Source organism: Miniopterus schreibersii (genome assembly GCF_964146895.1).
Source record: "Miniopterus schreibersii genome assembly, chromosome: 5".
NCBI classification, from domain to species: domain Eukaryota; kingdom Metazoa; phylum Chordata; class Mammalia; order Chiroptera; family Miniopteridae; genus Miniopterus; species Miniopterus schreibersii.
The window spans coordinates 50,154,972-50,291,621 of record NC_138106.1 but is presented as its reverse complement, the minus strand read 5'-3'; the positions used below and the strand labels follow the sequence as shown (position 1 = coordinate 50,291,621).

The following is a 136,650-nucleotide window of genomic DNA, read 5'->3' as shown; positions in this document are numbered from 1 at the left end:
TCTGGCCAAACACCATCTCCTTCATGAGTGTGGGCTCTCTAAAGACTTTCTATCTTATAAAGCATTACTTCAAATAGCTAAGAATAAAAAGATAATCTTTAAAGGCAAAAGAAATAAAAGAACAGGGAAAATGACAGCAATATCCTGAGTTTCAGGATAGTAGCTTATTCAAAAGTATATGGAAATGGCAAAGTATACTTAAATGGCAGAAGAGATCTCTGAGTTTCTATCTCAGAAATGTTTCCTCCCAGCAGGTAACAGGGGAATCACTCAGGTCCACGCACAACCCTCTCTTTCCCCAGTGTATTCCAACCCTATCAGCCAGGTGGACAGAGAGAATGGGTGCTGGCAGGAACTTCCACTGATCTCCCTTCTGTAGCAATAAGGCCAGCGGAGGACTACAGATAACTAGGAGGGCTGAAAGTGGACACACCAAAGGTACTGTGTCAAGTGATATATGAGATGTGTTCATAAATGAATGAGCTATTCTGGAGCCATACAAACAAATCAATCTCTTTACTTGAGAGTCACGCCTCTCATACGTATATTATTCAAATATACTAACACATGAAAGATCACATCACCTTGTTTATGGATACATTTAATATCCCTTACCCTTCCCACCTTCAAAACATAATAGTATACAAAATATAAAATATCTTAAATATTTATAAAAATTGCAAGAAAAAAAATAGAACGTATGAAAATATTTTTATCTGAGTTCTCCCTCATTGTTGAGAGGCAGCTTAGTTTGCCTTGAGTTCATAACTGTTGAGTGGGTAGGAGTACGCCCTGCCTAACACTATTCTGTCCCGGAGAAGCTTAAATAAAACATAGTAGTTGCAGAAGAGGATGAGAGCCATGGAAAGCGTGTGGTTCCACTTCTCCGACCGCAGTAAGGAGTAGAGCTGGTAGAAGACAACACTGCCCTCAATGAGGATAAGCAGATTTAACAGCCTTAATGGACGATGAAATAGGAACTGTAAGGAAATTAAAAAACAAAACGTTACTTCATACAGAAGTAAAGACTACAGTTATTCTCACTTTTTTCCCTAAAATAATCTCATATTTACAGGTTCCTATATGCAATAACAAATAGATCTGCTTACTGAGTACCAACCAGGCTATTTGTTGTGGTAGAGGCCCAAACCTTTTCCTTTTTACTCAAGGAACAATGAAATAAATTTTATTTCAATGCCCCCTGAGACACAAAAAGGGATTATACTCAAAGGAATTCTGCCTCTAAAGATTTTTCTTAGATTATATTAAGTATATATTTTATTTGAGATAACCAAAAGTATATTTATCTAAGACACGAGCTAGATAAAGGACCAAATGGGAAATATTTTAGACTTTGTAAGTCAAGAGGCAAAAATTGCGGATATTATGTAGGTACTTATATAACCATTTAAAATCAACATGAGTTTGTGGTCTGGTCTAAGACAAGTCAAAATATCAATACAATAATTTATTAATTTTTCTTTAAAACTTTTTTGTCCACCATGGGCACTGACTCAAATCCCCTACACCACTTATTTCTAGTGTTTTGTTTTGTATATTGAGAAGTAGAGTGCAGAAACACAGACAATGAGGAAGAAAGGAAAAATTAGTCATAAATAGAGCTGGGCTAAAAACAGGGCTCAATGTTTTCATTCCAACCAAATTCTTCATTCTAAGAGACCAAACCCTGCTTTGCTAATAAAAATGTGTTATGAATAGAAAGATAGAAGTCGTCATAGGTTGCAAATTGTGGTAATGGTAGCACATCACATCTGAAAGAACTAATTTAGACCTCAAGGCTCAAATGCTTATGCAGTTGAGACTTAAGTCCACTCCTCCACCTTAAGGCAATCCTACAGGAGTCAAGAAATAATTGTAGTTTCCTCATTCAAGGGTCTTTCACCTTCCAAATGTTCCTCCCAAACCCCACCCTGCCCCGCCCTTCATGGTATTTACAAGCATTCTGCCCGGACACAAGTTCACAGTATTTAATGAAAGGCCCCTAGTAGCAAACACCTGCTGAACTAGAAAGTCCATGTACCCTCGTAAGGAGCATGGTAGGAAAGGTGAAAAGAATGCAAGAATCTCAACAACAACAACAAAAAAGGTCTCCAATTATTTTTTAGAATATGATCTCCATTCAAAGGCAATGCACTGCACTATGGGCATTTTTAGTAAGAAAGGCCCCTGCATGCACCTTCTTTCCCCCACTCTCATTGGTCACTGGTCATCTGGCCTTTCTGTATAAGTAAATACTTCTGCCCCACAGAGCCAAAATTTCTGAAAAATGGGAAGATCAAATAGAACATAATCCAATGAGTAAATTCAACAGGAAGAGAAGCTGGGTTTAGTGGGTTTCTATTGCTTTTTCCTTTTTAACTTTTAAGCCTTTTTTTCCTTTTAATCCAGAAAAAGGCTTTGCCCACAGTTGAGTTTCTTTCAGTTAGGCTGCAGAGCATGGCATTTGTCTGACTTTCAAAGGGAAAGTCAAGGTATTTTAAGGAGATGATACATATCACAAATACAAAAAAAGAAAAGAAAACCCATCTCATTACATTATTATATTCAATATTGCTTAAGGATACATAGATACAATATAATAAGGATACCATTAAACCAAACTATTACAAATAAAAATTATAAAATGAAAAGGGAGTCTTAAATAACTGTCTACTCATATCAAGTAATACCACTAGACTCAACAAATTCTAATGTAACTAGAGAAACCAGCCAAGCTGTTGAACTGGGATAATGCTATTTGACCTTCAAACTGCCTTTCAGAAGACACTTCCAAAGGGGCCAATATTATAGAAGCAATCATTACCGTGTACTAATTTCCTAGTATGTGCTACACACTGTGCTAAGTGCTTACACATAAAGGCCTCCTGACACCCCTAAGCTTATGTTTGAAAAGAAATAAGCGGTACTTGCATAAAAGCGGGCATGGGACACATCTGAAGGCACTGCCACGTTGTAAGGCCCCATGGCTCTATATAAGCATCTGCTGTGTCGCACCAGCACCCCTTGAGGCCATATTGTATTTTCTGACCAACTAAGGGAGAAAGAAATGCAATGTTAGCATACTGGCAATTACAGATAAGATAGTGTCTGGCAAGGCCAGCTATATTTCTACGGAAGGGATTAAGTATTCAAGGCTTCATTGGCCTGAATTCTGAAAATATAGTTTTCCATGGTCAAACTGGAGGGAGTTAAAAAGTATTCGTTATTATAACTTCACTGCCACACAGCAGAGAGAGGCTGGAGAGTGATACAGCTAACTCAGTGGCAAAGGACTAAGAGGCTTAGAACGAGCAAAAATAAATGTGTAAGTAAGCAGTTTATGAGCCAGAAAATCAAGTGTAAGCAAGTGGACTGTCATCTGAATCCCAAGAGAGTAGAGTCTACTGGTGGAAATGCTAGAGGGAACAAGCAAGAGAGTGAATGGCTAAGAGGAGTGGAGAAATTAACAGGTTGTCAAGTTGGCATGACATTTACTGCAGAATCACAACCCAAAAAGCTACGTAGAAAATCAGTTTATCACATACTTCAAACACTTCATTTATGCAAGACGTTATACGGAAGAACACAGAGACACACAAGGTATGGACACAGACTTTTCCTTTTATGGCTTTCTTGGTTTTTTTCATAGAGGTTTCTCTAGGAAAAATAAGTTATGGAAGAAGCTTCATTCTTTTCAGCACCAATGTAATGGAGTTGGGGTAGGGATGGGAATTTTCAGGTTAAGCTTTTTTTTAAAAAAATCTACGTTAATTCATCTCTTCCTGATTTTGGAAAAGTTAGTTTCCTAAGAGAAGAACTGGGACAGCATTTTAGATATGTTAAAAAATCTAGCACCCTGAAGCTTTCCCAGTTCAGAAAATGTTCCGTCAGCCTTGCTCACACTTACCAGCATTAAAGTGGCGATACACCTCATGGCCATGTGCCATCAGGAGCCTGAAGATGTACAGTACTAGTACTGTGGATTGTATTTTCAATTTTTATTGAAATCTGTCCTTTGCCCACAGTCGGGTTTCTTTCAGCCTGGCCCAATCTCTTTCAGTTCCTGGGCTTGAAGGCCTGTGCTAATCTGTATCAGACATCAAGGCAGATAATTGAAGGGAGGACTCTGAGGGGAAGAGGGGAAGGGAAGGTCACCTCAGTCTGTCCCACTTAATTAGGGAAGAATTTCTAGGTGATGAAATTGGTGAAATGTTCAAATTATAAAAGGGAGGAAGATGAGGATGGTCCATATCTGAGAGAAAGGCATGATGAAGGCTCAGCAGTGAGAGGACAAAAGGGTTCTTAAGTTAGTCATTTTGGATCACAGGAACCATGCAGAGAAATGACTGATAAGGGGACAAAATGAGAGGAATACTCAGAGAGAAATCGACTAGGGGAAGTTTCCATTTAAATACCAGAAAAGCAGGGAAATATTTATTAGTAAGTTTAGAAAGGAAAAAATAATTAAAAATGCAAGAAAATTACTACAACAAATTTGCATTTATTAGAAAGAAAAGATGAGAGCCAGCAGATTCCAGCAGCCTAAGTGAGAGATGATTAGCTAGCACCTATTCAGCTGTGGCAGTGAAGATGAGAAGATGAATCTTACAGTCTTCTAAAGAGAATTAAAAATATATCAGGACTCTGAATTTAGGCAAAGGGTTAAGACTGAAAGGAAACTCCAAGATTATAGCTTGGGAAACAAATTAGACACTCTAGAGTGACTGGGCAGTTGAAAGGCAGGAGGCATTTAAGGAGGGACTTGGGATGGTTGTGGAAATTAGTTAATGTCCCCTGTGCGCAGTTTAGAGTGATGACAAGCATCCATGTAGACAAACAATAAAAATTAAATGTCCAAAGCCAAGAACAAGAATGACATACAAAGCAAATAAACATGACTGGCAGCATGTAGAAAGGTGTTACATGGTTTTACCCTCAGCCTACTCACATGTGCTGTGGAGCATTGCTGTAGGACCCATGTTCAAGCTTCTGCCACTTGCCCAGATGAGCAGCTGATTTATGTAGCAAATCACAGTATTTGGATGGCAGCAGTTGTGTGGTAAGCATGACAAAAGCATTGATCCATACCATAATGAGGTGCTCGCATGACCAGCGCATGTCATAGTACTGGGTACTCTGGAAGAGATCAGAATAGAGAAAAATGATCCATGTACTGGTGAACAAGAAGGCAGAGATGGGTGTGTGTACGTATGCCCTGCAGACAAATGCCACACAGTCACACATGCACTGGTTGCCCTGCTGTCCGTGCAGAAAGTTCAAGAGCAGGCTCCTCCAAAATCCTTCAACCCGACTTTCTGACTGTGTGAGTTAGGGCTGGGAGGGAGAAGCAATTATATCTTAAGTGCTTCCTTTCTAGAAGAAGTGAGGGCTCTCTGTGAATGACCATTCCGGCTGCAGATGTGCTTCTCAATGAGTAAAGGAAAGGCACTAAAATGTGTCAAGAGATTTTGGGCCCAGTGACATCCAAAATATTTTTCTTTTTTATTGAAGTAAATTGAAGTTTAGATTAAGGTTAGATTAAAATCAAGGAAACTCCTGATAACCACGTTAAGATCACAGTAGGCTAAATTTTATTGAAACCTTGGTCCTCTTTTAAGCAACTACATATTGATTCTATTATAAGTACAAGTTTTATTCTCCCGGGAAACTGGGAAAAAAAAAAACAACTTAAAAAAAAAGGGAAAAGTAAAAAAGAGGGGCCACCACGGGTGCATCACATATATGGAAATACCTATCCGCCAACCAGGAGCGGTATTAGTGCACTCCAGATGCAGCCGAACTCCACCATCCAGGCTGCCGAGGGGGAGACAGAGAAAAGGGGGATTAAATAAGAAATACCCAGTTTACGTCATTCACACACAAATCCAGGAAGCACATGAAAGGCAAGGAACCACTAACCTTCACAAAACACAGGGGGAGAAATGCAACATAGTAGGCACTGAAGAGGGAGTTGAAGAGAACTTCCTTGATTCGGTGGTTGAAATCTGCTTTCAGACATTCTACTTCATTGCGAATGAGGTCTGGAGATAAAGGGCAGCTGTGGGTGGGGATGGGTGTGGCATTATTAAACTGTTCTTTGAGGGACTCCAGCAATAAGGAGAGGAAGTCTTTGGATTTGGCCAAGCCACCCACAGTTGAGGCACTTTCCTCTACTGCCTGGTGCTGAACCACGTAGTTATAGTCCGTAAGAAGAAGATGAGCTCTACTATCTTGGTGGAAACAGCAGAGAGGAACATATACACCAAACCTGTAGAAAATGTGAACATGAAAATGAGACCACAGATGCCACCTAAGATAGATCTTACAACTATGTTAGTAAAACAGTCATGATTCACTAGAGTGAACATAATATAATGGGGATTTTGCTGATGGTAAAGTCATTATTTGGGAAGCTCTTTAATTTCTTCCTACAAAGGCAATATATATTCACTGTAGAATAAAAGAAAACTACAGAAAATCACAATGACAAAATATAAATCACTTAAAAATAATCATTTTTATAATTAGGTGCACATACTTTATACTTTTTTTCTTTTATATGTTTAGCCTCATACAGTATAAACTGTTTTGTATCCTGCTGTTTTAACTTTGGCTGTATTGAGCATTTTCTGTCATTAAATATTTTTCTGTAACAATTTTTAAAGATACTATAGTATTTTCATATAGATGTACCATAATTTACCCATTTCTCTCTTTTTGGAAACTTAGGCTGTTTCTTACTTATGGAAACACTACCATAAGTATCAATGGGATAAACATTTTCCTACAGAGATCATTGTGTACATCTGGTAATTTTCGAATGGCTTGCCCTTCATGTCAAGTTTTCCTTCTTAGTCAGGAGTTCCCCTGCCTCTCTACTACGTCACCCACCCCTTTCCCACAGGCACTCCTCATTCCCCTTGCCAGGCTATTTTTCTCCACAGAAATTACCACTCCATTTATTTTACATGTTTATTAGGTTTTTTATTTGGGTGTTTTTTTGCCCCTTGGTCTATCTTTCCTTCACTATAACGTAAACTCCATGAACCAGAAATTTTAGTCTGCTTAATCCACTGCTGTATCCTTGCTGCCTAGAGTAGTGGCTGAAACATCCTAGGCACTCAATAAATATTTGATAGGCTAATGAAAAAATTCTGTAAGTATGATAAATTTCTACAAGTATAATTGCTTGGTTAAAGGACTGAGTATTTTTGATACTTTTTGTAATTTCTTATAGTTACTCCAAACTTTGGTTCCTTAAAAAAACTTTAAATACTTCCCTAAGTCCTTATTAAGTAACTTCCACATTGTAACCAAGGTATTGTAAATAAAAATGGTGATTTTACTGACAAAAATTCAGATATGAAAAATAGCAAATAAAAAGATATCTTAGTTATACATTTTATAAAAAAAATTATCAAATGTCGCCCTGGCTGGGTGGCTCAGTCAGTTGGAGGATCGCCCATACACCAAAAAGGTTGTGGGTTTGGTCCTGTCAGGATGAGTATGAGAGGCAAAGGATTGATGTTTCTCTCTCACACTGATGTTTCTCCTCCCCCCCATCCTTCTCTCTCCCTCTAAAATTAATAAAAATATATCCTCGATGAGGATTTTAAAAAAAAGAACAAATGTCACTTGTTCCTAGTTTTCTATAGAAGGAAAAAGAATGAGCTTATTAGTGAGAGAATGGCTAGCAGCAGCTCTGGGGTCCACTGTGAATCTGCTCTGGGGTAGTAGAGTGGGAGAGGTAAAGAAGTATGAGGCATATGCAAAATTGTGAAGGCCAGAGAAGGCTGAAAGTTCAACACTGCTGAAACACAAACTGCACACTGCACGTGTAGGGGTAGGGGTGAGGCTAGGTGTGGGGTAGATTGCAATGATGGTCCTATTTCTTTAACCTTCCTTGTAGTCTCACCCATTGCCATGTAATTGCACAGCCCTCATTCTATGGGTGAGGTGACCCTGCCCTATCTCCATAACTTGGCTCAACAATGAGACTTATTTTGGCAAATGGGATGTCAACAGACATGCTGTGATCAGAAGGTTGAAATGAGGTTGCACACTGAAGCTTTCTCTTGCCACTGTTAATTTCATGTGACAGGTGACCATGTCAGGCTATTCTGCCAGAGCATGAAAGACATGTGGAACAGAATTGGGTTGTCCTAATTACCTAAACTGAAAGCCAGTCAATCCTACACATGTGACTGAACCCAGGTAAGATGAATAGCCTACTGACTTCTAGCTGACCCCAACACATGCACAGTAAATACATACTGTAGTATGCTACCATGGTTTTGTGGTTTGTTACAGCATTATGTGGCAACAGACAACTGATACAGGGTAGAACAAAACTGGAAATTTAGCATCAAAGGCTTAGACCATGGAGTACTTAGTAAGGTAAAGGAAATGATTCATTAAAGACTTTTAAAGAGGGTTAATAAAATGATTCAACGTCCATTTTGAAAATCATTCTAGCTACAAGGAAAAATGGAACGGAGGAGGGGAAGAATGCATTACCAGAAGACTAGATGGAAGTTTAGAATATAAGAACAGAGATTATGAAGAACAGTGGACAGATTCAAGATAAGTGTATGAGCTAAAACTGTTAGTCTTTGAACTAATTTATCCTAAACTGAGAAGCAATTTGAGAATCAAATTTTTTTCTAAAAAAGTCAGAAGAGTCCCTGTCTTTTTTAATCTATGAATAAACAATAAAGATATAACTACCGCCACTGTCTAGTATTTTAAGTTTCTCATACTTAATTTTTAAATTGATGTTAGATAAAGTTAGATCATACAACTTTTAAAAAGAAGGTAAATATATTTCAACCTAAATTTTGTTTAAATTACAAGCTTATTTCATTGTTTTACAGGGGTGTGGAGAGCTTTCAAGCTTCTTTATATACCTAAATTGAAATTAAAAAGCTTGCTGGCCATTTTCATGATGGTAATCCTCTTAAACTTGAAAACACATTCCTTGATATATTCATAATTAGCCTTTCAAATCAGATAGTTAACCTTCCAACTGATTCAATCAGCTATTGTTGGTAAACACAGTAACAAAATCATTTGTTTTCAACTCAAAGCAGCTAAAATATTAATCTAGACATATAGAAACAATAGATTTATAATTGTTTACACAATATAATTAGACCTACCCATAGTACAATCAATACAAAGTCCCTTTTTGCTATCCTTGCCCACACAATCTGATTATGCCTTGATTTTATACTATATAACTACCCATATAAATTCATGCTTACACTTCAAACCCATAAATGGTATAAAGCAATAATTCTCAAGCTTGAACAAGCATCAGAATAATCTGGAGGGCATTTTAGAAGACAAATTGCTTGGTTCTACTTTCCAGAGTTTCTGTTTCAGTAGATTTGGGGTAGATTCTGAGAATTTCTATTTTTAGCAAACTTCCAAGAGATGTTGATGCTGCTCTGGGAACCACACTTTGAGAATTACTGAATACAGAGTATGCAATGGTTAAAAGGGCTCTGGAATCAAAAAGACCTGAGACTTTCTCACTAACTGTATGACCAGGGAAAGTTTTCAAATCTCTTAATCTGTCTTTACTTGTGGCAAAGGCTACTAATTGTCTGCCAATGCCACTGTTCCCCTGTTCTTCCACAGCAACAGAATTTTTGTTGAGATACACCTGACCTATTAAAGACCTAGATAGCAGGAGCCTGGGTCCAGACACCAGGGAGCTGCAACAGCTACCCAAGATCACTTACACACATACTGTACAGAAGAGAGGAATGAATTTCTAACCTTTTTAAGCCACTAATATTTTGAATCTGTTATAGCAGACTAAATACACTGTTTTTGTGATGATTTCATGCAGTTTTGTTTATAAGCACATAGCCCAGCACTTAGCACATAAAAAGAGCTCAATAAATGTTTGCTATCTATTAACATCCAATGAAGAAACTGTTAGCTAAACTATGCAAAGTAGTTAGTTTAATAAGTATAATAAGCCCAGCTGGCATGGCTCAGCAGTTGAGCATCAGCCTATGATCCAGGAGGTAAGAGGTTCGATTTTGGATCAGGACACATGCCCGGGTTTCGGGTCCGGTCCCTGTGGGGGGCGTGCAGGAGGGAGCCAATCAGTGACTCTCCTTCATCATTGATGTTTCTATCTCCCTCTCCCTCTTCAGCTTCCTCTCTATGAAATCAATAAAAATGTAAAAATGTATTTAAAAAAAAAGTGTAATAAGGTACTATTATACACCCACCAGAAAGGTAAAAATTTTAAAAACAGAAAGCATCAATGTTGACAAAAATGTGCAGCAACCAGGACTCCCACAGAACTGGCAGGAGGGCAAAGTGATACGACTTTTCAGGGAAAGATCTGGAGGTTCTTGTAAAACTAGATACAACCCTCCCTTATGGCCTAGCAGTGCCACACCTGGATTGTCTCTCCCAAAACAATGACAACAATATTATCTAATGTGAGAACGTACACAACAGTTTTATTTTTAATAAGAGCCCCAAACTGGAAACAACCCAGGCATCCAAAAATACGAACATAAACTGTGGTATGTTCTCACAGTGAAATATCACTGACACATATAGCCACATGGTCAAACCTGAAAAACAAGATGCTGAATAAAAGACACCTTATACAAAGGTGTCCATGCTGTGTGACTCCTTTTATATGAAATTTCAGAACAGGAAAACTAATCTGTGGAAGAAAAAAATCAAAACAATGGTTGCCTCTGGGAGGCAGGGGGTATGGGCTGGTTGGAAGGAGAAATATGGGAACCTCTGGAGTAATGATGTTCTATATTGGGATAGTGGTTTGATTTATACAAGTATTTATGAAAGCTCGTAAATGTACGTAAGATTGTGAATTGTATATGAATTCTAATTAAAAAAAAACTGTAAATAAATATCACACTCTAGTTACTAATTGCATATGATGACATTTTGTTTCATAATAAAATGTTGGTCAAAAAAAGTATATAAGTTTACAGGGCTTCAGTATGGCAAACATCTGTTACATGTAATCTGACCAAAATGGTAAGACTGGTTGAGCCAGTCTTCAACTAACATTAGTCACTGTTTGTACCAATACAGCCAGTACTAGGGGCCTTTATTTGGTGACCAGAGCAAATTAAAAGATATTCTCTATTGGTAGGAGAGCTATACCTCTCAGATTTCCTGGGGCAGTCCTGGTTTATGTCTAACTGTATCCCAGTTCAGAAAATAAATTATAGGGTCAATCTACTCACTGATTTTTCCAATTTTCTGAACTCTTGGTTTATATTTGAAGAATTTAATTTTTCTCTCTTTTATACTATCATTTGCATGACCCAAATCATTTCTTAAAAGACTTATTAATAAAACGGGAAAACTGGAGTACTCACGGGTAGCCAAGGAAAAGGAGATTGAGGACTGAATGGCTTCGGAAGAGATTGACAAGCGTCCAACAGAGTACCCATCCACACAAAGTGAGCAGCACCAAGCGAGCTGATATCAGAACCATGTAGTGAATCATAGATGCTGCACCCGCCTTAGTGGCCTACAAGTTTGGAAGTATCAAAAGGAACATTTTAAAAATCACCTTATACAAAAACAACGTGACTCAAGTAAGGACTTGGTAGATTTAGTGGAAGTTAAACTGTGCCAAAAAAGAGAGGAAGGAAAAAAGGGAGAAGAAAGAAGAAAAACTGTCCTGCCCCACCTTATCTTCCTCATTCTTGAAGATTCAGACATTTCCAGGCAGTTAACTGTTTCCTCCTTGTACTCCCATAGTGCCTCATAGAGACTTCCTTCAAGTTCTTACAATGTTATCTAATTTGTTTACACTGGGGTTTCTCAAAGTACGGTCCATGAACTACATTCAACAGAATCACTTGGGCTGCTTAATGAACATGCAAATCCCTACTGACTTCCCTCATCAGGTACAGGGAACAAAACAGCAAGTCAAGGAACCTGTATTTTAACAACCCGCCAAGTGGCTTCTATGTACATAAAGATATTCATTTATCTGACTCCAAACTAGATTATAATGGCCTCAACAGTAGCAAGTTTCTATTTTTTCTTTGAATCCTTCCCCCTTCTGTTTGCTGAATTAATGTTTAATAAATTACTAAAGCTTCAAAAAATAATCAAATCTTCTTTGACAAATTCCTATATAAATAAGTTTCTTTTCTGACTTTTGTAAACATGGAAATAAGACATAATCACTTCCAATCCTTTATATCATAGCTGTTCAAATATTCTTCTTTAATCCCAAATCTTTAAAACTGATTAAATATAGTAAGAAACATACTAGTCTAAACATGAAGCTCTGCAGTGCCATTTTCTTTCAAAGTGAACTAGGAAGAACAGCAAAATGCAGGAGAAAATGGTAGATTCCTATAACCTCTAAAACAGCAGAATCAAAACCCAGAAAGGGGAAAAGAATTGTCTGAAGTCAATAACATATGGGAGGGGATAAGGAGCTTTTCAGGTCCCTACTATATATGCATTTTTAATTTTACCTAACATACTACATAGCATGTATAATATATATGCAATATATACTATTCATATAGTTAACTACAAATGCAAAGACAATTGGATTAATACCATAATGAACTGCTTACACCTCAAACTATAAGAAAGGTTCCAGCTGTTCTCAGGTAGAGCAGGGTAAACAGCTGCAACTACCCTGATGCACACCTCATGCCAGTGTACCCCATGTTTCAGAGCCTGGAGACGGTATTTAAGCCACTAGAATTACTCCATTGCCTCCATTCTCAAAGTTTACAGTTAAGAAATAAAAAGGCTGCTTCTGTCCAATGTCACCAGAACGGCAGAGTCTGGATATCACTTTTGCTTATTTCAGGGTCCAAGCTCTTAATCAGTGTGCTATATGTGACATATACTGTACCAGGTCCTGGGATACAGTGGTAACCAAGACCTCTGTCTACATGAGGCTGCTCGACCAAAAAAGGCACATATGAAACTCAGATTTACACAAGTAATTTTTTTTACAGTTGTGATGAGTAGTGCCACAGGAAAAGAGTAGGCTGCTGTGCAGAACAAATAACAGAGACCCTAACCTAGGGAAGGCTTCCTGAGGAAGTGATATTTCAGCTGAAATCTAAAGAGTAAGCAAGAATTAGCCAGGTAAGAAGTAGAAAAATATTCCTAACACTATGTTAAGTTCGAAATACAGGATATAAAACTGTATGCAGATAATGTCCCAAATATCCACACAATATACAGATATTGTCCATACCCCCCACGAATATATATATATATATTCTCTCTATGCATATAAAGATTAGAAGGAAATATACCAAAATGTGGTTCTCTTAATGATGGCATTGTAATTGTTTGAAATGGTCTGTTTTATACTTTAGTGTTTTCCAAGTTTTCTTCAATAAAATGTACTACTTTTCAATTTAGAAAAACAATTTTTTAAAAAGAGAGTTGCTCAGGTTGGTGAAAGAACAGTATAACTTTTGGTCTTGTGGAGCAAGTAGAGAAGTAGAGTTGGCCTGGAGGTGAATGAACAGAGTCTATCTAGTTAGAGAGGTATTCCTCCCAGAACAGTATTTAGCTTTCTAAATTAATTACCTCCAGCCTCTCCTTAAAAATGATTGGTCTTTCTCAGAGTAGGGATCCTTTCTGTGATATAAGCAAAACAAAAGGCAAACATATTTTAATAGAAGGAAGGAAAGATGATTTAAGATGGGTATTATCCATCAAATTTAAATATTTTAGAAAGAGAATTACTATATAGTTCTTATTTTAAATTTCTGAATAAGTAATATATTCACATTGCTCAAAATACAAAACGTTTAACAGTGTTTGTAGTGAAGTTTCCCTCCACTGGTCTTGTCTCCCAGCCACCAACTAGGCAGCCCATTATTAGTTTGTATGTCCCTTCTAGAGATAATTTATTCATATATAAGCAAATATATTTTGTTCCTTTCACCTGCCTTACTTTAAACACTGTTCTGTACTTTGCTTTTTTCACTTAATATCTTAGAGGTCAGTAAGTGAAGACATTTTCATCAGTTTAATGGCTGCATGCTATTTATTCCAATATGTTGATATACCATAATTACTTAAACATTCCCTTTCTAATGGACACTAAGGTACAGACTTAAGCCTTTGACTGGGAATCTGTTTAAAATTAGCTTACGTATTTTGTTCTCAGTAAGAATTACAGATTCTTTAGAAAATAGCTAATACACTCTCCAACTAAGCTTATGCAAAAGCTATTAAACTACTGTGAAGCCATTAGTAAAAGAGAAAATAGAATATTTCAAGTTACAGTCTTTGTAGCTTCAAGGTAGAACCCCAGTTATGAAGGGTTTACACACTAACTGGACATAAATCTGACATATGACAAGTACCATTTCTAAGTAACTGAAGAGATGAAACAAAATCACTCCCTGCTTGTTTTAATTGATGTAATCACAAAACTCCACTGAGTTCCTTTAAAGAAAGAACATAGTTTCTCAATATATCCAAAGTAAGCATCTATTTTTATAACCTAAACAAAGAATCTGGGAGAAAAGGTTATAAAACAGCCTTTCCCACTGTGAGAAACATGATCCTACTACCAATGTCTTTTCGTTAATTTTAAATGGCTTTCAGATTATGATTTAAAATTTGCAATTACTCTGTGTTTGTGGAAATAAGGTTCCTGAAAATTAGAGCTTACAGACACAAAAATTTCCCATGTATGTTTTAGAAGAAAAAAGTTGACTTGGCTATCTTGATTATAGTTAACTATTCATTCAAAATTTCACACTGAATTATGACCTTCAAGATTATAATTATTAGCCACTTTAGTTAACTTTTTTTTTTGGTAATCATTTATAGGGCACAAGATAACAATATCTTAAGAAAACACACTGACCTCCCTCCCTCAGTAGGCATTTACAAATATATAGAAAATGATAACTATGATCAATTCTATTATGCACTTTTAATTTTTAAAAAGATAATATTAATAATGTATGTCCGAATTCTTTCCTTCACTGACCACTAAACTCAGATTCTACTTTTCAAGATTAGTCTTATGCCAATTTGGATGCTATTTTAAAATTCCAAGTTTTAATTAACCCAAACAAATGTCTCTTGCTAGCAACTCCATAAATGGTATAGAAATAATTTCAAGTGAATGTTACATGAAACAATGTTTTAGATGCAACTGTTTATTTACATAAAACTCTTCATATCAATAGTTACCTAAAATTCATCCTATTTTTACTGTAACTATTAAAATTAGAAAGATTGTACTGAAGAATTTGGAAGCTAGAAATGAGCTCCTACTGGACAAGTGAGACTTCTAACAGTTCTTTTGAGTTATATCACGCTTGAATTTTAAATATATTTATTGTAGGGAAAACTTTTAAAAAGAACTAATACAATTCACACGGGAGTAAAGAAATTTATAATTATATTCAAATCCTATTTGGACATTTCACATTTTCAAACTGAACCCATTCTAGTAACTAATTCTAGCCACAAGTGACAGAATATACTGAATGAACTGTTACCTCTGAGATGAGGGCCCATACAAGCCTCCTTGCAAGCATCACTGTAATGAATGCTGCCAGGTGGTAATCAATGAGATGAAAATTCTGTAAGAGAAACAAATACCTTCATCAGAAAGAAATACCTATATCCAGTTGGAACTATTACATGAAGAGGTTTGCCTCCTCAAAAGATCTTCCTCAGCCCTAGCTGGTTTGGCTTAGTGGTTAGAGCGTCGGCCCGCAGACTGAAGGGTCCCAGGTTCAATTCTGGCCAAGAGCATGTACCTTGGTTGCAGGCTTGATCCCCGGCCCAACCAGGGCAGCATGCAGGAGGCAACCAATCAATGTGTCTCTCTCACATTGATGTTTTGCTCTCTCTCTCTCTCTCACTCTCCACACCTCCTTCCACTCTCTCTGAAAAGCAATGGAAAAAATATCCTCAGGTGAGGATAAAAAAAAAAGATCTTCCTTACATCACCTTACACTTACAAACCACGGGAATTTGAGAGATCTTGAAGAGGCTACCTATCTTCTACTTCTTCCATGACAAATTGCTTTAACTTTTCGAACACTATTTTAAACTATCAGGATGTATTCCTCTCCTTTTTCAAAAGCTTACTGTATTAAAGAGAAAAGATTACCACTTCGGGTTAACAAGTGATAACCTGCAGAATTATGGCAAAAATAATTAATCTAAAACGTCATATTTATGAGTGTCAAATTTAACAAATCAGTTGGAATTCCCAGCCTTTAGGAGTTACTGTTCTTGGTCTCTTTTGATCTAAGAGTTTATGTTTAGGCATCTACTAACCTAAACTCCCTACTCACTGATACATCAATTACATGCATTTAGTTTTTCTTACTTTGATTTAGAAGCATGTCTTATATTTGATTTCTTCTTCCTATAAAATGATGGTATTATCTAGATGGACACATGATTCCTTCTAGTTCTAAGTCTGTGTATGTAACTGTGATAATAAACAAAATGAAAAGTCATTAGCACCAAACAGAATCGGGATATATTTTCATTTTGATGGTCAAAGAGTCTGTAGGTTTCCACAGTTCCCCTTCCAGAATGAAAAGTTCAATTTCTCAATTAATCCTTTCAATAAATATGTACTGGGCACCCACAATGTGCCAAGTACTCTTCTTGAAACTGAGGACACAGTGCTGAAGAATGATAGACAAGGTTCCTGCTCTCCTGGATCCTACTTTTTACTGTGATGTGAGAGGGCAGAGGGATAAGAGATTAATAGTTGTCCCTTCTGTTATCACAGTAGAATTTAACTGAGCACTGAATCCTAGCTAACTAAAGGTTCATTTCCTCACCTCCCTTGAAAAAACTACTTGTGGCTAAGGGATGTACGGGAAAGTGATGTGTACTGCTTCCCAGCTACGCTCTTACAGGAAGAAGCTGTGTCTTGCTCCTTTCCTCCTTCCTGCTGGCCAGATGTGAGGACAGGAGTTGGAGCAGCTACTTTGGACCACGGTTTGGAAGAAGCATGTTGGGGGTGGCAGAACAACAGGTACAGAGTTGCCACATTGGCTTTATATCACCCACCTAATTTTTATTTAATAGAAAATTGAGCTTCTATTCTGTTTTAGCCACCCTATTACAGCAGCTAAACCCATATCATTAATAAATGTGTTTGAGGGGGAAGGGCAATGACAATAAACAAGCTAAGATGCAAAGCATTTCAAATAGTGACAACTGCTTGTAAGAAATAAAAGTGATAAACAAGGACTGGTGGTGGGGGCTGAGTGAAAAAGGTGAAGGGACTGAGAAGTACAAATTGGTAGTCACAAAATAATCATGGGAATGTAAAGTACAGCATAGGGTACTTTATTGTAATATTGTAATAACTATGTACGGTCCCAGGTAGGTCCTTGAAATACCCAGGGGACGACTTTGTAAAGTATATGATTGTCTAACCACTACGCTGTACACCTGAAACCAGTACAAAATAATATTAAATGTAAACTGTACTTGAAAAATAAAAAATTAAATTTAAATTTAAATTAAAAAATATAGTGACTGGGAAGGGAGGTACAGAGCCAGTTTAAATTGGTGGTTAAAGCCCTGGCCAGTTTGGCTCAGTGGTTAGAGTTGGCCCACAGACTGAAAGGCCTCAGGTTCAATTCCTGGTCAAGAGCATGTACCTTGGTTGCAGGTTCGATTCCCAGCCCATCGATATTTGTCTCTGTCTCCCTCTCTCTCTCTTCCCCCCTCCTCCCTCCCTTCCACTCTTTCTAAGAAATCAGTAGAAAAAATATCCTCAGGTGATTAAAAATAGAAGTGTTTCAGGTAAAGGGTGCCATGATTCTATTTGTATTTTAAAATGCTCACACTGAGTGCTGTGTGGCGAATATATTATTGTGGGGCAAGATTAATTAAGAAGCTATTCCTTTTGATTCAGGTGAGAAATGATTATGGAGATGCAGTGGACAGACTTGGGATACATTTTAAAGGCAGAGCAGCCAGGATGTCAAGAAAGTGGCTCACAAACATCCCTCAGATCATCTCTTTCCCTCTACGTATTTTGGATTCTAACAGTACTTATCCCCTCTTAGTTTTGAGGCCCCTCCTTGCTCACCCCACTCCTCCAAAAAAATGCAAGCAAATTTACTAGACTTCCTAGCTAATATCTGGGGGTCTTATTTATGCATCACCAGTCCATCTAAGACATTTTTTAATATCAAGATTTAAGTCCCTAATGTATCTTATTTTAAGCAAATTTAGTTAAGTTCTAAATCAATGCAAACTTATCTGCTTATTATTAACTCTATAAACCAGAGTATTTGATTAATCAGAGCCCTCCACTCCTGACTATTGTGAATAATTTACTATACTACTTATAGCTTTTATGTTTCTTAGGGTTAGGACTCATTTAGCTAATTTCTTGATAGCTAGAATGATACTTTACATACTTAGGTATCCACATTTTCTTTTTGATAATTATTAAGATCTTGAAATGGAAAAAGAAAAACCTAATATGTAAATGTGACAAATTTCTCAGTGTGGCATGCATAATAGAAGGAAACTTAATAGAGACAGACCACTAGTTGGGGTGTAAGTCTCTTCTAGAAATCCTTCTCAGGCTGTGACCTGCTATGCTTGAACACCTTCAGTGATGGGCAATAACTAGGTCTCTGGCAGCCCATTTATCTTTGAACAGCTCAAGGATTCAGAACCCTTTCAGATTCATGGAATCAAGTCTTATTTGCTATTCCACCTATGTTACTATTAGCTCCACAATTAAATTTTGAGCTTTGTGTGAGCAAGGATTACATGTGGCCAATGAGTGAGTCAGTCCACACATTAACCTCCTTTAAATGTGCCTTCCTCTCTACAGCAGAGACTAGGAAGCTAAAAACTACATTTCCAGACTTTCTTTTTTTTTAATCCTCGCCTGAGGATATTTTTTCCATTACTTTTCAGAGAGAGTGGAAAGGGGAGAGGGGGAGAGGGGGGGGGGGGAGATAGATGCGGGCGGGGGGGGGGGGGAGGAGAAACAAACATCGATGCGAGAGAGACACACTGATTGGTTGCCTCCTGCAGGTGCCCCAACTGGGGCCAAGACTACAACTGAGGTACGTGCCCTTGGCCGGAATCAAACCCAGCACCCTTCAGTCCATGGGCCAACGCTCTAACCACTGAGCAAAACCTGCTAAGGCCATTTCCAGACTTTCTTGCAACTGAATTTCTAGATTTGATTTAGATTCTGCCAAACAGGTATCACATAAAACTTGAATTCAGAACTGAGTAAAGTGGGGAGATGGGCAAGTGAAGGTCACTCATTTTTGATGGTTTGCATTAGAGCAAAGGAAGCATAATTTTGGAGTCAGCAGCATAGAAACAGCTTCCTAACTGAGAGGAACACTGGCTCCCTTTGTTTCAAGCAACATTTACAGGAGACTTTTAAAAGAACTCTCATCAGAAATGGCTGGGAGAAAAGCTCTTTAATTAGCCTGAAAATTCAACAAATGAGAAGTTTCCATATGATGTCAAAGTAGAAATTGTATAATGTACTTACAGAGTAAATATAGAATAAATATGGGAAGTTAAGCATAGCAGATAGGTTTGGATTTGAGTGCTCACTGTGTCACTATGTGATTCTGAGCTAGTCTCATAAGTTCTAGGTCTCATATAACTCATTCATAAAATGGGAGTCAGACAGTAGTGCCTACCTGTTTTTACAAAGAGTAAATGAGATAATACTTGCAAAGAACATAGTAAATATTTTAATAAGTGTTTGCTAATGTCACTGTTAAGAGAGTGAGGTATTTATAGAGCTATATAACTGGAAGAAGCCTTAAAGATCATTTAATCCAAATTCTTCATTTTATAACACCATGGTCAAAGAAGGATGGATAAAGTACAGTTTCTACACTCAATAAATTCAAAATTCAGGTGGGAAAAAGACTATTAAAAATAAAGCATATAATTTGGCACTAAATCATTACAATTCTTAAAGAAACTGAAATTCTCTTCACCTAAGATTAAGTAGGTAAATGGTCAATATGAAGAGAAAATTATGAATGGTTAATTCCAGGAACAACCAAGTGATACAAACATGTAAAAGAAAAATGTTTATTTCCTTCCCATACCATCTTGAAGAGTTTCATCCGCACTTCCTTTCTATGTGCACCAAGCCAGGGAGGTTTTCTAATCATTTATAAATCCAGAAACATATATACACTACCCAGGACAATAGCTTGCTTTCTCCTATCACATATCTCTAGTACCCACCTAAATTTGCCAGTGCCAACCCCTTACCTGTCAAGTCACCTGACTAGCCTTCCCATTATTTTATATATCCTTCTATGGAGAACATTCTCAGCATCAAGATTATCAGAGTCCTCCTAACTAGAAAGATAGAAGAAACCTACAATATATTGTGATGTACTTTAGCAGAGACAGCTAGCTAGTTCTTGTCGACATTTTATTTTTGTAACAGAACCCAATTTTATTCAGGGAAACAATGAATTCAGTAAAAGGACTATATTTTCCAGCCTCCCTTGCAGGACACATGTGAAAATGATATAACCCTAGCCCACAAGAAACTCTCCTTTATACTTCCCTTTCCTTTTTTCCCTTTCTGGCTGGTAGGGATGGACCACAGCCACCTTGAAGGCCACACACTGGAAGACAGTTGTCAGTGTCAGCCAGGGTCCCGATTGACCATATGGGAAGTGTGCTACTCCTGCCAAGCAGGACAAGTGCCTCAGACTGCTATGTGTTTGAATAAAAAAATTGGGGGGTTATTTATAGAAGCTTCCATTATCCTAGTACAGTCATTAAAAGGGTAGAGTTCCTAGAATTTAATCATATTGGCACCTTAAATTTCCAACAAATATAACATGGTGCAGAGAAAGCTAAATATCAAAACCTTCCTGTGATATTATTATAATAAGTTATTTAAGTTATTTAAGTTATTCTGCATTTTCATTTATATTTTTACTTCCTCTAGTCATGGACCAAAGACGGATATTTTATATTTTAACAATCTTACGACATTACATGTCTGAAAGTAATGTGGTTTAACAGAAAAACACTTTATTAAAAGAAAAATAATTTCTACACACAGGTTTTCCAACTAGTTTCTTGGCTAAGTAATATGAAGAACTTAAAGGCCGATGAAGACTTACTTACCAATGAAGTACAAGAGGCAGGATGATTGTAAGGATACCACCACACTGTTTTATAGATGTTGATGTACTGAATGAACAGCGCAACCAACAGGTAGATGAAAAAGAGAAATTCAAAGAGCAGGCTCCCATCCACAGGCAAATCAGGAATTTGGCAATGACGAACAGGGCCTGGGGTGATTAAGGCTGTGATAGGTGGGACCGGAACGCCAATAGCACTACCATTCCTGGAAGAGAAAACTTAGGGTTAGCTCAAATAGTGATTACCCTTCAGTGTCATACAGAATAAAGGGCCCCTGCTTCATTCTCCACCTACCCTTTAACTGTTGGCCTTCCCCAAAAATCTACCCTAGGATCTTTGGCTCGTCTTCTCCCTCCACACATACCCTCTCAGTGATCTACTATGTGGCCATGACTTCCATTATCCCCATAAGCTGAAAAGAAAAACTTCTCTCCATAGAGCTCACTGCTGAGTTTTAGACCCATGTTATCACGTTGTCTACTGGACATCTCTGTGTTCCTCCTCTTGTAGTCCTGGCCCTAGTTCATGGCCCATCCAGTTTGCTGCCCAAATAAAAAACCTGGGAAATCATATTAGAACTTTCCTTCTGCCTCTCCATATCCAATCACTTTCTAAATCTTATATATTCCACTTTATAAACCTTTTTCCAAACTGTACCCTCCTCTCTAAACCCCGCTGCCTTACTTAGTTCAAGCAGTTACTATTTTTCATCTAAACTATTATAGAAATCCCCATAAATTCAATTCCCCTTTACCAAATCCTTTAACCTTCCTTCAGAGATCTTTCTAAAGCGAAACTTGGATCTTTCTAAAATGTTACCCTCTTGAATTAACCCCTTTAATGCCTCTCCACTGCCAACAGAATATAAAAAATTTTTAGTGTGTCCTGTGAGGCCCTCTGCTTAACAGACTCCTTAACCCCTCAGATACACATTTACTGACAAAGTCCTTCAAGACTTTTAAAATGATTAGGCATATCCTATACAAAGCTTACTGTGATTTACTCAATCAAAATTGATTCATCTCTCCTCTGTGCCACCACTACACCCAAACTATGCCTTCATGCTGGCAAAAATACAAGGCAGCAAGAAAAAAGGAAGACCATATGTGAGATGGATTGATGCTATAAAAGTAGCCATAGGCACCAGTCTACAGAACATTGCTGAATTCAGGACACTGTAGACATCACTAATTCATAGGCTCACCAGGAGCTGGAGCTGACTCAGTGGCATGTAACACAAGCCTTTAACATTGTACTTTTATACTATTATATCATTATATATATACATATATATATACATATATACATATACATGTATGTCTTGTTTATCACACCATAATCTTAAGGACAGAGACTATACTTTTCCTAGTTTACTGCAAATATATAACTTTAGTTTGAGAAGACAGCAGACCAATGCAGTCATGAAAAAGAGATCTCTTAAAACACGGATTAAAATATACAAGTTTTAATTCCTATATCCTCGTTGTTCTTTCTTCCAAGCTGTTTTATTGGTCAGAAATAGCTGGGCTATCTAAAATGATAAAATTTCCCACTATATATATATATATATATCTGGAAATAGTTACAGAGATCTAAGAGTCTATTATTGTTTACAGAACATGAAAAAGAGGGCTGCTTTGGATATTTTCAAAGAAGATTCTAGGAAAGGGACAGTATTAGCATTACCATTCTACTCTAAAAGTTCCAAATATAGAATTCTAGCATTAGTATGTGACATTCACAGTACTTTATGTGACTCATGGGAATATAAACCCGGGTCATTCTGAACAGTTAAGAATACATGGCAGAAATGCACAGGAGCTAGAAGGTAAGAACAGGGATGGGGGAGGGAAGGAGTCAGAAAAAATTATAAAAATGTCTTCCTCTCATTCCCAGAGTATCCTCTAATAGAACAAGCTTATCAAGGAGTAGGCTATGATCTACCAGTAAGCTTCATAACCCTACCTGCTCAATTATAAACCATTCATGAACACCACAGCCCTCTGATCTATTCTGGGAGATGGGCCACAGCACTTTACAACCCCAGAAGATATGATTCACACAGAACACAGCATGAAAAGTGTCCTCCAGAGTTGTACAAGGTGGTGAACTTGAACAGAGAGGATTAATGCCAGCAGCCAATATATTCCCTCACTCCAGTTAATCATAAAATATGGAAATAAAGAATTCTGAGTTGTTACAAGGTTATGAGCCTCTACTCTAGAACAAAATAAAAATCCTAATTCCTCTTCAGTCAAAACTAGATGAAAGGGGAAAGCATGCTGAGATGTTATAATTTAAAGGTTAAAAAGGTTCTTACAGAAATTTTTCCAAGTAAAAACTAACGTGCTTCTGTTGCTAAAAAAGTCAGTAAAATGCTGGGCCTCAAGAAAGATACTCAAAACAAAGTACAAAAGACCTACACTTGTGATATTCTATACACCTTGGCCATTATACATCAAGCCAGAAGACACGGAGACAAAGGTCAAATAAAGTGATCCAGAGTATCAGTGGGAAAGAGGAAATAAGGAGTAAGATGAAAGCCAGAGAGGAGATATGGTCAAAGTTCTTAACTGGCGCCCCACCAAAGCCAAAAGGTAACAAACACACTTAGTCAATATATCTCAGAAAATTAGTTACAGAGGTATTATTAAAAAAAGGAAAAGAAAAAAAAAGATTATTCCTCTAACAGGATATCAAAATAGATTCAAGAAAAGCAGATACACAAATGTTTGAGATACAATGTGGAATAGTTCTCCCAGATTTTCCACTAATCAGCTGTGGTCTTTGAGAAAGTAACTATATCCCTGAGCCTCAGTTTCTTTGTCTATAATACAAGGGTTGGAACAGATTCTCTTTAAAGAACTCAATGTTAACACTGACTATTGTCTTTTAAACTGTGTTGCAGGTCCCCAAGCCCAAGCTTGATGATTTGCTAGGAGGACCCATGGGACTCAGCGTACAGTTGTGTTCACAGCTAAGATTTACTATAGCAAACAGGTATGAATCAAAATCAGCAGAGGGAAAAGGTACATGGGTAAAAATCTGGAGAAAACCAGGTACAAACTGCCAAGAGTCCTTTCTCAGCGGAGTCATACAGAATGCACTTAACTCTCAGCAACTACTTGTGATAATCCATGTTGTGCTGTCTACCAGGAAGGCTCATTATAGACTAAGCACCCGAAGTTTTTATACGGGGCTGGCCATGGAGGTACTCTCTGCCTAGCTGTACAAATGCTTCCAAAATCCCAAAAGGAAAGGTGTTCAGCAAAGCCATCCTTAGAGAGGCCTGCTTTCAAGGCTGGCATCTGGGAACTTGACTGGTAAACAGTCAAGTTTACCCTTACTGACATAAAAGTTTTATTAAATTATGAGTGGCTCACTGTGCCTAAAGCATTTGTGCAATGTGGTTTATGCTGAACACCTGCTTCATCCTTGCATATAAAGTTTGTGTGCAGGAAGAGTTAACATAGCAGGTATGAGACTGGCTTTTATGGAGCCAGCAAGCAACAGAATTTAGCTAAGCAATGGACAAAGCAAGGAGGTTTCAAAGGAATAAAGAAAAATAAGAAGGGATAAAGCAGTGATCATTTTGACATGCTCAAGTGATATTATTAAGAAAGTACCTGCATGGACAAAACAAAGAAAAATTCACTTAGTCCTTCTCAAACAAGATTCTCCCTCAACTAAAATCTCTCTAGGAAACTCAGAAACTAACAATATCTCCTCATTTAGAAGGCAATCATCTAAGCAAGCTGTCCCAAGAACAAATTCCTGCTCCCTACAGGTGGAAAACACTACAGGGAACTATGGATTTCAATCTTGACTGTGTCACCAAACTAGCTCTTTGACATTCTCAAGTTTAACTTAACCAGTCTGGCCACAATGCTCTCTTCTCCAGCTGACCTTGCAGAATCAAAGATATCATCCAAAATTATATCACACTTAAGCAATTACCTAGTTCTCGCTTCAGTACTCTGCAGACACTCCAGAAGAGAGTCCTCCCCATCTGGAGCCTGCCTTTCTTTGTACACATCCTTCCTGAATCTATCCCTGGTTTTTATCCCTATTCTTTATACCCTCACCCCAGGTCTTACATCGCCTATTCTAGGCTGCTTTTTTCCCATCAAGAAACAAATATAGAACCATCTTCTCCCAAAATAACCTCTTGAGGTAAAAATGTCACAAAATAATCACTCAATAACAGTGACTTTTCAAACCATGAACAACTACGATCTTTCACTTTATTCTAATCTGTTGAAAAATACATTTTTCTTCCCACCACCCCAGTTAATTGCTAAAGAAATATATGTTGCCCAGCCGGGCATGGCTCAGTGGTTGAGCATTGACCTAGGATCCAGGAGATAGCAGTTCGATTCCTGGTCAGGGCACATGCTCGGGTTGCAGGCTCAATCCCCAGTCGGAGGCGTGCAGGAGGCAGCCGATCAATGACGATGCTCTCATCATTGATGTTTCTCTCTCTCTCTCTCTGAAATCAATAAAAAAAAGAGAAATATATGTTAAAGGACGAGAGTGGGTGCCCGGCCAGCGTGGCTCAGTGGTTGAGCATCAACTTATGAACCAGGAGGTCATGGATCCATTCCCGGTCAGGGCACATGCCCAGGTAGTGGGCTTGATCTCCAGTCGGGGGCGTGCAGGAGGCAGCCAATCAATGACACTCTCATCATTGATGTTTCTATCTCTCTCTCTCTCTCTCTCTCTCCCTTCCTCTCTCTGAAATCAATAAAGATATATTTATTTAAAAAAAAAAACAAAAAAAAACCCCAAGTACAACCATCCTCCCCAACCCAGGCACCCCTCTTAGAATTAAAAAAAAAAAAAGAAAGAAAAAAAAAAAGGACAGTGGGTGGAGAATGGTAGATCGAGGCAACCGGATTGGAACCTTGAAAGCTGGGATAGAAGAGCTACAAGGCAGGCAGAGAAAAGCATACGTGATCACAGCTACACCCACCTAAGAGCAGAGGTAACTTCCAAATATTCCTAGTTCTTCCCAGTACTCTACTTGCAGACTTTAAGTGCAAGCATAATCCTCTAGGAATATGGTTTTCAGCTCTTTTTTAATAGCAGAACACTTCATTTTTCCTCCCCAAAAGGTATTTTACATGGTATCCCGATACTTAAAACTCAGAGGAGGAATTAGTCTGCTTAGGAAAGGACTAGGAAACCTGAAGCCTAGAATGCTAGGCCCACCTGCCTCTTCCTTCCTTCTAAGCACTCCTACAGCAGAGACTGGCACACTGAGGCGAGATTCCGTGGGACAACTTGAGAACATAATTATCTAGGGGAATCCTCAAAGCCCAAGTAGAAGAAAATGAACAAAAACTACTGGAGGTAATATAGAGGGAGAGCTGCCCTGGGTGGGTAGCTCAGTTGGTTAGAGTGTCATCCCAATACACCAAACCTGAGGGTTTAATCCCTGGTCAGGGCACATACACAAATCAACCAATGAAGGCACAAATAAGTAGAACAAATTGATTTTTTTTTCCTCTCTCTCTCTCCCTTCTCTCTAAAAAAATAAAACACACATACATACACACACACACACACACACACACACACACACACACACACGGGGGTCAGAGGGGAAGCACAGAGGTAGACTTTTTCAGCTAGCCAGAATCCTAGCTAAGCACAGCTATGATTTTCTACTACAATTTCAAAGTACTGAATCACTAAGTTGACAGTCAATTATATATTAGTAAAATTAAGGCATGGACTTCATATAGGAAACATCTTTCACCTAAATATCCATGTTACATAGTACCTTTCTTCAAAAGCATTTTCACATATTCTCATTCTTTTTATTCTCTTTATTTTAAAAAATGTAATAATACATGTTACTTGTAGAAATTTTGGTAAATTCAGAGTAAAGTTTTAAAAAGTTACAATTTACCGTTTCATTTGTTTTCAACATTATTCTATGAAGCAGATAGAATCACTGTTTTTTGTTTGTTTGTTTTTCAGTATCACTTTTTAAAGTGAGAAAATCCAAAGACGACAGTTAAATATAATACTCTAGAATAAATTATAAGTAATTTGTATACATAACCATAAAATTTCAATTGAAAATTAGTATGAAAATCAGAGACTGGAAAAATCCCTTCAAACTGAAATTTCAGGGAGACTCCCCTTCAATGAAATGCTAAAATCAGAATTGATTTTGAAGACTGAGTAGAACTTGGGTTGGAAAGTCAGAAAGAAAAAGGGAGAATAGTCCAGGAAGAGAGAAGTACACAAATAATATGAGGAGGGCCTGATAAGACAGCAGTAGTACTGATTACCAGATTTGAAAATTAGAATCAAAGTAAGAAAAAACTCTGTTCAGGGAAGAAGCAGAAATTAGCTGGCAAAAATTATTTTGACCAAACAAGCAGGTAAAAGCCATCTCTTCCCACTGCTACATGACTGAAACTCCTGATGGAGTTATCCTAGATAAGAACTAATTCATCTTAACTTTTGAAATTAGGAAACAGTGATAAATTTCCATTTAAAAAATCAAGTTCTTTATTCTCATACAAAATGACACAAATCTTAAGATGTTTAGGTTACAGCTGACAATTTATTAATTTCAAACAATATTTTTAAGAAAATAATTTTTAAGACCCTTGGTAGAATATGACTTATAATTTTAGAATCTCATATAAACTGTCCATTTTAATTTGCCCTCAGAAAAAAGCTTTGTACTTTAATTCATTCCTCCCTTCTTTTAATAGCTAAAAAGGTGATGACTAGAATTTGGATTATCATCCACAAGAATTAAACTGCTTTCACTTTGTGGGCCCCATATCACAACTCTCTGCCTCCCAAGTATTCTGAAATACTGAGCTTTCAGTTTTCAAGGCAGGATTTCTACTTCAGGGTCAAGAAATAATCTTCATAAACAAATACCTAAATAGCATGATGACTTCTATATTAGTCTTACTGATCACAGGATATTACAAATTACACATAATCTTATTTCTTCTTTACCTGTTTCTCAGGCCTGTTCCATTGCCACAGCCCCCACCAACCAAAGTCTGTAAAGAGGGTAAAGCTGAACGGCTTAGCTGCTGCCGACTAGGGCCCCTCCTTCCACCGGGCATGTCCGGGAACCAGTCTGCTTCCAGTGCCACCTGTAGTTGCAACCCAGGTTAATGGTTGTCAACCTGTTTCAACTCTGAACAATAACAAAATAAAACCAAAAAAAAAATTAAATATCAGTTTACTATTTTTAAACTAGGCAACGTAACAAAACAACCAGAAAAACTGAGTGAGCAGGGCTTGTAAAACCAGATTTTCAAACAAATGTTCAGTATCTACTAACTACTTTATTCTAATGAAATGAGTACTCAGACTCTAATGGATCAGGTCAGAAGCATAAGTTCTGATCTAAGGTCTGTTCAGCACTAGGGAAGTCACAATTTGTATCTTTTGTCACTTAAGTATAGCATATGAAAGATATTACAATCAGGTAGAAATTCACAAGAAACACTTAATATAAACATTTCCAATTCAAATGTAATATTTCACAGTAAGCCTCTTGAAATAGAGGAGAATCAGCACTGTACAAAATGTTACATTTTGTTACCAGGGGATCTGGTTCTGAGATCAGATGTGTCACATGTTATCTGACTTTAAACTTAGGCATTTAATCTCTGAGTTTCTTTATCAAAAGAAAAAAAAGTGTTCCCTGTCCTACAGAGGTTGTTGTCAGGATTAACAATGACGATTGTTAACAATTAACAATTCTGTAAAAGGAGAACTGTTCAGGTGGTATCTCCATACGTTAGAGTGAAAACATTGGAAGGAGTTCAAGTGGATGCCCACTCCAGAAAAACGTATGTAAGATCAGTTAGAAATTACTGAAACCTCAAGAGTAAAATATAAGTCACAGACGAAGAGCCTCACTTAAAAGAAACCGTCTTCATCAATCTGGCAAAATCACAGCTCCTTCCAATATGGATATGAAAATTTGTTTACTAAACGATACAACTTAAACACTGTAGAATGACACCCTGTAAAAAAAAACACCCAAAAACAACAAAAAATCCTGGCTTTCAGAACATTACCGCAGAAAGCCGTATTCCTACAGCTTTTGACTGAAGTCTAATAAACGCCAGGTGAGACAAAGCATTCAAACTGCTGGATGTGGGTAGGGGCTGCTGGTCCTTGCCCAAAGGTAAAGAAAAGTGTGGAGAGGGAAAAAAATAAAATGAAATGAAATGGAAGAGGCGAGAGGATGTGGTGGGGGGTAGGTGGATGGCGAGACGCTACAAACTTCAACAGACCGGCCCCTAACGAGGGGACAGGCGGTCCCCACTGCGCAACCCGGAGAGCCGAAACAGGCCCTGGACAGACGGACAGCACGGCAGCTCGGTAATACTCACGCATGGAAGAAGCCCGGCCGGTGGGGCGGGATCCCTGGGAGCAGGCGACAGCTTTACAGGACAGACCCCAAGCCAGAGAGCTCCCTCCCCGCGCTGAGACGCTCCAAACCAGCGGCTTGTCCGCAGGCCGCCCAGCCCAGAGAGTAAAAAAAAAAATGTCCCAGCTTCGAGTTGCCAGACCCAGGCCTAGGCCCAGACTCTGAGTCAGTGCCAGAGTCAGAGCAAGCGCTAAAGCTAGAAGCAGAGCTCAGTGCCGTCAGCACTCATCCTCAGCCTCCATTACCGCGGAGCTGAGCAGACGTGGCAGCGCACGGCGATGACGTCAGCTTCGCGACGGCTGGGCATCCGACCTGGGAGCTGGCTCCCGGAACTACAAGGACCGCTGGAGGAGCGAGCCTCCCACCCCCTCCAGCGTGCACATGCGCAGTGGGACGCGCCTGCTCCGGACTCGTGGTCCAGCGCTCCCGGCCAGCGCCAGCTAACGCATTTCCTGCTCGGGCCTCAGTAAGCCAGCCCCTAAGGGTCACTGTGGTAACGTCGTGGACCCCAACTGTATGCAAGTTGTCGCTCCGGTTTTACGGATGGGGAAGGTTGGGAGACGTCACCTAAGGTCACGTCACTGCGAAGTAAAGGAGCCCAAATCGCGCGGTCTTGCTTCAGCATCCAGTCGTCCTGTTTACTGTAAAGGTCTAGAGCTCAGAGTCTAGAGGAAGAGACAAATTGTGAAATAACTTACATTGTTACAAAAATTACAATTTGTTACAATAAATGCAACATTAATATTCTGCCCAAGGTCGGGAGATGGCATGCAAGACGGCGTAATAAATTCTGTGGGATGGTGGTGGTGTCCATACCAAGGAAAGCTGCAGAGAGCGTTTGGGGTTTGAAGCCTAGACTCCAAGAAAGAACAGGCAGTTGGTGGGAGAATGACTTTCAGGGAATTGGCAGATAATAAAGTAAGGAGGTGGACAACATCATGATGAAATCAGAAACTGTCAAAAGTTTGGTATTAAAAGAAGAATAAAAGTTTCAAAAGGAGCACTTGTGTGAGATCTCTTGCTCCAGAGATTATAAGAGCCTTAAGAGAAAGCTTTTTGTATTGGGTAGATGATTAGTTAACTATTACTGAGAGTTTTTTTGGCACCAGACACTAGACTAGTAAGTAGCTTTATATAGTATATTTCATTTAAATCTCGTAATGCTTTGATACTACCATTGTTTCTATTTTACAGAGGAAACTGAAGGTAGGAGACATGAATATATAAAATTCAACACAGATCATTACATATTTTCATTGTATTCACCTGTAGGTGTATGGAGTTTTGCACATTTGTTTTCTTATTCGGTCTGTTAACTGTTTCCTAACTTGCTACATTGAAACTCCTTTACCACTTTTCTGTTGTCTTCACAGCATCTGTCCTTCAGTCAGCAGTTATTTAGTAACTATTATGAACTAGGTATAGTGTCATTGAACAAGACAGATATGTCTCTGCCCTCCGGAAGCTTATATTCTAATGAGGGAAACATTTATTTAATAAATAAGATAGAGATTGTAATGTTATGAAGGGGATAAAGAGGTGAGGTAGACAATAAGGAGGGTGCTATTTTGAGGGGATCCTGTCTGAGGGGATGACATTTCAGCAGAAACCTGAATGCTAGGAAGGGACCAGAGATGCAAAGATGGGAGAGAAAAGCAATCTAGATAGTAAACAAAACTTATGCAGAGGTTCTAAAGTAGGTTAGAGCTTGGCATGTTTGAGAAACTTAACACAAAATTGTATAGCTCAATCATGGTGAGCAAAGGGAAATGTGGTGGTAACAAAAAACAACTTCCACAGCAGAAAGTGTTTTTTAAAGAAAAGTTTTATTGAACCAAAAAAGCTAGCCAAAAAGAAGACCAGTCTTTGGACAGGAAGTCCAAACCAGGAGCACAGCTAGGTGGAAAAAATAGACATGTCCAGTATCCCAGAGTCTTGCAAGGGGTGGAGGTGGGGGGCATGTAAGCTGTTCTGAAAGGATTTACATTAGCTATAGATAAAGGAGATGGAAGAAGGTAAAGTGGAGCTAGTTTTGGGATAAGCTCAGCAGAGTCCTCCAGGAAGGAGTGTCTGCTCCTGTGGATTAGCTGTAAGCAGCAGACTGGAAAATTCATGTGTTAATAAGTGGATATTTGTGGCAAATTGATGCAGCCATTATGGAAAATAGTGCACAAGGTCCTCAAAAAAATTAAAAATAGAACTATCTTATGACCCAGCAATTCCACTTCTGGGTATTTATCCAAAGAAATCCAAAACACTAATTGGAAAAGATATATGGCCCTGGCCAATATGACTCAGTGGTTAGAGCATCAGCCTGTGGACTGAAGGGTCCCGGGTTCAATTCCAACCAAGGGCATGTGCCTCAGTTGCAGGCTCGATCCCTAGCCACATGTTCTGTTCAGGATGTGTCTCTCTCACACCAATGTTTCTCTCTCTCTCCCATTCTCTAGGAAAAGCAACGGAAAAAAAATATTTAAAAAAAATATATATGTATCCCTATGTTCATTGCAGCATTATTTACAATAGCCAAGATATGGAAGCAATCTAAATGCCTATGGATAGATGACTGGATAAAGATGATATGGTACATATACACAATGAAATATTACTCAACCTTAAAAAAGAATGAAATCTTACCATTTGTGAGAACATGGATGGACCTAGAGGGTATTGTGCTAAGTGAATTAAGTCAGAGAAAGACAAATACTGTACCATATAATTTCACATGGAATCTAAAGAACAAAATAAACAAAACAGAAACAGACTCATAGATACAGAGAACAAACTGATGGTTGCCAGATGGGAAGGAAGAGGGTTGGAGGGCAGGGTGAAAAAGGTGAAGGGATTAAGAAGTACAAATTGGTAGTTACAAAAGAGTCATAGGGATATAAAGCACAGAACAGGGAATATAGTCAGTAATATTGTAATAACGTATGGTGCCTGGTGGGTACTGAACTTATGGGATGAATCGCTTCATAAATTATATAAATGTCTAACCACTATGCTGTACAGCTAAAACTAATATAAAATAATATTTAATGTCAACTGTAATTGAAAAAAAGGTGGATAATCATGGAAATAGCCACCTGGAAATTAATCCTAAATACCAACATATATACAGGAATAGGAGCAGTCTTTTGTTAGAGCTGGTCCATAGCTATTAACAGGCTAACTGCTCTCTTTCTCTCACTGTCCAGCCACTGTAATTTTAACTTAGAACATCTCAAGATTTTTTTCTTGTCAGCAGCATGAAATGAATTGGAAGACACAACCAGGAGCTTGAACGTGGAGGGTCTTTTAAGCTGTAGTGTTTGCATTTTAAACTAGTGGCTGACATAGAACCTAGCAACTTGTGATTTTCATAAGCTCTAGGATTCTGGTACTTATTCATACCTAGGAACCACTGGAATAAAATATCTTACCTGTTAAGGAAATGGATCTATCATTCGGATTCACATGCAGCTTGTTCCTCCTGTGCCTAGGGCCCTCTTAACTCCCAGTCTCGCTGCTCTTCTTCTACACAGATAAGCCCTGCAAAATTGCAGAAAATATGGATTTATTTTCATTGCCACACAAGGCAATTCCCATTTTCTTCCGATCACAGGAAACTAATTGTGAAGAAGAGAAGCTCTGTTGTTCAAGTTTTAAAAATTATTTTCCACTATATTCATTTTAGACTAACTTTGAAAATGAAGGTTATTGTGCTGTTCATTTATGTAGCACACTGCCTTGTTACCTGCTTTTTTTTTTTTTTTAAATATATCTTTGTTGATTTCAGAGAGGAAAGGAGAGGGCGAGAGACAGACAGAAACATCAAGGATGAGAGAGTAATTGATCAAGCCCACAACCCGGGCATGTGCCCTGACCAGGAATCGAACCCTGATCTCCTGGATCCCAGGTCGATGCTCAACCCCTGAGCCACGCCAGGCCAGGCGTTACCTGCTTTTGATGAACCTTCATTTTGAAGTACTGCACACCTTCCTAGAAGTAAAAGAAACTCTGACTCAAGTTTTCATTGGATTCCCGAAGGAGTCTTGTATGATGTAGTGCTGGGAGATCTAATTTTTCCTCTTGCCTACTCACCCAAAGTGAGTGACATGGCCTGTTTGCAACTAATCAACATTATTTCGTCTTTCACCATTCCTCAACATGCATCCTAAGTTCTGCCCTCCACTATCATCACCCTAAATTCTACCCTCACCTTCTGCAAATGATGGCTTCTTTTTTTTAAGCTCTCCAGTACAATATTCCTTCACCGCAACATTTCCCCTTTATTCAGCCTGGATACATGCGCCCCTTACCCCTTTCTCCAGATGTCCCGCTCATGTTGATCTTTCCCTCCACTGTAACCAGGAATGTTTAGATATTTAAGTTGTAAGTTATCTCTGGGAAGCCTATTTGTCTAGTTCTAAACTCCCTGAGGGCACAGATCTCATCTTGTTCTCCCAAGTATTCCCACAGAGCCTAAGTTGTCACTATGTACATTTTAGACAATGGATAACAATTGTAGTTTTGTGATCACTGTATACATCTAAATATGTAGAGTGTCCAGTATAATGTCCAATGATATTTTTCTATGTCTAATCACCCTAGTTGTTATAAATTCCTGTTATGAGGAGACCTCTGCTATGCTATTTGCAAGCCCTTGGGGTCTATTTAATAGTGCTGTATACTATAGCGTGGAGCTAAAATATATATATGTATATATATGTGTGTGTGTGTGTGTATATATATATATATATTTTTTTTTTTTTTTTTTTTTCCTCCCACCTAAGTTTTTCTCGCTGGGCTAATAATCAAATTAACAGAGACGGATTAACAGGAGAAAATCCAATTTTAATACACGTGCATGGGGAATTCACATAAGCATGAAAATTCCAAAGACAGCGAGGCAACCCTGTACATATGTGACATTTTGAAGAAAGGAGGAAAAGGGGGGTGGGGTGGCAGGGGTCTTAGATTTCAGAAGTGAGAATGGGCTACTTACAAAGTAGTCGAGAAAGAGTGGAAAACACATCGCAGGCCAATTCTTACCAGGTAAGGCAGACACACTGGGACACAGCGGGCCTGGAGCTCCCAGGCCCCTGCCTGGAGCCCTGTCTACCATCCTCAGCTCAGACCAGACTAAGGAGACTAACCTAAGGTCCCTTCCTGGAGTAGGCCTTGCTATGGGAATCCCTTGGGCAGGAAGAGGGAGGGGCAAAGGATCTTTCGGAGTCTTTTGTTTCTTATAAACAGCTTAATACGCCCAAAGGCACACCTTCCGGCCCCGGGACGGCCAGGCGCGCGGCTCGGCTCCCCCCCTTGCCCAGCCGCGCGCCCCCGCGCGCCGGAGGCCCCGAGCCCCGGGGAGCGCTCCTGGGAAACTTCGCCACCGGCTGGGACTCGGGGGGGCGGAGGAGGCCGAGGGGACCCGCCATGTCTGTGCGGGGCCGCCCCGCGCACGTGGTGCGGCTCCCATAGTTGTGCGGGGCGGCGCTTCCGCCGGGGCGGCGGCGGGGATTCCGCAGCGGCTCCGCGGGCGATGGAGAGGCGGGCGCGCTCCCCGCGTGGGCTGTGGCTGCTGCTGCTGCTCCTGTCCCCAGGGCCCGGCCGCCAGGAGCCAGGTGGGCTCGGGGCCGGGCGGGGCTCGGGGTCCGGCTGGGTCCAGGGGCGCGCTCCCCCCTTCCCTTGCTCCCCGGAGGCCGCTGGAACCCAGAGCCGGGCAGAGGGGGCGGGGCGGCGGGTTGGGGGGCTCCTTGGAGAGGAGAGGGAGTGCCTGGGTGTCTGCTGCTGCTTCTCCCGCCCGGGACCCTGGGGAGGGACGCATCCTCCAGAGTTCCCAGGGACGGCGGGGAGGAGGGGATTCCTCTGCGCGCGGTGGCGGGCACCCTAGCGCTCCGCAGCGCCGCGCCGCCCGGAGACAGCCGCGGGTGCATCGTGCGCGCGGGGCCGGGCCTCTGTGCGGGTGTGTTTCCTACACCGCTGCCGGAAGGGATGAAGGGAGGGTTGATGTGTGTGGCTTCCCATCGATCCTCTTTATAGTAGGACTCAGTTTGATTAGTAAAAGGTGGGAGTCGGTGTTACCAGTACAGTATTATCTGTAGCCTTCTGAGGGTCAGGCATTGAGCTTGGAAAATTTCCAATGTCTCGGCTACCCGACCGCCGACTACAAGATTAGACTTGGCAAGAGGGCTGGAGAGTCACAGAATGAATCCTTCCCGGCGTTTCGTTTCCACCAGTGGGATGGGAAAGGGGGTGTGTAAAACTTTTGGCCTTCTGTTGGTTCTGCCTGTCCGCTACTAAGTAAGCAAAGATGCTCAAGGGCATTTTGTTAACCTTCATTTACTCCACTTTTTAAGGTTCAAAATGGAAAGTATTTATTGACCAAATTAACAGGTCTTTGGAGGATTATGAACCATGTTCGAGTCAAAACTGCAGCTGCTACCATGGGTGAGTTCTTTGCTTTGTCTTTGAGAAATTAGTTCTTGTTATAAGGAAGATCTCCAAGAGACCTTAGTTGCAGTGGCCCGAAAGCCAAGCATATTTTTGAAAGCAGACAGGGTTTCTGAGGCGGTTTCCTATTTGTAGGGAATACAAATGCCCTGGGATAGGAGAGGCCCAGGTGGTCTCAGCCTTGCCACTAACTCGGTGGGAGTCAGCACATGTACTTGTCTGTTTTTCCCACTGGAAAATGTCTGGTCAATGTCTGTGTCTTATTCACTGTCATATCCCTGGTGCTGGCTCTCAGCAAGTACTCAGTAAATGTTGTCAAACATATTTATAAAGGAATCTAATTATACCTTTCCTGTTGGTTACTTTTAAAGTGCAAAATAGGACTGGAGTGCGGAAGAAAGATTGCTCCAAAAGCAATAATCACTTCTAGTCCCAGATCTCCCAGTAATTATCCCCATGGCAAGCCACCTAACTTCGCCAGGTCCCAGATTCTATATTAGCTAAATATCAGGGCCCATTAGCTCCTCATTATGTTGTCCCAAGGCTCCTTAAAAAATACACCTGATGCGTATGGTAACTTATTAAAAGCTTACTTTGTGATGAACTTTATAAAAGGGATACAAAATAGTGTAATTTTTCATTATTGCCATTAGGCTACTAGAGTATGGGGTGGGGAGAGGCCAGACAGACCAGAACAAGGGAGTTGGGCAATGTCAAACTGCTAGGCATTCAGAGAAGGGGTGGCCCGTGGGACTGCAGTGACATCGAGGACACAGATGTGGCCTGAGCAGGGAAGGTGGAATGTGCCTCAGGCAAGGGAGGGGCAATCCAGGGAGAGGGAGGAAGAAGAGAAATTGACTTGCCTTTTCCTCTTGGTGGCTTTGATGGCGATGAAGTTTTAGATTCCCTAAGGTGCGTCTGGGGGAAAGGGTACTCATTCCTGCCCTCTCTTCTTTCCCTCAGCTCACTGTGTTCTTTAATACTAAACCGAAACCCAAGGAAATAGGTGGGATGGTACACTCTCTTGGCCTGCTTTCCTTGATGATTCCCATTCTTTCCTAGTGTCATAGAAGAGGATCTGACTCCTTTCCGAGGAGGTATCTCGAGGAAGACCATGGCGGAGGTAGTCAGCCGGAAGCTAGGGACTCACTATCAGATCATTGAGAACAGATTATACCGAGAAAATGACTGCATGTTTCCCTCAAGGTAAGAGTGATGAGGCATATATATCTTCTGACCTTATGACATGGGCTTACTTGATTCTGTTCTTACGGAGAAGCCAATTAAAGAGACCCACAGGCCAATCCCTCCTCACGTTTCAGAGGACTGTAAAATAGTGACAAGCTCTTCTCGCCTGGAAATTTTCCTTGCCAACTCCTATCCTCTTTTCTCCCATATCAAAGCCTGTCTCCTCTCTCTTCATGAGGCTTGGGCTTGTCACTGGTTGTACTGGCCTGTGACAGTACATCTTTCCCTGGATATAGTGGCTGCAGGACACAGGCTGATGAGACCTAGCAGAAGTAAGCTGGGCTGAAGGTGGAGGAAAAGCATTGTCAAGGGCCACGTATTATTCTAGGTACCAAGTATTCAAAGTAAGGTGGTGAAAAGTCAAGAGGAGTAACTGGGGCTGCAGATTATGCAGCCTACACTAGCCAGGACTGCAGGTATGAGAGTTGAGGTAACAAATCAGTGGACAAGGGCTGGGGGCAAGCAGGAAGGGTCACAGACTAAGCCTAGAAGTTGGGTTTAGGTGGCATTATATAAAGTACAAAACTCAGAGGGCATGACATTCCCTTACCTAAGATCTTCTTTCTAAACCGTTGCTGTGCTGTGATTAAAAGTAAAATAAATGAGCAGTATTGCAAAAAGCATGTATCCATTTGGACATAAGGATTTATATTATTCGTTCTTAATAACAATTTTATTACCAATTAATACATTTTCAGTGTAAAAAAAATATGTAAAAACAACCACAGAAGGGAAAATAAAGATCGTTTAATTTCTCACCACACCGAGGTAATCACAGTTGCATTTTGGTTATCAAGTGTCAAGGGAAAATAGGTGGCAGTGGGGAAAAATCACTGCGATATTTTAAACAGACATTTGTTTCATTATGTGGGACAATAACAGAGACTTTAAGTGTAAATTATGAGCATAGGAGAATTTCTAATTTCTACAAAGAGAGAGAAAATATGAAGACCGTATGTACATTATTGGACTTGAAAGCTTACCCAATATTTAACAGTTTGGCTTTTGAGAATTTATTTATTATTAACACAGTTGAGCACCTTTTCTTATGTTTATGGATCATTGATTTTTTTTTTTTTTTTTTTTGCAGTTATCTCCCTATATATAAGTCAGTGTTTTGAATCATTCATTTTCATGCTGCCAGAAAATTTTGGTGAATCCTTGGAATGCTGCTCCCACGATAATGCTCGTTAGACTCTCAAAGGATGGGGCAGGAAAGCTAAGCTGTCAGTCTATTCTTTCTTTCTTTCCAGAAATCCTCTGAGGATTCCCGGGGAATCTAGCCAGAATGCTATATTATAATTTTCATGATTGTGTACATAAAATTCTTTTGCTGGCTTGCAAAACTGATTTTGATAGTATTCTTTATTTCAGGTTGAAGGTAATGAAAGGTTTCCTTTCTTTCCTCATAAACTGTGAGGCTTAATTATGGTAGAAAAGTAATAATGTCTTGTGAGAAGCAAGCCCAGGGAATACAATTAGAAAATTAGCCATTTCAGTTCCCATCACGATCTGTGTCTTGCTTACTAAACTATTCCACATTGATGAAATAAAGAAAAAAACTGGAATGAACAGAGAAGTGTTGGTAGGAGTAGCAATGATACTCCCTTCAAACTTTTGGTGATCCAGTTGGAAAATTTTATTAAGTATTAGAAACTGGAGCAACTTAGCTAGGAAAGATAACTTACAGTACATGAAAGAGTAGAATAGCCCTTTTAGGAGCACTGCTTTCAGGAGACTTCGCAGTAGGCTCATGATCTGAACACTGGCTTGTCTTACTTTAAAAGTGCACATGGCCTGGCTGGTGTGGCTCAGTGGTTGAGCATCATCCCATGCACCTAGAGGTCACCAGTTCGATTCCCAGTCAGGGCACATGCCCAGGTTTTGGGCTCAATCCCCAGTAGGGGGTGTGCAGGAGGCAGCCAATTGATGTTTCTCTCTCTCTTCCACTCCCTTCCTCTCTCTAAAATGAATAAAAATACTTTTTTTAAAAAAGGTGTGCATGAGACACTGCCTTGTCCTAGAGCAGGCACTGCTCTGGTGAATCTGGTATTTCTGTTTGACAGATGCAATGGTGTGGAACACTTTATTTTGGAAGTTATTGGGCGCCTCCCTGACATGGAAATGGTGATCAATGTACGAGATTATCCTCAGGTTCCTAAATGGATGGAGCCTGCCATTCCAGTCTTCTCCTTCAGCAAGGTGAGTACAGGAAGAGCCATATGAGGGGATGCAGGGTGGTCCCCTAGGATATGAGCAGGAGATGATTGTCCTATGACAGAGTCTAATGGATCATGGTGAGGATGAGGCCTGAGATCCAGGAATGGGTCTGTTTCCCTGTTAGCTTCACAGTAGTTGAGCAATAAGACTGAGGAGATAGGGTTGAAGATCTGTAAGTAATGTGAGATTGCATAAGTGTCTATAGGGTTAGGGATGGAGGGTAGGGAAGGAGAGGCCTGAAGAACCTGTAGGGCATTAGAGGTATGTTTCAGAGATCCTTGAGAGAGAGTGGCCCAAGAAAGAAAGCTCATGGGCTTGGAATTAGAGAACACATTCAAAAATATTTGTTGAGCTCCTACAATGTACACATCCGCCACAGTATTGGGCATCACCTGGCTTATCTGTCACTGTATCCCAAGGCTCCAGCATGGCTAACAGTGAAACCGAAGGTGTTAGAAAACTCCACACAGTTTATATCCAAGCAGTACATTGAGGGGGTAGGCCTGGGATATCCAAGAGAGATTTGTGAGGGGGTATTGGGTCTAGTTATGAAGGTATAGGAGTTCTAGGACATATCTGTGGGCCTGGAGAACTTAGGACAGTTCATATCTTGCCAGTGCTCAGATTATTTTAAATGGTGTATTGGCGGGGATGGGCCTTGGTTCCCTAGTGACTTAAGTATGAATACATTTGGGGACAGGATGGGGGAGTCTAGAAGAGAGTGGGTGGAAGATTCTATGGGGGAAGAGTGGGCTTAGGAAAACCCTATGGACTTTGAGAAAAGGAACATCATCTCTGATTTGATTTTTCCAAAGCAGAGGGACCTTTTATCCCCACTTTTTCTTTATCACAATTTACTTTCTCTCTAGACTCATTTATTTCCTGTATTGCAAGTGGGCTGAGGCCACATTTGTGTTCCATTTCCCATGACTTAGCCTCATTTCTCAAAAGTACTTGGCCCCGGTGTTTGTCAGGAAAGCCTTCCAGAAGAACAAATAGAGGCTCCCATGTAAGTCAGTAAGGACTTTGTTATTTACCTGTTATTTCTGTGGATAATAAAGTATGACCATTAGTATATTAACTCTCTTTTTATCTTCACTTCCCTCCTTTTTTTTTAAACTAATGACTCCTAGTTTCCTAAGGAAGGATTTTAGTCTGTCGACTTTATAGTAATTGTGCAGCTTCTATTGAGCAGCTATGTCTGAGCTGCTTGATGAATCACATACCATTTTTTTAAGTATTTGAGAGAAGGCAAACAGCATATTTCTTGTGTAATTCCAGTAGAAGAAACAGTAGGGTTAGAGGTTTATCAGTGGCCAGAGTTGTAATTTTCTTTTTAATTTTTATTTATTGATTAATTTTAGAGAAAGGGAGAGAGAGAGAGAGGAACACTGATTTGTTGTTCCACTTTTGTTTTCATTGGTTGCTTCTTGTATGTGCCCTGACTGGGGATTGAACCCACAACCGTGGCATATCAGAACAATACTCTGACCATCTAGGGCGAGTGGCCAGAGTTTTAACAGAAGTAACCATAAAAAGGGAACCAATGGTTTCAAAGTTTTTTCAAAATATGTGGGATAACACCCTTTACCCCATTCTGCCCATTAGCACTTCTAACCCTGACAGACGAATACCCAAGAGTTTACTGACCAGCCAGTGCGAGCTCAACAGTGCCACAGTGTTGGGTAGTACTAACACTTACTGTGTACCTACTATGTGTCAGATACTGTTCTAAGCTTTTTTACATGTATAACTTTTTTTTTTTTTCAATCCTCACATAAGGAGATTTTTTTCATTGATTTTTTTTTTAGAGAGAGCGGAAGGCAGGGAGAGAAACATTGATGTGAGAGAGACACATTGCTTGGTTGCTTCCCACACACTCCCTGACTGGGGCCGGGATCGAACCTGTAACTCAGGTACATGCCCTTGACCAGGGAATCAAACCCGAGACCCTTCTGTCCACAGGCTGACACTCTAACCAGTGAGCTAAACTGGCCAGGGCCATGTATAATTCATTTAATATTCAAAACAAACCTATTATATAGATAGTATTATTGATATTATTATTTCTCCCATTATAAAGACAGGGAAACTGAGACAGAGAAAGAGTAACTTGTCTGGAGCTGAAAAGAGGTGGAGTCAGCATTCAGATTCAGATGATCTGTCTCAAGAGCCCATGCTCTTGACCATTGCATTGTATTTCCTAATTCTTGCTCTCAAAAGACCAGTCTAGGAATAACCAAGAACTGGTAAGACAGTATACATTCCAAGTGTAACAGCAGTTAAAAGATGAGAGAGCTTATGTGATCATTCAGAATTGTTTATATTATTTCCTTAAATTAAAAACCCTAACAGTGGATGTTCTCTAGAAAAACAGAACTTTGGGGAACTGGAAAAGTTGACATTTGATGCAATTTCAAATTCTGGGATTCAGCGAGCCCATGAATTTTAACCCACGGTCATTTTTGCCCTTTAATGCCTCGAGTCTAGCTTTACAGATGAGGGAAGCTATATCTTTGACAATGTGGTGCTAGGACTTGCAAGGCCTTTGTCCAGATCCTGTGGCATGAATGCAATTGGCTGCTTTTGCTTCTCTTCTGAGACTGATTTAGAACGACCTTTCTGTTTCTGTTGAAGACATCAGAGTACCATGACATCATGTATCCTGCTTGGACATTTTGGGAAGGGGGACCTGCTGTTTGGCCAATTTACCCTGCAGGTCTTGGACGATGGGACCTCTTCAGAGAAGATCTGGTAAGGTAGGTCCTTTGGGGAGGTTTTGTTTGTCCCTCCTTATGGCTCTTCTTGAAATAAACAGTAGCGTATAAACAACTACTTTAAAATGACTAACTTTTAAGTTAAAAATAAGAGACAAGAAACTGTTTATAGCAAAAGCAACTTAGCATGTGTATAAAAATATCTAAGTATCCATAGAAGGAGAACAGAAGAACCTACTCTAAACTCAGCAGTGCCTCTGTGGGAGGGACTATAGAAGACTTTTCTTCTTTAAATTTTTCTGTACTTTTAAGATTCTCTAAATAAGAGTGAATTACTTTAATAATGAGAGAAAAATGAAGGAGTGTGTTGGAGAGGATAGAACATTTATGGAGGACCATAAATGCACTTTATAATTTAAAACTAAGTCGTTTAGATGGGAATGGGGTGGGCATAGATGTCCTATAGGTATCTATCTCAAAGACAAGCTTACTCCAGATCCTCTCTGATACATGATTGGGACATGTCTTGGCCTGTTGGCTCCATCCCATCCTGCCATCATTTCAGAATTTAGATTGTCCAGGTCACCTAAGCCATAGGTTATTTCTTACCTGGCTACATTTTACATTAACGATTTAAACAATATGGGTACTTAATTAGCAAACTTCTAGAAACACAGTCTATATAGTCTTCTCTCAGGTAATAGGGGAAATAATTTAATTCAACTTTATTTCCACAAACATCTATCTCATGTACTAAGTGTAGCTAGAGCTTCAAAGATGACGAAGTGAATGTCTCTTCCCAGGAGGAACATGTGGGGCTTGAGGGGGGAAAAACAAAACAAAACAACAAAAACGAGTCTATTATCCACAGGTATACTTTGGAAATTATTTTTTAAGATAACTTGGTCTCATACTTCATAGACCTGGAACTGGAAACTGTGCTTGTCCAACTCCTTATTTTAGGGATGGAGGAATGAAAGCCCAATTGGGTTAAGTGACTTAATGAAGATGAGGAACCAATCCAGGCCTGAAGTTCAGGTTTCTGAGTGCCTTTTTCTCTCTACTTTACCAGTTGGTGTTACCCGTGTTCTCTAGCTATTGAGGCTGTCGTCTCTTATCTTTTAATTTGGAACATAATTTTGAGAGAGGGGAAATATAGAAAGATCTTAAACCTTTTGGTTTCCAAGTTATTCTTGGCCTTAGTTTTCTAATTCCTTTTTTTTTTTTAATATATCTTTATTGATTTCAGAGAGAGGAAAGGAGAGGGAGAGAGAGAGATGGAAACATCAATGATGAGAGTCATTGATTGGCTGCCTCTGGTACATCCCCTAGTGGGGATTGAGCCCACAACCGGGGCATGTGCTCTGACCAGTAATCAAACCTTGATCTCCTGGGTCTTAGGTTGATGCTCAACCACTGAGCCTCGCCCGGTCAGGCTCTAATTCTTTTTTTCCCCAGGTACTTGTAAATACCCCTTTCACACTCTTTTTGTAGCACCTCTCCTACCTGCCATACATGTGCTTTGTTTTTAAAAATCTTTGAAAAAATTTTTTTTCTAATTATGAAACCTATACATGCCCATAAAAATTTATAAATATATCCAATCCGGACAACTTTTTCCCACTTGTCAGGGTGTCTTAGGAATCTTTCCACGTCAGTATATATGAAGCTACTGCATTATTTTAACAGTTGCATGGTGTTCTGTTGCATGGACTATAATTTACTTCATTGTGTCTTTTGCTGGACATTTAGACTGCTTATATAATATACATGCATACTTTGTTTTTTTGTGGACTATTTGAGAGTATGTTGCATACCTTATGATCTGTTACTCTTTACTACTTTCATTGTGTATTTCCTAAAAGCAAGGGTGTTCTCTATATAACCACACTCTTCATTGTAGGATGTTTAGCAACATCCTTTGGCCTTTACCCACTAGTGGCCAGTAGCAACATCCCAGCAGTGACAATCAGAAATGCCGATAGACATGGCCAAATGTCCCCTGAGGTAGATGGGCAAAATCTCCTCTAGTTGAGAACCCTGATATGAGGAGATGGTTGGAGGGAAATTCTCCCCTGAAATGTTAAATTGTTAAAAGTGTTTGTCAGTGATTAGAGGAATTAGATGATGCTTTCCCTACTTTTATGTTTTTCCATTAGAATTTTATATAATGAGCACGTATCATTTTTCCACTGGGAAACCCATAAAACAAAAACCCTGATGCTGTAGTGTCTATATTTTGGTGGAAGAGAATACAGGGCAGAGCGCTAGAGAGTGCTGACTTTGGGCTGGAGAATCAGAAAAATGTGATCCAGCAAGAAAGGGCCAGAGCCCGGCCGGGCATGGCTCAGTGGTTGAGCGTCAATCTAGGATCCAGGCGATCAGGGTTCAATTCCCGGTCAGGGCACATGCCCGGGTTGCGGGCTGCAGCTGATCAGTGACTCTCTCATCATTGATGTTTCTCTCTCTCTCCCTCTCCCTTTCTCTCTCTGAAATCAATAAAGATATGTTTAAAAAAAAAAGAAAAGAAAGGGCTAGAGATACGCCAAGAAAGATGGAGCAGTGCTCTTGGTGGAGAGAAGTAATGTGACACTATGTATCTGAAAAGTATCTCTACCTAAAAAGTTTGTATCCTAGTCTCATTATGCTAATATAGACAACCAGTCCCTCATTAACTCCAGTTGAGGCCTCCCCTCCTTTTTCAGAGGAAGACATTGTGAAAACTTCTGTGCAGGGTTTCCACGAAGAAAGTTCAGAATGCCGTGTCTGTGAGCTAGTAGTTTCAGCGAGGAGAGCTGGTCCGGGTAATGTGTTCCAAGATCTGAGTTTCAGGGACTTTGTCATTATGGAGCACTGAGTACAGTTTCGAGAATACCAGTGTTCTTTGCAAAATCAGACTAACTCTGGTGACACCTCCTACGTATCCAAAACATGAAGTCAGGGAGTGATTTGTTTTCTTGCCCTTAACTCAATTTGTGATATTTTCCGCAGTTCTCTTTGCATGTTAACTTTATCGATAGCACTCTACTTAAAGAAGAATAGAAATCCTCTGAATTAAACAGCCCTGAACATGTCACTTGGTGTTTGTGAGCTTTTCTTTCCATGTTGCTGACTTAGTAATGGAGCAGTGGATTTGTAGATATTACGAGCTAACCCCTCCAGAGGAATGAAGTTAATAACAAAAGAGAACATAATGCCATTTGGGGATTTTTCTTTTGAATAGCCTGGCCCAGACTTATTTAAAAAATGTAAAGCTCTGAACTAATCCTCAGAACTGGTTAAAACATATCCTTGATATATTTAAGAAAAAAACGTAGGAACTAATAAAAATCTACTTTTAGGTCGGCAGCACAGTGGCCATGGAAAAAGAAAAACTCCACAGCGTATTTCCGAGGATCAAGGTGATTATATTTTCTGACACTTTACAAAGATACTCTTACAATTAATGTGTCAAATGTAAGTAATTTTGAGGATGTAACAAACTCTAGCTCACAAAGAAATCTGAGAAATAAACGTGGAATCATAGAATTTTACGTTGGAAAAGAATTCAGATTATTTGACCAAATCTCCCATAATTGAACTGAAATTCAAAGAAGTCAAGTTCACCCAGTAATTCAACAGGTATTTACAGAGTGCCACCAGTTTGATGGGCAGAAAGATGAGTTGTCCTCTTGTCTGGAAGATGACAGTTTCCTAGGAGTAGCTTATGGTCTCGCCCAGTCTCTCTGCTGGCTGCTATCATGAGCGGATCCCCTGACCACGTGGCTGCCAAATAGTGGTCGAGAGCACAGACCGAGACCATGAAAAGGGAGAGGGGAGCAGGGGAGACAGAGAGGAAGAGGGAAAGGGGAAAGGCTGGGGAGGGACCCCATCCTTGTCGTTGAGCTCCGTATCCCCAGTGCCAAGGTCAGTATCTGCCACATAGATGCACAATGAATATGTGTCGAATAGATGAATCCAGAAGAGACTGTGAAGAAGGAAGGGTTTTGTAGTTTTCTTGGCGAGTCCTTGTCAGAGATCCCGCCCTCTGTTTACTTGAGCAGGGGACTTCAGAGTGCAGGCGGTCCGAACAGCCACTGCTTACTGTCTTTCATCAACTTCTCCGATGCTCCAAGCTTGAGATGACAGATGCTTAACTTGGTATCCATGTGTGAACTTCAAGGGTCTTAGGACTCCCTTGAAATTACAGGGAAATATGTACATTTTTCTAGAGAGGAGAATCCGTAGTTCTCATCAGATTCTCAGGGGATCCATGACCCCCCCAAATGTCAAGACTACCTGCTACTTGGACCCTAGCAAGGGCTTTTTGTCCATATAGTCTTCATGTTTTTAAGCCTTTTAGTTTTCTTTTTAATTTAAATATTATACTAGATTTTACAGAGCACACACAACAAAGGTCATGATGCTATTTTTGTGAGTGGTGATTACATAGTCACACAGCAATGGTTACTGTTGATTATAGAGGCTACATGAACCCTCCTAAAAGGGAATTCATTCCCTGGTATATGGCTGTAATGACCAGAACGACATAATCTTAAAGACTGGATGCAAGCAAAGGAGGGCCAAATTCTCCCCATTCCTGAAGGGTAAAGTGGGGACAGCCCAGAACCACCTGGATGCTGCAGTATCCAGTATCCCCCTCCTCTGCTGTTAAAGTAACCAATGAGTTGTCCACCTGTGTGCACCATCATTTCGTTGGGTCCAGTGACTGCTTACCCTCCAGAGACTGGGAATAGTATTACGGTGTAGGACACATAGTTTTATGTCATCTGTTTCTTTTATAGGACAAGTCCAGAGCGAGATCCTCTCATTCTTCTATCTCGGAAAAACCCAAAACTTGTTGATGCAGAATACACCAAAAACCAGGCCTGGAAGTCTATGAAAGTAATCACCAATCATCTGAATAGAAACCAATTAGCGAACATTCTCACTCAGAGAACATTGCCACCTGGGTAGAATTTCAGATTAGGTTTCCTGTCAGTTATGGGATGAATGAAGAGGAAGTTCCATGAACTGGTATTAGCATACATGTAAATTATTCTTTATCAAACTCACATTGCTTTTCTGGACCAGATTCTGAGTAGTATTTTATTCTACTTTGAAGGTTTCAGCCAGAGGTCACAAACTTCTCATGTAAAGGGCCAGATGGTAAATATTTTAGGCTTTGTGGGTCGGGAGGTCTCGGCTGCGGATACTCAACTCTGCTGTTCCAGCACGCGAGCAGCCTTAAACAGCGTGTTAAATGCATGGGCGTGGCTATGTTGCTAATAAAGCTCTATGGCACTGCAATTTGAATTTTATGTAATTTTCACTTGTCAACGTAATCCCCTTTGGATCTTTTGCAACCATTGGGAAGGTAAAAATATTCTGAGTTTATGGGCTGTATACAAAAAACAAGCAGTAAGCTGGATTTGGCCTGTGGACTATAGTCTGCCAACCCCTGGTTTAAACCAGTGGTTTTTAATCCTGACTGTTCAACCAGAGAGCTTAAAAATGATTCACATGAATCAGAATCTCTGGGGTTGGGATCCAGGCATCTTCATTTGTTTAAAACTCAAGTATTCTAAGGCGAAGCCAGCAGTGATTGGCTTTGGTTTGGAGCCCATCTCTGTCCCATTAACTCTATGACTCCTTGCTTTATTCAAAGAACTTTAAGCCCGAAATATACTAATCTGAAATTTCCACATACCACATGAGGATGACATGAGAAAATATTTTAAACTTCTTGTGGGGAAAACGAAGTATATCTTTAAGATAGGTATATGTATTACATGATAGCTTTAATCAGACGGGAGCCTTATTTAAAAATAGAAATATGAAAAAATGTATCCATTCAGCAGAGCAGCTACTGTGGGAGGCTGCAGAAGCAAACAGGACTTGTTCCCTCATCAAGGAGTTTACCATCTGCTCAGGTGGCTGGAATATGCATAGATAGGGCTGTCAAATGCAGATGCCCCAGGGGCCACGATTGAGCAGGAGAGCGTGCTGAATGTCCAATCATTGATGCCAAGGGGGATAGGAGCCCCGTTTACCAGATCTTTCTTTTTCCAAGAAAAGCTGAAAATCTGGATTTCTGTAAATATGGGCAGTGGTTTGAATATTTACTTCAAGTACTTTGCATGGCCAACAAAATTTGTGGGTGGTTTACACCTCTAAGCCCACCAGCTACCTCTTGCGACCTCCTGTGTATATAGTTTACACAGGTTGAAATGGCTGTAGGCCATGACCTCTGAGTTCATATGGCTCCAGGGGAGCTTAATCTCTAAAACCAGACGGACCCAGGTTAGAAAACCTAGCTCTACAACTGAGGGCCGTGTCACCCTGAGCAAATCATCTAACTTCACGAAGACTTGGCTTCTTCATCTATTACATGGGGTAATAATGCTTCCTGAGTGTGTCTATTATGAGACTTAAATGAGATCATGTTATTGAAATGTTTACCTTGCTTGCCGCACAGCGGTCTTCAATAAATGCTACCTTTACTCATACTAATAACTTCCTTTTCACTTGAAGGATACGTTGGGAAAGCCAGCTGCTAAGGATGTCCATCTTGTGGATCACTGCAAATACAAGTAAGACTTTCCCAGACTCCTGACTCTCAGTTTCCCTTTTGCTTTTGAAATAGCTGCACTTTGGGTGAGAACTTGAATAGCAGGGCCCAGCTGGGGTTTATGAATGTCACAGTAATTCATTTAGCTGTCGTTTACTGAGAAACTGCTGTGCACAAGGCTCTGGTCTGAGTTTTGTAGGAACTGTGTAAGCAATAAAATATGGTTCTTGCTTCCATAGAGCTTGTGTGCTAATCAGAGTGGTGGAATTCCCTCTCTCCACCCAGTCAATAGCTGAAGTTAGATGAAGTACTTATCAGGTTAATGAAGAGTTTAAGGTTCAACATGATTAAAGCATATGTAACTAAAATATTATATTTAAGTGCCAGGACTAAGAATTAGAAGAACAGGTAAAACCAGGTCAGGAGGGAGGCCAGTGGGGGGATTTAGAGAGATGACTGCTGATTACAGAGCACAGTGGGAACTATAGGGAGAAACAACTCTGGTTGGAGACGGGTGCGTGCATGAGACATGTTGAAAATAAAGTGTTCTTTCTAAGATGGCTTTTTTCCAGGGAATATTTCTTTGAAGATTGATTAGGTATGCCTGGTTGTCCTCTTCAGACATCAGAAGAAGAAGGGACAGGGGATGCCTTTGACCAGATGGGGTGCCCTATGGGGAAAGCAAGGCTAGGGGGTGAGCATGAGGAGTTAGAGACATTGGGCCTAGAGTAAGCTTATAGGAAAGTGTGAAGTATTTCCATCTGAGCCTTGTATCCTCTCTACTCAGCACCCAGCTCCTGGCCTTATCTAGCTCTGCCTGGAGAAAGTATTCCCCTTCCCCCTCATACTGACATTTACAACAACAACCTGTAGCCCCTGGAAGAACAAGGAGTTTATGGAAACTCCACAGGGACATGCTGATGTGTCCTTAAAAAATCAGAATGGAAGGAGAAGGGAGAGGGGCGTCATAGAAGGGGGGAAGGGATTAAGAGGGAAAAAAAGGTCATATTTGTGGCAGCAAATATATCAAGTATAGTCTGCTCACTCTTTCTCAGGTATCTGTTTAATTTTCGCGGTGTAGCTGCAAGTTTCCGGTTCAAGCACCTCTTCCTGTGCGGTTCACTTGTCTTCCATGTTGGTGATGAGTGGCTGGAATTCTTCTATCCACAGCTGAAGCCCTGGGTTCACTATATCCCGGTCAGAACAGATCTCTCCAACGTCCGGTAAGCCCGTCTCCCAAGCAGAGATTCTAATGACTCCTGGAATCTGCCTCTAAGTCCCCAGCCATTTAACGCATCTACTCCTGATGACATTTTCCATTGAAAGCTTTTTTTTTCTTATCTGGTTCACATTATTATTCAACTAGGCTCAAAGTGGGATTTAATTTGAAAAAGTGCTCTAGTGCTGGTTCAAAATGTAACATTCAGACGGTATGCAGTGAAAAGCTCTAATCTCTCAGAGACTAAAGATGGGGATACCTGATCGTGTTATGTTGTCTAAGGAACTTGCAGATACAGCATGAGAACTGACCCCAGTGAAGCTGAGGAAAATGTCCTCTCATGATGGGAGGAGCTAGAAGGGGGGGGGGGGGGCGAGAAACATACAGGGGCCAGAGGAGACAGGAGGGAAGTTTCTTCTTCACTATTGATTTGTGATGTGTACCATTGAACATTTCTCTATTTTCTCAGATATGTCCTAGAACTACATCACATTGCCTTTAGCGTGTGTGTGGATTTTTGTTATTTTGTTCCTGTGGGGACCCTGATATCTTTCCTTTAAAAAAGAAATAATCTACCATCGATATACCTAGAGATTAACCGTAAATCTCAATCTATGGTATTTCTGATTTAGTGCTAATAAGCTTGTTCTATATTTTAGACACTAATAATTCTTTCCACTTTAGGGAACTGTTACAGTTTGTAAAAGCACATGATGACATAGCTCAAGAAATTGCTGAAAGGTGAGTTCTGTTCATTTTTCCTGCCCCACTTTATCATCCCTCCTCTGCCCTAGCTACAGTTATAGGAATATTGTTACCATGGTGACATCTGGATTTGATCCTTAAAATATAGAGATAATGAGAATTAAAGCTGCCCTGGGGGAAAAACACACATTCAGAATGTCCCAAGCCCATCTTTTATATAGAAGTAGAGTGAACTCACTGAGATAACTAAACAAGTACTTTTTCTGAGCATTGGCTGTTCACATGTCTGTGTTTAAAAAAAAAAAATTAAGTTCTGTTGCTAAGTGCACGTGTGGATATGATGGCTAGAGGGTTGGTTCTGAGGACCAAAAGAGTTAATTCATATAAAGTACTCTGAACAGTGCTTGGCACAAGGTAAGCACTCAAGTGCTTTAAAAGTTCTTGTTAATCTTGTCTCTAGGGGAAGCCAGTTTATTATGAACCACTTGAGAATGGATGACATCACCTGTTACTGGGAGAACCTGTTGACTGAATACTCTAAATTCCTGTCCTATAATGTAACAAGAAGGAAAGGCTATAATCAGATTATTCCCAAAATTTTGAAAACTGAACTCTAATAGTCATCATCGGACCAAAGTCTTCTGTACAGCAGGAAGCTTACCATGAGTGTGGCACCTATACCTTGAATACTGTTTTCAAGCCAAATATCTGGTTTTCCTTACCAGCCTGCACCCAGAGCAAGTCTCGAGAAAGATCCAAAATGTGTATAACGCAGATATGAAGCAGCTCAACGCTTTGGCTGAATAAGGACCTGAAATCATGAGATGTGGGTTTTGAACCCGATTCTACCTTTCATTTTCTTAGGACCAATCACAGCTTGTGCCTCAGATCATCCACATATTTATGTCCGTCACTATGAAACTGACTATGACCATGGGATGATTTCCTTTTTCCCACTGCTTGGAGCAGAAACTCATTCATTTGGAACTAGTACAAGTCTTCACAATTCTGCAATTATTCTAAGCTTGATCTTTGATGCTATATTTTATAGGAAGCCCTATAGGGTTTGTGAAAAATACTTGGGGATTATTTTCTGAAAGGTCTAAGGAAGCAGTAGTTGTGTGTGCAATGACGCAGGAGTTCTCTTTTGTAAATGCATAAACTCTCTGGTACTCCGGAGGTTTCTCTAATGCCACATAGAAAGGGGCCAGTTGCAAGAGCAATTGCAATTGGATCTCAAGTTCCCTTTTGTGCCTTCACATCCTTGTTTTTATGGTCTCTAAAAAAAAGGCAAAAACCTCTTAATTGAGGAAGTAGTCCTCACTCTTTGAAGGAACTGTGCATGGAACAGCAACTCTTCACTCTTTGCACATCCTTAGTATTTTTTCCCCTTCCATTGGCAGTAGTCCACACTCTCACTGTCTTGCAGGGACCTCTTCCTTTTACCCCCTTTTTAAAACAGACATTTGGATAGTAGTTTAATCTCGAGATGCTCTTGCTAACATAGTCAAAAATGAAGAAAAATTGCTAGATTAAAACTCATATAGTCCGATGACATAGAACCATCCTTGTCCCTTAAGCCCAACCTTTCTACAGAGAATTGAATTCTTTTTCTTTGACTCCTAAGAACAGGTTGCTATTAATTGGCTTCAAAATTAGGAAATGTGAGATTCAGTCATATAAAATCAGGATTTTATTCCATTTGTGAGAAATGGCCTTTTAAACTCCCTTCCACAAAAATTTAAGCCTGAGGACCTTCTTAGAGGAGTTAAATATCACCGGTAAGATCATTGCATGGAATAAGGCAGATATTTAAAGTTGAATTTTTTTAGTATTAAAAATTAACGAGAATCATGTCCTCAAGTGCTGGAGATCTAGCAATAAGAGGTCCAGATTCCTGAGTTATATTATGGTTTTGCCTTGTCAATATGAGGTCCTAATAGGTGTCATTATTCTCTCTGTATTTTACTTTTCTTCTCACTAAACCAGAAACAAAATGTTCTGTCCTTTGGATTAGGAGCTAAAACTACATTTTTCTGAGGGTGTTTCCCATTTTGCTTCAAGTTCTAGCTCAAGTGTCACCTTCTCTCTGAAGCCTTTCATTCCTCTAGGGCCTAGAGTCTGGGCAGTTAGGGTCCATCATATGTTGCTCATGCCTGTATTCAATAACATCACATTGTTCTGTAGTTATTTGACTTTCTCCTACTTTTCTGGGAGCTTCTTAATGGGTAGGAATCATGTTTTACTCATCTGGATGTCTCCATTATCCAGTACAGCGAGTGCCTTGCACAGAGTGGACATTAAAGTATTGTTGGAAGAGTGGATGGTGAATGAGTGGATGGATGGAGACAGTTGGTTTAATTAGATCCTATTTACAGAATGCCTAGCCATTGGCTCCAATGGGGGACTGCGCAAGATTAACAATTGGAACAATACAAATTATCATCTGCCCTTTGCTAAGTCAATTAGGGCATCTTTGTATTTAAATACAGCAAATGTTACTCAGATTTTATACTTACCTGTTTACCTCCACATAGATGGTATGAGGATGGTGTGTAACAATATGTAAAATGTATGTTTTTGAAAGTAATTTTTATCCCCATAACTTTTGAAGTTTGTTATTATTAATACTCGCTGGGTCTCAGACTTACCCCTTTCTCCTCAGTGAGCTAAAAGGTCACCCTTTTTTTCAAGGAAAGAGTATAATTTAGTGTGTTTGAATGAAGTGGCATACTTGGATAACACAAGTAATGCTTTTCCTTTCTTTATTTGGTATGATCTGTGTGATGTCAGTGGTCCACCTTATTCCACTGTTAGGTCAGGTTCTCCAAGTTGCCAAGAACAGAAACTGTCTCTACTAGATTAAGCAAAAAAATTTATTAGAAGGATATGAAGGCATTTTGAAGAATCTAAACAAGTTTCATAGCAGTCGGAAGGGTAGAGAACAAGGCAACTCCAGGAATCTCAGCAAGAGTTCTGGACTATCTCTAGGGTGCTACTGTGTGTAGTTCCAAAGAGGATAGTTCCCTATCCTTCACCCCCATACTGACAATGAATAAGAACACACACACGTAAAGACCCATCTAAAGATGCCTTTAGCCCGGCCGGGTGTGGCTTAGTGGTTAAGCATTGACCTAGGATCTACATTGCAGTTTGATCCCTGGTCAGGGCTCATGCCCAGGTTGTAGGCTTGATTCCCAGTTGGGGGCGTGCAGGAGGCAGCCCATCAATGACGACTCTCATCATTGGTGTTTCAACTCTCCCTCTCCCTCTCTCTGAAATCAATAAAGATATATTTAAATAAATAAATAAATATGCCTTCACTTAAGAGATGCCTACTGCATCCAGAGGTAAGGTGTGAGTGAGGCAGAGGGGTACAATTATAATTACTCATTTAATATTTATCAAATACTTTTTGAGCATCTGTGCACAAACAGTGGGAAATAAGAAAATGTTTACAACAGGTTCCCTATCATGAAGGAGCTATGTAGTTGAGATGATAACAGGCATCATAAGCAAAAGGCGATTAAAATGAGGTCAATTATAAGAACAATTATTCATAAAGACAATGGATTTGGAGTTTAGAGGAAGAAGGAATTTTCATCTGGTGCAGATGGGAAACTTCATAGAGATAAAAATTCAGTTATGCTCTGAGGGGTGGGTAAATGAAGTGGTTCTTGGGAGCTCTCAAAATTCATTCTACCTATGGAAACAGTTTATGTCAAATGTAATATAATAAACGAATGTGACAAGGGCAATACCTGGTAAACCTGGCAGGGAAAGGGAAACTTGACCCCTGGGAGAAAGTTCATGATGGGGGAAGATGCTATTGTGTTCTATGAGCAGAACTCAACAATGAGGGCTGAGGGGAGGAGAATGGTGGTTCCAGGCACAATGTGACTGTACTGAAATCCTTCCCTGATTCCTTTATATTGGTGACAAATGCACATCCTAGGGAGGGGAGAGCTGTAAGAGTGGCCCACATAAACCTCATAACATCTTTTGGTTTATCATTGCTCTGAGACCCTTCAAAAGGAAGACCACAGAGTAGGGAGAGTATTTCCCTGGTGGTAAAAAGAAGGTAAGCCCCATGGGCTTGGAGAAGCAGGAGTGTGGGTGTGTGACAGAGTCTTAGGAGCTGAGATGAAATAGCAGCCAGCAGTGGCCAAGGGTCTAGGGTCTTCTTGAGGTACTGGCTGGCAAAGGGAATCTTACAAATGAAGCTCCAGTTACCCAAAGGAAAAGGCAGCTATGGAGGTAGTGAAATTTGCCTGTTAATATGACCACCTTTGTATCTACAAGGTAGTGAGTCCTGGGAACATTTGAGTTTTGTATAAATTATTTCATTAGTATCTGTCCAACACACCTGCCCCACAATTCCAAGTCCTCCCTCATCTCAGAATGATTCTGGGATCATCTTAAGCATTTAATTTTTTCTACATGTAGACTATAAAGAATGCACAGCCATTTCCTTGGGCTTTCAGGCCTTTGGAGTTTATGCTGATGCCCACCTGAGCCTACATGTGATAAGCAGCAACCTGGAGCCAGAATCAAGAATGAGGGGATCTGAATTCTTCATTCATTAACCTACGTGCCAGGCACTGTGCTAGGTCCTGGACAAAGAGATGAATATACGTGGTCTCTGACCTCAAAGCTAGTCTACTAAGACAGCGAATAGGAAGTTGTGATGGGAGCTGAATCTAATCCTGTCTTGCAGGCACCAGAGAAATCTTTCTGGCACTGTCACTAATCCAGCTAGTCTAGTCAGCCATTTCTCTGGACTTACCTATAAAATTCTAGCTGTAGTGAGCAAGGGGAGCATCCCCAAAAGGGGTCACACATATTTGTGTCTTTCTACAGTGGCCCTTTATTAGAGGAAACCTCCCCAAGAAGCCAACAGAGTTACAGGTTACACACAAAAAGGGGGAGCTTATGCGCTAGAGCATAGCGAGCGCCTGGCGTAAAGTCCTGATCACTGATAGCACCTGTGGATGGAGAGGCAGGCAGAGGTCTGAAGCCAGGTGGCTACAGTGGCGGCTTGGTCTGGTAGAAGGGAAGTCCTGTTGGGCTCCAAGCGTGACTCCTGGTTCAGCCAGGCTTGAGCAGCAAGCGGTGGAAGCTCTGAGTTCTTACAGCCCACAGTGGGTGGCAGTCCCAGTCATACCGTGTCCAGATGAAGGCCTCATCTGAGGGTTCAGACTTGCAGTTTGGGGCATTCCGGGAGCATCCCAAGGGCATTTCTGTTACACCCCATTACCTCAGGTCTGGGGGGTCAGGCCTCTTGACACAACTGTGGTGGCTGACGGTGACTCCACATGGGATTCTTGAAAAGTGTCCAAAAAGTCTGCTCTGCTCTTGTTCTACACACCAGCCATCAAACTCCAGAATTCTCTTTGCTAAAGTGTAGAAGTTCTGAATTACATCTAGAAAGGAATACAGGAGGGGTAGGGATTGGCAAACATACGAGGCTATGTTTGGATGCTAGCAAAGATTAAACGGAAGTACACAAACCAGCTTGAGCCTCTTTTAAATACGTGTGTTTAATAAAAACATACTTCTAAGCATGTTAGCAGAGGCTGCAGCGATGGAAAATTATTGCTTGACTGTCAAGCACACACCTGCTAGAAATTCTGGAAACTGTACTACCTTTTGAGAAACAGGAGGTATCGGAACTAAGGGGTGTAAGATCCATCTTGAGAGGAACTGCTCAAAGCTGATTATTCCAAACAGTGTCCTGGAAATCTCCGCCTCTCTGGCCTCTCTTCCAGGCCTCGGTTCCTTCTGGAAACCAGAACTTCAACGAGTATGAATGGACTCAGCCCAGCAGGCTCCTCCGGCCGTCATAGGTGGGTTGGGCTTGTATTCGCACAAAATTCCTCTCTCTCCGTGCTCCACTGGTACTGAATATTGCACTTTCTTACTCGTCTCTGTGGGATTTCCGGCGTTTTAAATACGCTAAACTCCTGTAGCCCGCGACCACACGGGCCGCCTGAAGCCAGCCGCAGACCGGAGGTGGTGTGGCCCCGGAAGCCCAGGGGGCGGGACCAAGCGGCGCTGTGCTTGGCAACGCGCTGCTGGCTCACTTCCGGACAGTTGCCTTTCGTCCCGCCGCCAACCGGAAGTGCTTTCGGCTCCGTCCCCGCCGTCGCCCCGCCCCTTGGTCTTTGCCCTGGTGGGGGCGGGACTTCCTGTCTCGTGTGTCCTCGGACCTCCAAAGTGAGGCCGGGAACCGAGGGACGGAGTACCAAGAGCTCTGGCTGTGGTTAAGTTGGTACCTAGGGCGCGGGGATTCACCCACTTTTTCTTGCATTTATCCTAACCGTTCTCCCACGGTGTCTCCTAGAGGCCTTGGTACCCCGAGAACCAAGCTTGTGTCTGTCCGCAGGTTCGGAGCGGGCCATGGAGGTGCGGCCGCCGGCGCCACGGAGCATCCTCTGCAGGGCGCTGGGGCCTTTCCCTAGGGTTTTTGCTGCGGAAGCTGTGGGCGCCAGTTCCGTGGCCGCCGATTCTGAGGTCCTTGTGCAGGACCAGAAGCTGCCTCCCTACGTCCCAGAACCCCATTACCAGGAGTCCGGATGGGACCGCCTCCGGGAGCTGTTTGTCAAAGAGTAAAAGTGCCCAGGGTCTGTGGGGAGGGGCCGCGAGGGAAGTGTCCTGCAGCCTGGCTTATCCTGGGGCAGAGGACCACAGGGTGGTGTGGTTTATTTTTTTAACGGGGTTTGGGCTTCTAATATTGTTGTACCGCAAGCTTGCATCCTGTCACTTCCATTTGGCAGTTGTGTAGGTGACAGGACGATTTCAAATGATAAGGGTGAGACTTATAAGTCAGAGCTATTACAGTGTTAGTGTGGTACTCTGATTTTACAGATTAGAAGAATTTGACTGAACTAATTCGTGTTAGAATTGATTCTGGAACCCATATCTGCAGGATCCCATTCCAGGATTCTTTTTCAAATTTCACTTGATCCCAGACTTCTATATGTTATGACCAGTAGCCCACCTCCCCTCCAAAAAGTGGAAGTTGGAGAGATGGGCAGAGAGTTGTAAAATTTTTATTCTTCCAAATAAGGAATATGTAAAAATAGTACCTATTGTCTCATCACTTTGTGGAAGATATTAGCTGGGTTAACAAATTAGGATATTTCAGAATAAAAGATAATCCTTTGAATTGAATTAACTTTAATGAAAAACTCAGGATATTTCACTCATTCTTTGATTTATTTCATATATTTATCAATTACTGGTGAAAAGTTTGCCCTTTCATGAAGTACTTTACAATACTACATTGTGTTACCAAGTGGCTAAATTAACTTTGAAGCTTTATTTTGTTGCTGAGGGTCATATAGTTGGGGCAAGGAAATTGGCAGAATTATATAGGGTATCCCAAAAAAATGTATACATACTTTTTCCTGATAGTTCAGTTGATGTTTCTTTTCAGATTTAATACATTGAAATTAATAATTATTCAAAGTTTGTATACATTTTTGGGACACCCTGTATTTAATAACTATTTAGATTTCATCTTTTTTTTTTTTAATCCTCACCTGACAACATGCTTAGATACAGGAAGGGGGAGAGAGACACATAGACATTGATGGGTTTCCTTTGGTATGTACCCCAATTGGGGATAGAACCCAAAACTCAGGTATGTGCCCTGACCGGGAATCGAACTGGCAACCTCTTGGTGCATTGGACAACTCTCACTTGTGTCATGGAATTTTTCAGAAGATGAAAAAGAGGCAAAGCATATATATCTCCTGCTTGTTAAATCTTAAGCCATTTTACATTTTTTTCTTTTCTGAATTCTATCATAGACCACCTTTTATGTAAATGTTTGTTTTTTTTATCTTATTCACTATACAGGGTAAAATATAAAGTTCAATTACAGTTTTTCCTATTGACATAAGTCTAACAATTACAGTTTTCTAAGAGGTTTCGATTTCTCTCATAGATACAGAAACTAAAAACTCACTGATTCTGATTTCATAAATGCGGTTATTGGCAATTAGAATTAGATAAACACTTGTGCAGCCTCTGAAGAAGCAAGTTAATAATGTAAATAATTAACATTTAATAGTACCTAGTAGGGTCATTATTTATAGTAATTTAATACTTAACAAATGAAGCTATTCATTAGAGCAATTTCTGGAAGACATCTTGAGAGGGCATCTTAGCAATTCTAGTTTCTTATGCTGTTGAGAGTAATAAGTTGAATTAAACAGTTTTTCCTTGTTATTTAGGTTGGTCTCAGCTGTCCACTGCATCATGAGTTTTCTCATTCAATACTTTTTTTAGTACAGGTCCATCTGAATATGACATAAAACTGGAAGTATTAAAAAAGATAGGGTTTTGAATTTTTTTTTTTAAATCTAAGGTTTCATTCTTGCATACATTGCCCTAAAATTTCATGTGTAATTTGCAAAAGTTAGCTTAAAATTCGAAGAGGAAAATTTTGATCTCTACATCCTACTCAATTTCTTCCTCTTCCCAGGATGTATAGTAGAGTTGTAATAGTCATCAAATAAAAGCACCTTTAAAAAAACACCTTTTTATTGGGGTATAACATGCATCTAGAAAAATACATGATCAATGAGTTTCCATAAACCCAACACCAAGAGACTGTTACCAGCATCCCTGAAGCTCCCCTTGTCCCCTTCAGTCATTGCCTTCTCGAGAGTAACCAACCACTAGTCTAATATCTAACAGCATAGATTAGTTTTGGCTGAAATTTGAGTTACTTATAACTGCACTATTTAATTCGTCAAAAGATTTCATTGGTTTAGCCTGTAATGAAAAATGTGTTAGCATTTGGGATAATTCTGATCATACTATCTGAGCATTACACATATACTAATCCCAAACAACATTGTGTTTTTTGATGTTTCAGTGAACGTCAGAGAACTTCAAAGGAACTTGAGAATATTTATAGGGCAGCAGTTTCAGCAGGCATCATTGGCTGGGCATATGGGGGAATACCGGCTTTTATTCATGCTAAAAAGCGCTACATTGAGCAGAGCCAAGCAGAAGTTTATTATAACCGGTTCGATGCTGTGGTAGGTACTGGTGTTCTAAAAGTATTTGAGGACACACCAATTTAGCAATTCACTTTACACTTAATCATTCAGTTAGGTGGTAGGTTGGGAGGGTTTAAGATGTCAAAGTAAAGAAACAAAGGCTATCCTTAGTGACAATGGAAGTACTAATGCTAAAGTGCATATGCATGACCTGTCAGACCACTTATCTTTGGACAGGAGCACCACTGTAGCTCTATTTTCTTTTTTAAATGTTTTTACTGATTTTTAGAGAGAGAGGAAAGGAGAGATAGAAACATTGATTGGCTGTCTTCTGCACACACCCTCCTGGGGATCAAGCCTGAAACCCAGGCACGTGTCCTGATGGGGAATTGAACCAGCAGCCTCTTGGTGCATGGGTAGACACTCAACCACTGAGCCACACTGGCTGGGCTGTAGCTCTATTTTTTGAAAAATATTTCTGATCTGCTAAATTATCAAGGCTCAGCTGTGGCATATTTATCCTATTCACAAAGCCTCCATGGAGTACACTTGTTCACACTAAAACAATAATTAACATAACTTTACAGTTTATAGAGTACTAACTCATTTGTTAGGTCTGCATCAAATCTGTTTTACCTGGAGTTACATCTCACAGTTTTTGTTGTTTATTTTTAAATTATGTCAGACTTAAAAGTTTCAAAAGTATAAATTCCTATATACCTTTCACCCAGATTCTCCAGATGTTAACATTTTACCACATTTTTTCTTTATAATTTTTTTCTGTATAATGCCTTTTTTTTTAATGAACTACTTGAGAGTAAGTTATAGACATGATGAATACTTCAGCATTATTTCCTAAAAAGAGAGACATTCTCTTATATAATTATTCAGATCAGGAAATTACAGTGATAGAGAAATTACTACAGACTTGATATAAATTTTGCTAGTTGTCCCACTAATATAATCTATTTGAAAAGTAAATAAAATTTTCTGGTCCAGGATCTAATGTCGAATTTGCCTGTCATGCCTCTCTAGTCCCCTTTAATCCAGAAGTTTCTCTGTCTGTCTTTGACTTTCTTGACTTTGACATTTTTTAAGATTATGGGCTATATATATTTTGTAGAATTTCCCTCAATTTGGATTTATTTGATTTTTTTATGATTACATTCTGGTTATGTGTTTAGTAGGAATACTCTAGAATGGATGTTGTATCCTTCTCGATACAATATATCACAAGTCCATGATACCTATTTGTCTCTTTACTGGTGATGTTTACTTTAGTCACCTGGTTAAGATGATCTTTGCAAGGTTTATCCACCATAAAGTTACTGTTTTTCTCCGTGTGTCAGCAATTTTCAACCAGTATGCCGCAAGAGGCACACCGTTGTTCTGCAAGAATTTTTAGTCCGGGTCACTGACCTTTTACCCTTAGATTTTCAAATAAAAAAATGACAACAGCCAATGCAACAATAACCATCCAGTGTGAATGAATCAAAATTATACCTTTTTTTTTTATCGGCAAAAAATATAATACATTTTTTGGTGTGCCACAGAATTTTAGTAATTAGTTTATGTGTGCCATTAGATGAAAAGGTTGAAAATCACTGCCCTATATTACCTTATGGATACTTACTAGATACTTTGAGACTATGCATATATCCTATTTTTCATCAAATGTCTACCCTCTAGTTCTCTATTTTTAACATTCAATAATGATTCTTGTATGAAAACAGTTATTACTGTGGTGGTTGCCAAATGGCCATTTTCTTTTTCGTTGTTAATCCTCACATGAGGATATTTTTCCCATTGATTTTTAGAGAAAGTGGAAGGGAGAAAGGAGAGAAAGAGAGAAACATCAATGTGAGGGAGACATCAATCTGTTGCCTCCCCCACGAGACCTGACCAGGGCTAGGGATTGAGCCTGCAACCCAGGTATGTGCCCTTGGCCAGGAGTTGGACCCATGACCCTTTGGTACACGGGCTGATACTCTAACCACTGAACAGGCCTGGGCAAACGGCCATTTTCTGATTCTATCATTTCATCTACATTTATTGGTTAGTATTCTACTATCAGGAAGATTTTTCACTTCCCCTCTATTTATCTGTCTATCCATTTAGTTTATTCAGTATGGACTCATGGTTTCTTATTTTATTCTGTGGGTTTATAATCCATTATTATCATCATTTCTTTTGATACTCAAATTGGCATAGATCTGGACAGTTGGAGCCCCTTCAAGCTAGACCTTGTGTCATTTTGCTTTGTCCCCATCGTTCTTTGAGATGCCTTTACTTTTTGGTACAGCAAGGTACTCCTGGCTGTTCCTTTGCTTTTCAAGCAGGAATGAGCCATTTCACCAAGTGAGTAATTTCTTTTAGTGGAAAATGGTATTTAGAGAACAAGATCTGGTGCTAAGTATGGTCGTTGCTACTGGGGTGTCAGACAGGAAGTGTGTGTGTGTGTGAGAGAGAGAGAGAGAGAGATTTATATTCATATACACATTCCTACATCTGTATCTATTTCTGTATCTATCTACTTATTAAAAGCCATGAGTTCATACTGATACCTTTCAGATTGGTTTTGATTTGCCCAGTATCATATAGTAGTTTAAAATCAGGGATTTTCTCTGATTCTTAAAAAACCCAGAAAAATTGACCTTCACAATATTATACCAGACCTGCTTTTATGGTGGTCTAGTGACAGTGGGCTATGGAGACAGACAATCTACCTTTCAATTCTGACTTTATTCCTTATTGGCTGAGTGATGTTGGTTAGAAACTTCCTTTCTATACTTTAGTTGAAACTAAAATGCCTGCCTGAAGAAAATGTAAAGATCAAATGATGTGATATGTTAACACAACTTTTATATAGAACGCTGTCAGTAAATGTTAGGTTTTTCTTCTTCCCCTCTCCTTTCCTACACATCCACATTACTTTAATCCTTACCCTTTAATTTACCATTTGCTCAGTTCTTTATTTTGTTTTTCTTTTCCCCAAGATTTCTTGGGGGGGGAAATAAAGTGTCACATCTAATACTTATTTTATAGCTGTTATGGTGTTTGCCATATAGATTCTCAGGGATACTTAATTGATGGATTACTTGGTTGACACTGGCAATGCTTAGTTTCTTTTCTATCTCCTGAGAGAATAGGATGCACCTGGAACTTTTGCTTAAGCTTCAGTTCTTAAGGAATGGTATTTATAGAGATTTTCTATTGTTTCTGTTTAAGTGTCCCTGCCTAATCCATAGCCGACATCCCTCCACCACAGTTTTAGAATAAGGAAAGTATTAAGATGTCTTGAAACCTCATGGCCTTTTTATTAACTTTAGCAATCTGCACATCGTGCTGCCACACGAGGCTTCATCCGGTATGGCTGGCGCTGGAGTTGGAGAACTGCATTGTTTGTGACTATATTCAAGTAAGTTCTGTCTGAACTGTGACAGAGGATCTTGATATTCTTTTATTAGCACATCTTTTGAGCAAGTAGGATTATGAAAACAACACCCATGTGAAAGTGATTCATAATAGCTTTTTCTCCAGAACTGTTACCTATCTATGCAAAAGATTGGTCCAGTTGAAATTTTCTCATTCGTGAGTACAGGTCAGTCAACTAGTATCAAAGTAGGTGCAAGGCTCCTAAGTAAGAGAAATTCTGCAAAACTCTTCTTTACACTTCTGTTTTTAAGTGAATGCTTATTCCAGAAATTTGATTGTTCTTTGGTTCATTCTTCAGCAGGAGAAGGTGCATGTAGAACCCCACAGGCATGTTAGCAATCTGAAACACATTCAAGGACTTGGACTGGGGCCAGGGATGGACATAGTAGGCTCTTCTGAACTAATCCATAGCTCTTTGGTGAAAGTTGCATTTAGGAAGGTAAATGGGATATGCTTCGCATCTTATGTTTTCCTCCTCCTCCCTCCTTCCAGCACAGTGAACACTGGCCTAAGTGTATACCGAGATAAAAATGCCCTAAGCCATTTTGTCACTGCAGGAGGTAAGACATTTTTGTTCTGTTTGTTTTTCAATCTCAAAAATGATTTAGGAAATATGTAAGGACTTACAAGATGTAGCTACTGAATCCTTTAGTTGCCTTACTACACATTCATGCAAAATGCATGGAGAGTATTATGCTTGGTCCTTGGTATACTTGGTGAACAAAACTGAAAAGGTCTTAGCTTTCATGGAGTGTTACAGTCTAATGTGGATGGGAAGAGCAGGTTGTTATGATAGAAAGTACCAAATAGGTGGGACAGTGGGGTCTAATGTGGACAGGGTGATCAGAGGAGACCTTTTTGAGGAAGTGACATTTAAGCCAATACCTGAAGAATGGGAAGGAGCAAGACTCACGAAGAAGTGTAGCCTAGGCAGAGGGAGCGTTTCTCAAAAGCAGGATAATATGACTGAAACACAGTGAATGAGGGTAAGAGTGGCTTGAGATGAAATTGGCAAAGTAAAGTAGAAAGAGACCAGCTTTTTCATGTAAGAGTTTGAGTTTTATTTTAAAGCTCACTACCTCTGGTAGATAATTAAAATGAAAATGGAAAAAAAAAGTACAGCTGTCCCTCAGTATCCATTGGGGATTGGTTCTAGAACATCACCCGCCACAATTCCCCCCTTCTAGTGGATAGCAAAATCCACAAATGCTCAAGTCCCTTATATAAAATGGCATAGTGCTTACACATAAGCTACAGGGTATGCCTGCACATCACTTCATTCACTTGGATTCAGCACAGTGCTGAGTGTGTGGCAACTCAAGTTTAGCTTTTGTATATTTTCTGGGATTTTTATTTCTGAATATTTTCAATCTGCAGTTAGTTGACTCCACAGATGTGGAACCCATAGATAGGGAGGGCTTACTGTATTAAAGTATTATTTTAAGAAATGTAGGTGAAGTTACTGCCATATATATCAAACACTCAATGGGAATCAGTAGTGTTTCAGCCTGGGGCTTCTCCCACCCCCTAAGCCCCAGCCCCATGATGTAGAAGTTCTACAAGAGCAGGACAGGCTGGGAGGATCAACAGTTCTGCTGCTTGCGGTAGCTGACCTTATTTGGAGCAGAGCACAGAACATTCCATGCCTGTGGGTATTGTTGAAAACAACTGCAAACTGTCAGGGAAGGACAATATCACAGCTAACCTGAGGTTTTGATATTGTTTGGGGCAAGCAACACACTGGCAGTTGAGGCAGACTTAACAGGGAACAAAACAGCCAAAGAGGGCTTTAATAAGATTCTGCTAATCCCTAGAACTCTAGAAAGCTGTGCACATGTGTAAGTATCCATGCATACTCAGGAGACACTGGTGAGAGCCCTGGCAAGCTACTTATCTTGGTTAATTGTGAGTCCTTGTGAACATGGAAAGTAAAAGCCAGAAAAGATTTGTAAATTGCCTAAACTTTGAATACATTCTTCAAGCCACAGACAGAGTCATTGACAAAAGATGGAAGCTTTACCGGCTTCAGATGTTTAAGAATAACCTCTGACAAATCATTGGCTAACTGCTAAGCTGTTGTGATTCCTAGGAAGCCAGACATAAAAATAAAACCTGAGCAGAGACATCAATGGCTGCACTCTACAGAAAAAAAAAAAAACTATAGAATTGGTCCAGGCAAGTCATTCCATAAACAAAGAACCACAGCCATGCCCTTGGGTAGGGAGATATTCCAAATCCAGAGTTGCTATAATTTATTACCTAAAATGCCCAGTTTTCAAAAACAACAAAGTCACAAGATATGCAAAAATGGGATTAAAAAAGACACTCATTGGGACTGTGTCTGACAGGGATTATCTGTTTGACATAGCAGACAAACAACTTCAAGCCATTTTTAAAGAATTAAAATATGATAATGACTCATTAAATAGAGAATATCAATAAAGATAGAAATTATTAAAAGAAAATTTTGGAGTTTATAAGTGTACAATAATGGAATTAAAATGTCACTGGAGAGGAGAAACTCAACAATAGATTTGAGATAGCATAAGAGAATCAGTGAACTTGAAGATAGTTCAATATGGATTGTCTCTTGTAAGGGACAGCATTTAAAAAAGAGAAATGAACAGAGTCTAAGAGATCTATAAGACACCATCAAGAACACCAGCATGTGTGATGGTAATATTAGATAAAGAGGAAAGAAAGGGGCAGAAAAAGCATTTTAAATTATGGCCACAAACTCCCCAAATTTGATGAAAAACATTGATTTACACATCCAAGAAGCTCGACAAACTCCAAGAAGAATAAACATGAAGATTGACACCTAGACTCATCATAGTTACACTTTTGGAAGGCAAAGAGAAAATCTTGAAAGCAGCAAGAAAAAAATAAACTCATACAGGAACACCCAATAAGATTAACAGCTGACTTTCAGGAGAATGGTGGATGCCAGACGCAGCAGAATGACAAAATGCTGAAAAGAATAAGATGTCTATATCTTATAGATGTCTATAAAAGTTTTATATCTAGTAAACAATCCTATAAAATTGAAGGCAAAAAAAAGTCAGATAAACAGAATTTGTTGATAGCAGACCTGCCTTACAAAAATACTAAAGGAAGTTCTTTAGGTTGAAAGGAAGTTGTACCAGATGGTAACTGGGATCTACATGAAGAATTAAAGAGCATTGATAAAGATAATTATCTAAGTAATTATTAAAGGCAGCGTAAACAATAATTTTCTTTTAACAGATCTAAAAAAACCAGTTACATAAAATAATAAAAAAAACTGAAGCATTGGGTATATAACATTTAAAACTATATATGACATTAATAGCACAAAAGAGAGGGAAGAAATGGAAATATATTGGAGCAAGGATATAGTAACTTGACTCCACAGGAAGAAATGAAAAGTACTGGAAATGGTAATTATGTAGGTTAATATAAAAGACTTCATAAATCTATTGTTTCTATTATTCCCCCCCTCTTAAAAATATATATGGTTGTATAAAATAATAATAGCATTGTATTGTTTTTAAGTAAATACACACACACACACACACACAAAGATGGGAGAGGAGTGGAGCTATATTGGAACAATGTTTCTACATTTTACTGGAATTAAATTAGTACTGATCTGAAGTAGATTGTGATAAATTGAGATGCATAGTGTAATCCTTAAAGTAATAAGAAAGTAACTTTTAAAAGTAGTAACAAGGTCAAAAAGGAAGGAAGATATTTAGAAAAACAAATAGTGAATGACAGACCTAAATCCGACCATATCAATAATAACATTAAATATGAATGATTAAATACTCCCATCAATAACAGAGGATTGTCCAACTGTATTTTTAAAAATCTGACTATATGCTGTCTACAAGAGACATACTTTAGGCTCAAAGAAACAAATAGTTTTAAAGTAAAAAGACAGAAAAAGATATATATACTATGCAAACAGTACAAAGAAGAGATGAAAAAGAGCTGGAGTGAGACTATACTAATATCAGACAAAATATACTTTAAGAGAGAATGCTGGAGACAGAAGGACATTTTATAATGTTAGAAGGACCAATCCATCAAGAAGGTATAATTTTTATAAACATATGTTCATTTAACAACAGAGCTCCAAAATACATGAAGCAAACACTTTGAATTGGAAGGAGAAATAGACAACTCAATAACAGATGTTGAAGACTTTAGTACCCCACATTTAATAATGGATAGAACAAATAGAGGGAAAAATCAACAAAGATATAGAAGACTTGAACAACACTATCAACCTATATGACCTACTAACATCTCTGGTACACTCCACTCAACGATAGCAGTATACACATTCTTTTTAGGTGCACATGGGACATTCTCCAGGCTAAACCATATGCAAGGCCATAAAACAAGTTTCAATAGATTTTAAAGGATTGAAATCATACAAAGTATGTTTTCTGTTTTCAATGGAATTAAACAACAAAAATTTGGGGGAAATCCACAGATATTCAGCAGTTAAACATACATTTATAAATAACCCATAAACCAAAGAGGAATCACAAGGTAAATTAGAAATATTTTGAGTTGAATGAAAATGAAAGCACATTATATCAAAATTTATGAGATGTAGCCAAATTAATACTAAGAAGAAAATTTATAGCTACAAATACCTATATTTTAAAAGAAGAAAGATCTCAATTGAGTAATCTAGCAGCCACCTTTAAAAACTAAAAAAATGAAAAGCAAAATAAACCTAAAGCAGAGGGAAATAATAGAAATAGAACAAAACTCAATGAAATTGAAAAAAACAATAAAGAAAATCAATGAAAAAAAAGTTGATTCTTTGAAAAGATCAACAAAATAGACAGTTCTTTAGCAAGACCAGCCAAGAAAAAAAGACACAAATTACCAAAATTTACCTAAGAAATAGAACAATCTGAATAGTCCTTAAGAAATTAATAAACTTACTTAAAAATATTTTCGCAAAGAAAAGCTCATGACGAAATGGCTTCCCTGGCTATTTGAAGTTTCTTTCACAGACTTGCAGAAAATAGAGAAAGAGGGAACACTTCCCAACTCATTCTATTAGACTAGTATTATTCTGATACCAAAGCCAGAAGAAGATAGCAAACAAAACTATAGATCACTATCCCTCAAGAATGTATACACAAAAATCCTTAACAAAATATTAGTGATCAAAATCCAGCAACAAATAACGATTATACACCATGACAAAGTAGAATTTATCCAAGGAATTCACGTTTAGTATAAAAGTAAAAGCACTTGACAAAAATTCAACGTTCATGATAAAAAACTCTCAACTACGAATAAAAGGGAAATTCTTTAACCTGATAAAGGTCATCTATGAAAAAACCTACAGCTAATTAATATTTAATGGTGAAAGACTGATTTTCCCCTAAAACCAAGACCAAGGCAAAGATTTATACACTTGGATTCAAGCATGTGCTTGATATAAATACACTTGGATTTGGTATTTTACTAGGGGCTTTAGCCGGCGCATTCAGGCAACAGAAAGAAAAAGCATCAGATTGAAAAATAAATAAATGATCTCTATTGACAGAAAACATGATTCTTTGTAATAAAGTCTGACTCTGTTTTTGATGTTTGGCTGATCACAGCTTCTAAGCCCCACCTCTCTCCCTCTCCTGCTTTTAAAAATTGGCTTCATTTTTTAGAGCAGTTTTAGTTTCACAACAAAATTGGGCAGAAAATACAAAGATTTCCCATATACTTTCTCCCCTCCCACATATATATAGCCTCTCCCATTATCAACATCCCTTACCAGAGTGGTACGTTTGTTACAATTGAAGAACTGACACATCATTATCACCCAAAGTCCATAGTTTACCTTGGGATTCACTCTTAGTGTTACACATTCTATGGACAAATGTATAATGACATGCATCCATCATTATGGTATCATAAAGAGTATTTTCACTGCCCTAAAAAGCTGTGCTCTACCTATTCATCCCCAAACCCCAACCTGCCCACTGCAACCACTGATCTTTTTACTATGTCCATACAGTAAAAAGAATTATACAGTTAGAATGCTACAGTGTGTAGCGTTTTCAGATTGGCGTCTTTCACTTAGTGATACACAGTTAAGGTTCCTCCCTGTCTTTTCATGAGTTGATAGCTCATTTCTTTTTAGTGCTGAATTATAGTCCATTGTCTGGATGTACACAGTTCATTTATCCATCACTTAGTAAAGGACATCTTGGTTGATTTCAAGTTTTGACAGTTATGAACAAAGCTACTATAAACATGTATGTGCAGATTTTTGTGTGGACATAAGTTTTAAACTTTTTTGGGTAAATACTAAGAAGTGTGATTGCTGGATTATATGGTAAGAGAATGTTTGGTTTTACGAGAAACTGCCAAACTGTCCTCCAATGTGGCTGTACCATTTTGCATTTCCATCAGGAATGAACGAGAGTTTCTGTCATTCCACATCCTCACCAGCATTTGGTGTTAGTGTTCCAGATTTTGGCTATTCTAATAGGTTTTTAAAAAATATTTTGTTTGGAAAAGAAAGCTAGCAAATAAGATCAAATTTATTAATGTCTCTGGGTAATGGAATTAAAGATGACTTTTGTTCTTGTTAATTGGAAATTTTAGAAAATGTAAAAAAAAATAATAAATAGTACTTAAATAATAAATATAAATTTATTTTAAAATGTTACTACCTGAGATACATTAGTTGTGTTGTGCACAGTAAAAGAGGAAAATGAATGACCATTTTAGATATATAATCCCAGTGGGAAGGAAACAGGACCCGTGCACAAGCCACTAGGTGGCATTGTAAAGCCAGATGCTGCCCTTTTTCAGGCCTGCCTGAGAAGTGTAGTGTAGCAGTACAGAAAGGGGGAAGGCATAAGCTGCAGGGGTTTTTGTTTATTTGGTGAAAGCTTTCCTTGACGAAAGAAGAAATGAAAGAGGTGGAAGTAAAGAAATTACAGGTTTTTAAGGGAGGTGAGCAAAAATGAAGCAAAATGAGAAGAGGTTGAATCCATAGAACAAATTGAAGAATTAGTTTTCTAAGAGGAACATTTCTTCCTTTGAACCTGCAGAATAGAAGAGGAGCTAGCTGTATCGGCATTTTAGACTCAGGAAATCTAGGTTGTGATAGTATATTACTGTTGGGCTCAGAAAGCTTACTTAGGTATTTATGCCCTTTTTTAGAAGGAAAATTTAAAAACAGAATTCTAGTGCTTAAAGATGACTTAATAATGCCATTTTTCTGTGTTTGTTTTTAAATAGCCGTTACAGGAAGTCTTTTTAGAATAAATTTAGGCCTGCCTGGCATGGTAGCTGGTGGCATAATTGGAGCCTTGCTAGGGTAAGTGTTAACATGGTTTGATTCTTTTTTTTTTTTTTTTTTTAATATATTTTTATTGATTTCATAGAGAGGAAAGGAGAAGGAGAGAGACAGAGAGAAACATCAATGATGAGAGAGTCATTGATCGGCTGCAGCCCACAACTCGGGCATGTGCCCTGACTGGGAATCGAACCCTGATCGCCTGGATCCTAGGTCGATGCTCAACCACTGAGCCACGCCCGGCAGGGCTAACATGGTTTGATTCTGAATTAACACAGCTTCCATTAATGTCTTGCCTGTTAAAGCATCTCATTAATTTCTAAAGAACCAATAGAATACTTAGAGCCTATGAAAGATCTCTAGCCTTGTAATGGTAGTAGGTTTGACTGTCCAGTTCTAATTCTACCCCCAGTTGTTCATTTACTTCCAAAGTTTTCACTGGGTAAAAACTCTTTAAATATTATTAACACCTGAAACTATTTGTAGTTTGAACAAGGGTACTTATAAGGAGCAGGAAAAAGGAATAAGAAAGTTAAGCACATTTTATATATTTAAAAAAAAAAGTTTCAGGTTTTTTTTTTAGTTTAATAAATTTTAAAAAAATTCCTTCTCTTTTTATTTTGAAAAATTCTGTACCTACAGGAAAATACATTGAATGAATTAGTTAATTGAACACCCATATACCCTTCACTTAGATTTACCAATTATTAATATTTTGCCATATTTGTTGTCTATCTCTCTGTATGTGTGTGGATATGTGTATATTTCTTTTTCTTTTTTATTAAGTCATTAGATATCTCATAATCCTGCATCCCTAAGTACATCAGTGTGTGTCTCTTGGGATAAGAACATTGTCCAGTGACAATAAATAAATAAAATGTAATATAACCATACTATATAATATTCAGTCATAAAAAATGAGCCATTGATTCATACTACAACATGAAAACAGTATTCTAAATTAAACCCAAGACAAAAGGCCTCATACAGTAATACGCATATCCAGAGACAGAAAGATTAGTGATTTGGGGAGCTATAGGAAGGGCAAATAGGGAGTGACTGCTAATAGGTATGAGTTTTCTTTTTGGGGTGATGAAAATGTTCTGGGATTAGGTAGTAGTGATGGTTGCATAAATACATGAAAGAACACTGAATTACATACTTTAAATAGTTGAATTTTATGGTATATGAATCATACCTCCAATCTGTTCTTGCTGATAGACCATTTTTTTTGTGTGTGTATTTAAGTATTCCTCCATGCCTTGACTAACATAAAACTATCACCATTTATGGAGGTCTTTCTTTCAGATGTACTTACATTATAAGTTGATGCTGTGACAGACTCAGTATGTAAAGAAAGCCCCACCCCTCCTTTTTTTGGTCCCTTGGTATTTCTTTGAAGTAGTTAAGTTCCACATTAGGCAGATGTTGCTGGTTTCTAGTATGCTCTGAAAAATGCTCTTTTAAAAAAGTTTATAATGCCAAGAATTATGTAACTCTTTCATGGCATGCTTAATCCTTCTGATGATCTTTCTGAATTGCATGGATAAAGAGAAACATTTTATTATGGCCTTTTGAAAGAAAGATTTAGCTATTTCCTGACAAGGGCCTGAATTGAACACACAATCCTCCATGTAGAGTGTAGTTTTATCTTCAGTGATACTATTTAAACACAGTGTAAATTTTATTGTTTTAACATTTTATATGCAAAGCCACGTAGGATACATTTTCCCCTATGTCTTCTTCCCATGCTAATAGTTTTAGTAAAATGAAATGGAAAATGTATACCATTATTACTTATTTAATATTTATAATATAAAGGGAAAAAAACATAGCAAGATAGGTGGAAACCAATTATATCAATCCTACATATTGCTGGGAATTTTAGTGATGAAGTATCTAACTTAAGGAACAGTAAATTAGCAAGAAAGAGCTGGACATGTTATAATCATTGTGATGATTTAAATTTTTCTCTACACATTTTTTTCTCTATTACTGTCATGTTTAATTTTAATGATACATTTCAAAATGTTTGCATCTGAATATTCCTGCCAGACTCTGCTAACATAAAATTATCCAAGGTTCTAAGGTCTGCTCCTTTAAATATTCTTGGTATTTTAAATAAATACTTGGATTTTTTTTCTAATTAAATAATAATAATATACTTGACATGAAACTAGATTATCTAAACAAAATGCATCAGGCAGTTGGATTAATCATTTTACCTGTGGAATGGGATGTGACCAGGAACATAAAAGTACAGCTCCTGAGCCTTGAGATATTTTACATATAGACATAAAAATGTATATATTAATGAATGTTAATATATGAAAGATTCTAAAATGTCCTCAGTTCAAAAGATTCTTTAAGTTTTAGAAATTTACTTAACATGGAATTTTGTAAGCCAGAGTTCTTGATTATGGTGGGATAACCTCTTGAGAACAGAACAGAATCTCTGCAAGGCTGGATGTATAGCATTTTCAATATCTTGTCATCAAATGCAATTGTGTTGAAAATAGTGTGAGGAAGTATTGGAAAGGGCGAGTTGAACATGTCTAGAACACTGTTAAAGACCCTCATCACCTAATGACTAGATTACTGAAACTGCTTCCAGATATGATCTTCACCCTCCAGCCTAGTCCATCTTACCTATTCTGTATATCCCTGATAAATTAATCTTCCTAAAATACTTCTTTTACAAGACCTGCAAAATCTTAAAATAATCATCAAACCTAGCATGTATGTAACATTTACATTATCTCATCTAATCTTCACAGTAGCCCTGTGAGATAGGCAAGACAGAGATATAAAGTTATTTATCAAATGGAGTTCAGGTACAAATAGGTTAAAGGTAAAGATGTGGGAAAAGACTTATCAGGCCATCAACTATCAAAAGAAAGTTGGATTAACTATTAACATAGGACAAAGTAGACTTCAGAGCAATAAACATCAAGAGGTATATGTTATAATAATAAAGGGCTTAAATCACCAAGGAGCCATAATAATCCTAAATGTGTGTGTTTCTAAAAACATAGCTTCGCCCAGCCGGGCATGGCTCAGCGGTTGAGTGTCGACCCTAGGATCCAAGAGATCAGGGTTCGATTCCCGGTCAGGGCACATGCCTGGGTTGTGGGCTGCAGCCGATCAATGACTCTCTCATCATTGATGTTTCTATCTCTCTCTCTCCCTCTCCCTTCCTGTCTCTGATAAAAACATAGCTTCAAAATATATAAAGCAAAACCTGTTAGAAATGAAAGGAAAACATAGTCAAGTCCACAATTATCGTGAAGGAATTCAACATTTCTATCTCAGTAATTGATAGAACAAATAAAAAATTAATAAGCATAAAAAATATGACCAACATATTTGAGCTAATTGTACTTACAGTGCACTCAGTACAGAAGCAGAATAATACACATTCTTTTCAAGTGCACATCGATCATTCACCAAGGTAGATCACATTCTGGACCATAAAATATGCCATATTAAATTTTAAAACATGAAGTAAACTATGTTTCCTAGACCTAGTAGAATTAAACTAGAAATTGGTAGTAGAAATATCTGAAAGTATTTAGAAATTAAACCTCACACTTGTAAGTCACCAGTTGGTAAAACAGGAAGTCACAAGGAAATTTAGAAATATTTTGGAGTGAATGAAAATAAAACACAACATTTCAAAATGTATGAGATGCTGCTAAAGTAGAGCTTAGAGGTAAATACGTAGCATCAAGTACTCTTTTAAAAAATATATATGTTTTTATTGGTTTTAGAGGGAGAGGAAGGAAAAGGGGGAGAGAGAAACATCAATATGAGAAACATCTATCGGTTTGCCTCCTGCATGCACCCTAACCTGGGATGAAACCCAAAATCTGGGCATGTGCCCTGACTGGTAATCAAAAGGTGACCTTTTGTTTCACAGGATGACACTCAGCAAACTGAGCCACATCGGCCAGGGAGCATCAAGGACTCTTAGAAAAGAAGAAAAGTGTCACGTATTAATAATCTAAGCTTCCGGCTTAACCAGTTAGTAAAAGGGAATAAAACCCAAAACAAGCAGAAGGAAGAAAATAAAGATAAGAAATTAAAATGAATGAAATAAAAAACAGAAAATCAATACAGAAAAATCATGAAATCATTAGGTTATTTGGAAAAATTAATATAATTAATAAGCTGCTAACCAGACCAACCAAATGAAGAAGAGAGAAAACAAATGATCAATATAGGAATAAAAAGTGGGACAACTTGACAGACCCTGATAGCATATAAAGTATGAAAAAGAAATATTAGGGAATATTTTATGTCCCTATCTCCTACAACTTGGATGAATTGGACAGATTCCTTAAAAGCTGCATACCAAAGCTCATGAGGAAGAAGCAATCCAAGTAGTCCATGTGTATTATAAAAAATCGATCTTATAGTTTAAAACTTTCCAATAAAAGAAAACTCCATGCTTAGACAACTTCACTGGTAAATTCTTTAAAAACTGACTTAGCCCAGCTGGGCATGGCTCAGTGGTTGAGTGTCAACGTGGGATCCAGGAGATTGCGGTTCAATTCCCAGTCAGGGCACATGCCTGGGTTGCGGGCTCAATCCCCAGTTGGGGGCGTGTGGGAGGCAACCGATCAATGACAACTCTCTCATCATGATGTTTCTGTTTCTATTCCCTCTTCCTCTCTCTGAAATCAATAAAGATATATATTTTTTAAAAAATTAAAAAACAAAACCAAAATAAACATTGCATCAAAAATAATAGTTCAATATTTTTAAAAAAAAGTTGACTTAAGAAATAATGTAAATTCTATACAAGCTTTCCTTGAAAATAGAAGAGGAGGAGATATTTACCAACTCATTTTTGAGGCCATAATTACCCTGCTTCCAAAACCAAAGATAGACCTTTTTTTTTTTTTAATATATCTTTATTGATTTCAGAGAGAGGAAGGGAGAGAGAGAGATAGAAACATCAATGATGAGAGAGCCATTGATTGGCTGCCTCCTGCACGCCCCCAACTGGGAATCAAGCCCACAACCCTTCATGTGCCCTGACCGGGAATCAAACCACTGTCTCCTAGATCCTAGGTTGATGCTCAGCCTCTGAGCCATGCCTGGCCAGGCCAAAGATAGACATTTTAAGATAGGCCAACTACAGGCCATTATATCATCTCTTTTGAGAATAGATACATTTCTCAAAACAATATTTAAATAGAGCCCAATGACACAACATATGGATCAAAAAATACATCATAACAAAGTATGTTTTATCCTGTGCATGCAAGTTTCATTTAAGTTTAAAAATCAAACTATATAATTTGGCATATCAATATACTAGAGAAATAAAACCATGTGATCATTTCAATAGATAAAGAAGAAAAGTAACCTCCATTTATTATAAATACTCTCAACAAGCTAGGAATATAAGAGGACATCTGCAACATTACAAAGGGCATCTACAAACAACCTATGATTAACAAAGTATTTTTTTACCTATTAAAAGACATTTAGTTTGTTTCCAGTTTCTGATGATTAGAATAAAATTTCTATAAACATGTACACTTGGATTTTAGTGTATACATAAGTGTTAATTTCTCATGGGTAAATATCTAGAAGTGGATTCCCTGGCTCATGTGATAAATGTATGTTTAACTTTCTTAGAAACTTCCAAACTGTTTTCCAGTGTGCATTCCCACCAACAACTTCTGAGCATCCAGTTGGGCATCCTCACTGGTAGATTATGGAGAATGATTCTACAGTATCTACTGCCTTTCAGTGTCTTCTAGAAATCATTGCTTCAGGGATTTGTAATCCCTCCAACAGGGATCTTGATACATTGTGGAAAAAGATTTCCTCTGAGGTCTGGATTTCCTGGGGGGGTCTGTAGCACTGCTTGCTGGCCTCTTACGTGATTGCTAGCATGCTTGATTCCTCAATTTCAGGAGCTGCTACATTTCTGTGCACTTAGGTAACTCTGCTGTCTGCTCCTTAGTCGTCTGATATATTTTCCTAAATGGTGACTTCAACAGCATTTCTTGTGTGTTATTAAATATTATGAGGAGATTTAGACACAACTGCCAATGTTTATAGGTCTAATAGCCTCAGCCTCCTCTTGCATTCTGTATCACTTGAAACAGTCAATTTAAACTTCTACCAGGTATCACCTATGAAAGGCAGGTGGTCATTCTAAAAGTAACACCCCCCTTCCTCTAGATGTGTTTGATGCTTTCTTAGCGCTAACCAGGTGGTTATTGAATGAGAACAAGAACTTACGCCAATCCTTTCAACTCTCTTCAGAAAGTGGAGTATCTTTTCTCAAAGGCTATTCTACATTCTCAAGTGTAGAATATTCAGATCCCTGTTATTGCAGGTTTATAAGACACTGGATAATTATGCATATTCAGAACACTTACAGATAAACCCAATGATGGCACAAAGCACTGTTCTTTTCCTTTGTGGAGAAAGGTGCACTGCCTCACTTTGAGAAAACCGTAGAGTTAAAGTATTGATTTGATTTGTCTTTGGGGGGGAAATTATGTGGTAGTTACAAGTTCTATTATATCTCTTTTTATGAAGATAGACATTCTCTTTTGAACTGTAAATCATTATAATACTGCTAACATTTGTATAATAGAATTTTCTAATATTGCTGGAGACTTTTAAATTTAAAGCTTTTTATCATACAGATGTTAAAAAAGTACTCTCAACAGCAAAAAAGATATGCTCCTCAGGATTTTATTTAATACCGCCAGAAAATTTTGAATTAAGAAGTATTCATACATGTGTGAAATAGATATGTTCAGTAGCAAAAACATTGATACATTCTTCTGTATTAAGACATGCTGTAATCTCAAAAATTTGGCTGTTCTTTTTTTTTTCTTATTTTAGGGAGTAACAAAGACTTGTGAAATCCATGGAGGAGATGAAGGGATAACAATGGAGCCTTTTTCTTTCTTTTTAACTTCTTTTTTAAAAATTGATCTTAGAGAGAGTGAGGGAGTAGGAAGAGATTTTTGCTACCCACACGTGCCCCAACCGGGGATAGAACCTGCAGCCTGGGTATGTGCCCTAACCAGAAATCAAACCTGCCACCAGGATGATGCTCCAACCAACTGAGCCACACACAGGCCAGGGCTCTTTTTAACTTTTTTTTTTTTTTTAATTTATCTTTGTTGTTGAAAGTATTACGAGTGTCCCATTTTTCCCTCCAATTGACCCCCTCCACCTCACTCCCACCTCCTCCCCAGGCCTTCACCCCGTATTGTCTTTTTTCATGGGTTATGTACATAGGCATATAACTTCTTTGGTTAATCTCTTCCGACCCTCCACCCCCCTTCCCTCTTTCCTCTGAAATATGATCGTCTGTTGCATGTGTCAATGTCTCTGGATCTGTTTAGTTCGTCAGATTCTTTTGTTCATTAGCTTCTTCTTAAAGAAGACCCTTCAACTTTTCCTGTAGTACTGACCTGGTGGTGATGAACTCTTTTAGCTTTTGCTTGTCGGAGAAGCTCTTTATCTGACCTTCAGTTCTAAATGATAGCTTTTCTGGGTAGAGCAATCTTGGTTGTAGTTCCGTGTTTTTCATCACTTTGAATATTTCGTGCCACTCCCTTCTGGCCTGCAAAGTTTCTGTTGAGAAATCAGCTGGCAGTCATATGTGTGCTCCCTTGTAGGTAACTAACTGCTTTTCTCTTGCTGCTTTTAAGATTCTCTCTTTGTCTTTAACCTTTGGCATTTTAATTATGATGTGTCTTGCTGTGGGCCTCTTTGGGTCCTCTTGTTTGGGACCCTCTGTGCTTCCTGGACTTGTACGTCGATTTCTTTCCCCAAGTAGGGGAAGTTTTCTGTAATTATTTTTTCAAATAGGTTTTCAAATTTTTGGTCTCTTTCTTCCCCTTCTGGCATCCCAATAATATGAATGTTGGGCTGCTTGAAATTGTCCTAAAGGCTCCTTATACTATCTTCATATTTCTGGATTCTTTTTTCTTTTTGCTCTTGTTGGGTGTTTTTTGTTCCCTCGTGTTCCAAATTGCTGATTTGATTCTCAGCGTCCTCTCTTCTACTGTTGATTCCCTGTAAATTATTCTTCATTTCAGTTCGTGTAGCCTTCATTTCTGATTGGTACTTTATTATGTCATTGATGGTCTCACTTGTTTTTTTAATAGTCTTACTAATATCCTTGAGCATCCTTATAACCATAATTCTGAACTCTGTAGTAGCTTGCTTGGTTCTATTTCACTTAGTTCCTTTTCTGGAGATTTTTTTTGTTCTTTCCTTTGTGACATGTTTCTTTGCCTCCACATTTTGGCTGCTTCCAGGTGTTTGTTTCTATGTATTAGGTAGAGCTACTATGTCTCCTGGAATTTGTAGAGTGGCTTTGTGTAGTAGATGTCCTGTAGGGTCCAGTGGCTCAGCCTCCCCAGTTACCTGAGCTGAGCCTTTTAGGTGCTCCCCTATGTGCACTCTCCTGTTGTAGATGAGCCTTGGTTGCTGTTGGTGTCACTGGGAGGAATTGACCCCCAGGCCAATCAGCTGTGAGGACTAGCAATAACTACAACCAAAGAGCTGCCGTACTGGAGACACCCCTATGGAGCAGGATTTACTTCAGTGGAGCTTTGGTGTTCACCAAGTGCGCCCCTTGAGTGTGTCACTCGTGGATGTGGTAGGGTTGTAATCCAGCGTGGTTGAGTCTGACCCCCAGGTGCACTGTCCCTGGGGCCTCCCAGGATGTGCACAGTCAGCCTCTGCCAGTGCCTTGCCCAGGGCCACCCAGCATGAGCTACACAGCAAATCATAGTTGGCTGCTACTTGTGCTGGGCTTGGAGGTGTCCAGGAGAGGCCAAGCTATGAGCCAATGCAGGTTGCCGCTAGTGTCAGGCCTGGGACCACTTATCCAGATGTATGGGGCCTGCTGCTGCTTGTTTGAGAGATTTTAAGGAAAGTCCTAAGCATGAGGCTGGAGAGGCCATTTGCACAGAAAAGCCCCTGGAAATGGCCTGGATAAACCTGCAGGTGGGGAGGGACGGGGCCTCCGGGAATCATAGGGCAGGGCCAAAAGTGTGAGTCAGGTGCTGGCGATTCAAATATGTCGCCTGTGTGCCGGCTGTGTGCAAGGAGGACTCGCCAAAGGAGCAATGGCCTCTGCCAGCCCTTCTGCCTGGGAGAAAGCTGCGCCTCCAGCTCTTGCCCCAATTTCAGGCAGGTTAGTTCCTCCCCAACTGTCCCAGGTCCTTTCAAGCTGCTGCCCGGCGCTGGGCTCAGAGGGAACACGTCTGAGTGAGTCCATGCACGGGCCCTTTAAGAGGAGCTGCTGGGACTCCCGCAGCCTCCCCGACCCTCAGTCACAGTCCCTGCTGGTTTTACAGCCCGGAGTTGTGGGGACGTCTCTTCCTGGCCCTGGAGCCCTGGGCTGGGGGCCTGATGTGGGGCTGGGATCCCTCGCTCCTCCGGGAAACCTCCACCGCCGAGATTCCCTCCCGGGTTTCAACCGCGGCACCGGGTGTGGGCCCCCGGCTGTGTCTCGGAGATTCAGCCCCGATTTGCCCGCGTCTCCACCCCTCCAACCGGTCTCGATGCTTCTTCAGTTCCCTGGTTGTAGGGCTTCTGTTCAGCCAGATTTCAGGAGGTTCTGAGTGATGGTGGTTCTGTATTTTAGTTGTAATTTTGATGTGATTGTGGGAGGCAGCGGGTGCAGCTGTTACCTATGCTGCCATCTTGTTCAAGAACCCCCCCTTTTTAACTTCTTAGTCAAAGGAATTGATAATGCTGACATGTCAGGCACTGTGGCAGCTGAATGCTTTTCTGTTAATAGGCACCTAAGCCTGAGGTTAATCCAGCAGAGGAATTCTGTTTGTCCTCACCTGACCGGCAGCAGAGGAAAGGTGGCAGGTCAGAGGAAGAAGTGGAATGGGAGGGAAGAGGCCAGTGCCTTAGTTATTTCCTCTTCAGCCTGTGTTCTCTGGTTATCTTCATGTTTGAAAACTGGTATGCGCAATTAAGTTGTAAGCTGCTTGAGAACAAGGCTTTGGCTTCCTTCGTTAGCCACATGCTACTGATGAGACCATCAGATACTAGTTGAATTGAATTGGCCTGACCGAAATTTCTATATCAGTGCCATCTCAGGGCAGGAGATGGTGAGGTCTTCCACCTACACAGGCACTTTTATTTTCACCAACAGCCTCCAACTGTCCACAGTTACTAGTTCACAGTTGCTCACCAAATCTAGTGACCGTTATCAGTTCTCATTGTCTTTAATCTCTTGGCAGTATACAGCACTGTTTTCTAGTTCTACCATCTTTTTTGTTGTTGTTGTTCCACCTCACCCAAAGATGTTTTTATTGAATTTAGAGAGAGAGGAAGGGAGAGAAAGACAGTGAGATAGACAGACATTGAACATTAACATGAGAGAGAAACATTGAGCTATTGCCTCCTATATGCACCCCCACAGAATTGAACCTGCAACCTAGGCATGGGCCCTGACCAGGAATGGAACTGGCAACCTTTTTGGTATGTAGGACAACACTCCAACCAACTGAGCCACCTAGTCAGGAATAATTCCATCTTGAAACTCTGTCTTTTCTTGGCATCCGTGACATCACCCCCACTGAAGATTCTTCTATCCAATGAGCTGTTTCCTAAAAAAAAATAACAAACAACATTGTCCAGTGATATCACAGTACAATTATCACAATAAATATTTAGCATTGGTTCAATACAACTACCTAAGATAAGTTCTGTATTCAAAATTATTACAATAATGTATCTTTATACATTTTTTAAACCCAGGATCCAATTGCATATTGCATTTAGTAATTGTGTCTCTTTAGATTCCTTTAATCTAGAACAGTTCCATTTATTATATCATAGTTCTATAGGTCAGAGTCTGGGTAGGCTTGAATGGGTTCTCTACTCAAGATTTCACAAGGCCAAAATCATGATGTTGGCCAGTCAGGCTCTGATCTGGAAGCTCTGGGGAAGAATCTATTTCCAAACCATTCAGGTTGTTGACAAAACCCTTGTGGCAATAGGTCTGAAGTCTCTTTTGGCATTCACATTCCACCTCACAATATCCCTGCATGTTCAAACCAGCAACCAACATATTGAATCCTTCTCATACTTCAAATCTGACTTCCACTCTATTACTAGCCAGAGAAAACTCTGCTTGGAAAGGGTTCACCCAGATAATCTTCACCTGATTAATAACCTTAACTACAACTATATCAATTTGCCATGTAACAATATAATCATGGGAATAATACCTCATCATATTCACAGTTGAGGTATGAGGGCAGGAAAACTTGGGGGGCCATTTTAGAATTCTGCATAATCACTGGGTATCTACCAAATTTCTCTACCACAAAGGTATCTTTTTCCCATTGTGATTAATAAGTAATCTGTGGGGCGAAAGTCTGTGAATAGCCTGCTTTCTAGCTGTCTTCTAGTGGTTTTAAATGATCCATTGATGATCCATGCCGTAATCAGTTATTATAAAGGCAAACATTGATTTAGCTATTCTATCATTTCTTCTGTTCTTATTAGTTGGCATTTACCTGAATAGAAGGGTTCTCCCTTCCCCTCTATCTGCCCACTCCCTTTTCCCACCCCTTTTTCAGGAGGAGATAACATTGAAGATTTATGGATTATTTTTTTAGTTAATTTTTTTTAAAATTTAGCATGTCATAAGCCATTGCTGGTATTATTTTTGTTGTATTATTAATATACCAGGTTGGTTGAAGGGAAGAATTGAAGCTAGCAACAAAAATAACCTTTTTCCATTGTGGAGACAAGCAAACAAAAGTTACCGTCTTAACCATATTTAATCATACAGTTTAGAGGTATTAAGTATATTCACATTGTTATGCAACAGATCTCTAGAACTTTTTCATCTAGCAAAACCAGAACTCAGTACCCATTAAACACTATCTCTCTCCCTGCCCCTTAGCCCCTGGCAACTACCTTTCTCTTTTCTGTTTTGATTATTTTGACCACTTTAGATACTTCATATGAGTGGAATCATATGTGTCCTTTTGTAACTGGCTTATTTTTCTTAACATAATGCCCTTGAAGTTCATCCATGTTGTAGTATGTGACAGACCTCTTTTTTTAAGGCTGCATAACATTCCATTGTATTAACATTTCCATCATTCATCTGTCAATGGTCTTTTTCACTTAGCAAAAATAATTTTTTTAATGAGCCTACTTAAGTTGTAGCCAGAGGAAATTTAAGTTATATCAGAGCCAAAAACTTTTCTTTTGAGAACACAAGAACGAAACCCTCTTCCTTACTGTAATAATTGTTATGTAAATCAGTTTCTTAATAGATAACTATTGGCATTGTGGGTAAGACCTTTGTGCTGGATTTTTGAATTTTAGGATGTTTTGGTGGCTCCAACCCCAAAAGCCAGTAGCATTCTCCCCCCAACCAAAAATACCCTCGTCTGAGGGGATCTGATACCATTCCTGGTATTCACTTTATTTCTGAGAAACCTTCAGTATGAAGCTACTTACTAGAACGTGTCCTAAATCTATATTTTCTGGTTAATTTTTTATTAAAAAACAGCCAATTTATAGACCTGTTTTTATATCACTTACTTCTAGGAAGTTACCATGATTGTTTTTCTCTGTTCAGACCATGAAGGAAATTACCTTGATTTTTTTTATTTGACAAGGACACTAATTGTCAAATGTTCCTGTACCTGTCAGTGAACAGGTGGCTCAGTTGGGGTTGTTCACGTCTTAGCAGAGATGCTCACATCTTGCCTGGTCTAATGGCTTGTTTTTCCTAAGCTTCCCCTCTGCTTCCTCCTCAGTACTCCTATAGGAAGCCTGTTGATGGCACTTCAGAAGTACTATGGTGAGACAATTCAGGAGAGAAGACAGAAGGATCGAAAAGCACTCCGTGAGCTGAAACTGGAAGAGTGGTAAGGAACTGGCTAAACGAGGGTCTGACTTTTCTAGCAGCAGGCCTTACATAGTGCTGTTCTCTTAACCCAAGTATTCGAAGCTGACATTCAATTCAAAGAAAAGTTTATTTTTACTGAGTCTTTCAACTTTACCCTACCTGGTCTGTTCATCTTCTTAATTAAGGAGAATAGAAAAATGGATCTGATGAGGTTCTTTCCTTAGATACATTTTTTTTTTTAAAGTTAAAAGTAAATTTCATTTGGATGCATGTTTTTTCTTTTCCTATGTTTTTGACTGTATAAGGAAATTACCTAAAGAAAATGCTCAGCAGTAAGTGAGCTTTACTTGGCTTTATGTAAAAGGCAGTATCCTGGTGTATATCTATAAACAGTGCAGAACGTGTCCAGTCTCCACAGGCAAAGATTCTGCTTCTTGCTCCTGATGCAGAAGAATTGAGTAGATGTAGTGGCTGGACATGGACTGGATGCCACTGAGGAGGATGAGAACTTTCACTGGTTACGTAGTCATTCCCTGGGGCCAGCAGTCAGACTGATAGCAGGTCTCATGCTGCTTCTCTGTAAGATCAGCATAACAGTCCGACATCTAGTGCTCCTGGTACTAATAACTCACAGTTCAGCCTCCTGGGTACCTAAGACAACACCTGCTGCAGCTGCTGCATTGATAGTCAAATAGATAAGCAGTCATTTTTTTCCAGGTTTTTACTTGAAACTTCGTTTGTGCTAAATACACACACAGACACAGGAATTTTTAATATCTGTAGATCTGTTGTCCAAGTGTTATAGGTGGAAGTGGGAGGTCCTCATCCCTATTGCGTCTTTGTGGGAGTGTATTTCTTGTGATATCCTGAGAAAAGGAATTTTCTGAGATTTGTACGGGAGGAGGAGTGATTTTTATTTGCTTGGAATGAAATCCCTGTTTCCAGAGTCCCATTTCTGTTAGTCCAGTCATAGAAGTGTAGCTGTGGCTTCAGTAGAGCTAAAATCAGAGCCAGGGTCAAGAGTTTCTGTTCCATATCTGCACAGTCTAATTCAGCATCAGGCCAGCTCAATTTGTGTTTTCCCACTGCAGTCCACAGTGGGGTCCGCAGGGCTACATGGCAATTTGGAGGAAACTAAGGCAAGTGCAAGAAAGCCAAGAGCAACAAGAGATAATTCTTTAGGAGATTTTGTATTCCCAAATTTTCATGGGCTTGCAGTGGCCATACCCATTCTGGCCAAAGGTGTGACTGTTCCCAGGTGTGACTGACAAACAGGTACCTTCCCTATATCACCCCAGCTTTACTGGGCATCTGTCTTTCTCCCCTTTGTTGGCTCCCTGGGGAGTATGAAATTGCAACTTCCTGCCCAAATGACATACCTACAATGTCTGGCCTCCCTTTGCTCCTTTCCTATTATTGATAACTAGTTAATTACAATGGTATCACACGACTTAGATGCTATAGGATAAAAAGCATTGATTTTTGCAGCCAATGAAACCTCGAAAACAAGCCTTTAAATCCTAGCTAGACTATTAATTAGTCTGTGACCTTGGATATTTTTCTTAATGTTAAGCCCTCAGTTTTCTTAGTCATTCAAAGGACAGAATCGCATCACAATATTCAATGTATGTTTGTTTTGTTTCTTTCTTTTCTCCATACTAAGAGGGTGGATGGGATTTACAGTTATGTAAGTTCTAGAATAAAGCACTTAAAATTTTGGATACCAGAATAAAGTTTAATATTACGGAGAATTAAAAGCATGAAAGCATTACCTTATTTCTAGTTCTTAGGAATCATAAGAGACTTCTTTTTTAAAAGGAAACTTTGAGAAAGGAGTTGGAAAGATAAAGTATATTGGCTACTTGAATCTGATATAGGAAGTATGGAAAAATTAGCATTTGGAAAAATATGAACAAATAATTTTATTTCAGTAAAAAAGAAAATTAGAGAAGTTGATCAGTTATTCAGAAATGGAAAACCTCAAGAATGGGTAAAAACAATTATCATTAATGAAAGAATACTTTGGCAGAAGGCAATAGTAACAAAAATGTATCATATATATTTCTGAAGAGTGTTAATTTAATAAATAGTTAAGAACCTTTTATCTGTCTGCTTCCTTAGGGGAATCAAACAAAGTGAGAGTCTAAAAAATTGCCTTAGTGAGTAGAAAATGTATAAAACTGGCTATAGACATACGGAAGGAGAAATGGTCAAGTCTGGTTGTAAAGAGTTGAGAGGAAAGTCATAGGTGACCCTGATAATTACTTGAAGAAAGGAAAACAGTAACACTTGATTTAGAAAAGGAACTGATTTGTTATTTGGAAGTTAGATTTTCATTCCTCATATATACATACATCTATAGTGTTGTCCCATCTGATTTTTCTGTACCAAGATTACCATTGTTACAGCCTCTGTGCAGTTTCTGCAAGGTCTGGCAACAGAGAGCTTAACAGAGTGGCAGAGGATTCATGTCCCCCCAACCCTGAGGGCAAGAGGACAGCCAGGTTGCAAGGCTCACACCTTAGCTAGGGTGCTTCAGCTCCTGCACATTGCTCCTGCAAGAACTCTGCTGCCACAGCGGCAGTGTCCACTAGAGAATTCTAGTTGGCTTGTGAGTAGAACAGGTTAGGAGAGAGAAGAAAGTCATTGTATTTGAAGTGCAAGGAGCAGTGTTTGCTCATAAGTTGCAGGGAAAATCAGACAAACGCTGTCTTCAAAAAAACTTTCTAAGAACTAAAGAAGTGAACAGTACTTGACATATCTTTTTCATTCTTTGATTATAGGAAAGCCAGACTACAACTTACTGAGCTCCTCCCTGAAGAAATTGAAAGTAGCCTACAGAAAAATCAATCCAGGGATGATGCTAAGAAAATTGAAGCACTGCTAAATCTTCCTAGAAACCCCTCATCAACAGATAAACAAGACAAGGACTGAAAATGTTCTGGACTTGAAACTCATTGGAGAGTTGAAGGGAGCTCTATCGCCATGTCCATTGAATGCCAGTGGTCAGGCTACTCCTTGGTTAGCTGGATGACAGATGTAAGCACTAGCACCTGTAGTGGCAGTGACTTGCTCTTACCTTTTTTTTTAAACCAAGAATTGGACTCTTGTACTCCCACTTTACTTATCCTTAAATTTAAATACATACATATATTTATATTGGTAAATGTATGTATTTGACATATCTATATTGACCGATCAATATATCTTTTTCCCGAATTTTACAACAGTAAGTTAAAAGTTTCTCAAAAGATTAAAGTTGAATTCCACAGGTTGTATGTTTTCTTATTTATTTATTTATCCTCACCCAAAGATATTTTTTCCATTGCTTTTCAGAGAGAGAGAGAGAAAGAGAAACATCGATGTGAGAGAGACCCACATCGATTGGTTTCCTCCCTCATGTACCCCGACTGGGGCTGGGGATTGAGCCTGTAACCAAGGTATGTGCCCTTGGCTAGAATCAAATCCGGGACCCTTCATTATGCGGGCCGATGCTCTAACCACTGAACAAAACTGGCTAGGGCATGTTTTCTTGTAGCTCTTTCAAAGGGTACTCTAGGAATCACTAGGAGGAGGAGAGAAAAGAACCAGGTAAGGCGAATAGTCTGTGAAACCCTCCTTGTGCCTGTGGCTCCTAGTAACAGTATGGGCCTAAATTTGTAGTAGTGTTTGTTTTTTGTTTTGTTTTTTAATCCTTGCCTGAGGACATTTTCATTGATTTTAGAGAGAGGAAGGGAGAAAGAGCGAAACATTGATCAGTTGCCTCCTGTATGTGCCTCGACCAGGGACTGAACCTGCTGCCTAGGTCTGTGCATGGTCTGGAATCGAGCCCTTGATCTTTCGGTGTACGGAATGATGTTCCAACCAACTGGGCCACACTGGCCAGGGTGTAGTGTTTGGTTTTAATAAAAATAAAAAATGATTTCTATGTCATTTGAAATAAAAGATAAATTTCACAAGAGTGAAGTAAATAAGCATTATTAAAGAGACAGCCCAACTTTGTTTCTTCTTTCAGTAGTGCTGACAAAGTGTCTATGCCCTATTATGAGTTACTTAGCATAGATACACAGCCTCTATACTCAGGAGCTTGCTGCCTCACAAGGAAGCTATCCCGCAGTTTGTAACTTTTACTAAATGGGGGGGACGGGGGCGCGGCGGGAATCACTAAATCAACTATCAAAGGGAAAACATTTGCTAGTGCTTTGTTTTGGTGTTATACCTCATAGTTCCTACTTTGAAAATACCTTGTTCACAGGAACAAGGTTTGCTGAAGCAGCTAGTGTGGTGGCTGAAACAATTGGCCCTGGAAGAAAACCACTGGCTGGCTTGAAATCCCAACCATGTAGCTTCATAGCCGTGTGACTGTAGGAAAGCCATTTTACTTTAAGTCTGTTCTCATCTGTCAAAAGAGTTTCCACCTCAGAATGGGTGTTAAATGAAATAATGTATATAAAGCTTAGCACAATGCCCTGGCACATAGGGTATTATATAACAACAAATAGTAGTTATGAGGATATGAGAACTCCTATGCCAGTATGTTTTCACCGTGATTTACATGTTACCACACTCCATAAAGCATGTTTTTCTTAATCATCCCATTCGTAAGTTGCTGACAAATTGGCCATTAGTCAACCTGTTCAACTAAAAAATATAAAATTAGATTGTTTTAAAAGTAATTTTATTTATATCACAAAAATATCAGAATAATAAAAGCAAAATACAACTTTTTGAAACATTAGTAACAGTGACAATCTTTTGACATTGTTTCTATAAATGCTGACTAATATGTAGTTTGTAAATAAACAGCATGTTTGTTAAAGATCCTAGAAACTAATTTCAGAAAATACACACTCTGACTTTCAGTCATCCCAGTTCTGGGAGGTTTGGTGACCTTCAATCGTAGAATAGGATGACACCCACCAGATTATCACGTGACCAGTTTCGAGGTCCTTATCAGAATGCACTGTACTGGCTCCCCATAGAGAACTTTCCATCCCCCTTCCCTTATTTCTTTGCTCTGCTTTCCCTCTCCCTCCTTTTAAAAACTTCTGCCTGCACTGAGATGTTGAGATGGGCTTTGTGACAAGAGTCCCCCATATTCTCAGGTGATTGGTACTTGAATAAATCTCTTCCCTTTTTCACCAGCGTCTGTCTCATGAGTTTGGCTTTTTGTGGCAGCATGCAGCCGAACTTGGGTTCCAGTTACACTAACACATTTATGAAATGTAATAAACAATAACAGTATAATTTGTTTGAATATAAATAAGCTGTCTCCCTGACTGGGTACTTGGTTGGTTAGAGCATTGTCCTTATACGCCAAGGTTGCTGATATGATCCCTGATCTGAGCACATACAAGGAGCAACCAAAGAATGCGCAAATAAGTGGAACAAAATCGATGTTTCTCTTCTCTCCTTTCCTCTCTAAAAATAAATAAATAAAAATTTAAGAAGTAAATAAATAAGCTGTCTTTTTGGTTTGTCCTAATTTGTGGCTGATTATTCCTTGAGGTTTCCTTTTGATCATGTCTAAGGATTATGATTTTTTTTTTAATATGTCTTTATTGATTTCAGAGAGAGGAAGAGAGAGGAAGAAAGACAGAAACATCAATGATGAGAGTCATTGATCGGCTGCCTCCTGCACGCCCCCTACTGAGGATCGAGCCCACAACCCAGGCCTGTGCCCTGACCGGGAATCAAACCACAATCTCCTGGATCCTAGGTGGATGCTCAACCGCTGAGCCACACCCAGCCGGGCAAGGATTACGAATCTTAACTAAATGCAGCAATTCCTATTTTTGTTGTTTGCTTTAAGTTATTGTCAGTCCACTACTTCTCTTTCCTTCAGTGATTTTGTTCTGAGAGCAACCATTTGAAAGCACTTCTGTTCCTTAGACTATATAGCATATTTCTCATCCCTTTATAGCTACCAAATGGATATAATTGGCATTTACAGAGCCTCTCATTCCAGAACATCAGATTATACCTTCTTCTCCAGTGCACATGGAACATTCTCAAGGACAGAGCATATGCTGGGTCACAGAACTAGCCTCAACAAATCCAAGAAGATTGAAGTTATACCAACCATATTCTCTGGCCACAAGGTTTGAAATTAGAAATCAACTGCAAAAAGGAAGTAAAAAAACCCCACAAATATGTGGAGATTAAACAACATACTACTAAAAATTGGGTCAAGGAAGAAATAAAAAGTAAGATGAAAAGATATACAGAGGCAAATGAGAATGACAGTACAACATACCAAACCTTCTGGGATGCAGTGAAAGCAGTAATAAGAGGGAACTTTGTATCATTATAGGCCTATCTGAATAAACAAGAGAAATCCCAAGTAAACAACATCACACCTTAAAGAGGTGGAAAAAGAACAGAAGCAACCCAAAATTAGGAGAAAGGAAATAATAAAAATTAGAGCAGAATCGAATGAAATAAAGACTAATCAAAGCATTAATACAACAAAAAGCTAGTTCTTTGAAAAGATTAATAAAGTTGGCAAACTTGGCTAGATTCACTAAGGAAAAAAGGGAAAAGACTCATGTAAACAAAATCGGAAATGAAAGAAGTCACCACAGACACCACAGAAAGGCAAAGAATCATACTAGAGTACCATGAAAGACTATGTGCCACCAAACTCAATAACCTAGAGGAAATGGATAAGTTCCTAAAAATATACAACCTTCCTAGACTGAATCATGAAGAAATGGAGAATCTAAATAGACTGATCAATAGTGAAAATCGAAACAACCATCAAAAACTTCCCCTCCAAACAAAAGTCCAGGACCAGATGGCTTCACTAGTGAATTCTACCAAACATTCAAAGAAGATTTGATACCCATCCTTCTCAAACTCTCCCAAAAAATTTAAGAAGAGACAATACTTCCTAACACATTTTATGAGGCCAATATAACCCTGATACCAAAACCCTGCAAGGGTAACACAAAAAAAGAAAAGTACAGACCATTATCTCTTATGAATACAGATGCAATATCCCAAACAAAATACTAGCACATTGACTACAATGATACATCAACAAAATAATACATCAGGACCAAGTGGGGTTCATTCCAGGGGCACAAGGATGGCTTAACACACACAAATCAAGCAATGTAATACACCACATTGACAAAACAAAGGATAAAATTATATGACCTTATCAATAGATACAGGAAAAGCATTTGATAAGATATAACATCCATTTATGATTAAAACACTCAATAAAATGGGTATAGAAGGAAACTACCTCAACATAATAAAGGCCATATATGACGAACCCTCACCTAATATCGTAATAAATGGTGAAAAACTGAAAACTTTCCTTGAACCAACACAAGGATGCCTGCTCTCACCACTCTTATTCAGCATAGTTCTGGAAGTCCTAGTCAGAGCAGTCAGGCAAGAGAAAGAAATAAAAGGCATCCAAATTGGGAATGAAGTAGTAAAAGTGTCACTTTTTGCAGATGACATGAGTCTGTACATAGAAAACCCTAAAGACTTCACCAAAAACGATTAGAAACAATAAACAAATACAGTAAAGTTGCAGGATATAAAATCAAGGTACAAAAATCCACTGCTTCTTGTATACTATCAATGACATTTCAGAAAAAGAAATGGAAAAAATTCTTTGGCAATTGCAACCAAAAGAATAATATACCTAAAAATAAACTTAACAAAGGATGTGAAGGACCTATACACTGAAAATCTACACCTCATTTTTAAAAGAGATTGAAAACAATATAATGAAATGGAAAGATGGTTCATGTTCATGGGTTCAAAGAATCAACATAGTGAAAATGGCCGTATTACCCAAAGTAATATATAGATTTAATGCAATCTCTATCAAAATCCCAATGTCATTTTTTTAAAAGAAATAGAACAAAAATTCATCAGGTTTGTATGGAACCGCAGAAGACCCCAAATAGCCAAAGCAATCCTCAGCACAAAAGAATGAAGCTGGAGGTGTTACACCACCTACCTGACTTCAAATTATTCAGGGCAACAATAATCAAAACAGCATGGTATTGGCAGAGAAATAGACACACAGACCAACGGAACAGAATTAAGGGCCCCCAAATAAAGCCACATGTATGTGGGCAAGGAATTTCTGACAAAGGAACCAAAACCACACTCTGAAGAAAAGAAAGTCTCTTCAATAAATGGTGCTGGGAAAATTGGAAAGCCACATGCAAAAGAATTAAACTGTCTTAGAGTTTGTCCCCATTTACAAAAATTAATTCAAAATGGATCAAAGACATAAGATCTGAAACAATAAAGTACATAGAAGAACACATAATACTAAACTTATGGAGCTTTGTTGCAGAGAACATTTTATGAATTTGACCCCAAAGAAAGGGGAAGTAAAGGCAAAAAGGAATTAATGGGACTATATCAAACTAAAAAGCTTCTGCAGAGCAAAGGAAACTGACAGCAAAACAAAAAGGCAACCAACCGAGTGGGAGAAGATATTTGCAAACAGCAGCTCTGACAAGGGGTTAATATCCAAAAAATATAAAGAACTCATACAACTCAACACCAAACAAACAATCCAATTAAAAAATGAGCAAAGATGCCCATCAGTAGATGAGTGGATAAAAAAGCTGTGTTACATTTACACCATGGAATACTATGCAGCTGTAAAGAAAAAGGCTCTCTTACCCTTTGGGACAGCATGGAGGGACCTGGAGAGTACTATGCTAAGCGAAATAAGTCAGTCAGAGAAAGACAAGTATCATATGATCTCACTCATATGTGGAATATAATGAACAAAGTAAACCGATGAGCAAAATAGATCCAGAGATGGAAGCATGGAATAGACTGATGAATCTCAGAGGGGAGTGGGTGGGGAGAGATTAATCAAAGAACTTATATGCATATATGCATAACCCATGGACACAGACAGTGGTGTGGAGAAGGCCTGGGGAGGGGGGATTCAGGGTGGAGGGGATCACTGGGCAGGGAGGGAAGGGGGATATTGGTAATACTTTCAACAATAAAGATAATTTTTTTAAAAATGGGCAAAGGGCCTGGACAGATACTTCTCCCAAGAAGACATGCAAATAACTATCAGATATATGAAAAGATGCTCAACTTCACTAGATATTAGGAAAATGCAAATCCAAACTACAATGAGATACCACCTCACACCTGTTAGAATGGCTGTTATCCATAAGACAGGTAATAACAAGTGTTGGAGAGGTTGTGGAGAAAAAGAAGCCCTTATTCACTGCCTGTGGGAATGTAAACTGGAACTGCCACTATGGAAAACAGTATGGCGGTTCCTTAAAAAATTAAGAATAGAGTTACCATATGACTCAGCGATCCCTCTTCCGGTATTTACCCAAAAAACTCAAAAACATTTATTCACAAAGGTATATGCATCCCTATGTTCATTGCAGCACTATTCACGGTGGCCAACGCATAAAGACAAGCAGCGTCCTTTGATACAGGACTGGAGAAAGAGATGTGGGCCATGTATACTATGGAATACTACTCAGCCATAAGAAGGGATGAGGTAAGCGTGGATGGACCTGGAGAATATGATGCTAAGTGAAATAACTCAGAAAAAGCTAAGAACCATATGACTTCACTCATATTTGTGATATAAAACTGAAACTCATAGACAGACAACAGTGTGGTGGTTCCCAGAGGCAAGGCAGGATGGGGGTAGTAAAGGGTAAAGGGCTCCAAATATATGGTGATGGAAGGTGATGTGACTTTAAGTGGTGGGCACATAATTCAATATACCGATCATGTATCATAGAAATGTACTTGCGAAACCTATACGATCTTACTAACCAACGTCACCCCAATAAATTTAATTTAAAAAATAAAATTAAAAAACCTTTTTAGTATAAGTACGTCCCATGCAAAGTTTGGGATATGCTTATACTAAAAAAAAGTATTCGCTATTTATCCAAAAAAATTTTAATGCAATATCTGTGAAGTGCAATAAAGTACAATAAAACAACATATGCTTGTATACACAATAAAAAAAAAAACACAAACTATCTTTTTTTTTTTGTTATCCCTCACCCGAGGATATTTTTTCTATTGATTTTTAGAGAGTGGAAGGAGGGGAGGGAGGGAGGGAGGGAGGGAGGAAGAGAGAGAAACATTGATGTGAGAGACACATCGACTGGTTGGCTCCTGCATGCATGCCTACCCGGACTGGGGATTGAACTTGCAACCCAGGTACATGCCCTTGACTGGGAATTGAACCCACTACCTTTCGGTGAGCAGACTGATGCTCCACCACTGAGCCACACTGTCCAGGGCCCTATTATATTTTAAATGAGAACTTTCTCATAAACATTTTACAAATGAGATGAAAACAGCATAAAGCAGTTTAAGGAGATTATCAATCAAACATAAACAAGTAGAATGTGAATTTTTTTGTTGTTAACCTTCACCAGGAGATATTTTTTCCATTGATTTTTTTAGAGAGTGGAAGGGAAAGAGAGAGACTGAGAGAGAGAAACATCAATATGAGACACATCTATTGCTTGTCTCCCACATGTGCCCCAACCGGGGCCAGGATCAAACCTGCAACCGAGGTAGGTGCCCTTGATTGGAATCTAACTCAGGACCTTTCAGTCTGTAGGCCGATGCTCTAACCACTGAGCAAAACTGGCTAGAGCTAGAATGTGAATTTTTAAACTAAACTATCCCTTTGAGGATTTAAAGCAGGGGTGGGGGATGTCCAGCCAGAGAAAGCATTTGCTCTGGCCCTGCCAAGGCCTCACGAAAGAGAAGTAGTTCCAGCCATCACATTAGGGGTGAGTTAATTAAATGTTTGACCAAATATAGCAGGCTAATTTTAAAGTTGATCATTTTGTATGGCCTTCAAATTATGTTATAAATATCCAAATGGCCCTTGGCAGAAAAAAGGTTCCCCAAACCTGATTTAAAACAATAGTCAGGTTGGAGAAGGATAGTTAATTTAGAAGTGTATAAGTTGTTACTCTTACATGTCAGAGCAAATTAGTTTTGGACAGTTCTACTTTCCTCTGAACCTGATAAAGAAGCAGAACAACAACAAATGAGAACACAATGAAAGATGAAATACTGGCTAACACCAGTAATATTTCCATTATCCTCATGTAGGTGTATATATAACCAACATACGTCCCACGCATTAACATTAGACTGCTTTCTGCAACAAATCCTCCAGTACTGCATCAGATTCATCTCTGAAGCTGACCTCACGCTGGACAAATTCTGTTTTCAGAAGCACGTTGACTGATGTGTAGACAGCAGGTCTTTGAACGATGCTGTTTCACTTAATGTCATTTCATTTGATGTCATTTAATTATAACGATGAGATGCCGTGGGAACTTGTCAATTAGTCTACGGTAAAATTGGTTTCATCATTTCACTTAAAGTCACAGAACCTACTGACAACATTAAGTGAGGACTTACTGCGTGTGTGTGTGTGTGTTAACGGCACAGAGCTGGATTGATGAAGGCAGAGTACAAGAGGAAATCTGGGCTCTGGCCTTTATAATTCAGGTCACACCTTCCTGGGCCTCAATGTCCTTGTCATGAATGAAAATTGTATTCTCTAGTGTCTTTTCCAGGCCTAAAGAATTCTGTATTTCTGAATTCCTTGATCAAACAAGGTCAACAGAGCTACTTCTGTCCTCACCACATTTCTCTAGTGACTTTCTGCAGAGACACTAAAACGAAGAGGCTTCTAGGGGACAGACAAATGAAGGGCAAGGTGGGATAATCCTGGCCATATGAGGAAGTTCCAAGAAGAGGTGGATCTCAGATGGAGGTGAGATGTTTTCTCATTTGAGGAAACAAGAAAAATAAATAAACAAATGAGTACTTCAAACACTAAATTCCCAAAGGAGGAAAGCACTTTTTAACATTTTATATTTTTTCATCCCAAGGGTATTCCCAACTTGAGGTAACATTGTAGATATTAATCTTGATGGCTAAAGAATATAAAAGGAAGTCTAAGAGAGAATTTAGGACAAGTTTGACAATTTTTAGTACATGAAACATCAGGCAACTGTTTCACACCGGCTATCACCAAACAATCAAATGTTACTGATCAAGGCATTCTTCTATGTGTGGGACACGCAAAGATGTATCAGGCATGGCTGCTCTCCTCAATAAGTCTACAAGTTGGTAAAGAATACAAGACATGGCACATGAAAATAAACCCAGGGTGGAATGTGATGTGCTGGAGGCAGCATTGCTACAGCGGTTCAGAGCCAGAACTGCTTGAACTCCACAGCATAGCCACAGAAGGCTCTGTGTAAAGACTGGGTTCATGGCTTCATTATTTAGTATCAGCTGACTGAGAAAGATTTCTTAAGATAGAAGGAGGCCGGCCGGGCATGGCTCAGCGGTTGAGTGTCGACCTAGGATCCAGGCGATTGGGGTTCTATTCCCAGTCAGGGCACATGCCCGGGTCGCAAGCTCAATCAATGACTTTCTCATCATTGATGTTTCTATCCCTCTCTCTCCCTCTCCTTTCCTCTCTTTTAAATCAATAAAGATATATTTAAAAAAAAAGAAAAAAGAAGGAAAGTTGGGGAAATTCTAGGTCATCATGAGACAGGCTAGTAAGCCAGGGCAAGAGGGATAGGAAAACTGAGATAGTTAAACAGCAGTTTGCAGCCATCTAGTAAATCCTATCTTCCCTAAACCAAGGACACATGAGAGTAAATGGTTTATACTTCTCCCAACCAGAGGGTAAATAGCTTAAGCCACCCTACTCAGGGAGACAGAAAGCAGAAATCCAATTACTGCCATTTGCCAACCACACCCAGGGACAGATGAAGTTAAGAGAATAAATCTCATTTTGGCACATCAGCATAAAGCTGAATATTCTATTGAGATCCTCCCCTAAGACCTCCCCTAAATGCCCAGCCTTTAAAACCCCTCAAAACAAAGGTACCAGCTGGTGCTCTCCCAGGAGCACACAAGCGCCTTCCTCCTCCCTGCCCCCATCACTTCTTTCCCCACAGGCGTGTATCTCCTAAACTCTAAGGGACCTCATGAGTCAACCAGGGCAGCAAAGGGTAGTGGTAGTTCATCCCAGGCAAACCCCCTGAACCTGTTCTCAAGGCCCCCTTTGTCTCTGACTTCTTAGTGAGCCAACTCAGACCAGCCTAGGCTCATTTCCCCACCTAGCCCTTCTTCTGTTATCCTAGGCCCTTCCTGTTTCACTGTATCCAACTATAAAAAATGCCCTCTAAAATTCACCTGGACTCATGTGAAGTTTTTCCGGCATGAAGTCAAAGAACCCATACACTACCAGCCGGCCCTAGGCAGACCCGTTCAGGGCCAGGTCCCCTCTCCAGTAACAGTCATTGAAGAACTGGTGGGAAGGGGCATCCCAGAAAGGAGTGAGGAGTGAGCAAGAAGTTGAAATGAAAACAGGATAGGAAACTGAGAGACTATGGGGAAAATATGTACAGGCTGCTATGATGTGAAAAAACCTGAGCTTGGTGTCTAGTTTGAGTCCTGGTTTTGCTCCTCCTCTGCCTGATCTTAGTAAATCATTTAACCTCTGAGATCCTTGCATTCCTCTCCCATAAAATGGAGATAGAAAGATCATGCTTGCAGAGGCTTTTATAAGAGTAAAATGAATAATGCTTTTGCAAAGTATAACCTGTTATAAATCTCAGGTATTATATTTCATCTCTTTTTAAAATTTGATTTTGAGAGAGAGAGAGAGAGAAACATCAATGTGTGAGCAGAATATCAATCGCCTGCCTCCTGCACGCCCCCTACAGGGGACTGAGCCTGCAATCTGGTCATGTGCCCTGATTGGGAATCAAGCCCACAACCTTTTGGTTTGTAGGAATAACACTCAACCAGCTGAATCACACTGGCCAGGCATCATCTTTTATTTTTAATTCACTTTTCCTTTTTTAAAATTGAATTTATTGGGGTTACATTGGTTAATAAAGTTAAATAGGTTTAAGGTGTACAACACTATAATACGTCATCTGTATATTGTATTGTCATTTTCATTTTTCAATTACAGTTGACATACATTACATAACTTACTAAGTGATTATCCCAATAAATCTTGCACCTATCTGACACTATACAGTTATTAGAATATTATTGACTATATTCCCTTTGCTGTATTTTACATCCCCATGACTATTCTGTAACAATCAATTTATTCTTCCCAATTCCTTCACCTTTTTCATCCATCTTTCCAACCCCCCTCTCATCTGGCAACTGGCAATATGTTCTCTGTATCTATGAGTCTTTTTCTGTTCTGCTTATTTGTTTATTTTGTTTTTTTAGATTCAATTGTTGACAGCTATGTATTTATTGCCATTTTATTCTTTTTTTAATCTTTTTAAAATCTTCTTCTTAAAGAAGACCCTTTAACCTTTCATATAATACTGGTTTGGTGGTGATAACTCCTTTAGCTTTTTCTTGTCTGGGAAGCTCTTTATCTGACCTTCAGTTCAAATGATAGCTTTGCTGGGTAGAGTAATCTTGGTTATAGGCCCCTGCTTTTCATCACTTTGAATATTTCTTATTGATCCCTTCTGGCCTGCAAAGTTTCTGTTGAGAAATCAGCTGACAGTCTTATGGGAGCTTCCTTGTAGGTAACTGTCTTTCTCTTGCTGCTTTTAAGATTTCTCTTTGTCTTTAACCTTTTACATTTTAGTTGTGATATGTCTTAGTGTGGGCTTCTTTGGATCCATCTTGTTTGTGACTCTTTGTGCTTCCTGGGCTTGTATGTCTATTTCCTTCACCATGTTAGACAAATTTTCTGTCATTATTTTTCTAAATAGGGTTTCAACTTCTTGCTCCCTCTCTTCTCTGCTCCTTCCAGTACCCCGATGATGCAAATGTTGGTATGCTTCAAGTTGTCCCTTGAAAAGAGGCTCCGTATATTATCCTCATTTTTTTGGTTCGTTTTTCTTTTTGCTATTCTGATTGGGTGTTTTTTGCTTCCTTATAATCCAAATCACTGATTTGATTCTCAGCTTCATCTACTCTACTGTTGATTCCCTATAAATTATTCTTCATTTTTGTTAGTGTATCCTTCTTTCTGCTGGTCCTTTTTTATGCTGTTTAGGTTCTCAAGAAGTTCACTGAGAATCCTTGTAACCAGTTTTGAACTCTGTATCTAGTAGTTTTCTTGTCTCCATTTTGTTTAGTTAGTTTTCTGGAGTTTTGTTCTGTTTTTTCATTTGAGACATGTTTCTTTGTCTCCTCATTTTGGCACCCTCCCTGTGTTTGTTTCTACATATTAAGTAGAGCTGCTACATCTCCTGGGCTTGGTAGAGTGGCCTAATGTAGTAGGTGTTCTATAGGGTTCAGTGACCCAGCCTTCCCAGTCACCTCAGCTGGACACTCAAGGTGCATCCCTCACTCTTTGTGGACTGTGTACATCTTCCTCTTGCAGTTGAGCCTTAATTGCTGTTGGCAAGTCAATGGGAGAGATTTACCCATAGGCCGATCAGCTGCAAGGACTGGCTGTGACAACTGATCACTGATTTCTAACCACTATTTTTAAAGGTAACTCTGCAGATTCTCATTTCTTATGCTGGTGTCCCTGTAACCTTTGCAAGTCAAAAGTGAATTGTTTATGGAGGCTATAAACCACCGGGGACCTAGTATCAGTCTCTTGCATTCCAGTGTTCCAATATTTCTCTGATATGAAAAGACTTGGGGATTTTAGGATAACACAAAATTGAGATCTTAACAATATGACTCACAAAAGCTGATGCTATGTTAGGCTCCCTTAACAGAAAGAACATTCCAGACCCCAGATAGTAATTATCCCATTGTATGCAGAATCAGCAAGACCAAATCTAAAGTGTTGGATTCCATTTATTGACATCTAGTGTTTTCACCCGAAGCTTCTGGAAACTACCATTTTAAGAACAATGGAAAAAAAAAAAAGAAAAGAACAATGGAAAGAACTGAGGATGTTCAGACTGCAGAGATCAACTGGAAAGTGGAAAGGTAAAAGTTATGAAGGTTTTTCTATAGGCACTGGGGGCTCTTCTGAGTTTTGGAGTGGGAAAATTACAAAGAGAATAATTCTCTATGAAATTTGGCTCTGTGATTGGGTCAGCAGGATAACTCTGTTACTAAAAGGCAGAGAGAACAATGTAGGTGTTGCTGAGTTAGTACAGAGTGACTCATAAATGACACAAATCTGTGTCCATTAATACTGAGGGATACAGGGAAAGAGATTATTAGAATAAGGAGTTAAATCAGGAATATTACTTCAAAATGAACTTACAGTAGTGTTTTGTAGGTAATGAAAGACATTGAATTGGCCGACAAGAGGGGAGCATTTCGAGATGGCAGAATGGAACAGCAAAGGAGGTTGCAATAAGTAAATTGTATGTGGGGTGAGAGAGAGGTGCCAGTCATCTCTTTAGAGTAATCTGAATGAAGTTTTTGAGAAGGTGGGGTAAGAGGTAGTAGATCTTAAATTTGGTACCGAGAGAAAGAAAACGCTGTGCCTCCTGATGCCCATGATCTCATATGTCCCACAATGGTGGAGAAGAGCTAAAGAGAGCTACCTTCAGATGTTCTGTTCAGCCTGATGCTTCTATAGATCCTGAGTAGACAGGGGAGATCCTTTCCATTTCTATGCTCTCCTCATTCCTCCTTCTCTTTCTATCTCTTGCAGCAAATCCTTGAAGATAAAGACAAAAAGTAAAAATTTATATAGGTGAGTTTCCCTTAAACTGTGCCCGTATATTTTAGCAAGCCTTCAGACTGGCTTAGAATGAGAGCAGCAGTTCTTTAAACAGGGGTGATTTCCACCACCTTTCAACAGGGGACATTTGTGATGCTTGGAGACATTTTTGGTCACTACTGTGGCAAGGGGTTCTACTGGTATAAAGTGAGTAGAGATGCTGCTATACATGCTACATGCTACAATGCACAAAATAGCACCCTAAAACACATAATTATTCAGCCCCAAATGTCCATAGTACTAGGAATGGGAAATTTGAACTAGAGAGGTAAGGCTGGGAAGACTATCAGAAACACCCTTGAGCCCCAGACCTTTTCCATCCTACCCATGGATTGAGTTGTTCATGGCAAAGAGTCTCTAGTGATTTCCCTGACCTTGGATATTTTTTGTGCTGAAAGTTGGGAAAATCAGATGATGTTGTTTTTTCCCATTTTTTTTCTCAGTGTACATGATTTCTACTCCAAGAAAGTCACTCCTTCATGGTGACTTTGGCCTTAGCTCTGGCCTAGCAGTTCCTCTTCATTTAATGAGAGATTGAGGATAGTATATATATATAAGGACAAACTTTTAAACTCGTAGGGGAAAATATCCTAGATAGATCTTCTTTCCTCAACCATTCCTGACCATTCATCAAAAAACGTATCCTGTAGAAATGAGAATTGGTAAAAATCACCGGTGGCCATGTAGTTTCTCAGTTTCATTAGCGCATCTTACTCTCCTCCAGGAAAATGATTCTTGCCCCCAAATCTTGTCATTTATGACTTTTCTCAAATTCCAAATGAAAGATTAGAATATCACATTGCGTCAGAAATGTTTTCATATTAGTTAGCAAGCCTTGGTGTCTCCAAGAAAATATTATAAAGTTAGGGGGGGACATAAAAGGACTAAGTTAGAATTTAGTGTCTTGAGGGCAGTGATTTCTTATCTTTGTAACTCCATTGCCTACTAGGGTGCCAGGCACATAGTAGGTGTTGAAGAAATGTCTGTCTAGTGAATGAACAGAACTTGCTGAACCAAGGAAAGGAGACACTAATGTTTCCATAGACTTTCCAAAAGTGAGAATAGCCTAAAATCTTGGAGAGATGCTAAACCATACCAGTAGAGCTTGGGTTTCCAGGATGGTAGTACAATAGCACTTACTTTTGCATGTGCAGCATACGAATACTGTAACAAAGATAATAGACCCAAATACTGGGATTAAGATCCAGATCCAGAACTGATTAGAAGGAGGGGGTGGTGGCTCAGCTGTGGAGGAAAAAAATAGTGTTAGCTGTAATGTGTCTCCAACCGCCTGACACCCATTGTATGCCTCTTATTTTGACACAACTGTAAAGAGTATTTTTCACTTCTTTGCCTGGCCAGCTCTCCAATATGCAGCTGATAGCATTTTCTTTCATCACTCATCAATCAGATATATACTTGTGGGCCACTGATATCCAGATGTCAGATACTGAATGTGAAAAATAAACTTTGAACTTTTGTATTTACGGAGTTAAGTTGGCATAAAAAAATGCTCTAAGGAGATACTTTAAAAGCTACCTTGTCTTCGTATCTCATTTTTATAGCTGATATTACTATGTATTACTACTAATAATTAGTTGATGTCATGTTCGAGATGTACCTCATTTTTCTTTATCCGGCTCTGGCATGCCTTCTCCTTTTCTCTTGGCATGTTCTCCTAACACACACACACACACACACACACACACACACACACACACACACACACACACACACACACCTTCCAGTGACTGCTGAAAGCATTCCTTTTGCATTCGTTTTCGGATACACAGTTTTCCCCGTCCAGCCTAGACAATTTCTGGAATGGTAGAAGAGGCCCAGGAAAGAACTAAGAGTGGCTGTGGCTTGGCATTAGGTGGGATGACCCTGGAGGAGAGCTCTGCAAACTGGCCGTCAGCTGCAGGACAGAGAGAACACAGGGACACCAGGAAGGACGTAGGTGGGGAGTAGGAAGGTGTGTGTGGTATTGCTCTCTGTCCCTCCTGCTCAGGAGCAGCTGCTACACTATTTATTCTTCAACCTCTTTGAGGAATAGTTAGCAACAACATCTGGAGAACAGTCAGGAACACAAATTAAAAGGAACGTTAGTAGCTCATAGTCTTCTGATTTCTCTGGAATAGCTTACACTAAATATGGAACATTTACTAACTTATTGTTTCTCATTTTCTGATTACCAAGCCATGGGGATACATTTTGAGAGTTTTCCTCCTTGGACTTCTATGATGCCACATTCTTCTGTTTCTGCTGGTTGTGACTCGGTTTTCTTTGTAGGCTCTTCTTTCTCTTTTTGTCCTTTCAATTTTGTTGTTCCCCATGGTTCCATTTGTGGTCCCATTCTTTTCTCACTGACCCCACAGTCCTCCTGGGTGATCTCAGCCACACCCAAGGTTTGAAATATCATCTGGTTTCTAAATCTGTATATTATATTTCTGATCTCATTTCTGAGCTCCAGATTTGCATTTCCAGCCGCTGACTAGATAGTTGGATGCCAGCATCTCCCTTCATTAAAATCGAACTCACCATATTCTTTCCAAAGCATATTTAACACTTATGTTCTCACATTTCAGTGAGTGGCAACACCATTAGGTACCCAAATAAGAGTGAAGGCTTGTGTTTGTGCCCAGTAGGCTCCCATGGACTTTCTATTCTATATTCAGAATATTTCTGCAATTGATTCCTTTCCCCCAAATCTCTTTGCAGCAACTGCCTTAGTTCAGGTTGTTCTCATCTCCTTCCTAGTAGCCTTCGTACTGGTATCTTTGCCTCTGGTTTCCTGGAATCTAATAATTCATACACACTGCAGTATCCATTCTAAAATGCACGCTTGATCATAGTGCACCTATCCCTTAGAGACTAGGGAAAGTTGTTGTTTTTTTCTCTCTCTCTAAAGCACCAGATTACATGGAGACATCAAGTGATTACCAGTGTTGGCCTCTATAGACCAGAATGACACCCAAAATAACAAGGAAGCTCTCCCTGTTATCTTGGGAGTCGTCTGAAAGTTTCACAGGTTCTGACTCACTCCTGGCTTCCTCTGAGAGGCCACTCCCACCCATCCTTAAGCCTCCCTCAGCCTAGAGAGAGGATGTGTGTTTAAGGGAAGGAAGGAGGAACCAGTAACAACAAACTGGCTCTGTCAGAATGCCTATTAGGAACCTGGAGTACTCCACAGAACAGATCAAGAATTCAAGGGCATAGTTATGTGAGGACATCTGCACATACAGCTTATAGGACACCATGCGTGGGACTCCCTGATTTATCCCCTTCATGCACACCTATGCCTTCCAGTACATCAAGGATTAACAAATTTGGCAAGCCCAGACTAAAAGAATCATAGACCAAATTTATTTAATTAATAAACTTGGGGGTGGTGGTCAAGTGGAAATTTATATAGTAAATGTGAGTAAATATACTCACATTGATTTGTAATATTTTTTTTGTTTTCTCTTTTGGTTAATCCTTACCTGAGGATATTTTTTCCATTGCTTTTTTTTTTTTTTTTTTTTAGAGAGAGTGGAAGGAAGGGGGAAAGAAAGGGGGAGAGAGAGAGAGAAACATCAATGTGAGAGAGAGACATTGATTGGTTGCCTCCCACACACGGTGGGGAATGAACCTGCAACCCAGGTACATGCCCTTGAGTGGAATAGAACCCAAAACCCTTCGGTCTGCAGGCTGACACTCTAACCACTGAGCCACGCCAGCCAGGGCTGACTTGTAACATTCTTATGAACTATGCACCTAAGTTATGTTTGCTTCTGCAGTCAGTCCTTGACCAGCCACAAATGCATTATTTGCTTTGACTCTGCAGGATACCTTCAGTCCAGTCAATGAGATTTGAAGTATTTATACACTAAAGCTCTCTGACTGTAGAGACAACAAGTAGTATCTAGCAAGATGCTTGCCATGTGACAACTACTTAAAGATTGAATAAAGGAATAAATAAACACATACACTTAGTCATCTTTTCATTAATCATTGTAAATGTAGACCAAATAGGGCAAAGAGCTTGTACTTTGAATTAGACTGAAAAGAAATTCTGCTCACCCTTAGCATGAAGGAAGGATTGAGAGAAGGCCTATTAGGGGAAAAGATGATAAAGCTAGGCAGTCTAATAATGTCATCTTAAAATATAGCTCCATCTTTTTATTTGAAGAGCTATATTCTATTTCCTATAAGTTAGCAAACTACAGTGCACAGGCCAAATGTGGCCTACAACCTATTTTTTAAAATACAGTTTTGTTGGAACACAGCAATGTTCTTCATTTATGTCTTGTCTATGGCTGCTTCCATGTTGTAATAATAGGATTGAATTGTTGCAACAAGAGGCCGTTTGATCAGCAAGACTAAAGTATTTACTATCTGGCCTTTTTCTGAAAAATTTTGCCAACCGCTGTCCTAGAATATCATATATACCCATATTCCAAATTTAAATAAAGTCCAAAATAAAATATGATTGAAGCTGCTATTACTGATTCACATATTACTCCCCACCTTAGTCATAATCTAAAATTGGTTAAACAATAATAAATTAAGTGAAAAGTAATGCTGAATTAATAGGATTCAGACTCATTTTTACACATTTTTGAGAATGCACAAAGATGATTGAGAGAGAGGAGTTTGGACTATCAATAAAATCATCAAAATTTGGTATATATTTGAACTACTTTTCCCTGGGAAATTTTCTCTCATTATCTACTGAGGAAAATAATTAAAGTATCCACCTCAAGATGGAAAGATCTAGAGTAAATCATTCACTAGAATGAACTACTAGATTATCTAAAATATCTCCTCTAGCCCTGGCTGGTGTGTTCAGTGGTTATAGCATTGGACCTAAGGCTCGAAGGTTCGATTCCCAGTCAGGGCACAGGCACAGGTTGTGGGCTCATCCTCAGCAGGGGGCGTGCAGGAGGCAGCTGATAGATTCTCTCTCATTGATGTTTCTATCTCCTTTCCTCTCTCTCTCAAATCAATAAAAATATTTTTTTTAAAAAAGAAAATATCTCCTCTACTACCAGAAAAGAGGAAGACATAAAACATACTATACATTATATACTATACTCTACACTTAGATACTACTGTATATCAAACTCAATGTATTGTTTCTTACTACATAGCCACAAAACATATTGTTAGGTGTGGGGCTGGGAGGTGGGGAAGAGGCCTGTTGGTTCTCTGTATAATCAGCCATACAACTTAGACATGTATTTCAAGTACCTGAGTTCTCCTGTAATAACCCATTATGAGTTTGTCCTGCATAAATTTATATAAACCTAACTTTTTCCATTTTATATTTTCAGATGATTTCACTTCTTGGAAAAAGAAGATTCTACAAGTTTACCACTTGTGGGTAAAGTATCTGGTCATGGTATTTGCTTAAAAAAAGACATCTTTTTTCAGGCATTGTCCACAGATAGCTTGTCATTCACCTTTGTCACTAGACTTGGTTCTGAATGAACCAATAGTTCTTTAAAAGCACTGCCAACCATAAAAGACAATGATTGACACCATGGCACAGTGGAGAGGGGATGCCCCAAAAGAAGCCGCCAAAGCCCTGAGGACAATTCCATAGAAGGACAAAAGTTAGTGCTTTCAGTGACAACATTGTTACAATAACTTGCTAAGATGGCTATTTGATTGATAGCATTTATTTGGATGCTAAATTTTGGAATGTTTAAAGAAAATAAAATGAATGTAGTAACATTATAGTCACACCTTGTACAGTGACTTCAATAAGTCACAATAACATTTTATTTGCATATCTTAAAAAAACTGCAAAAGATACAGTCAAAGTCAATATGCACAATCTTAAAATGTATCTGGTTATTTTCCTTTTAGATTCTCCACAGTAGAAACGTGACTTACATTTTTGCCATTTGAAGGTCTGTGATACTGTTAAGTTTCCGTATTTGACAAAACATGAGAAGCTGTGGTTTTTTGTCACATTGAAATCCAGCTCACTGCTAATCGTGTAGAGCTCAGTTTCAGGATCTTGGGAAACCGTTGTGTTGATGGCATTTATTTCTTTTCCATTTTCCAACCAGGAGAGGTGAGGCTTTGGAAAACCTCCAGAGGTTGAACAGATTATTCTTTTGATGTGAGTAGACGGGTTTCCAAGTTCAGTTATACTTGGGGCAGGGAAGTCAGCTAAAGAAAGAACAATGATATAAGTACATACCATTATATATCTGCATGTGTAGGGGGTGTGTGTGTTATATTTTTAATAAAGTATCTAGCTTTAATAAGAATGCAAAAATGAGATGTAATTTACAACATCCCGTAAGTCAATAGTTCTGTATAACCCAAAGGCTGACCTTGGAATTCTTCATCACTTCTGATAGAGGTAGGAGGGCAGTTATTAGAGAAAAGAGAAGTAGGTTCCTGTGAAGAATATTGACAAAGTACTTGCATTTGTAAGAACTGAAGGGACAGACAACAGACAACATTTATTGAGCTCTTAATGCTTGTTAGGCCTGGACTTTTCCTCATTTTGTCTTTACAACAACCTTAGGAGGTAGGTTGCAGATCAAAAAAGATCAGCTATCAGTAACTTCATATGATTTAATCTAATACAATTTCCATTTTATAAATAATGAAGTTGAGGTCTAATCATGACCATTAAGTGGCAGAACTGGTATTCGAATCCAAGTTTTGCAGATACCAGCAGCTTCCCTTTCAATGTCTTGTTTCTTTTACTTGGTCTTCTTTTCTTTTTTCCTGACATTTAAGGTCATAAAGTAGTTCTCTTTCACTTATCTATTTATTAGTTAATATTATAGTGAACACCTGTGAACCCACTAGCCAACTTGAGAACCAGCACATAGTAACTTAAGTACATCTACTTGTATAGTCTCACGGAGCCTGCCTCCTACTTCCCACAGCTGGGGAAACCACTTTCCTAAATTTTGTTTAGCACTCCCTTTCTTTTTCAAAAATAGTCTTTTAATCAGGTAAACCTTGTCCAAATTGTCCAATATTAAGTCTGTAATATCAATCATTAGCCTTTCTAATCCTCTCACAATTCTGATATGCCTCAACAGGACAGAGAGGCCCTCCTAGCATTCTTCCGAGATACTCGAGGCACTCACTCATTTGCACAGTTGAGCCTCAATAAGATACTAAAATGTATACTTTCAACAATAAAGATAAATTTAAAAAAATAAAGTGTATACAAAGCAAAGCATAGTGGAATGGCTGTAGAGAACCCAGGAGAAAGCTCCCCTCACTTCTCTCTCACTTATCCTTAGACTTAAAGAATTTATACTTTTCAGCATGAATGTGGGGAGTCAATCCTCCCATACTTCATTACATAGTTTTCTTTTCAGAGTTCTGAGTCCCCAAGAGATGTAGTATATTGAAGTGGTCATCAAGAGCAGGATTTTAAAACCCATTTTGCCTTTTAACCCTGGGCCAATTTCAGTCTTAGTTTGCTCCACTGTAAGATGGGGGTAATGATAACTACCTTGCAGGGTTGTAAGAAGTAAATGACATCATTACAATAAAACACATAGCACAGAACCTGACACAAAGGAAGTTAGTTAGTAGACTGATTTATGTGGGTCTTAAATTTGCCCTCTCTCAGATGAGTTTCCTTATTTAAATCAGGTTGTCAGGCGAAAGTTCCAGGACTGCCTGGTGGCACTGTGAATAATAAGGGAAGGGGAAGTGATGACAAGTGATTATAATTGCCAAGAAAAGGAAACACTGGATTTGGTTGGAGGTGAAGTCACTTTTCTTTTTTCAGTTAACCTTGTTTCTAAATTAAGTTTGACATTTTCCTGAGCCATTTTTAGTTGACATTAATATTTCCCTGTAATTTATCTTATAAGGTCAAATCCTTGCACTGGTAGCTGACATTGACGATACTTCCTTAGTTTCTCATAATCTCGGCATGTCATGTGTTCTAAACTGGAATAACAAATCCAAGTAACTCATGCCCTACATTATAATTCTTGCTCATTTCTGCACTTTGCTTTTCTGAGAAATAGATAAACCTCAAGGATGCCACTAATACCAAGGATTGTATTAAAAATCATCTTTTCAAGTTCCAGCTCTGCTTGAAATAGCCTCGGCTCTGTCTCCTATCCCTTCTATAAGGTGACCTGTTTAGAGTAACAGCTCCTAAGGCCTTGCGAGACTGTGAATCATCAAAGAATTACTACTCTGTATCTCATTTTATTCAATTAACCCAAGTTTTCACCATTTTTAATGGGTAAGGTAAAAATACCTTATTAGGAGAGGAAGAGGTACACATGTTTTAGAAGGTTAAAATTCGCTAACCTAGTTAATTTGTTAACTAGTATAACTAGTTCCTCAGATGTACTGGTTAATGGAGGCTTTCATATACTGCTGTGCTGATATTATATCATTTTGCAATCTTAGGCAAATGTAGAGAAACCAACTTGCCCTGGTTAGCCTGAGATTTTTCCAGTTTTAGCCCTGAAAACCTGTCTGAGGAAACCCTTTAGTCCTGGGCAAAATGAGACAGTTGGTCACCCTAGCCAACTGAGAGACTGTTTAATGTCTTGTTTCTTAAATTGTGGTCCTTAGCAGCCATGCAGGCATCATCTGGAAGCTTGTTAGAAGTGTAGCATTTCAGATCCAACCTGAGACCTGCTGCATTTGAATCTGTTTTTTTTTTTTTTTTTTTTTTAAATCAAGGTGTCAGAGGCCCTGGGCGGGAATCTGTTTCCTTGATTTTTTTTTTTTAATATGTTTTTATTAACTTCAGAGAGAGAGGAAGGAAGAGGGAGAGATAGAGAGATAGAAACATGGATGAAAAAGAACATGGATCAGCTGCCCCCTGCATACCCCCTACTGGGGATCCGCTTGCAACCCAGGCAAGTGCCCTGACCGGGAATATGAACCAGCGTCCTCTTGGTGTCAGGTCGATGCTCAACCACGGAGCTACACCAGCCGGGCTGAATCTGCATTTTCACAACACCCTTAAGTCCTAGGCACATTCACATCTGAGAAGCACTGCTCTCGTAGACTCAATTGGAAAAATCAGAATTGGTTCTGGGTCAAATTAAGCAGGTGAAGTTTCCCTTTTGTCTTCCCTTTCCTGATTTTGGTGCCTGCCCCCTTTTGGAGGCCCCCAGCACTCTCAGGTCACCCAGTTAGCTGTCCTTGGTCTCCCACTGTATGTGCTGCTAGGGCCTGTCCTCCCTAAAACTCCTTTTTTTCTATCCAAATGTACTACTCTCTGGGTATTCTGTTAGAGGAAGATGTAGTTAATGTAATTAATTGATACAGACTAATATGTTTGTGGTGCCACCTCCCCTAGGTAATGCATTTTCATTTTTAATTTTTTTAATCCTCACCTGAGGATATTTTTTCCATTGCTTTTCAGAAGAGTGGAAGGGGGACAGAGGGAGAGAAAGACAGAAACATTGATGTATGAGAGACACATCAATTGGCTGCCTCCGCCCGCACACCCACTGGAGCCCTGACTAGGGATCGAACCCGCAACTTTTTGGTGCACAGGACAATGGCCCAACCTACTGAGCAACCTGGCCAGGGTCATTATCTTTTTTGTTGTTTCTTTTCTTTTTTCAATTACACGTGACATTCAAAATTATATTAGTTTCAGGTGTACAGCATAGTGGTTAGACATTTATATAACTTAAGAAGTGATTCCCCCCAATAAATCTAGTACCCACCTGGCACCATACATAATTATTACAATATTATATTTTATTAAGAGGTTTGGTTTCCATTAAAGGCTCAAGTACTCAGGGAGAAAGAGAAATGTATTTGAACTTTAAGTGTGAGGGAATGGCCCAGGGCTGTATTTCTCAGCGAGGGCTCAGGCTACATCAGTATCCTAGAGTCTAGTGCTATCACCCGTTAAGTCAAGGCTCCTTCCTACCCAAGATAAGAAATGCTTATCCTTCACAGTAGATATATAAATAGGGCTTCGATTCATGAATTAATTTTCTTTCCTGTGGCAGGCATAGAGTATGCTTTCAGTTCTCAAACATCTAACTTTGCAGGAATGACTGTTAGATGAGAGCTTCAAATATGCAATAAATATAATAGTACAATAGCCATAGTAATAGACATTCAAATACTATTTGAAAAATATCTATGCCTACATTGCTCTTACACCTTTCAACATACTTTCACGAGAATATATTACCATATCAAGGGCAGTTAATAGTATAGTTACATCAAATCAAAGGTGTCCCCTGATGACTCAGAAGGCATTCGGGTCATTATAGTGCCCCAGGATGACTGTCACGAATTTGGATGGTCAAAGTGCAAGAAATGCACACTAATAGATATTTCCAGGACATCGTGAGAAATCAATTAGGGTTTCTTGTAAAACTAGAGATTCACTTAACCCTAAGAAATAACATGAGATACATTTCTCTTGAGGAAAAGTTTTCACCTAATTCAATAGGAGTATATCTTGAAGGACATCAAGAGTCTGTAGGCTTAGAGTAAATCAGAAAATTCCACTGTCAGTTTATTTTATTCCTGAGACTCCACCTATGAGTGAGATCATGTGATATTTGTCTTTCTCTGACTGGCTTATTTCACTTAGCATAATAATATAAACTGACAAACAAAATAGATCCAGAGACATGGAAGCATGCAACAGACGAGGATCTCAGGGGGAAGGGGGTGGGGCTGGAGAGGCAGGAAGGGATTAACTAACTAATTTATATGCATACTTGCATAACCCTCGGACACAGACAATAATTAGGTGAAGGCCTGAGGAGGGGGCGGGAGGAGAGAGGAAGGGGTCAGTGCAGGAAAAAAAGGGGGACATTTGTAATACTTTCAACAATAAAGATAAATACATAAATACATAAATAAATAATAAATAAATAAATAAATAAATAAATAAATAAATAAATAAATAAATAAGTAAGTAAAATTCCACTGACCTTTGACGAATAACAGCACCGAAATCAAGTGTTCCAATACGAAAGCCCCTTTTTCAGGCTTCTGAATGACACAGGTGTATGTACCACCGTCCGAAGGGCGTAGACCCAGGATCACAATGGAAGGGTCATTGATGATGTTAGGGATGGTGCGGTTCTTATACTTGGACCCCAGGTCCACTTTTCCGGATATGACAGTCAGCACCACATCAGTACTTTTTTGCCAATAGATGCGAACTCTTGTCAGTTCATCAGCAGAAATGTTGTAATTACAGGATAGTACTACCCTGTCGTTCACTTGCTTCGTTACCTGGTTGGTGACTAAGGAGAGGCAAATAGAACAAAATGTTGTATGTTTATTATATACATTCCTGCACAAGCATTCAGAGTTGGTAGTAATAGAACTCACAGTGTTGTATCTAGTGACTAAGCATAATCGAATTCAGCTTGATTTTAATTTTTTTGATTCCCAGTTCTGTTTTTTCCTTCATTTTTTATTTGGGGTTTTAAAAAATAACACAAAATTTACATCTTAACTATTTTTAAGTGCACAGTTCAACAGAGTTAAGTATATCCACACTGCTGTGAAACAGATCTCCAGAACTTTCTCATCTTGCAAATCTGGAACTCTACGTATTAAACAATGTCCCTTTCCCCCACTCCCTGACCCCTGGTAACCACCGCTCAGCTTCATGTTTCTATGAAACTGACTACTTTAGATACCACATATAAGTGGAATAATGCAGTATTTTTAAAAATTGATTTCAGAGAGAGGAAGGGAGAAAAAAAGAGAAAGCGAGAGGGAGAGAGAGAGAGACATCGACCAGTTGCTTCCCACACACACCCAGACTAGGGATTGAACCCAAAACCTGGGTATGTGCCCTGACCAGGAATCAAACTGCCACCTTTTGGTGTATGGGACAAAGCTCCAACTGAGCCACACCAGCCAGGGCAGTATTTGTCTTGTTGTGACTGGCTTATTTTACTTAGCATAATGTCCTCAGATTTCATGCATGTTTTAGCAAGTGCCAGAATTTCCTTCCTATTTAAGGAAGGATAAGATAATCATGTTAATGAATTCTATTATATATATACCATATTTTCTTTCTTTATCTCTGGACAGTGAGGAAGAAGTTCTATTAGTCCCATTAGAAGAAGGACTTTAGGAAACTAGCATATGAGCTCCAATCACATGTACTCAGGCCCAAAGGAATCTGGAAGTTATAGTTAAGACACGTGAGATCTTCAAGGAATTTCCATGATCGTTCATTTTTACAGATGATCTTATTTTACAGAGGAGGAAACTAGGCCTTGGAAAGGAAACTACCCCAATTTTACGTTTTCTGCCCAAAGATTTTCAGGCCACTCCGTTTATTTACTGGTTTCTTCAATTTTGGGCCCCAGATCTAGGATAAGCAAGCCGACGCTGCTGGCACCCCAACCGGGCCCCACCACCAAGCACTTTTGCTTTGAGAAACAGTCCTTTTTCCTTCCAGCTCTGGGTTGACCCCATGACTTCAGACTCAAATGGCTCACTCCCCTCATCTCCACCAGACAGGGCCTTATTAACACTTCTGGACTGTGTCTGACCTCTTCAGCTACCCTAAATGGATCTATATCTATCTTGAGCTCTTTTGGCCATCTGCAACCCATGACACAGTTGCCCTACAACTTAGTTTTGCCAGGGGCCCCCATTTAAAAGATTCTATTCATTTTCCCATCAGTATATTCCAGAAATACAACATTTCAGCGTCTAAACTCCATCTCTTCATTAGCTCCTGAGCACTCATCAGTAGCACCAAAATCCCTTTTTAGACTATATTTTGATTTTTTCATTCAGAAGGCGTGGTCACTTTTCCTGTGCTGTGCAGAGTCCTTCTAAGCCCCAAGCTCTTTCACACTGCCCAGTCATGGTACCATGTTGTCTTCCCCGCCAGTGTTGCTCAGACCCAACAGAGCCCCTGAGGGAGGCCCATGTCTAGGGATTTTATTTCCAGGCCCTCCCTCTTCTTGGACAGCAGGATCGTGGAGCACTAGCAACTCTCTCTCACCAGGCCTTCTTCAGGCCTCCATCAGACTGGATATGGCCCCACCACAGCATTTAGGAAGAGAGCTATGTGATGGTGGGTGTTTTCATAGCAGTGTGAAGTAACCCATAATAATCTAAGGTATCCCTATTGTGCTGAACATTGCCAGTTCCAAATTTAGGGAATATAACTGAAAAGGGAGAGAAATGAAAAGCTATACTCAAGGGGAGCATATAATAACTAAATAATCTGAACTTTCTTTAAGAAGGAATACTTACTATGGATTCCTACTGACTTGGGTTTTAGTCCCAGCTCAGCCACTTGCTGATTAATCTGTTTTCTCATCTGTAAAAAGGGCATGACACCTACCTATCAGGATCATTGTAAAATTAAATTAAATGATATAAATGAAAAAGTCCCTACTACATAGCAGGTCTTCGGTAAGAGTTTTCTTTTTTTTCTCTTTCCTGCCTCTCATTCCAACTCCTACCCTCTGATCCCTTTCGTCTCACTCAGGTGTTATGTCAGACACATAGGACTAGCTATGTATTTTGCTGTGGGTCAGACAGGCACCATGACAAGAAGCAACTCACTCATCTGGGGTTCTAACTCATAGGATTCTTTCCCTATGATGTGTTTGTTCCCACCCAAAAAGAATCCAGGATTTCTGATTTTAAATGTTGCAAAAAGAGAAATCTTAACTGAAAGTGAGATAATTTCAAAGGTTAAATTTATTGGGGTAACACTGGTTAATAACATTATATAAATGTCAGGTGTACAACTTTAGAATATGACATCTGTATACTCTAGTGTGTGCTCACTACCTGAAGTCTAGCCTCCTTCCATCACCATATATTTGATCCCTTTACCCTCTTTGTCCTAACCCTACCCCAACCTTCTTTCTACTCTGGTAACCACCATTCTGTTGTATCTATCAGTTTTGTTTGTTCATTTGTTGTTTCTGCTTTATATCCCACATATGAATAAATACACTTCTTATCCTTTTTCGTCTCACTTATTTCACTTAGCACAGTAATCTCAAGTCTCATCCAAGGAAGTATCTCATTTTTTGTGGCTGAGTAGTATTCCATTGTATATATTTTCACATCTTTATCTAATCTTCTGCTGAAGTTGTTTCCATGTCTTGGCTATTGTAAATAAAGCTTCAGTGAACATAGGGCAACATATATCTTTACCAAAAAAATGTTTTCAAATTGTTAGGGTGGATACCCAGAAGAGGGATTACTGGATCATATTATATGGTAGCTCTTAGTTCTCTCTCTTCTTCGTCATGGGTCATTTTTAGGCTTCTATCTTTGAGCTCGCTGATTCTCTCCTCCCTCTGGTCTGCTCTGTATCCAATGCTTTCTAATGCATTCCTCATCTCATTCATTGAGTTCTTTGACTTCAGAATTTGTTTGGTTCTTCTTTATAATTTAAATTACTTTGGTAAAGTGTTCTTTTTGTTCATTAATTTTATTCCTGAGCCTTTCTGAGTTTTCTTGTATTTCCTTGAGTTTCTTCATAACTGCAATCTCAAATTCTCTGTCATTTAATTGCAGTCTTCTATGACTTTGAGCTTGGTTTCCGGAGACTTTTCATCTTCTTCCTGTGCTTCCGTGTTACTGTGGTTGCTCATGGTTCTTCATGGAGTGTTTCTAGGTCTGTGCATTTGAGGAAGTGAATGCTTTTCTTGTTTAGATGCTGTTTTGCTCTTAATAATTTAGTAGGTTGATAGGTAGGTTACTTTCTTTTGTTTTCCAGTAGATGGTGCTATAGTACAAATTTTTGTTTTCTCTTATCTGTGGCGTTGCTCAAGTTGAGGAAAATGCCACGGAACCACTGGAGTGGTGGGTGTCCCCCCTGTGACCTGCTCATCTCCGTTAAGGGTGTACTACCACCATGGTAGAGAACCAGTTTTGTTAGCTCCCAGCACTGCCTCATTACTAATGGGAACTGACCCCACTGTATTGTTGGAGTTGTCTTCACTACCTCTGCCAGGGTCTGTGGTGATGGGTGGGGCAAGGGAGGCAAGTTCATGATTTCACAGCTCTGCCTTCCTGTCAGTAATGGTTGCTAGCACTGTTGTGGTGTTTAAGCATCCCAGCCACCTCTACTGGGCTCTGCTGCAATGGGGTGGGGGAAGGAAGGGACATTGCCTCTGCCCCTCTTATGCTCCAGGCTGTAGTGTGAAGGCTGCAGCCTGACTTCACCACTACTGTGTTTGCTGGAGCCATGGTGGGTGTTGAACTGTGTTTTTTGACCACTGTTCCTGTCCTTCCCCCACATCCCACCTCCCCTACTCATTCCAATAAACCCACCTTCAGATATGTGGATCTCTCAGGAGAGTTTGTATGTTGAGCAAGGGATCCTTTGTTGAGTTATAGTTGTCTGACTTGTAAATTTAAGGGGAGAAACAAAGAAGCCTTCTCACTCTGCCATTATGTTGATGTCAGTGTAAATGAGTTGATTTCAATGATGGTTCTTAAGAAATTTCTGTCCAGACATCTGAGAACTGTAAGTATTTCCAAAGGTCAGTGATACACTACGTGAGGCCCCCTTACAAGATGCCCATGTTGAGGAAGAACCAGACTGAAAAGAGGAACTAAAAATCTTCTGAGCATTTTGGAAATTCCCACCGGGACCGCTTCCATACTTATACTCTGCGCTAGAAACCACATTTTAGCAAGGCCCAGGGTCACTGGTATGTAAAATGAAAGTGTGAGCAGCACTGGTGTAGACCATGTCGCTCCCCTATTTTAAAATCTTCCCATGGCTTCCCAGTGCCCTCCAAATAATATTCCGATTCCTGGCTATGGCCTTCAAGCCCGTATGGAGCCTGGTTCTTGTCCCCCAGGTCCCCACCTCTTCATGTCCTCCCTCCTTGGTTTCTTTCCCATCCTGTTCCTTCCTCCTTCTCGCCAGTTCGCTCTCACCACTCTCCCCTCTGCCAGGGAAGGACAGTGTTTGTTGGTCATACCTTCACTTGAGTGATTTTTTGATTCATTTTCCTTTTCTTCCTCATGACCATAAGTTCCATGGAAGCAAAAGTCATGTCACTTTTCCTCATAACTTGTCCCCAAGACTGAGAAAATTGTCTTGTGCTCAGGAGACGCTCAATGTTTGTTGAATTCATAAATGTTAAAAAAAAGAATGAACGCATTCTTTGTGCCTTTGTCCATACTGTCGCCCCACATAGATTTCTTACACCATCACCCATCCACCTGCCCAGCTGCCCCAGCCAACCCTCGCCCGCCTTTCCCAGGTCTTGGGCTCTTACAGTCAGAACCAGGCACTTCATTGCCTTTCACTTGCTTATGAGTTAGTTTTGCTTTATCCAACTAACATACTCAAATCTCTTTGAGGGCAGGAACTCCAGGCTCAGTTTTTAAGGCATATATGTTAAGTGCTCAGACATAAGAAGCTCATGAGTTCATTTGTGACTCTGAAGAGCAATAGTAAAATCTGGATGTAGCTATAGAACAGTGATTTTCAACCAGTGTGACACAAGAATTTTTAAAACATGCAATACCTGACTACTTAGTCAGGGGCACTGACCTCTTTTCCCTTAGATTGTCAAATAAAAACATGACAACAGCCAACACAACAATAGCCATCTGGTGTGAATGAATCAAAATTACACCTATTTTTTTTGTCAGATTGGCAAAAAAATATAATGCACTTTTTGGTGTGCTGCAGGATTTTAATAATTAGTTTATGTGCCATAAGATGAAAAAGGTTGAAAATCGCTACTATAGAACAAGGTGTTTGCCTTAGCTGGTTTGGCTCAGTGGTTAGTGTTGGATTGCGGACTGAAGGGTCCCGGGTTCAATTCCAGCCAAGGGCATGTACCTCAGTTGCAGGCTCAATCCCTGGCCCTGGAAGGCAACCAATTGATGTGTTTCTCTTACACCAATATTTCTAGCTCGCTCTCTCTCCCCCTTCCACTCTCTCTGAAAAGCAATGGAAAAGATATCCTCAGGTGAGGATTAGAAAATAAATAAATACTATGCAGCTGTAAAAAAGAAGGATCTTTTATCCTTTGGGACAACATGGATGGAACTGGAGAGTATTATGCTAAGTGAAATAAGCCAGTCAGAGAAAGACAAGTACCACATGATCTCACTTATACGTGGAATATAATAAACAAAATAAAGTGATGAGCAAAATAGACCCAGAGACATAGAAGCATGGAACAGACTGAGGGATCTCAGAGGGAAGGTGGGGAGTGGGGAGTGGGTGGGGAGAGATTAATCAAAGAACTTATATGTTTATAAGCATAACCCATGGAAAGCCCGGGGTGGGATGGATGTGGGGGTGGAGGGGATCAGTGGGGGTAAAAAGGGGACACCTGTAATATTCTCAACAATAAAGATAAAGAAACTTAAAATAAATAAATAAAGAAAGAATAAGGTGCTTTCCTAAATGTCTTTCTTTAGCTCAAAGATTATCGTCCATTTACCTATGACTAATTTTCTGGTATAATTGCTAAAATGTTGGTTTTGATTTTAGTGTTCTATTTTTTTGCTGCTACAATTTTTTAATATACAATTTTATTTTATTAAATATATTGTTAATGTTCTTTTTATATTTTCTCTTTTTTTATTGTTTCTCTATCTCTGACACACACACACACACACACCCCTAGGAAGCCTGTATAAATTTTTCTAAATATTTTGAAACTTATTTAGACTCTCTAGAGGTCTCTAGTTTGGGAGAGCTTTCCCAACTTCCCAGAAGAAAACTGTAACTGTTGGAAATGTACTATAACTGTCAAATACATACAAAATAGTCAAGTAATCTGTGTACCCCTCTCCCTCTCTCCCTCACACTTTAGACATTCTGGACAATGCCCACAGTGCAGACATTTTAAGTAAGCAGCTCTTAACACAAGGACTTTGATATTCGGTTCTTTGTAGACTGGTAAACTGTGCTGGAGCCAAAGCCTTCTCTTTAATTTGGGGAAACCAGATACTATACTGCTGAACAGAAAGCAAATCTTTTGTTTTAACTTTAAAAATAAAGTCAGGTCCGGCCGGGCATGGCTCAGAGGTTGAGCATGGACCTAGGATCCAGGTTCAATTCCCAGTTGGGTGTGTGCAGGAGGCAGCTGATCCATGAGGACTCTCTCATTATTGATGTCTCTCTCTCTCTCTCCCCCCCGCCTTCATCTCTCTGAAATCAATAAAGATATATTAAAAATAAATAAAAATAAATAAAAAATAAAGTCAGAACTACCCCGTTGCCAGGATGAGCCCCACCATTCCCAATAGTACCATAAACCCAGCACCTGAGCAGAAACAAAAGCCTCCAGAAGTCAAAACATTTTTTTGGAAAACACACATGAAATATCTATGTAGTAAGTTAAAAATAACCAAGAATGTAATTTTGTGCTAAATCTGATACCACTTAATGTCAGATGCCAGTGTTCGCAAAGGACATCAACACCTAAAGCATAAAAATAAATATTAAGAAAACAATTTAACATTAAGAAGATTATATGTCTCAACTGCTTTCTTTCCCTCTTCAAATTGGAAAGATCATCAGTGCTCAATTTTAGAAGCAGAACACTTTAGCTGTGTTGTCTCACAGAATTAATAGTTTGGAAATCAGAGACCTTAGCATATCACAAAATGTAAATGAGCATCTAGTGTTCATGGAAGAGACCACAACTCTAAGCTGGACTTATGAATCAGCTTCATGGTTTTGTTAAAATAGCACTGTTCCACCCTCCTTTTAAGGTCTGTGTTCCTGAGCTAATTTGGCTGCTGACTTTCTGTGTGATCACGGGCAGGTCCTTTAATCTCTGGGGCCTGTTTTCTCATCCGTAAAATGGACAGAAATATTTGGAAGTTCCCTTCCAGTTGGCAAGACTACAGAAGAGGGTAGCACTGAGAACATCATCTCCTTTCTCTGAGTCCTGAAACAATGGATTCAGCCAAGTTGCTTACCTGAGAAGTAAAGAAGACAAGTCAGCACCAAAATCTGAAAAAGCCTGGGTAGTGGTGTTCCCCACTTTGTTTGACCCATGGCTTCTGCTGCTAATGATGAGAAAAGAAAGTGAACAATTTTGCACCAAGTGAGAACTGGACACCTTCCAAGCAAGCACCAAGCTGGGGCAGAAGATAATCCTGTTGCTTCACACAGAAGATTCAATTGTAAAACACACTGAGGAGAGGCTGATGGTGTATCTTGGGTCTTTAAACTCCTGAATATGAAAGATTGTAGATTTATTCTGACACCCTGAAAAAGAAGAAAATAAAAGTAACCCAGGAAGGAAGGTCAGCCCACTATGGGTTGTAAAACTCCCTAATTGCCTGCCTAAAATAATTCGGGGATCCTAATCTGAGAAACCCCTAAACCAGGCTTGATGGTGAGTTCACAGTAAAGATTGGGTGGACTCTGGGTAGGTGATCCTGCCTACTCTGGGTCAGTGATCCTGCCCTGTCCATGTTCAAAGAACCAACCACAGCTCTCCCATGGAATGGCTCTCTGTTCAATAGGAATGATCCAGACTTGGTTAGAAATACAGAGAACTATAATGGCCAACCCATGAAAGTTCAGATCCTTTTCAGAACATACTGAGAAACACAGACCACCAGCAAGGGTGTATTTTCTCCAAAACACTACTTAAGTCATAAAACTACTACTTTTTTAAAAAATTGAATTTATTGGAGTGATACTGGTTCACAAAACCATACAGGTTTCAAGTGTACAAGTCAATAAAACATCATCTGCACAGAAGGTCACTACATAATACTAAAGGGATTGATCCAACAAGAGGATATAACCCTTGTAAACATATATGCATCAAACATTGGAGCACCTAAATATATAAAGAAAATCTTGATGGACATTAAGGGAGAGACCAACAGCAATACAGTCATAGTAGGAGGTTTTAACACTCTACTGACATCAATGGATAGATCTTCCTACAAAAAAATCAACAAGGGAACAGCAACCTTAAATGACACACTGGATCTGATAGATTTAATTGATATTTACAGCACATTTCATCCAAAAGAAGCATAATACACATTCTTCTCAAGTACACATGGAACATTTTCAAAGATAGATCACACGTTAAGATGCAAAATAAGTCTTAATAAATTTAATAAGATTGAAATTATATTAAGTATCTTCTCTGACCACAAAGGTATGAAACTAGAAATCAATTACAATAAAAAACGACATTCACACACATGGAGGCTAAATAACATGTCATTAAACAATGAGTGGGTTAACAATGAGATCAAGGAAGAAACAAAAGTTACCTGGAAACAAATGAAAATAAACAGACAACAACCAAAAATCTACAGGATATAGTGAAAGCAGTCCTGAGAGGGAAGCTTATAGCATTACAGGCCTACCTCAAGAAGCAAGAAAAATGTCAAATTAACAACCTAATCCTACATCTAAAAGAACTAGAAAAAGAACAACAAACAAAGCCCAGAGTAAGCAGAAGGAAGGAAATAATAAATATTAGAGTGGAAATAAATGACACAGAGACTAAAAAAAAATACAAAAGATCAATGAAACAAAGAGCTGGTTCTCTGAAAAAGTAACCAAATTGATGAAACCTTTAACCAGATTCATCAAGAAAAAAGGAGAGAGGACCTAAATAAATAAAATCAGAAATGAAAGAGGAGAAGTAACAACTGACACAACAGATATATAAAGGATTTTAAGAAAATACTATGAACAATTATATGCCAACAAATTGGACAACCTGTGTGAAATGGATAAATTCCTAGAAACACACAATCTTCCAAAACTGAATCAGGAAGAATCAGAAAACCCAAATCGACTCATTACAATTAATGAAATTGAAGCAATAGTGAAAAAAAAAACCACAAAAAACCTCCCAGCAAACACAAGTCCTGGACCAGATGACTTCACAGGTGAATTTTACCAAACATTCAAAGAAGAACTAACACCTATCCTTCTCAAACTATTCCAAAAAATTCAAGAGGAGGGAAGACTTCCAAGCTCTTTTTTATGAGGCTAACATTGTCCTAATTCCAAAACCAGATCAAGACATTACAAAGAAAGAGAATTATATAAGTCAATATACTTGATGAACATAGATGCTAAAATCCTCAGCAAAATATTAGCAAATCAGATCCAGCAATACATTAAAAAGATCTTACTACATGTGTAAGTGGGATTTATTCCGGGAATGCGAGGTTGGTATCATATTTGCAAATCAACAAATGTGATACATCACATAAACAAAATGAAGTGTAAAAACCACATGATTATATCAATAGATGCAAAAAAAGCACTTGATAAAATCCAACACACATTTATGATAAAAACTCTCAGCAAAGTGGAACTAGAGGGATGATACCTCAACATAATAAAGGCCACACAAGACAAACCCATAGCCAACATCATACTCAATGGACAAAAATTAAAAGCGTTTTCCTTAAAATCAGGAACAGGACAGGGATGCTCCCTTTCACCACTCGTATTCAACATAGTACTAGAAACTATTTTCTTAACATATTAACATAGAAAAACAAGTGTCTCAATTCTTAAATACCTCTTCACAGAGAATAAATCAACAGAAAAATCTATCAGTAAAAGGACAAGGAAAAAGACGGAACAAGCTATTCCACATTAAGATAATAGTAAATGTACTTACGCTGAAGAACAATTTCTCTTTTTCTCTTGTGTTAAAAATCAAAGTAGGAGGACGCGCTTCTGAGATGTTCCTTTCTCGATAGTTCAAAAATGCTGTCAAATTGCTCAGTTTTAATTTAAATGCTATGTTACCGAGGTGGCATTCCCCTTTCAACTTCCTCTTGATAGTTTTCCACCAGGCAAACGTAAGTCAAAGCACAAGGTATGGTTAGGACGATTTGATTTGATTTGAGGAAGCTTGGAGCTCAGCTTCTTAGAGGGTGTGGCCTGGGCAAACCACATGCTGTCTTGAAGAGTGCAGCAGGCAGCCTGGGGGAGGGAAGAAAGTGGTTGGAAGGGTGGGCTGCTCCATTGACTATTTAGCAGTAGATACTTGTGAGCTTTATGGGCTGTCTGCTTCTGTGCTGGTCCCAAGGTTTGTTTTAGCATCCAGAGTTATCCCTCCCTAGACACAATCATACCACTTCAGGAATGGGCCACCCACCTCATATGTAATGGACAGCTTTTGGAGTGCTAAGCTCACAAGGCCACTCTTGATTGCACTCCCACCTCTCCAACCCACCATCTTCACAGAGTGGGCTCTTGGTAGCCATGTTGGACAGTATCTCCCTAATCACAGTTGAATTAATCTCAGGGGAGCCCAATGATAGAACCAAGGAGTGGACTGAGGAAGATTTAGTCCCTCATCCACCCCATTTTCAACCAGCTTGCTATCTTTATGCCTTCTCTGTAGGATTCAGGAGCATACTATGGGTAAACAGCTGACCCATGCTGATCCAGCTGACCTGTTTTGCAGGGGTAGAACCTGACAGCATCTTTCCTGGACCTGCACCTTTGTCTGCTGTTGGTCCAGGGGACTTCCCTTGGCTTAGTCTACCCTTGGAAGTTTTGCACTCAAGCCTGTGCAGCCTCAAAATACGGGGGGAGTTAATGTCTGTGGGTCTACTCTTAACCAAATGTGGCTAGAAGCTGATGGATAACTGCTTCCCCCTTTTGTCACCCAAGTGGAGAGTTCCAAGAGACGTTATCAAAACTCACTGAACACACCAAATGAGTGTATTTCATTACATATAAATTGTACCTCAATTAAACAACAACAACTCTGAGGCCAAGTTTAGATCATTACAGCCAGAAAAAAATAGGCATAGCAAATCAAAATTTTGGGTAGGCATATAGAATATTAATGATAATGGAAAAAATAAAATGGAATCAACATTGCTGAGTCATTTAAAATAGAAGGCTATTGAGGAAATGAAGCTCATGCACATTAGTGCCTGTTCTCAGAACTGCTTATATGTTGCTAAACCTGCTGCTAAACTTAGCTCAAGGCTGAGCCATAAACATCCTGGAACAACTGTTATATGGAAATAAGTGGACTCAACCTCTTTGGAGTTTTGGACTCCTCTCATTTGCATATTGGAACTAATCAATCCCAGTTATCGTAGCCAGAAACCCTTCATCTGCATGAAAAAATGACATGTTGTGGTTTTTGCTTTTATAAACCTTGCCTTTCTTTGATCACTGTGGAGTACAGTTTAGGTTGCTCCTTGGATCTGTCGAAGGAGGCACCAGGTGTTAGATGGGTGGGGTCAGACTGGCCCTGGGATCAGCAACCTTGGTACTTGAGTTCTGGCTAGGAGGAAAGCATTCAAGGCCAAGACTCCAACTATAAGAGAACATTTATTTATAAAACCACAGAGGTGGAAGAAGTAATTTATAGAAGAGATGGGCTTAGGAAACAAGTTATGGAGGTAAAGGAAGGGCCCTTGGAGCTTGGGAGTGAGGAAGGTAAATGTACCATACCTGGGGGAAGGGGAGGGGGTAAAGAAAGACAATAGTGTGTTCCCAGGAGGGAGAACACACTGAGTCCTCCAAGCTACAGGTTTTAAGGGTGGAGATTTGGGGGAGGTCCCAGGGGACTATCTCAATAGAATATTCAGCAGTTTTCCCCGAAGTGCCCTTTCACGGTATAGACTGATTGGTTGGTGCCATGGCAGGGGGCCATTATTCAATGCAGCTGGTCCTGAGGTCAGCTGCTGGTCTGGTTTCCTTGCATTTTGGGGCATGGAGCTGAAATACAACTGAGGCCTAGATGTTACCTCTAGGGAGGAAAGCTGGGGGGCGGGGGTCCAAACTGCATCACCAGCCACATGCTAGAGAAGGAAAGGTCACCCTAGGGGCAGGTCCCACCCTACAATTGTCTGTTGCTAGGCTCCCAGGGCTTGCCATCCTGGTGACCTGCACCTGGCCCATCTTCTTTGCTCCGGCCTAACTGCTGACCACAGATCCTTCTCTCTCCTTTGGCTTATATGAATGCTCTGTTATTACAGCCCCAACCTCTTTGGTGAACACATATGTTGACTCTAATTCTTATTAAATGTGGCACTGTTAATCTCTTTAGACAAAAGTATCCTTCGTTTTTCTTTGCTTTTATTTACTAGCAGGAGGAAAAAATATTCTGCTGCCCAATAAATGACAAAAGTTAAAATCAATCCTAGCAACCACCTTAGAGAGCACTGTTATTGGCCACGTTTAGGGATGAGGGGCCTAGGAAGGTGAAAAAGGCCGTTTTGTCCGAGTCCTTGGCCACACAGCGGGGAAGGAAGAAAGGCGGAGGCCCGGGCTTGGGGCCCGCGGGGCCAGGGACTGAGCAGCCGGGCGGGGAGGCCGCTTCCCAGTGCGGGCGGCCGGGGAGCACGACGCGGCCCCGCCGCCCCCAGAAGCGCCGCAGGGCCGGGAACCCTCTTCTGAAGTCGGGGCCCACGCAGGCCGAGGGGCAGGCACGCGCCACTCCCCCAGCGCCCGCGGGGTGTGGACGCCGCCCCGCGGCAGGAGGCGCAGCCCCACCCGCCGCGCAGCCTGGGACCGCCCCGAGCCCGCGCCGCCGGTGGGGCCCGGCCCTGCCGACCCCGAGCTCCCGCGCCCGTCCCGTCCCGTCCCGTCCCCGCCCCGGTCTCGCTGCACTTCCGGAGGCCATCAGGTACCCGCCTGCTGTCCTCTCCCGCCCCCGCCCCCTCCCCTCCCCTCCCCCCGCGCTCCTCTCGGGGTCCCGCGGGCTCTGCCTCTCCGCCCCCGCCCCCGGCCTCCCCCCCGCCCCCCGTTCTCCCCCGACCCCCCCCCCGCGCTCCTCTCGGGGTCCCGCCGGCTCTCCCGCCCCGCCCCCGCCCTTCCTCGGCCTCCCCCCCCCGCCTCTCCCCCGACCCCCCACCCCCGCGCTCCTCTCGGGGTCCCGCCGGCTCTCCCGCCCCCGCCCTTCCTCGGCCTCCCCCCCCCGCCTCTCCCCCGACCCCCCCCCCCCGCGCTCCTCTCGGGGTCCCGCCGGCTCTCCCGCCCCGCCCCCGCCCTTCCTCGGCCTCCCCCCGACCCCCCACCCCCGCGCTCCTCTCGGGGTCCCGCAGGCTCTCCCGCCCCGCCCCCGCCCTTCCTCGGCCTTGCCCCGGGGGCGCGTTCACCCAGCTCCCCAGAGACCAGGTGCGCTCGGCCCGTTTCCCGGTCGCCCTCGCCCCGCGGTGTCCAGGTGCCCCCGCCCCTCCCTAGAGAAGCAGACTGAAGCCTGTGGGGAGCAGCTGACCAACCATCGTTTCGAATTTATAGTTCAGGGCGACAGTGTACACTGTGAAAGTGTAGAGTTTACCGCTTAAATAGCAGCGTTGTGAAAGCGGGAGGCTGGAGCAGTTCTGTGTGAAAGTTAAAGTGATTTTCCAAAGGAAAGAGACGGTCACTGTCCCCTACCCTCGCTTACAACTCACAGAACAGAAGGAATTACAGAAAGGAAGCTGAGGCCATTGGGAGAGGGTATGGCGACCCACAGCTGGTCCTCTGAAGCTCCCAGCAGGGGACAGGAGCTCAGGGAGCGTCTATAGCCTCCTTCCTCCCTCTCCAATTGAAAGTTGGGAAAATCCAGGTTCAGGGTGGGTGGTTTGTCCACAGTCACACAACTGATTCTTGGCAGTCAGGTCCAGTGGCCCAGTACTCCAGTTCTAGGCATCATTTATAAATAATAAAGCATGTAAATAACGTTTTACAAATATCCTTTGTGAGCTAAGAACTTCAGCATGATCAGTATGGATATGCTCAATCTTTTTTTTTTTTTTTTTTATGTTTTTATTGATTTTAAAGAGAGGCAGGCAGTGGAAGAGAGAGACAAACATCTGGTTAGCTGCCTCCTGCAGGCCCTTTCTGGGGATGGAGCCTGCAACCAGGGCATGTACCCCGATCAGGATCAAACCAGCTACCTCTTGGTACATGGCACAATGCTCAACCGACTGAGCCACACCGCAGGGCTACGCTCAACTTCTTTTACTCTTCCGCAGGTGCTTGCCAGCCTGCCTTCCCGGGCCAGCAGCAGTGCAGCTGGGGAAGTCCCAAGACTTGAACTATAATCCCTGAGTCAGTAGGTAAGTGGGAGGGAAGCTGTGCATCTTGGGTGTGGAAAGAGCTTGAGCCGAAGGGAGAACGAGCTGGTTTACCAGCCATTAAAGGTGTTTAGCTGGCCTATGCAGGGGAGGGGATGGGTCCAGTGGGGCCAAACAGGAGGGCTGTGAACTTGAGTGCTATAGGTAATAGGGTACAGTGGAGAACTGGAAATGTACTTGCAGGAAAACCAGCACTTTACCAGGATTAGATTCATGGAGGTTATATTAGCTGAGATCCTAGGACTCTAGAAGTTAATCATTTAGAAGAAAAACAATTTAAATATTGCCACTGAAAGGAAGGTTGTGAGGAGGAAGCATTCTAGGTCAGTAATAGAAAAATCTTTTCCCTGGTTGTGTGTGAATAATAAAAATAATAAAAATAGTGCTTATGATGTGCTAAGCACTGTTCTAAGTGATTCACAAAAATTTATTTGATCCTCACAGCAAACCCAGGAGATTGTTAATATTTTTATCACCATTTTAGAGATTTAGAGGCTGAGCCACAAAGAGATTTGCCCAGTAAGTAGGTTTGTGCTGAGGTGAGTGGCCTGGAATCAAGATTCGGGTCCCAGTGCCTCCACTCACTGGTGGTTGTGTGAATTTACCCTCTCTGAGCCCCAGTTTTCTTATCTGTGAAACACATACTGTAATCCCTGTCTAGAAATGCGACATAGAAGGTGCAGGTGCCTTGTGAACTGTGCATTGTAATGGAAAGTACTATTGTTTAAGTAAAGGAGGGATGCACTTCCAAGGCCAAATCCCAAGTAAAAAGAAAATGGTAAGCTTGGTTTGACTTGCAGAATGTAATGGGCTTGACAGAGAGGCAAAGATGGAGTGGTAGATAAAATCGTGGACTTTGGAGTCTGATGGAATCTGAGCCGTGCCACCTGGCTCTGTGACCTAAGACAGGTCACTTAGCATTTCTGAAACTGAATTCTCTCTGTAACCCTCATTTCACTCATTTGTAAAATGGGCCAAGTAATACATTCCTCATAGAGCAGTTGTGAGGATTAAAGGAGGTGCACTTAATACAGTGCCTGCTAGTTGTGAGTGCTCAATAAAATACAGATAGGGCTATTATTTTTTCTGATTTTTCTTTCTCCTCGCTCTCTGTATGTAGTAATTTCCCCCTAAAGACAGCCTCACCATGTGTGGGGGACTGATTGAGAGGTATGTGGCTGCCATGGTGCTGAGCGCAGCAGGAGATGCCTTGGGGTACTTCAACGGGAAGTGGGAGTTCCTCCGAGATGGGCAGAAGATTCACCAGCAGCTGGCCCAGCTTGGTGGCTTGGACACCATAGATGTGGAGAAGTGGAGAGTCAGCGATGACACTGTGATGCACCTGGCCACGGCAGAAGCTCTTGTGGAAGCTGGGGAAATCTCAGACTTGGATGGACTGTATTCCCTCCTTGCTAAGCATTACCAGGACTGCATGGAAGACATGGATGGCCGGGCACCAGGTGAGGGCAGCCCGTGGAGGTCCTGAGCAAGTGGAGAATAAAAACGCCCAAGGAAGTCATTAAAAATGTTGATTGAGATTTACATATCAAGGAGACAGTAGTTTTTATAATTGTGATAAAAATGGGAAGAACCTAAATGCCCCATAACTTATTTAATTATGGTGATATATTTATAGCCACTTAAAATTATACAGGGAAATATTTACTGGAAAGATATGGAAAGATACTATATATTAAGTGAACGATAAGTAGGTTACAAAACAGGATGTATCTTATGAACCCACTGTTAGTGAAGGATATATGTATATCTGTTTGGAAAAGCCTGGGAGAATATACACAAAAATGTTCATAATTATATCTGGGCAATAGGAGTATTTAGAGTTTCTTTACTTTCTTTTTGCTTGTTTGTATTTTCTAAGTTTTCTGTAATGAACAAGTGTAAAGAAAACATTCTTTTCTTTTTAAAGAAGAATGGAAAGCATCTTGTAGAGACTCCTTTTCTGTTTCAGGTCTGCTTACAAGCGGCTCTTACCCACCTTGGGAAATTGTTACAGCCACTTGGGCCACCAGGTGATTTGAATCACCTTTTCCCTAGCCCATCCCTAGCCTCTCCTCTTGTATTAGTCAGCTTGAGCTTCCATAACAAAATGCCACACAGACTGGTGGCTTGAAGAACATTTATTTTCTCACTGTTTCGGAGGCTGGAAGTCAGAGTTCAAGGTGTCGGCAGGTTTGATATCTTCTGAGGCCTTTCTCTTTGGCTTGCAGACAACCTCCTTATATCTGTGTACTCTCACAGTGCACATCCGTGGTGTCTCTTTGTGTATCCACGTTTCTTCTTATAAGGATACCTCTCATATTGCATTAGGGTCCACTCTAATGTTCTCATTTTAACTTCATCACCTCTTTAAAGGCCCAGTCTCTAAATACAGTCACGTTCTGAGGTACTAGGGGTTAGGGCTTCAATGTGTGAATTTTGGGTACACAATTCAGCTTACGAGCTGAGGAGAAGCACCTCCTGATGAAAATCTCCCCCACATACCCAGGTCTATGGTGACCCCAAGGATTGGCCTTAGAAGGAAGTTTGTTTATTCTTTCTCAACATCTGATATCTCATCAGTTTGACGAGTGGAAAGTTTTCTTTGTTCCCTTATGCCTTCCATGACTTTGTTGTGAATAAACTGACCATAAGGGAACAATAATGTTGCACCCCACAGTATTTTACTGCCACTGCTAGGTTCATGTGTGCATTCCCAGTTCCCAGTAGGACAAGGTGATGGGACAAGCCTGATTATACTGCTCTCACATTGGGGGGCGGACCAAGGGCACCCAAGGGCACATCGTGGCTCTGAACCCATTGCTCTATCTCTGAGCCTAGCGCCCTTCACTCTAGAACTGTGTACTCTTTCTGACATTTGGGAATTCCAAATGTCAGGTTCTCACTGGGTTCTTTAGGGCTTGGGCTTGGAGCATGAAGGTTTTGATGGGGCCGCTAACGATCTGGTTATGTGATTTTGAGCAAGGTTTTTAAGCTCTGAGGCTTAGTTTATTCATTTAAAAAAGAGAATGCTATGTTATACCTACCTTTTTGAGTTATTGTGATGTCTCAGTACTGACTGGCAAAGATTCAAAGGCTTTTTATATGAATATGCTTTTATTATTAATCTTACCATGGTAAGAGTTACATATAAAGTAAGGCACAGTACTGGCTTGAGGGCATTCATCATTATATTTTTTTGGCTTTTCCTTCCCATCAAAGAAACTTGAGCTTGGTTCTTTCTTCCTGCTGGAAACTTTGCTTCGGTTGCACTGACCCCATGCCCTCCCCAACTCCTCCCCAGGTGGTGCCTCGATGCAGAATGCCATGCTGCTGGAGCCAGACAAAGCCAATGGCTGGAGGATTCCCTTTAACAACCATGAGGGGGGCTGTGGGGCTGCCATGCGAGCCATGTGCATCGGTCTCAGGTTCCCTCACCCCAGCCAGCTGCACACTCTGATCCAGGTGAGCATCGAGAGCGGCCGAATGACCCACCACCACCCCACCGGCTACCTGGGAGCCCTTGTGTCTGCTCTTTTTACAGCCTATGCTGTGAATGGCAAGCCTGTCCGGCAGTGGGGAAAAGGACTGATGGAGGTGCTACCAGAAGCTAAAAAGTACATTGTCCAATCTGGCTACTTTGTGGAGAAGAATCTTGAGCACTGGTAAGTTTGTAGGTGCATGCTCCTGCTAGAAAATGGTTTCACCTGTGTGCACACATACATGCCTGTGTATTCCTAGAATTCCTAGATCATAGCAACCGTCATGGTTCTCACCATCCAGCGTCATCATACACTTTCTCCAGCCCCCTCCCTGCCCACCTGCTAAGGATTTCAAGTTCAGTTCCAGCAGTGGTTGCCACCAGGTAGCCAAGTGAAGACCTCAATGAGTAGCGCAGCTGTAGTGATCCCCTCATGTATAGGGATCCTGTTCTGTATTCCAACTTTCTGTAGCGCTCGTGGCTATCCTATACTGAGATGAACTTTCCTGTTTATCTCCTGAAACTTGTTTTTCAGTGTTGACTTGATATATAGTAATTTGAAATCCTTGCCTAGAATGCCCGAGAAGTAGGTTTTTTACTAGCTAATTAGTAGGTGGTAATGCCACAGTTTTCCCTTTTTCTGAGTCTACTTCACATTGCCTTTCTTAGAATAAAAAGGTCCAGAGGCTTTCTGCTGAAACCACCCATGGTCATGATATTCCCAAATTCCCTTTTGGAAAAAAACCCCCCAAAACACAACTCTATAAGGAGATGTGTTAATTAGTTTGTATAATCATTTCACCATGTATATGTATATCAAATCATTATGTTGTACACCTAAAATATATACAGTTTTTTATTAAGGAAATAAAACATAATGACAGACTAAATAAATTAAATTTTCACCTTGAAAGGTGACACTTGACATTATTCTCAACTCAGGAAAAACAAACGTTTAATTCTTACCTTTAACTTGCTATATGTCTTTTTAATTTAGCAACAGGTATCCATGCCTTGTTTATATCAATTCCTAGCAAAAATTTATTGAATGACTATTACTTAGATAGAGCTCATTTTGATTTTTAATGTCATTTATGATATTAATACAAGAAGTTGAAGTCATCTTGGAATTTCCCCTGTTCACACATCCAACCTTTCCTTGTGGTTATCAACTTTATTTTTCCAACTGAATGTAGATTTTTTTCCTTCCTACAGGTCCTACTTCCAAGACCAATGGGAAAAGTACCTAAAACTTAGAGGGATTTTGGATGGCAAATCAACCCCTACCTTCCCCAAGCCCTATGATGTGAAGGAGAGGGATCAGTTCTACACCTCTGTGAGCTACTCTGGCTGGGGCGGCAGCAGTGGACATGATGCCCCCATGATTGCCTATGATGCCGTCCTGGCTGCAGGAGACTCCTGGAAGGAGCTTGCCCACCGAGCCTTTTTCCATGGTGGAGACAGTGATTCTACGGCTGCCATTGCTGGCTGCTGGTGGGGAGTTATGCATGGTTTTAAAGGAGTGAGTCCCTCCAACTATGAGAAACTAGAATACAGAAACCGGCTGGAAGAAGTAGCTAGGGCCTTATATTCTCTGGGGTCAAAGGAAGATACCGTAATTACCCGTTAGGGAGAGATGATGTTCATTTCTGGTGGTTTCTTCTCTGGTGTAGTCCCTTTTCTGCTCAGTTTCTTCTCACTTTTTCCAAAGAGTCTTAACCTTATACTCAGGGAATTTTGAGATAACAAGTCCCTTGAGCACCTGAAACTCAGTTTTCCCCAGATCATTCTGTTCTGCCTGAATCTATCCATCTTCCTATCCTGAAGAGTCTTTATCTCAGTTGATGGAGTCAGCATCTCCCAAGTAGAAATCTCATAGCCTCCTATTTCATCAGCTCATCTTTCACTAAGTTTTTTTTGTTTTTTCAGGTTGGGTTCCCCACAAAGTGGACTCTGAGACAAGGATTTGAGTACAAGTAGTTTATTTGAGAGGTGATTCCAGGGAGTGCTGGTAGGACCATGGGGAAGTGAGGCAGGGAAGGGAGGGGAGACGGTACAAGGTCCTGTAATAAGCAGGTTACCACTGTCAGCAACTGGGACTCAGTCCATGTGGATCCTCGTCGTAAGGCATTCCTCACGGCTGTCTCCCCTGAGGGACAAGCAAACCTGGGGTATTTATCCACCCACTTCCATCTGACATTGGCTGTCCTCACTACTGAGTCCCTGGTGCTCCTTAGCCTGCCTCTTGTGCAAGCCAAACACTAACGTCTTCAGGTAAAGACTCAGAGCTGCTTGCAGTGGCCAGCTGTAAGGTGTATGAGAACAGCGAGCTGAATATATAGGGTTCCAGCAGAATCTGCTAGATGATTCTATCTCCTAAATATCCTTTCAATCTATCCCCTCTTTTACCTTTTTGCACCAAGTATTTTTCACTTGGATATCTGCCACCCAAGCTACTCAAATCTGGGAGATGCTGCTCCTGGGCTTGGCACTTAATGTGTTATTAGCTTGTCGTTGCCTCTTGTATTTATTCTCCTCTAGACAGAACCTAGCACACAGGAAATATGCAACGAGTATATATTACACGAATGTTGTTCACTCGCCTCCTATCTCAGCCTTGCTTTCTTCATTCCCCTCCAGAGTTATCTTTACAGATAACAAATGGATCATGCTGAACTTTTGATCACGTTAACTGATTACATCACCCTCTCTCTTCATTTTTATACTCTTCCCGCTCCTTTTTCACCTGGTAAGTTTGTACTCACCCTTCAAGCCCCAGCTTAGGGAGAACCTCCTAGGTGAAGCCTGCTCTGATTTTCCAGGCACAAGCCCCACTGGTTTTTACAGCTAGAAGTTGTGGGGACTTCTCTCCCTGGCACTGGGACCCTGTGCTGGGGGGCCTCACTCGTCAGAGGGGACCTCTGCAGCCGAGATCTCCCTCCTGATTTTTATCTGCCACACGTGGGTGTGGGACCAGCCCATTCCGTGTCTCCGCCCCTCCCACCAGTTTTGATGTTGCTCCTTTCATTCTGCAGTTGTAGGACTTCCATTCAGCTCTGTTTCGGGTGGTTCTGAATGATGGTGGTTCTATGGTTTAGTTGTAATTTTGATGTGGCTGTGGGAGGATGTGAGTTCGGCGTTGACCTATGCCGCCACGGGCACAGGAAGCCCCTTTCTGAGGTTTGTCCTACCAGTAGTGGGAAAGCCTGCCTTTGCAAGGCGGAGCACTGGAAGTCTGTTAGCCCTGACCAAACGGCAGACCTGAGATGCGTAAATCTTACAATACAGGAAAGGGCAGAAGAGTGTTTTTGAACAAGGAGAATGCGAGGCATGACCTGTTTTGTAACTCGTTTGGCGAATGGTCTGGGTAGGAAGCAAACATGAAATGAGTTCCTTTTTCTCCAGCTATTGCCTCATGCATACTCTTTGAAGCTGTTTTTCCCTTCCCCCAGCATCGTCACAGTTTTTTGGTCTTGGGTGAGGGGGGTCATGAGGAGTATTAAAAACCCAATCCAGCCCGGCCAGGCGTGGCTCAGCGGATGAGCGTCGACCTAAGATCCAGGCGATTGGGGTTCGATTCCCGGTCAGGGCACATGCCCGGTTGCGGGCTCGACCAATGACCCTCTCATCATTGATGCTTCTCTCTCTCTCTCCCTCTCCTTTCCTCTCTCTGAAATCAATAAAGATATATTTAAAAAACAAACAAAACCAATCCAGTTCATCCCATTCCAGTTTTTTAAAAAATTTCAGCTTTATTGAGATATAATGGACATACAAAAATTGTAAGATATTTAAAGGGTGCCTTGTGGTGATTTGATAAATGTGTACATTGTGAAGGGATTTCCTCCATCTAATTACTTAACACACCCATCACCCCACATATTTATCTTGTGGACATTTAAGTTCTACTCTCTTAGTAAATTTCAAGTATATAGTACAGTGTTATCAATTATAGTCACCAGGTTTTAAGTCAGATCCTTTTAGCTAGTTTATTTGACTTACACCTGAAAGTTCGTAACCTTTTGCCAACCTCTTCCTGTTTCCCTACCCCCTAGCAACCACTTTTCTACTTTCTCTTTCTATGAGTTTGAGTTTAAAAAAAAATTCCAAATATAAACAATACAATACAATACAATATTTATCTGTCTTGTCTGGTTTATTTCACTTAGTATAATGTCCTCAAGGTCCATCCATGTTGTTGAAAATGGCAAGATTTCCTTTTTCATGGTTGAATTAATTTTATTTATCCATGTACATATATATGCACAGACACATATGAATGGATAAAATGTGAAATTATTTTATTTATCCATTCATCTGTTGGAAACACTTAGGTTGTTTCCTTATTCTGGCTATTGTGCATAATGCTCCACTGACCTGGAGAGTGCAGATACCTCAAGATCCTGTTTTCATTTCCTTTGGATACACACCCAGAAGTGGGAATCCCAGCCCATTTAATCAATTCTAAAACTTTAATGCCATGCCCTTCTTTCTCCCCACCAAGGTCAGTCCTGGACCCAAGAGTCTTAGAGGAGAAATGGGGACATGGATACCTCTTTCATTCCTCCCCTCCCTCTTCTGGGGCTCCTTGCTCCTCTCTGTGTTGCCCTGAGTCCAGCCTCATTGGTGGAGCACTGGTTTCAAAGGCTCAAACCAGCTCTTTTCTGAGGGGGTCCACTCAGCATGTGGGAAACATCCTTCCCGGTCACAGCTGCCCCACATCCTGCTTACGTAGGCCCTGAGCAGGCTGCCCAGCAGACTGCTAACTTGGAAATAGATGCCACTATCACCTTCATGTGGTCACCCTCAGTCTCAGCCGGTAGGCCCGCCCTCATTTGGCTTGTGAGAGAGAAGGAAGGGCACTACCTTCCCTCTCCATTCAGGAGGGGAAGGGAAAACTCCCCACAGGACTGTGACTCATGAAGTTCCCTGGAGGTGCAAGAGGGAGGTCTGAGCACAGAGCAGTTCTGCTACCTCCTAGTAAGTCCCACAGGGATTATCTTTCCAAATCTAGTCTTTTTAGAACATGGTGGGGGCAGAGGAGCAGGAGGGGGGTGCTTAGCATTTGTTGTTCTATGGTGTCAAACTTTAGCCACAGTTGGAGGCAACAAAGATTCTTTAGAAATCCCAGTATGTTTGCTTTGCAGCTTCTCACCCTTCATCACAGGCACACTTCAGACTCCATTTTCTCAAACCTCGAAACTTCTTCCCCAAACTCAACTGATGACCTCGCTTCCTATTTCTCTGAGAAAAAAAAGCAGCAGTCAGAAGAGAGTAATTGCACACCCCCATCACCACCTCTGCCCATCCACCAGCATCTGGGCCCATGGTCTCTGGCTTCTCTCCCGACTGTGAGTGCTAGTGTGTGGTGTGTGGTGTGTGGTGTGTGTGTGTGTGGGGGGGGGCGGGGGGCAGGAGGAGGAAGGGAGAGAGAAGATGAGAGGATAAGAATGAACTGGGGAAGGAGATAATAAACTTAATCATAAGCACAATGTCACAGAAATCAATAAAAATGATCTGACATGCAGTATGAATTTGTCATGCTTAGCAAGTGAATATGTATATGAAAAACAGAGTAGGTCATGGGTAACATTACACAGATGAACATTTTCTTAACCTGCTATGTGATGGTGCTTCACTTGCTTTCTTTGTTATCTAAGATTGCTAGTTGTCTAGAAGGCTTGGCAATATATATCTTTAAAATCTGTGCAATTGACATTGGCCTCATACCCTTCTCTAAGCTTCTTCCACCACCACATTCTCTACTTAGTCTTGTTTCTCTCTGTCCAGGGCAAGTAAATATGCTTTAAAAAAATGTTTGTTTTTTTTCTAATTTTAAACAGCCACAGAGCTACTGGGAGTGTGGGGGAAGGAAGGGAGATTCTGCTGATTTTGTAGCCAGCCTCCTGGGTTAGCTCCTGAGTGGCTGATGGACTCTGGTTAGGGATCCAGGGGTCATCCAGGCAGGGCATGGGGGATGGCCTTGCCATCATTTTTTCATCTTTGGGGTTTGGTGGTTGGGAAAGTGACATCTAGGGAGTGAGACTCCGTTTGGAGAAGTAAAAAGAAGACGGGGAAGAAAGAGTTGCTGTGTGCCTGGCAGTTCACCACAGCCTATTAACAGAAGAAGAAATTGGGCTTAGAGAAGTCGCCATTTGTCCACAGCCACACGGCTAGGCTGAGATAGAGCAGGCCTGTTTGTCTCCAGAGGCTTTTTTCTTTGCACGTCCTCAACTACACTCTAATTGTTGGCTATAATTAGAATTTTTTCCCTTAGGCAAAGCCAAAATGAAACCTAGGAGTGAGATGGAGATGGCAGCAGCCTGGACCCTTTCTTCACCTTCCCACAACTATGAGGTAAAATCAAGAGGAAAGCTAGTTGTGGGCTTGAGATTCATATTTGGGACAAGGGAAGGAGGGCACAGAGCCGAACCCAGGTAAAACTGAAATGGACAGAGTATCTTCACTTTTCTCTCTTCTCCCCTCAAAGAACCTCCTCCTCTGCCACCCACGGAGACCCCACCCAATGCCTGGGTCATGATACAGACTTCTATCCACTCTGTGCTTGGTTACACTTGCCTCACTTAAGGTTCCTACTACACCTTTATGGGCCTTGGCATCATCATCTGCACTAGCTGGGTGGTCTCAGGGTCTCTGGGCTTGGAGCCCAAGCACTTTCAACTATAACATCCAAAGAACATGAGTCTAAAAGGGGTTGTCTGAAGATGGGGAACAGAATCAAAGAAAGAACCCTTAGATTTCTCATGATCTACACAGTTGCAAATAGAGGTTTGCACTTTGAATAAAGGATCTTGCTTCAATGACCAGTGTTTCCTGTCATTTTGGATGATATATGGACAGCCATCCCCCCCCATTGTCAATGCCAGTAGGTGGAAATTATATAAATGAAAACTTAAAATACATATTAGCACACATGGTAAGTGGGTGTGGCAGGAGTAGGGAAGGTAGAACCTGAATGAATGAAATTGGGAAACATGATGTTGAACAAACAAATGAATCTCCAGCAGGATGATTTCCACTGGAGACCACTTAGCGGAGGCAATATTTGGGGGTGAGATGGGATTTCTGGTGTCTGATATTCTACATGAGCCCT

At 40.1% G+C, this 136,650-nt stretch overlaps 5 protein-coding genes across 8 annotated transcripts; 3 read left to right on the top strand and 2 right to left on the bottom strand.

The window, feature by feature from the left end:
• Positions 1–490: 490 nt before the first annotated feature.
• TMEM39A (transmembrane protein 39A) lies at positions 491–34,695 on the bottom strand. Of its 2 annotated transcripts, XM_081138944.1 has the most exons (11): positions 34,584–34,695; positions 33,019–33,127; positions 29,559–30,261; positions 28,162–28,304; positions 21,154–21,376; positions 15,522–15,605; positions 11,382–11,536; positions 5,920–6,268; positions 4,949–5,136; positions 2,932–3,052; positions 491–980 (listed from the first exon to the last, which is right to left on the bottom strand). In XM_081138944.1, the coding sequence occupies exons 4-11, from the start codon at positions 28,272–28,274 to the stop codon at positions 747–749; spliced, it is 1,467 nt and encodes a 488-aa protein (XP_080995070.1). In that variant the 5' UTR covers positions 28,275–28,304; positions 29,559–30,261; positions 33,019–33,127; positions 34,584–34,695; the 3' UTR covers positions 491–746. The 2 variants fall into 2 exon arrangements, with proteins under 2 accessions (XP_080995070.1, XP_080995069.1); XM_081138943.1 differs by lacking the exons at positions 33,019–33,127; positions 34,584–34,695 and having other exon boundaries at positions 492–980; positions 28,162–28,348; positions 29,559–30,137.
• Positions 34,696–35,018: 323 nt separating this feature from the next.
• Positions 35,019–52,419, top strand: POGLUT1 (protein O-glucosyltransferase 1). Its single transcript, XM_081138124.1, has 11 exons — positions 35,019–35,202; positions 35,938–36,028; positions 37,094–37,237; positions 39,346–39,481; positions 42,137–42,258; positions 45,558–45,617; positions 47,001–47,100; positions 48,730–48,788; positions 49,822–49,989; positions 50,670–50,726; positions 51,151–52,419. The coding sequence occupies exons 1-11, from the start codon at positions 35,121–35,123 to the stop codon at positions 51,305–51,307; spliced, it is 1,176 nt and encodes a 391-aa protein (XP_080994250.1). The 5' UTR covers positions 35,019–35,120; the 3' UTR covers positions 51,308–52,419.
• A 4,443-nt stretch (positions 52,420–56,862) lies between these two features.
• On the top strand, positions 56,863–88,769 carry TIMMDC1 (translocase of inner mitochondrial membrane domain containing 1). Of its 3 annotated transcripts, none has more exons than XM_081138625.1 (8): positions 56,863–56,957; positions 57,076–57,298; positions 59,578–59,743; positions 63,034–63,122; positions 63,632–63,699; positions 70,400–70,478; positions 83,255–83,365; positions 86,130–86,623. In XM_081138625.1, exons 2-8 carry the CDS (start codon positions 57,090–57,092, stop codon positions 86,278–86,280), a joined length of 873 nt encoding a protein of 290 aa, XP_080994751.1. In that variant the 5' UTR covers positions 56,863–56,957; positions 57,076–57,089; the 3' UTR covers positions 86,281–86,623. The 3 variants fall into 3 exon arrangements, with proteins under 3 accessions (XP_080994751.1, XP_080994749.1, XP_080994750.1); XM_081138623.1 differs by having other exon boundaries at positions 56,875–56,961; positions 86,130–88,769; XM_081138624.1 differs by having other exon boundaries at positions 56,875–56,952.
• An 11,127-nt stretch (positions 88,770–99,896) lies between these two features.
• CD80 (CD80 molecule) lies at positions 99,897–121,905 on the bottom strand (the record flags this gene model as incomplete). The annotated part of the gene is made up of 6 exons (XM_081138966.1): positions 121,645–121,905; positions 118,949–119,240; positions 110,974–111,291; positions 105,944–106,225; positions 101,201–101,305; positions 99,897–99,997 (listed from the first exon to the last, which is right to left on the bottom strand). Exons 2-6 carry the CDS (start codon positions 119,025–119,027, stop codon positions 99,897–99,899), a joined length of 885 nt encoding a protein of 294 aa, XP_080995092.1. The 5' UTR covers positions 119,028–119,240; positions 121,645–121,905.
• A 2,590-nt stretch (positions 121,906–124,495) lies between these two features.
• Positions 124,496–133,669, top strand: ADPRH (ADP-ribosylarginine hydrolase). The gene is made up of 5 exons (XM_081137707.1): positions 124,496–124,623; positions 125,957–126,040; positions 127,179–127,518; positions 129,360–129,720; positions 130,752–133,669. The coding sequence occupies exons 3-5, from the start codon at positions 127,206–127,208 to the stop codon at positions 131,164–131,166; spliced, it is 1,089 nt and encodes a 362-aa protein (XP_080993833.1). The 5' UTR covers positions 124,496–124,623; positions 125,957–126,040; positions 127,179–127,205; the 3' UTR covers positions 131,167–133,669.
• Positions 133,670–136,650: the final 2,981 nt, after the last annotated feature.

Bases quoted from the DNA above. Each gene is read 5' to 3' on its own strand.
- TMEM39A (XM_081138944.1), bottom strand. From the start codon at position 28,274: ATGCCCGGTGGAAGGAGGGGCCCTAGTCGGCAGCAGCTAAGCCGTTCA. The intron at 15,606-21,153 runs GTAAGTAAGTCT...TTTCTCTTACAG, and splicing joins CTGCCTCTTGTACTTCATTG to AATTTTCATCTCATTGATTA. The intron at 3,053-4,948 runs GTGAGTAGGCTG...TTTCTCCCTTAG, and splicing joins AGCAATGCTCCACAGCACAT to TTGGTCAGAAAATACAATAT.
- POGLUT1 (XM_081138124.1), top strand. From the start codon at position 35,121: ATGGAGAGGCGGGCGCGCTCCCCGCGTGGGCTGTGGCTGCTGCTGCTG. The intron at 36,029-37,093 runs GTGAGTTCTTTG...ATTCTTTCCTAG, and splicing joins AACTGCAGCTGCTACCATGG to TGTCATAGAAGAGGATCTGA. The intron at 47,101-48,729 runs GTAATCACCAAT...TTTCACTTGAAG, and splicing joins AGGCCTGGAAGTCTATGAAA to GATACGTTGGGAAAGCCAGC.
- TIMMDC1 (XM_081138623.1), top strand. From the start codon at position 57,090: ATGGAGGTGCGGCCGCCGGCGCCACGGAGCATCCTCTGCAGGGCGCTG. The intron at 70,479-83,254 runs GTAAGTGTTAAC...CTTCCTCCTCAG, and splicing joins ATAATTGGAGCCTTGCTAGG to TACTCCTATAGGAAGCCTGT. The intron at 83,366-86,129 runs GTAAGGAACTGG...CTTTGATTATAG, and splicing joins GAGCTGAAACTGGAAGAGTG to GAAAGCCAGACTACAACTTA.
- ADPRH (XM_081137707.1), top strand. From the start codon at position 127,206: ATGTGTGGGGGACTGATTGAGAGGTATGTGGCTGCCATGGTGCTGAGC. The intron at 127,519-129,359 runs GTGAGGGCAGCC...ACTCCTCCCCAG, and splicing joins CATGGATGGCCGGGCACCAG to GTGGTGCCTCGATGCAGAAT. The intron at 129,721-130,751 runs GTAAGTTTGTAG...TCCTTCCTACAG, and splicing joins GAGAAGAATCTTGAGCACTG to GTCCTACTTCCAAGACCAAT.